This window comes from Colius striatus, chromosome 2 (genome assembly GCF_028858725.1).
Source record: "Colius striatus isolate bColStr4 chromosome 2, bColStr4.1.hap1, whole genome shotgun sequence".
NCBI lineage: Eukaryota > Metazoa > Chordata > Aves > Coliiformes > Coliidae > Colius > Colius striatus.
This window is the reverse complement of record NC_084760.1, coordinates 48,984,831-49,129,009: the sequence shown is the minus strand read 5'-3', so window position 1 is coordinate 49,129,009 and position 144,179 is coordinate 48,984,831. Positions and strand designations below refer to the sequence as shown.

The following is a 144,179-nucleotide window of genomic DNA, read 5'->3' as shown; positions in this document are numbered from 1 at the left end:
AAGGTGACAAACTTTCTGCCTTGCTGCTTTTCTTCCCTTCAGCCCCATCCAAATTAAAAGCAAAATGTAAGTTCCAGTTTTGCTGGGGAGATACATTTTTTAGATAAAAAGTTTGTATGCAACGTGAAACCTTAATTATTATAGAAGCTGCAAATAGTTACTTTAGAGGCCCTGACAAAAGTAAAAATAAGCATCAAAAGAATACTTTATCCTTCCCTGCAACAAAAACATGGAGTTATCAGAAATCTGAGGTTCCTGCCTGTATACGATGAAGTTCGTGTCAAGGTTTCTTTCCCTTTTGCAGAGGCAGCCTGTAATAAGAAATACATTCCTCCCCCCCCCCCCGCCCTTTCCTGATGCTTACCTGTTTTACCTCTCTGTTAAGGATGCGGACTGTGAAGTCTTGTTTCCCCTTCTGTTGTTGCAGTACTCCTTGGATGAATCAGAAGTAAGCACCATGAGCATTTGGCAGTGTCCGTGGGAGGAAGGCACAATCCACCAAGGCCCCGTTCCCTCCATCTTGAGCCTTCTGCGATGATTTGCAGCAGCACAGGGAAGTATGATGCACTGAGGGACTGAAGTCAGTGTTTAAATTTGACTTGACTTCAGTGTAAATAACCATGCAAGGTTCAGATCAAAGGAGGACCAGGAGCAGAGTAGCAGAAATACTTAAGATGCCTTTTTAAAAAGTTCTCTTTTGTGTATCTGAAGATTAAGGAGCTATTTAGAAAAGATGTCTCTACACCTGTCTTCATGTTTACTGTCCTAGCAGAAGATGATGGTCCCCATTATCTTACATGCTAGATAGATCTTGAGTAAATCTGTATTACCTTATTGATTTCAGGGAAGCTGCTCTGATTTGAGTTAGTTAAGGAACTAACACAGATAAGTTTTAATAAATAAATGGAATAATAGTCTTCCTCTCTTTCATTCAGATTTGCCCTTCATGTTACTTGTGTTTCATAATCATCCTAGCTCTCCACCATTACAGGACCAGCATCCCTATAGTAAAAAAAAGAAAAAAAAAAAGAGGAGGAGACACCTCCCCCCCCCCCCCCCCCAAAACATAGTCTTTCTACAATCTGATCTTTATTTTCATGTTTAAAAGATTAAGGGTGAGAAGTCATACTAATTTTTTTAGTAGGCCAATTTAGTTTCATTTACTTACACTGGTATTTTTTAGAGCCAGAAGCTCTTAGGAAGAGAATGTGTTCAATGCACCAGAACCCTTCAGGGTTTTGATAAAAGACATGATATCATGAGTAACATCTCCACTTCTGTTATTCTTCTTATATAGTAGTGACAAGATTGAATCACCATTTTTAGCTATTCTTCAGCAGAACTCGTAATCTATCAATGTGTCAGCTCAACAGCAGTTTTCTCTTCACACTAATGTGAACCAGAAGGTCCAGCTATCACTGATTTTGACAATTTTATTTTATCTGAGATTGCATGTATTGCAGAAGTTTTAAGAAAATGAATTGCAGGACCTATTATATTTTCCTAAAGATGTACAAAACATAAAATGTGCCATCTAAAGCATTTCAAACTCATTTGTACCGGCCGACATTCCTAATTTAGGTGTTTCATAAGCCTTAAGCTACAATCACTATTAAATGTTTGTGTGATAAATAAGAAGTGTAAGATCAAATGTGAGTCCCGTATTTTTTTGTTTGAATGCCTCGGGTTGCCCCCTGTGTCGTTACATAATGCATCATAAAGAAATACGTGCCTTCATTCTCTTTAAATCACTCCAGCATGGATAGTACTAAACCTTCCTTCAAGTCCTCGTTATGCAAGTCCTTGCCTCTGTTAATAGCTCTCAGCTCTGCACAGTTACTTAAAAAACAAGATAACCGCAGAATTTTTGGGAAGCTCATTGCATTTCTGGAATTTACAATGAGTCATTTCCAGGTGCGTTGCTCCCTTTCTCGGCTGTGAACTAAATTACTATGAGCAAACAGGTTTTCCCCTGCTAGAAGAAAGTCCCATTCCTTCACACCGTATATCATGAGGAGGTCTGCTTTTTTCGCTTAGTTGCGACCATAAGCATATTATATTATGACTGTCTGAATGCAATTCTCTGGTGTCAGAACACAGTGGAACAGGCCAGAATGCAGCAACGTTTTGAAGGTCTGGTAGAAAATGCAGCCATATAACTAAGAACTGTAAAAAGAACCCCATATCATAGTAAAAAAACCTGGCCAATTTAGCAAAGCTGTTAGAAAACAAAAACATCCATATAGCTATTAAGTACTATTATTTAAAGTAAAATCTGTGTTGCATAGCATAAGCAGCATTCAAGGCAAATTGATGAGACATCTATATAGAACAGAAAGAGTAATTTTTTTAAAGCCTCGATGTTACGATGTCCTGCATTTCTTTACTCGGGAAGTGGAATTTTCCATGTCTTTTCCTAAAGGCATAAAATCTACAGCAAACAGTTCAGAGAATTAGGTGCACTGTCTGATTTGTGGGATTTTTTCCTCTATGAGACATAGATATCATTGGTGGAAAAAAAAATCAGGAGAAACCTGTCTTGGCTTTCCAGTGTCATGGAGATCTTTACGAGTACCCTGTCCTTTAACAAGGTTTCAATTTTCAGGGTACTGAAATAAGAATATCTCAAAATTTAGAATACTGACTATAAAAAGAAGAATTTTGCTCTTAGTTTACACTTGAAGAAGTATAAAAGTAATAACTTAGTGATGTGTCACCAGGAAAGGAGGCTTTTGTTCCATATTCTATTAATAGATTAGCTTAACAATTCCCTGTTGCATTTTTACATACTTTAATCTTTTTGTTGCTCTTGTAAGTTTGGTGTCTAGCTTATTTGTTTATTTCTCTTCTACTCATCATGATTTTAAAAGGTTCAACTGTATTCTGTTCAAGTTTTGGTATGACACATGGAAAATATTTTTTTAAATACCTTTTGCAAGGAGTAGGTTGGTTGGAGGAGGTCTGCACTATAAAAAAGTGTACCTACTAAATTGTACTCCAATGGGAGGTTAAATAAGAAACAGCAAAATGTCTGAGACAAGTCATTTGTCACAGACGTTGATGCAGTTCTAGTGTTTTGTTTTAAGCTGGATTCGTCAGACATGATAAGGAATAGTTTCTGTCTGATATGACATTCCCAACCAAGGAGACTAAATGTGTGAAGTTTAAACTGTGGTTTGCAAAAACAGGGAAGTGTTGTTGTGCAGTTTATAGGTTGATTCAGTAGCGAAAGTGGACACAAGGAAGAAAATTGTTGAATGCTATTTATACAGTGTCTAAAATATTTCTGTTCAGAAGCAAGAAGGAAAAATATATTACAACTATGTTACTGTGGAGCAGACTTACTTTAGCTACAAGATGCTTTTGTCTATGAAGCACAAAGATTTTACGATAAATGTCCGAATAGGAAGGGTACTGGTGCTGTCAGAGAGCAAGCATGAAATGTTGATGTGATAACCTCAGATACTTAAATGGCATTTACTGACTGCTTTTACAGTACTTCTTAATTTTGTAACATAAGTTTAGTAATAAAACTTTGTGAGAATACACAATGTAAACGCTAGTGTGATGTGTTTCAGTTTTTTAGATAGGCTGATTACCATATTTAATAAAGTATGATATGAATGAAAAGGCCTATGACTAAGATTACTTTAAAAGGGGGATTTTAAAAAATGAGTATCAGAGTCATTCTTAATTTGTATTAATTGACATCCCTTCTAATATTATTTCCCTTTTTTTAAGTTCCTTTCGGTCTCCCTTCAGAAATACTAACCTTACTCTGCCCCGAAAGGGAGAAATATAATGGCTACAATTAGCTTCTGTCTACTGGAGCAAAATGATTTTTCCCCCACACTGAAATAAATGCATTGATTTGCCAGACCTCCAGCTATTTTTACCTATGGTATTTCTGAAAAACAGTGGTGTCCATTTTAATGCAGCTTACTACAGTACAGCAGCTGCAATCTAGTGTTTTTCTGTTTGGTGGTCAGACACACAGAATTGTCAGCCTGTTTGCTTTTAAGTACCTGCAAGCTGAATTTAAGAAAATGTTTTTGATAGAATAAGTTTGGCTTTTCAGTTTTCACTTCCTTTTGAGTTTTATAAGTAAATGCTACATAGACCGATTATCAGAAAAATCGAGGCTTACATAATCAAGCCATACATTTTTCTACTGCCTGCCTTCCCCCACTTAGCTCGCATTTTACTCTGAAAAATGCAAAATTTTGAATAAAAAATGACTCTGACATACTGATTATATGCACATTTCCGCGGGAATGCATCGCTTAGCTATTTCTGTGTAATTAGAAAAAGAAAGCAGTAAGCACAATATTAAAACCTTGAGATGGCTAAACTTTAAAACGATAGTAATCATTAAGTAGAGTGTTACGTAATATGATGCACCTAGCTGTGTAGCATTGAGTCTTCTTCCTTTGCATGGGGAATTGAGATACTTCTGTGTATTCCTCATTCAGAATAAGAAATATAAGAACGTCCCTTTTTTTTTTTAACTCGTCATAAAGCTGATGCTCCTTCATAAAGGAGCTGTTTTTAATACCCAGCTTTCAGAGGACAAACAGTGGTTGTTGTTGACAAAATATACAGCAAATGAATCTAAACTCTGTCCCTCTAGATAATATAAAATTGAATCAATTACAAAGAGCAATATTAAAAATTTATCTAAATATGTTAACATGACCTGTTACCCATAGGTGGCAGTCAGCTTTCACTGTAGTAGGGATGCCAAACTTTCAGTTCATGGTATTCAAACTGTGCTTAAATAATTTTGATGGGGTATGCGTATGTGTGTGTACGTAAGTATATACATAGTCTCTGTGTTGGGAGAGGAGGGAGGGGGTAAAATTAACCCTAAAATTAATTAGTAAGTAGAAGGAATCTGAATTGTTACATATAAACAAAAGAAATGATCATATTCTGGATAAAAGATCCAGGTATTTAAACTAAAACCACACAAACAACTTTTTGTCTGTCCAGTGCTGACCCTCAACTAAATGAAGTAATGGTAATTCCAAAACAAGCAGATGCCCCTACAAATTGAGCAGAAAGGCAAGTATCTCACCAGCCTCAGAGATCATGACCCTGTACCGTGCCAAATCCTCCAAACTACATTTCTGTTTCATCACTCATTATCTGTAAATTACAGGAGCGCCACAGTGATGACACTCTGCCCTGGAAATCCCAGCACTAACCTCTCTTAAACAGGGAGCAAATACAGAAAAGGTGCTCTGGGTGAAAGTGTCCTTTGAAACATGGAGAGGGAGCAAAACCTGTGGGCTGCACCTCACTTTGCAGAGAGCTGCCGTTGATGGTTGTGGCAGTGCTGTGTGAGGGGAGGACACAGCCTGCAAGAGCAGAGATCCTCTCTGTTTTGCCCTCAGCTTTTTTTAAGGTTTTTATGTGATTTATGGGGATTTCCTTCTGCAATACTGCTAAGGAAGCTCTTGGGACCCCCACCAAAACTGGAGGAGCTGGAAGGAGCTAGTAAGGCCAAGGCATCTCAGTCTAAACCAAGCAGAACTTGTGAAACTGCACACAATAAAGTATTAAAATGATAGTATGCTACTGAGAAGACAGAAAACTGAAATTGACAAGTAGGTAAAGTCATATCCTTTTTTACTGTTACCAGCTACGCTAGGACACTTTTCAATTGAGATTAATATTGTGTCAAGTTAGGCCACTGTACACAATTAGCAGAGGTCAGGAGCTAGCATTTTACAAAATGGAATATTAGAAAAATATACAATTATGTGTCGCTACTACAGTGTTTTACTGTGATGCAAGATTAAGGGCTCAGAACTGAGCAGAATGGTGCAGTATTATTAAAACAGAAGGCCTAATTCTCCTTATGCAAGAGTCACGGCAACACACATCATTGTATAAGCCAAAGCAGGCAGTATGATTTCATAGTCAAACAGGGTATTTCCACACACATGCAACCACGACGTGGCTAATTAGACACTTGCATATGCACAATCCCAACTCTAATAATTAGGAGGACTGCACTCCACGTTAATTTACGCTCTTGTGTAACACTACTGAATACAAGATAGCAGGTGATGATAAACTGGCTGATGACAAATGTGTAAATTTGACATGCATTTTGAAAATCAGTGCTTTCATAATCAGTTCTGACCTTGACATAGGCAAGACTGGAGAAGACCTCCTCAGCCGTCAGGCCTCATCCCTGCTATTGCAGGCAGCCATGTTCAACTTACTTGCAGAGATACCAGACTCCATCTTGAAGTTTCCCCTTGTCACGAGATTCCTCCTCATTTTTCATTCCTCCAATGGTTGAAGATTTCAGATAATGTGTATTGTGACCAGCTGAACCTCTCACGTTCTGTGAGGTCGTTAACTCCAGTTTAAAGAGAATTTCTCTCTCCCAGCATAAATTCTCTTCTGATCTGTCACCCCTGGAGCATTGATAGGTTACTACCAAAACCTGCTCAGCCTCAGTTCAGCTAAAACAGCCATGCAGCTTACTACAGTAAGCTCTTGTATATACCTCTTGTATAGGAAGTATGGATGAGGCTTTTCTCTGAACGTTCTTCTAACCTTCCTTTGCACTTTTTCCACTTGCAGTAAATGTCATTTAATATGCAGGGTTAGAAACAGACACAGTACTCCCGTTAAGATGTTGCCGGGGCTTCTCACGATGGCATTAATACCTTCCTATCTGTGCTAGATAAACAGCAACTAGTATTTTGATTTCTTTCATTTTTTATATTCAGAGCTACTTGCTATCAACATCTCACAGGCCTTGAGGACTGACTGAAACATCCAGCTTACCCTTTTTTATGGATGCTGATAGCGAATGTTCATGTTATTCATTCCTAGTTTACGACCTTGACTTTTGCACTGTTATACCGGTATTGCATGAAAAAGATGTCAAAAGGCATTTTTATAAGAAGGGTGTCGTCAGTTTCATTGAAGCCACAGGCTTCCTGGGAATCTCCTGGCATGTCCAGATTTGTTCAGGAGTCTCTACGCTTTGCATGACTATGGACATGAGCTGGCACATGCACATGATATGTCGCAGGGCTTTACACTTGAGCTAGCTTGGCTCATGAAACAGAGTTGTCTCTGGTCTTATGTTACCTCAGGCACATCACCATGTGTTATTTCAGGTAAGCCTTCAGAAAGTTGTACAATACTTCTGATTCGATGTCCTGCACTGGCTTCATTTGACAGCTTTGGGAGAAACAGACTCTGGGAGAAAGAGACCAAATTCTGATTTTTTTTTCCAGAATCCAAAGAGGAGATAGACGTAGTGTCGCAGTGTATTGTTTCTATTGATCCTGCAGGTTAATCTCCACTCTACAGGTTATGCCTGTGAGACTGAGGGGAGATCAAGATGTACAAGAGTTCTGTGGCACTCTTGAGGAACACTTAAAATTAAGACCTTTTTTTTTTAATAGAAGAATCCTGAGGATTTTGTCAGTTACATTTCTGGAAACTAAGTAACATGTCTGTCTCTAATTAAACAAGCAAAAATCTATTTTTCTTTCTTCTCTTTGTCTTTCATTGGAACTTGCTGTATGAAATTTGTATTGTGACATTTTTATGTAGCTATTTTATTTGATATATTTTACTTCTGTCCCTGCGGGATGACTAAGGCACTTGCCCACTGTGGTTTGTCCTTGTAACGAAAATACTATGGTGAAGAACTTTTGCTAGGTTTGGTGTATGCCGAGTTCCAGAATATTGAATCAAGCCCATCATGTAAAATGACTTTCATGCTCTTTGTTATATGATATTCCAACCTTTGCTTTGTGCAAACAGTAGCCCAGCTTTGTGTCATTGGCTGATCATTCATAGGTTAAGGTAGTCAGTGAAAATAATAAGATCTGTCTGGGATTGTTCTTTAAGGAAGTCCACTATCAACTTGCCTCTAGCCAGAGACTTCCCTTTCAAAACTTACTTTACAAGTTTTTTATTCATATTAGGAGTTAACTTAGTAATTACTGTCTTCTTTACTTTTTTGTTTGTTTTTTCCAAGTAGCATGCTGTTTTCCTGAAATCCAGCCAGATTAAGTCAACACATTTCCTTGATTTAGAAAAGTAGGATTTGGTGTTTTTTTTAAATGTCTGACTAGAGTGCTGTAACTTATTCTTAAGAAAACTTTGTTGTGTTGGTTTTTTATTATTATTTTCTAATTATCCATTTTTATCCTACACTTCCTTGCGTCCAACTTCTGCAGTCCCAATTTTTTCCCCATTTTAAACTCTAGTTACTTCTAAAATCTTATTCGAGGTGACTGCTCTTCTACTTGTATTCAAGGACCATTCTGTACAAGTTTTCCCACCCATCCAGAAGGAAACAAATTTTCTTTGCCATTTCACCTCCCCGTAAAGGTTTTGTGGAGAAGTTCACTCACAAGAGACAATGGTGAAACATGGATTTTCTTGGACCACAGATGTGAGAGATGTAAGAGCCTGCAATTTACTGTTCCAAGAATTTCACACTTCACTTCTAGTCCAGCCAAGGGCTGGTCATATCTTGGAGGTTTTATAAAGTCTTAAAAAGAAAATGAACACAGCTAAACAACTTGATTAAGGTTGCTAAAAGACATCCTTTAAAAACCATGATTTTATACCCAAAAGAAGAAAACAGAAAAGAATGTCTATCTGGCAGATTATATATGTAAAAACACTCTTAACTCTATCAAAAAGAGAGTTTGAGGAAAAGCTCACTGGCTCACATAGCACTGGATTTTTAGCTATGGCTCTAGAGAAAGGCCTGATAACCAAGCCAGGTGAACTAGTTAAAGAGTTAGTGAACAAATGGGTAAGTAAGTGGTACTTATGGAAAGAAATTGGTGGCTTTTGTGAAGGGAAGCAGCTTTGCAAGTCTCTCCTTATGTGGCAAGGCGGTCTGGTCGACAGGCCTGCAAGGAATTAATAAAAAAAGATATTTTACATCTTTTGCCAAAGGCTGTCAAAGAAATTAAGCTGCGTGGGCAAAGAGTCAGTTTCTCACTTGGACAAATGACACGTGAAAAGAGAAGAATCATAGAATCGTTTTGATTGGAAAAGACCTTTAAGATCATTGAGCCCAACCACTAACCTGACACTACCAAGCCCACCACTAAACCATGTTCCTCAGCACCTTATCAACACATCTTTTGAATATCTCCAGGGGTAGTGACTCCACCACCTCCCTGGGCAGCCTGTTCCAGTGTCTAACAATCCTCTCAGTGGAAAAGTTCTTCCTAATCTCCAATCTAAACCTCTCCTAGTGCAACTTCAACCCATTTCCTCATGCTTGTTACTACTGCTTGTTATTTGGAAGAAGAGACGGACCCCTGAAGAAAAGCACAGAAATAGAAGCTCACTTTTCATGGTGATGGAAGACAAATAGCAGAGTGCCTCCCCCAGCATTACACAATGTGCTGCGAAATGTTCTGAGAAGGGGCATGAATAAAAGTTGTAGAAGTTACTATCAGCATAAAGACAGGACGAGGGAAGACACCGTGAGGCTAAGTGACTGAGCAACAAAACAGCAGATCAAGCCTGGTATAGATAACTGCACTGTGATACACAGAGGGAAATGACGAGGTCTCAGCTGTCTCTTACCCCTCTGGAGCAGTGTTGTGGGGCTGTAATAGATATTTCCATAAAAATATCAATGTGCTGCTTGGCAGTGTTTCAGAAAGCAAGGAAAGTTGTAGGAATTACAAAGAAAGTGATAGAGAAGAATTTTTTTTAACCCCCATGATTATGGTGCTGTGTAAAACTTTTCTACCACTTTCCAAGTCTTGCACATGTTTCTTTGGGCTGTCTGCCTTTAACATAAAAGCATAGCAACATGCATGTTTAAAAAACATTGCAAAATCAAAGCTAGAAAGCAAATGCCAGTCAGACAAACAAAACACACTGTACTAAAAGAAAACAAGTGTTTGCTTCGCAGGCTTCTCCCCCACCTTCAAAAAGGGCAAGAGGAAAGGAAACAATATAAGAGAGTAGTTGTGGCACTGCTGAAAACATGCTAAGGAGCAGTGAAAGTGAGTATGTAGAATAGTCTGAGTACACATTGACCCTTATTTGCATGTCTCTTCTCCTCCTTTTTCCTTCTAGATCAGATCTACTAGTAATAGTAAAGCAATTGTTACAGTGCTGCACTAAAAATCATTAGCAAGCAGGAGAGAGCATTGTGGCCAGGGTTGAAACACACACACACGGACACAAAACACAGAAGGGACGTGACAGTAGACTCTGTTGACACAGTTTCCTAGAGGAGGCAGTGGGGAGTACCTCAGAGATCAGGATTATTTAATGTTTTCATTAATGTCCCTGTTCTAACAACAAAACCAACATATCAACTGTACTGGAGAAATATACTAACAAGACAAGAGCTGAGTCACTGTTGGTACAGAAGACTAGACTGTTACAGTGCAAGTGAACAGCTGTGTCCACTACTTTTCTTAAAGCAGGTAAAAATGTAGTTAAAAACTGTGTCTGCATGCTGAAGAACAAGTAGGAGTTTCAGCTACAGATGGGAGCTTATGAGTTAGACTCTCCAAGACAGACATGAAGGTCTGCAAAGGTCATGGGATGACCCCACGAGGCACTGGTGTGATGCAGCTGGGAAAGAAGCAAATGCAGATGTAGGGTATAGCGACTGCATATGCAGGATTTCCAGTATCTGCTTTCCAGACTAGATCACATCTGCGGTATCCTTGATGATTTGGGTCACCTGTGCTCAGGAAATTTGAAACATAACCACATGAGCAAAGCTGTTGAGGACAAGATGGATCTTGTCTCTTGAGAACTGGTTAAAAAGCATTGCATTCGTTAACCATAGGTGGACAGGAAGGTGACATTTTTTTCTAAGGGCTTTTATTCTCTGTTCTCTGACTCCCACAACCTTCCCTGTTCATGCTGCTTAAGTACGTGTGGAAAACTGAAGGTGAGGAGGAAGCAAGGCTGGATGCACTTACCAGCCCTACTGGATGGCGTGGAGAGACATTGCAGGGACTGGTGTTCAGCCAACAGGACTGCCATATGCATGATGGATGGTAACACTTCACCACTATAAGGCAGCAGCAAATATTTTTAAGCGTGATGATCAATTTTTGCTCTCTAGCATCTAATTGATCATCAGTAAATATGTTATTAAGATGCTTGACAGTGTGCTCTTTTGCAATCAAGGCCAAGATGTAGCCAGATACTCATCTTAATCTCTCCAGACACATCTCTAATGAATTTTTACAGCGCCTAGAGGAAAGGTCCCTGGTCTGAAGTGAGACACCTGAATGATAAAAGCAAGTTAGAATTAATAATTTGTTTATGATGTCATATTGCTATCTAAAGACAGTGGTAAAACCTTGTAGTATAGGACACTGCTAGGATCCTGTTAATAAAATTGCTTACTTTAAGTCACTCCCAAGGTGAAAGGTAGGATGTTCCTTTGTTGACTGCTTTTTCTTGAATATTTATATATAACTCCCTATTTATGGTCTATCAAGAAACCACCCAAATGCTGAAATAAGCTGTATTTTGAAAAAACTCCATTGTATTGTGATGTTTTTGTTATCATCTTGTCCTGTGAAGGTACAGATAAACTTCCCTTCTACTCGCCAGAAATATGGCACAAGGTCAAGGCTTTATACCCATTGCAGAGTGCAACTAGGAATCAAGCTGTACCTACTTAGGATTAGTACACCATCTCCTTTATTGTTCAGTCCTCTGTTTCTTTGAGTAATCAACCTACACTTTCACAATGGCAACATTTTGATTTTCTGTTTTCTGATGGGCTGGAAAAACTTTTTTATTCTTTTTTTTTTTTGAGTAAAATTTACAAATTTTACCCAAAACATCTATTGAGTTCTGCCATAGACAAAAGCCAATCACAGCAGTGTATGCTATGGAAGTAGATTCTAGTTGTCATTTAAATTCACGTTTCTAGTCAACCTAATTTTACGATAAAAGCATTTTGTTTTCCTTTGATCCCTAGATTTTCTTGTTCTTTTGAACCATTGAAAGGAAGGATGGAATCCCAGTCTTGTCACAGTGCTGGAAAACATGCAGAGAACTACACTGAAATGAGGGCCTAAAGGTGCTCAAAACTCAAATGAAAGATGTTTGGACAGTGTAGTTGGTTTTGAGTAGTCTTCTCGATATTGTAGTGCAGAAAACTATATAAGCAATCTAGAAAAAAAGAATAAAATCTTTATAAAACCATAGAATCATAGAATGGTAGGGTTGGAAGGGACCTTTAGAGATCATCTAGTCCAACCCCCTGCAGAAGCAGGTTCACCTAGATCAGGTCGCATAGGAACATGTCCAGGCATGTCTTGAAGACCTCCAAGCAAGGAAACTCCACAACCCCTCTGGGCAGCCTGTGCCAGGGCTCCCTCACCCTCACGGTGAAATAGTTTTTTCTTATGTTTAAGTGGAACTTTTTGTGTTCCAGCTTCATCCCATTACCCCTTGTCCTGTTGCTAGCTTCTGTAGAAAAAAAAGATGTCCCAACCTCCTGACACCCACCCTTTAGATATTTATAAATGTTAATAAGATCTCCCCTCAGTCTCCTCCAGACTAAACAGCCCCAGTTCCCGCAGCCTTTCCTTGTGTGAAAGATGTTCCAGTCCCCTGATCACCTTGATGGCCCTGCGCTGGACTCTCTCCAGCACTTTCCTGTCCCTCTTGAGCTGAGGAGCCCAGAACTGGACACAGGACTCCAGATGAGGCCTCACCAGGGCAGAGTAGAGGGGGAGCAGAACTTCCCTCAAACTGCTGGCCACACTCTTCTTGATGCATCCCAGGATGCTATTGGCCTTCTTGGCCACGAGGGCACATGGCTGGCTCATGTTTAGTTTATTATCAATCAGGACTCCCAGGTCTCTCTCTGCAGAGCTGCTCTTCAGCAGTTCAACTCCCAGCCTGTCCTGGTGCATGGAGTTGTTCCTTCCCAGATGCAGGACTCTGCACTTGTCCTTGTTGAACCTCATGAGGTTCCTCTCTGCCCACCTCTCAAGCTGGTCGAGATGCCGCTGAATGGCAGCACGGCCTTCTAGGGAATCAGCTAGGCCTCCCAGTTTGGTGTCATCAGCGAACTTGCTGAGGGTCACTCTGTCCCCTCATCCAAGTCATTGATGAAGATGTTGAACAAGACTGGCCCCAGAACGGATCCCTGTGGAACTCCACTGGCCACAGGCCTCCAACTCAACTCTGTGCCATTGATCACCACCCTCTGGGCTCTGTCATTTTTATCATCTTGTGTAGTGTAACCACAAAGGGTCTGAATAATAAGAATAAATAAAATAACCCCCAGATTATGAATTTTCATGGTCTGCCTTTTCTTTTTTCAGTTCTATGCTTATTACCATTGATAATTGACTCTTACATGTGTGAAAGCATGCGTACATTTTAATACCAGGGGTTATGGCATTGCTTCTGGAAAAAAAAAGAGTTTTGCAGACAATTACCTAATGCTTCACAAGCTCCAAATAGCTCCCGAACAGCAGAGTTGAGATAGAAGACATAAAAATTGACTGCATTAAGGTACTTATCAGAAAAGCCTGAAGCAACATATGATGGACTAATTTCCAGTAAATCATTACTATCAGATATGAAGTAAACTTTTCATTACTTAATTACGATAATCTTTTGCCGTTCATCCTTGACCTATTGATTATTTTATTTTACTTTTTTTTTAGGAGACAGCAGAACTTGAAACTTTTATTAGTGTAATAACATGGCAAATAAAAAAAAAAAAAGGAATCAGTTAAGCAACTGCAATCAAGGTGGTAATACAAGTCTCTCTGAGCAGCAGATAACCAGAAACGCACATCTTCTGTGCCATAAACCCAGGCAGAGGTCAAATGCGCAAAAGCAGTTGTTGTTGAACTGGAGAAGGTGGACGTTCTAAGAAAGTGGTATTCCTGGGATGCCTAGCTATGCCACAGTCCCTTTCTTTCCAGAAGGCCCTTGGAAAAGTTGTCCACTGTCACTCCACAGGCCAGCAGCAGAGCAAGACTCATGTCCTTTAAGCCAGTCCCACCGATGGGGAGCGGATAGAGTGCCCGGCCCTGTTGCCCATGTGAAAGTGGGAGAGTGAAACGCAACTTAACTTCAAACTGGCTGTGATGCAAGTTGAAATAAAAATACTCACGATTGTTCTGCCAAGGAGCTTAATGAAACTCCCACTGCCAACTGCAGAACCTGGAGGCCTGATTTGAAGAGTGCCACCTTTTAACCTCAGGGCATGGCTGTAGAGAGAAAAGCAGAGGGTGGTGGAATATAGTAATCTTCAGGATGTGTGGCATCATTATCCTCAGACTCTGCCTAAGCCTGGTACACTAGCTCCTGCCGCATCTTGTTTGAACTCGAGCTACACCTTCTTTAAGGCAGATAAATGTTTTGAAAATTGCCTGAACATCATAACATTTTTAAAGGTATCATTTTCATCTCTTCCACTGACTACTTTTTGGGCAAGTCAGTAGTTCACTTCTACCTTATTTATCTGCATCATAGGGGTAACTCTATTTGCCTGCTGACATGAAAAGCTGGAGTGTCCTGCAGTTTCTGTCATTTCAGGTTGTGGTTTATCTGATGGGGAATCCTTAGATTACAAATATATCAATTTCCTTCCTAGAGCAGATGGGTTTCAGGAACTAAAACCCCCTTCCTAATCAGACAGGGAAATAAGGGCAGCATGGCATACCCAAACCAAGACAAAATACATGCAGTTTTAACACAAGATACATGTGTGATTGTTTTGACTTGACTTTTTGGATGACAGGGAAATGTGAGAAATTCTGATATTACTTGACTCATTTGCTGGAAGTCACTAAAAAACTAATCAGTTAAAACCTTTCCATTTCTCATGACCCTTTCTGAAACCAAGTCTCAGCCAGCACAGCCAGGGACTGGACTAACTCTGCCATTCTTTACGCTCCCTGACACCTGCACATTTCCTGGCTCGTCAAATCCAACACATTGGTTAAATGCTTTTTAAATGACCTGCCTAGCAATAAGAATTACCTCCCAGACTAATCATGGTCAGTTGACAATCCCAACAGACACATCCTTGGTTGATACAATCATTCTCCTCTTAGATTTACTCTCAATTTTATTTAAGTATTTATCCAAGGCTATAGCCATTGCTTTTACAGCTATTTTACAGCTATTGTTTGTACAGATCTGTTAATAGAAAGCTTTGGATTCACTTCACCCATTTTTAGAACGTCCAAAGCACAGCTCCTCTGAATTCTCCTTATATTTGTGAGAAAGGAAGAAGTACCAGGTAATCTCAGTCTGAACTAGTGATCTGAAGTAGGACATGGGAGTCATGCTCCACAAAGCTCATTTTTTCCCATTGACTAAAGGGAGGCTGCACAATTTGTTGGGATCACAAGTTTTTCGATATGATACACCACAGGAAGATTTGGTTTGGATTTTTTTTTCATTTGATGGTGAAATTCTGCATCATTTGCACTTGTTCTTTCTCACTAATAACAGTGGAGCTGCACAAACGTACTTAAGTTGTGCTCCATTATCTTGGTATGTTGATGAACTCTGGGGGTTTTTTTGTGTATTTCATGCCAAAAAATCTGGATATGGGGATGAATACAAAAGTATCCTTTTCGTGAGATTTGCGTTCTGCTCATTGACACAAGGAGGCTTTCACTGGGTGCAGAGCATATTTTGTTAACTTTCAGCCATTAAGATTCTGTCATTCTGTGTGTGTGATTGCATAGATTTTGTTTTGCATGTGATACAAGAATTTGTTTTGATGGATTCTCAAAACTTCTGGAAAAAAAATAATAAAAAAGAAATGTTGTCATGTAAATATCTTTCCAGATGACAAGCAAACAAACCAAAGAGCCAAGATCTCCAACTCAACACTGCTCAGCTGACATCAGGCATGAGGAGGGAGTGTAGCCTAGACCTGCTGTAGCTATATCTCTGCAAGACTTCCACTGGCCAGGGTTTTGTTCCAAAAGGACATCTGCTTTCTGTACACACACTAGCAGCATCTGAGGGATGGGGCAAGTTTTCTTTCTCAGTGACACACGTGAAACACCCTTTAGGTGCAAGAAAACAGGGTAAGTTTGGAAGAAACAGGAAGAAAGCAGAGAGCATTAATTGCAGATGAACAGGACGGTCCTTAGGAGGATAATTTTCCCTTTTTAAATCTGGTGCCCATGTTAAAATTTTTCCCAGCAGCACGTACATGACTGATACTTACTCAGCTGATAGCGCAAAGAAACAGTGACCCTGGCACCAATGCCGAGGCAATATTTACAAAAGGATGAACTATTTTTGAACAATGTCTCCAATGTACTAAGCACAAACAGGCTTTTCTTCAACATCAGGCATGCATGTTGTCTCGTTCCAACGATTTCGTTCATGTACAAATGTATTCATTGTGGACAATGCAAGGAAAATGTCATTCTCTATTTATATCCCAGTTTCCCTTTGTCCTCTTTACAGTATCTCGGGGCAGTGATGCAGAGCAGAGTCTTGCTCTAAACTCCTGCTATTTTCCTCTCCATCTTCTTCCAAAGCTCTTGCAGTTGCAGAGCTGCAGAGTGTTAAAAGGCTCCCTACAGCTGATTTTTTTTTTTTGAGACACAAAGATAGGTCTCTCTCCCTCCACTTCCCAGCAGAGAAGATCTAAGTCCTGCCTCTTGCTCCATCACTCAGAGTACATAATGGTCTTGGCAGCGGAGGATGTGGTGGTAGCAGCGTTTTGAACCATATAAGTGGATGCACCTGGCACATCAGCGTGAATAGGCAATGTTAAGGCAATTCTCCCCCAGTAACATATGAAACCATCCACTTCATGAACAGCCTCTCTGTGATAAAGGCTGCCTTTTTGTTGACTTGGATAAGTTCCCCAGTATGGTTAAAAACAGGATAATGGAGGACTTTGAAAGAAGGGCCCTCACACAGAAAATAATTAAACTAGCAGCAGAGGGGCAGGGAGAAAGATTTAGCAACACTTGAAAACAAAAAGCCAAACCCCCAAATCCTAGGACTAAACTAAAAGCCTGACTGCAGATTTGCACTGTGTTTTTGTTATAGAACAAATCATCTGCCCTGAAAGCATAATTCTGGGGCAAGTCAGCCACCATTCTGTGTAGAAATTAAGAACTTTATTTTAAGCGACATTTCAGAGAAACGTTATTTTGACTCTCAAGTGCCATCTGATTTTCTCCAAGGTGGAAATTTCCACTGCTCTCAAGTGTGGCATTCCACTCTGATAAGCTTTGTTTTATTGGCAAACTGATAAGTATCATTTTAGTACACTTAAGCACATCTTTAAGAAAAATCTATTGATAGAACTCCTTGTACAATTAAAATCACTTTAAAATGGAAGCTCAGCCTTAAGTGGAGTTTGCCTTTAATAGATTTCTGCAACTTTTCCAACTATGCTTATACAAAGAAAATGTTCATACGTGCCTCAGATAGTGAAATGAATATAACACATTCCACATATTCTAAGAAACTGAAAAACTCATATTTGTGAAAAAAGAACATGTGACTCTTTTCCAATACCAGACTGCTGAGGCCTGCAGACTCACTTGAATGGACCTCCCAGTAAAGAATATCCTTTATGCACAGGATTCACATCCAATTCACTGTCAAGCATCAAAACACTCACTGGTGCTTATAGATGTTGTAAAAAAATCACTCTTTTTTCCCCATAAAAAATATCTCCATCAGATTGAAGTAATTTTATTCTCTAAAAATTTGAGACTTAATGAATGTTACTAAGTGAAATTTTTTTAACCACATAAGACATTTTAGATAAAGGTTATATATAACACCAAATAAATGAACTATCCTTGTAATTCATACTTCCAATAATGCATGATTTTATATGCTTTAGCACATAAAAGATTAGATAGCTTTAAAATTAGAGCAGTCAAAATTTTAGCACAGCATGAGATGATGATAAGGATTCAGTCACTGAAAACATCTTTCCTTCATCACTGTCTTTCTCATCCTTGAGGAATTTTAAAATTGCAATTGAGCAATTCTTAACTGCTGGACAAAAATAACTTCTATTAGCTGGAAAACATTGTAAGATCTTTCAACTTTGGGGTACAGAGATAAACTGTTGTGTAAAGGCATGCCTTATCGTTCCCATGAATTGAAGTTTGACAAAGGTTGGTAATTCTGACATTTGAGAGATGATTAAATCCCCTAAATGATTGAAGGCTGTGCATAACCCTCAAGATTAAATGATCATTTATTATGGATGTATGCAATATATGTAATTTCAACAGCTGGCAACAATCATTCATTCTCATTTTTCATTAAATTTTTAGAAAGTAGCATCTCCCAAAGATTATTTTGGCACCTTGAAATAAGAATAGTATTGTGATACAAATAATTTTGTTGCAATCTTTCTTTCCCCCCCTTTTCAAAAAAATCCTAACAATACTTCATTACCATCCTGAAAACGCTCAGACAAACAACTGATTAATGTCCTCTCAGATAAGGAGAAACTTATGGAAGTGTTTTAATATGATTTGAGTCTCTAGTGAACAGCGGGAAAAATACGCTCTTTTCAGCAAAGGTTTTAAAACTGTTTTCTCAACTTGCAAAGAACTTCACTATGTATGTGTCAATACAGAAGACCTTTTCTGCCAAAACGTATCATTTTATGCAAGGGCAAGTCTTGGAAAATGTTACTTAGCAAGTTCTTTTAATCAGATGATACATGATGAATGACGGCAGCTTACAATATTTCATGTTTTGTTGGTTCTGCAGCAACCAGTATTACAGTTTTTTGTAATTTCTCATTTCATAGCAACAAAAAAGTTTCACTTGTTGGAAGCTGTGCTAGGATTATTTTCACAATCTGCTCAATTTGTCTGCTCTTACATCTGACAATCCACCATTAGCAATTGAGACGCATTTTCTGCACAAGCTACGGTAAGCTTCATGGCAATTATTGCTATCTTGTCTGATCCATTCAAAACCATTTCTCCACTTAATCCAAAATCCTAAAGCTCTTTCTTTTCAGGCTGCATATCTTGCCTTGTAGAAGCTGTGTTACCACTATAGTGATGATCAGAATCCAGGTACAGATGCAACGTGTTCGATTAAAACTACATAGACTCAATGTTAGGTTATCATAACTCTGATTATTCTCACTCTCTGCTGGGTCAATACAGCCCTGGATACTGTGCTATTTTAAAAGTGTGTACTATAAAGTCATAAAAGCAGTACTATTATAAAAGTATATGGTCACTATTTTTAGATACTAAAATTTTGCATGTAAGATGATCCTAATTGCAGTTCTTCTAGTGCCACATCTCTAGTCTGGGCGTGTATTTAAAATGTAACTTTTTACATGTTGGTGATAGCTCAGGATTTATTGGGTTTAAAGGTACCAACCGTATGGATGTAACACCTGAAAGAAAAAGAGGGTTTAGGAAATAAGTGAGATTTCAGCAGAGACAGATGAGGTTCTGCATCTGAGAAATACTTCTGGGAGAATGAATACTGACACTATAGCTTGAAAATCATTGAATCTATCCAGAGCAAAACAAAAATCTCATGACTGTCGTGGTTTAACCCCAGCTGTCAACTAAGCACCACACAGCTGCTCACTTACTCCCCCACAGTGAGGTGGGGGAGAGAACCAGAAGGCATCTTTGTCTTTAAAGACATTTTATAGGGCTAGTCCATAGACTAAGGAAATGATGTCTGTGTGTTATATCAAAGGATGGCCTTTGCCATCTGCAGCAGCTGTGGGCTATGACACATGTTTGGTCTTCTCGCTGTCCTTCTAGTCTTGTGCAGGGCAGAAGAGCCTTGCAGACCTGGGTGGAAGCAGGCAACCAGCACAGCAAAGACAGTCCCATACACAGCCACCCTACGTCCGTGCTGTCCCTGCCTGCATCAGTTAAATTAATGGATGATCTTTATTTTGCGGCCATGGCTGAACTGAAGACACATCCTACAGTTATCTGTTATTTGTATTTCCTTGCAGCACCAGTAAACCGCATTATGCATGTCAGCCACTGTGATGTATGGGTGTATTATAAGATAGACTTTGAGAGAAACAGGACATTTGAGCTCTTGGACAGATGAAATACTTCATGCCATGGAAGGGGTGCAAACCCGTGTAATACAAATTAAGGATCTGTTCTTACTCGTGCAATGAAGTGAAAGCATTTGTTATTTATTTCATAATTCAACTTGTATTTTATAGTCCAAAGTTATCAGGTTACCTCAGATAACCACAATGTTTTTTGCCAGAAAGCAAGCTACTCTCTAAGCTGTCAGGCTTTACAGACTGAACAACTGAATTCTTCATTCATAACCTGAAGGTTTTCTTCTGCAGCTGTAAGCATTAGAAGTGTCATTGGGGATCTGTGGGAGAGGCTACGTGATCGCAGCAAAGTCTGTATCTTAGTGGCCAAGAGTTTGGGAAACTGCTGACTGGAAGCTAGTTGCCTGAGTACTGTAGTCCCACTACTTGACAAGCACTGCATCTTTTGGGGCTTCTATCACCCTGACACACAGTCACAGACCTGAGACAAACATTTCTTAGACATGGGGGATTCAAAGATGAAGTCAGACAGACCTGGGTCTTCAAACTGTTTGGGAGCAGGCTTATGGGGCTGAACAGAAATGTTGCACCCTACTCCTAGTCCTACTCCTAGACTAGTATCACTAACCTGCTCAGATCTTCAGGTGAAGCTCCCACTATACCAGGGCAAAATGTTTTAAGAAGATGCTGGGTGAATTTCAAGTTTTACTTACACCTGAGAAGCTAATCAAAAGGAACAGTGTTTAGTTTGCAATTCAGTTTTAAGTGAAATTTTAAAGACCAAATAATTTTTAAGCAGTGATAAATGAATATCTAGATGGGAGAATAAAATGCTGGTACAAATTTTGGCAGCTGGTAGTTTTCAAAAACTTGGCAGCCACCTTCAATATTGCCTCCTAGTATGAGTCTAGGGGAGTTAATGGACCTAACCTCCTTCACCGTGACTGGGATATCCAAACATCTAAAAAAGGTTCAAATGTCATTGTGCAAATCTTTTTCTTTCCTGTAGCAGATTGCTCTCCCTAGGATCAAATCATCCTGATTAAATTACCATTTATTGCAACGTAATCCTGGGAAATCAAGTCTCTAGTCCATAGCAGTGACAGACCACTGAAAGGTGGATTTCATGTATTGAAGCACTTCACGCCTTCTAGGTCTTGATGCAAAAGTTTTTGTGGGATGTTATACTTCACTCCTCAGACAGTGGCATTGTATTTGATAGCAGAACTGCTTTCACCCTCTTTATATCAGTAACTACATAAAGGTAGGTTTGAGCATATGGCTTTAATTTAGCCTTTAGTGGTTTTATTTGGCAGGGGAAAAAAAAACTGTTGAGCACTAACCTTGAATTAGAAGCTGACCTCCGAATTAGTCAGCCTTTTTCTTGTAAATGTGTTTTGTAGAGTATAAACATGAGCCATCTATTTACATAACGCTAGTGACTGCCAAACGGTTTCTTATGTGCATTAATGCTGGAAATCCCAAATCTTTGCTGGAGAGTGGTGAGAATAATCTCTTCTCCAAGGAACTGCAAACAGAAAAAGCTGGTCATTTTCCAAGCAAATTTAGGATTTCTCTATTATTTCACTAAGAAACCCTCCTACAAGTACTGGATAATAATTATAAACTGCTATTAAATGAAATGCAGGTCACCTTCCAGGGTGCATGTGGAAAGCTCTGACTATGCCAGTGGAGGAGGTGGTGGTGGTGCAGAATGCACCTGTGTTGCAGTAGCTTTATCCACTGTGCTACAGGAGATGTCTTGAAACAGTAAAGAGCAACCTGAGCCCAGCTTGGCACTGGGGAGCCTTGGTGTTGACACAGTACTGATGATGGACCTGAGGGATGTTGATCAACTGCAGTCACCTAAGTTTCTCCACTTCTCCTGTTTGTGGTCTTCTGGGAAGCTGAGGGCAGCAAGGAGGAAGGAATTTCAGTCCTTCTGAAACTGAGATCCTTCTTCAACCAAGGGATACTTCAGTAGGTCTGCAGCCCACCTCTGCTTTCACAGCTGCAGCAGCACACGAAGGCAGTAGGGCAGACTCACGGGCTCTGCACATGTGCTCCTGCCTCTGATACACATATGCAAGGGCTGCATCCCAACCAGCCTCACTGCAACATCTTAAAAGTTTTGAGCTTTTTTTACTCACATCCGGGGAAAATGAAAGCCACTTTTTGAAGGACCTGTGTTTCTTTGACTGTGAGTGTAAAATTCAATAAAGTGACCATATTAACTATGATGGAAAACAAATTTTAAAAATATACAAAGCATTTGTGTGGAATATTCTGCAGGCCACAGGGGCGTTTAACATCTCTTCAGAGGCAGAAAAGTAACTTGGTTCATTTTAGTTTATTTTTGCTCACTTTAAAGAGAGAGTATTTTGTGGATGTCATAGCTTTTTGCTTTTACTGTTGAATAAACAGCAGAACATTATTTCTTTTTTTGAAACTTGTATTTTCAGAAGGTAATTTTTTTTTATTATTGCAATAATAGTACATACCATAGCATAGCACTTCTGCCTTGCTCCACATATATTAGCATGCCCTGCCGTAATATGCCTTAATAAGTCTCTAAATTAAGATGGTATTTTTCATGCTTTCAGCAATGGCAGCAAAGTACTCTGCTGTATGTTGTTATTATTAGCTCCCCCACAATCGAATTCCAGCCTCGGGCACTGGTTGTGTGATGGGGCCGAGCTCTGATGGCAAGTTTGTTTTGTCTGGCTGTGTTTACCTAATTCATGAGAGGAAACAGAAAGGCTGAAGAGAAGGAAAGCACTCAGACGTTTTAGCTATCCCCAAATTATAACTTGTCCCCATACTAAAGTGGGCTCTATTTAACACAAAAGGTGAGAAAGGGAAGAGTTCTACTCCAGGCAGAGGTTTATCAGCCCTGCACCATCTCTAGTGGGTGGGAATAAGAAACGAAGCACCTGAAGGCTTCCTAGATAACCAGGAGGAGATTACTTTCCACTGTTGAGCACCGGTTTGCTCACTGGTATCCTCTGTAGGAGTACCACCAAGCTGTTTGTGCTGGAAGACATTTGGAGAGCAGTCTGCAGGGGACACAGACCATGTTCTTTGTTCTTCAATGTTGCCAAACACTCAATTCAGAGTGACTCTGCTGCCACCTTGGGCAGTATGGAGCCTTTCCTGAAGGTTTGGCACAAATACTGTCACTGACGACTAATAAAATAAACATCTTTCCCTCCCATGGGGGAAGGTGTTGGTGAGTTCCAGCTGAGGATGTGATCCACTCCTCCCGACAATTGACCAGAGATGTCCAGCAGTACCCATGTAATGACTTCAAGTGAGAGGGCAGGAGCATCGACTGCTGCAGGTGTATCTCCTGCCTCTTCAGCAGGGCTGGGAATAACAAAGCTTGTCCTTTCTCGAGCCTTCTTCCTCTGATGGTCTTTGCAGCAGAAAGGTTGTCCTGTAAATAAAACACCTCCCTTCAGGACCAGAAGCCAGACTGAGGAGTCTCATTCATTCGTTGTGCTCATTTGTACTCATTTTGCTCAAATTCCTCGTTGTGGTCAGGTATGAAGCAGTGTCACTTCAGGGATGGAAGAAGCAATTGCTCCATCTCATTTAAGGGCGACTTTCTGGCAATGTAATGCCGTGAGACTGAAGCACGTCTCTTTCTAATGCAGGAAAAGATTTCTGATCTTCACCAAAGCCTGTAAAAGTTCCCTGGTCACCTTCTGAAATTGCAGGTCCTGGGCTTGGACACACCTGGAAATCAAAGTATTGCTGCTTATTCTCTGCAGCATGCAGCCCTTGAGCTACATAAGGAAGTTTGCTGGTTACATACTCTTCTGCTAAAAGATCTCCTTTTCCAAAGGAAAAGAGTTGAATGGAAATTTTAATGTGGTTAAAACGCAATCTTCTTGGAAAAAGAGCCTTTGCTTGGCTCATCAAGAACATGATAAATTACAGGAGCAAGCTAGATGACAGATCACAGGAAAAAACCACACTTTTCTAGGTAGTTAAGGACATAAACAAAGAGCAGGAAAAGTTTTCATTCTTTGTCTGGCTTACTTTGTGCCCAAAAGTGAAATATTCTGCTTGCTCTGGTTTCCAGTGGTAAAATCTCATACACCAGCCACGTTCTTATGTAGGAGGAAAGAAACAAGCCTTGGCAAGAATATCTAAGGTTCTCTTACCAGCATCATCATTAATAGAGCATTTTTGGTAGCAGATCAGTTTCTCTAGGCTAAGAATGCAAGGCTTCCTCTGTGGCCCACACAATGAGCACAACACATTGGGGATCAGGTGAGCTGAATCTGCTGCTACGTTTCTCCTTGCAGTTTTGGAGGCAATAGTTCCTCCCAAAGATCTCCACACCTAGCACTCAGCTGCCTCTAGACTGTTCTTCACTTGTCTTTTGCTCCTTCAGGTTACAGAGCTTTGAAAGGTCTTCCATGTCTGTGGTGGGCAACACTGATGGCAATGTATTTATGCTCCTGTTGTCTCTAGAAACATTCAATCGGGTTCCTCCTGGCACAGTTTAAAACGCCTACTGCCTGCCAAATTCTTTTTTTTAATCCTAAAGTCTTTCTGTTGCTAGGTGGGAATTTTTCTGCCTTTCAGATACAAAGTGACTAATGGGATACATTTCATAATACATCACCAAGCATAGTACTTGTTATTATCATATTTCAGTGCCATTTAAATATTACCAACCTGCACTGGAAGGATGGGTAGTACATAAATTGTACATTATAAAGAAAGTAGGGGGAAATTCTTTGTTCTTTGATAATCACATTTTTTATGGTTAAGAAGGTATATTGCATTAGGGAGATGAGGTTAAAAATGCTCTTTGTTTTTTTTTTAACCAGTGTTTTCCAGAATAGGGATGAATATCCAACAGCAAATGTTAGGTGTTGGGACTGAGGTGGAATTTAGATGCTGTAAACCTCACTCTGGTCTCATGCAGAGCTCCTCAAGCTTTCATGTTCACAGACTGGGAGTACATACTCTCCCATGCCGGCTAGGTAGCTACTGGTTTTTCAGCTCCTGCTGCTGCCTCCTCCGGTTCTATATTATTAGACAAGAGAAAACATCAACCCGTAGGAAAGCAAGTGAATGGAAAAGAAGTCACATGGACAAAAAGGAGAAGTGGACACTGGCATTGGGCAACGTCTTGAGATACATCAAGGAAAAAAGTGATTATGCCATTTAAATCAATAAATGTAATTGTAATTTCTGTCTTTTTCAGCTTCTGATAAAAAGTCTTTGTGCTACTGACTGCTGCTCTCGGTCATTAGAGTCATCATCTCACAGGTGGGGTAGTTCTAGTTTCTGAAAACCCACAGCAGCCATGCTAAGAGAAATAGGCTTGGAAGATTCATCTGTGGTTTAACAAAATAAGCTATTTACACCTGTGCAGGTTCATAGACCCTAGAATAAATAAGACATATCCTTCTTGGCTACTCCAGAGTCTGTTGTGAGGTATGGCGTGTTCGCTAAATAACTGCAAAAAGAGAGTCCAGCTCCGTACTGGGGAGCTCGTCACAACACTTAACGCCACTCTTCCCTGCTTGTGTATCCTCAGATGCTCCACTGATTAGTAATTTCAAGGCATATATGTGAGAAACTGGTGTTACAGAGATTTGTCTCTAAAAGTACATTTTAACCACCAGGCAAATTAAGTTAGATGCAGTGAAATGGTTTTTGGTAACGAGGATGTAAGGTTTTTGTTAGTATGTTGAAACTGTTACAGAATAAAGCTTGGGTATAATATGATCAGAGGTATCTTGCTGGTTCTGTTATGCCTTCTTACACAATATTTGTAAGTGAATTAGCAAAATAGTTCGTGAGGATTCCTCTGGAGCATTTGTTCACTCTTGTTTAAAGAGATCCCAAGAAATCTCTGAAATTTTTAATCATTTCCTAGTCTTCCAGTTGAAGGCAACAGATTTATTTATTGTAACCTGTAATGATGAAAAGATAGATGAACCCTGACCCAGGTTTTAATTTAAAAAACCCACAATAACAGTGTTCAAAGCTGGAATAACTCTAGATTCAAATAAGACTAGAAAGAATATACTGGAATAGTTTGGTTTGGAAGGGAACTCTGGAGCTCAGGGTATAAATCCATGCTCAGAGCTGGACCAGCTTCTGCACTAGTCCAGCTTGTTCAACTGAGTTTTGAAAATCTTCAGATATTGAGAGTTTGTATTTATTCATTCTCTCTTCAGATGATTTGCAAAGAAACCTTTTGTTCCTGATGTTTAAAACGAGGATTTCCTGATGGTGTAGAAATTTTGTTTTCCATGGCAAATTTTAGTTTTTCTTTGAAATTCCTTGACACATCTGAATATTTTAAAACTACCATTTATACTTCTGTAAAAATAAAAGCACAGAAAAAAAGAAATCAAATCTCATAATGATTTTTAATAGACAAAAATAAAGTTATGATGGCATTCAGATGTGGAAAATGCATTTCTAGATACGAATTTGGATACATGAAAAAAAGGTCTATGCCAATCATTGGAAAAACTCAAACGACAGTCCTTAAAAATATTAAACATATTGAGTACTTTCATAGCTTTTTCATTTTTAACCTTATTTGTCCTTGGTAGAACTGACTGTCAATGGACTCATTATAAGGACACAGACATGCATAGGGAAGAGGAGGATTACAACAAAGAAAGGTCTCTTTTCTCTGTTTTCAAAAATGTTGACAAATTGTCTTAAAAAAATTACCAGTTTTGAAATTTTGAGGATTTTTGTAAAAAATCAATCATCTCAGGCCTCTTTAAATGCTATTTCATGCAAAAGTATCTGGATCAAATTTTACCAGCCCTTTTGTTTGATCTTATTCAGGTTCTACAGCTGTTAATATATACTTTTTTTTTTTTCTAAGGAAACCATCTTTGTTTCAGCCAAGTGCCCAGCTTCATCTCTAACACTCTAACAATGTATCAATGAAGGGACATTTAACAGCCAGCTTTTGTGTTCTAGTCAAGGACACAGTGGTCTGCAGACATGGAGGTCTTATCTGATGCTGTGGTCTTAAAACTCTCTGGCATTTTCCCCTTCTCTTTCCTTCTCACCCTTGGCCATTCTAACTATCATCTTTTATGCCACAGAAAATGTAAAGTAAGTAATGTAGGGGAGAGTGTGCATTTTTGTCTGTGCCAGGTTGTCTTGCCCACACACATTTGCAAGGATGAATAAGTAGCAAATGTTTCAACTGTCCAGGCTTCCTATCACATTTACATTTACAGTATTGCCAAAAAATGCAGCTAACTTGCATTTAACCTCTGAAAAAACACAAAATGATGCAGCTTGAATCACGTTTTCCAACAAACTTTATATACAATTCACTTTCCACAACTCCATCCTACCCAAAACCCACAGAATAAGCATGTCTTGAACTGAAGGCCAATTCAATACATTTTGAAGGCTAGGAAGATGGAAGCAAGGCATGAGACCAGGACCATCCCATGTGAGAGCTCAGTGCTGGACCAAATCTATGATTGCCTGTGTCCCAGCTCCACTGACTGTTTAAGCATATTGGTTTCCACAGACTTAGAGAATCAGTCATCAGCACTCTAGCATGAGGGCTGCTAACCAAAATGCAGGCTCTGGACCAGATCGTTCCAATGAACTCAGATGCACAGCCCGCCGTACTGTCAGAAAGGTCTGAGTGGCCACCTCCAGCACCAGAAGCAGCAAAACTGGTGTTGTGTGTGGGTGCCTGTGTGTATTGCATAATTCACAACCCAAATTTAATCCAAAATATTTGGATGGCGGCCCGCCCCATACTTGCTTGGTGGAGCTGGAGAGGTGTGCCAAGAGTAGTACCAACAGCTGTGGAGCCTGGGATGATCCCACTCCCAGACTGGAGGCCTTGCACATGCACAGAGGCTCGACCCAGAGACTGTGCAAGTTAAAAAAAAAAAGGGTTTTTTAAAATCAGCTCTGGAGGCTGATTTAAAAGCCAAACAGGGGATAGCTTTCAGCCCATCCACCAGTTCCAGACCATATCTCCTACCCAGACTCTACAGGTCATTCATTTCTTGCAGCAGTTTTTTTTTCCAGTGGCTGCTGGGAGGTATTTTGGCAAGTTGCTGCTGTGTTATGGGTGGGAGCTCAGCTTAACCACACCTGACAGAAGTAAAGTCGGGACTTTCAGCATTTTAGTGTACAACTGTTAATGTTCGTTTGCCTTTCAGCGCTGCTTGCAACCCAAGATTTCATTTTAGCTGGTATAATACTCTTGCATCATTAACAACAATTACCAGTCATTGTTCCATTCGGATTTCTCTTGCTAATTAGATTCACTCAGACAATCTGTATGGCCCATAAACCTAACCCCAAAAGGAGTATCTTCCCACAGTGAACAGAATGGAATATGAATAATCAGTTTAATAATTTGACTTAGCTCCTCAACACCAACGTGTTTATCAACAGGCTGCCAGGGTTCCCTGGTGGGAGAGTCCCGTGCTGCTCTCGGCTGCTCTCACAAGAGGAGCAGGAGCCCCCCTGGCTGCTTTGACAAACCTGCAAATGCTGTTTGCATCTTATACAAGCTTTAAGAGCCTCTGCTTCTAATTCTTGTGGTTTTGTATGGGTATCCAGCTCTTCTCTTTCTTATCTGCACTTCTCTCACGCTCTGCCTTTCCCTCTCACCTCTTGCTTTAGAACGGCATCAGGAATGGAGACAATATTAGTTCCTAAGGAAGCTAAAGAAATTCAGCAATGTAGCCATAAGGTCTCTCTGTAAAGGGCACAGCCCTGCAGCACAATTTCAACAGGGGAATCACCTCTGCTTCCCTTGCTGACCTGAGTATTTGTGTGACAAACCTGGGTTGGAAGCCTTTTCTTAGCAACTTGCTGGGCCTTATCTAACAGCCCCCAGCAACAGCCCCTCTCCAACAGTCTCCCACAAATATGGCCATGAAACTTCCAGACTCAAGTTGCTCTATGTCTGACTGGCGTGAGGCACAGTCAGAGGGATGGACTCTGTTCATAGCCGTTTGTTTAGGCTTCACTTGGGGCTCCTCCGTAAATTCTCTTCTCCACAACACATGCAGAAAAACTTCTGGTAGTTGCTAGGCAGAGCAATATGAAGTTTATTGCTCTATCTGCAACTCATGCAGACAGGCACTTGTTATTACTCATTTTTCAGCTGCTTTTCCAAGCTTTAAGGAAAAATATTAAACCAGACGTAATTTCACACAACTGCAACCACTCGTGGTTGAAGTTGGTCCTCTTGACACTATGGTACGGTTTGAATCTAGCTGAAGCACAATGTGCTGGTGGAAGGGCTGATAACTCCCAGGACAAAAAGCAAAACATTGTGAAGCCTTGGTACCAAAGCACCAGGAAAAACTGCTGAGCTGATCCAGCCTGACCTTCCCTCCTTCTACCTTACCCCTGCTTATGTCACTTGCCCCTGGGACCGCTTTTTCCCCTAATCCAAAGGAAAGAAATGTGGCTGTGCTAGTGGCTGGAAGCAACGTGGGCTGGCCATAGGCTAGAGCAGCTCCATGCAGTCAGTGTTTGGATACTTGAGCCCAACACTGGAGGAGAGTGCCTGCTCCATCAAACTCCAACCCCATCACCATGTGCATATGCTCAAGGACCTTCACACGGATGCCCGGGAGAGAGGTTCTCTGTTCCCCCGGTCTCCTTTGCAGGTCTTTTCTGCAGCTGCTCTGCTGTTGATGCACCTCTCCTAAAAAGAGGAGGGGGAAGGGAGGAGAGTTGATCTGGACCGTGTATGTTGGCATTAATATTTCCTTATCACAAGTGGATCTGTAAGGATCAAGCTTACAGCGCTCAACTCTTCTATGACAATCTAATGCTGATTTTTGTTTTTGCTCAGTTGTTTTCCCAGCTGATTCACTCGCTGTAATAGCAAAAGCTGCCTCTGACACTGGCTTTCACCTGCATGACTCTTTGTCTTTTACTTGAATGTCATCCTCCTTTTATTACAGCTGTTCTTGAGGTGCCCCACTTGTCCTGCCTGGCCTCCAAACCACCTCTGTGCCAGCAATGCGTCACAGCTTCGGGCAGCACATTTCATTAGCACAATGCTCGCGTGAGCCAGGAGTGTGCCATTAATGTAAACACTAGAACAAAATCAGTCCTAAAACTCCTATTTGAAGAACTCTCTGAGAGAAGAATTCTCCTGGCCAGAGATATCCACCCTCAGCACTCACCGTCTCCTTTTTCTACCAAAGATGCAATTCCTCTGCTAATCCGTTTTGTCTTCAGCAACAGCAGTTGTTTCACACTTGACATCATAGCAAAGACATTAAAGTAGTTTAGATAAAGCAAACCTGGCAGATATCACCTGTCTGGAAAAATAATTGTTTTATCAAAGAGAATCATCAGGTTAGTCTGGCAGGATAAACCTTTGGTTGCATTTCATCCCATTTTTGATGTGCCTTTGCATTTTTAATTAACCTTGAAGGCATGTTCCAAAGCCCCGCATACCAGTGAGGTCAGAGTTACAAGGACGATGGTTGGCTGGAATGTTTTTTAACCCTGCACAACCAGACACTTTCTAATGGATATTCTGCAGTCATGGAGTCCGTCACTGACCTGACATGTACAAAAACAGCTGTTATTAGACGTACCACCTCAAATGCTGATCTTTCCAGAACTCCTGGAGAGGTACGACCTGTCTCCCTCTCAAGAGAAACACAGCCTGCTCTTCGAGCTTTGCTTCCCCACAGTAGCAATTTCATTTCCATATCCCTGTTCCTATTAACAGCCTGCTTTTGCCCCTAGGATTTGTCTTCCTTAAATGAGAATGGAGGTAAGATACTCCTTTGATTTTAGGCCATGCCTAGATTGTCTTTAATCTCATTTACTGCACAGCATCATCACTCTGCTTCTCCTCCTCACTTACACTGGGATTTGAAGAGGCTTTTACCGTTTTTTCCTGGAATGTTTAGCAAGTTGCAGCTCAGGGTTTTTTTGACAGTTACACGGGCACTTCTTGACCTATACACGATCGGGTCCTCTTTCTGCCTCCTGTTAACCCTAGTGTCTTCCCAACAGCCTTCCTGGGACTAACCAGAGAACCAAGTGCCACGGACACGTGGAACAAGTAGGCAGGATGCGGGATCCCTCACCTCCATGCCTCTGCCTATGTCTCCCCTGCATTCAAGCCTTCACTTGAACCGGCTTTGCTGACTTTGTCCATTGGCAAACCGAGTCTCAGATGCATATGTATCTGTGTTTATTCCTCTATTTGCTTCAGACAGTGAGAACTACTCAGTTCAAAGCTCTTCTCTGCGATGAGATTCCTAGTAACTTAATTGCACATCAAAACAACATCACTTTGTACAAGTTCACTGACGAAGACGTTTGTTAGCTGTCAGTTCCAAGAGTATCTGGGCCCTACTATTGCTAGCTCAAAGCATCATTGAGTAATGCAGTCTCCTCAGCTTGCCAAAGCACTGAATGAAGATATGAATTATTTTTAAAAGAGTTTTTCTCTCAGTCAAAAACTTGAACAGTAGCTAAAGGAACAAAGAGAAAGCATATTTCTGACCCTGAAGCTTTGCTCCTGCTGAGTTTTGAAGGCCACATACGACCATAAGAAGTGTAAAAGCTTCTCAGCAAAAAGCTGCCAGAAACTTCTTTGCTGGGAAGCGCATGGAAATCAGCATGAGGTTTTCTAAGGCACGTCAGAAAATGCTTGTCGCTGTCTGGAGGACAGAAGCAGGCCAAGTCCAAATGCCATCGGAGCAGATTTTCCTTGATCAGTGTCTCGAGAGCAGACTGGTGCATGTTGCACCCTCTGCACAAAGGACTATCTGGCCTTGCCTGCATGAGTGAGTCTCTTAAGATCTGCTCTTCATTTTGTCTAAGCTCATCAGTTGCCTCTGACCCCAAATCCTGCTGGATGTGTCAGCTTAGCAGTTAGAAAAAAATCATTTCTTCTCCCAAGAGCAGACACACCACAAGTGCTGTTGTGAAGGAGAATTTATAGATTCTTGTTTTCTATTTGGATACACTTTTGAAAATATTTTTGACAGTGACAGCAGTTCTTTAGCACTTGAAATGGGAAGCTGGGCCATTAGGATGATCAGTGACAGTTCAGGTCACCAATAACTCAACAGGCTGTCCCTGCTCAGTCTGAGGGGGATGCACAGAAATCTCCTGTGGGCATCTCCCTGTCCAATGCAGCACATTCTGTGGCGAGAAGAGTTTGAGAAAGAGTTTGGTCACAGAAAGAGCAGGATTCTAGGCAAAGAAACAAGCAGAGTGTTGTTTTCAGATAGACTGGTTTTTAGCCCAGTCATTCCCCGGTCCAAGGGGTTTGGTGGCAGAAGGACAGGGAGCAGCCAAACTTCCTTGCCCTTTCAGAGCAGGTTTTTCCTTTTTCTCCTTATTCAACCCCTTTTCTGCAATTTCGAGACCAAGTCACATGTCAGAGGGCTGGATTGCGATTTCAGACCAAATGAGCCACGGATGCGCCCTGAAAATGTATGAGAAAAACGAGATGCTGTGAAGTCAGTCCGTGTGCCATAAGCACACCTTATAGAATACAATAAATAAAATGTGTAAGAGGTGTTTGTTGTGCTGAACCTTGGCTTTAGCAGAGAAACCTTAGCAGGGCCAGCTCTGTGTCTCTTGTTCTGCACTTGGCAGGCGGATGCGAAACAGCAATTACATTGTGAAATGTCCTGGGTCTACCGGGAATCAAAAAACACGTCGATATTGTCTTCTGGTTGCATCGAGTCATGGTGATTTTACTTGACTGTGTGCCTGGATGAAACAACAGAGAAGACAAACAGACAGGGCCAGAGCTTACCTAGGTACTACTTTTATCTTCCTGTCTTTCCAGTGCACTCATCACAGCAGCATCTAGGTGATAAGCCCATCTCTTTACAAAACAGGAAGGCTGTGGGCTGGTTGCCTTCTCTGATGAGCTATAAATTACACGTGCTTTCCCTGGCTCCCAGCCTGGGCCATACATAAGGTAGGCTCTAAAGGAGGGTGCTGGGGTGGCCAGTGATAGGATAATTACTGTTATTGCATTAGGAGAGAATAGCTGAGACTTAAGAGCTGGAGGGAAAGAGTCCCAGGAACTGGAGCACCAAAGGCATTACTAGCTGCACGCACACAAAGGCGACACAACTATAAATAATCTGACCTCTTTGTTCCACTAAAAGAACACAAGTATTAAGACCCCAGTTCAGGAAGAGGCTTAAAATGCATGACTAAACCCGGCATAGCTGAGCAGACCTATTGACACCCTCCGGGCCTGAAGGCATTTCTGCTTTGTGAGCCTTTGTTCTCACCTGGGAGAGTGGCTGCTGGAGGTGCCCCCTGGCAGAGCTCCTTACAGGGGGCTGTTGGGAGGTGGTTAGGTTAACTGCTGCAGGTAAAAGAGTGAAAGCACCCTGCCAAATTTTGAGTGGGACTTGTGAAGAATACCTAGAGTTCAGTGCTCTCTCTCTGCTGACTTCAGTTACAGGTGAAGAAGGAAACTTCTGTTAACTTCAGTTATCTGATAGTAGCTAACAACTTAAAAAATGAGAAGCTGACATGTAACGCAAAAATCTTAGGTAAGCCTAACAATTGTAGCCCAGAAATTTGCCAGTAAAACAAATCCAAAATGAAATAGAAAAAAAAACACTGAAAAGGATGAGCCAGCAGCAGAGCAGGTCATCTCAGGGTTAGCATCACCCTACATATGTATCGTCTCTCACCTCTTGGGAGAAAACTCACCCAAAAATGTGCTTGTTCAAATGAAAAAGCTTGTCACCAGACTCTGAAGGTCCTTGGCAGCCTCAATAAAGTAAAACTAGAGCTACTTGTGAAAAAAAATAAAAGCTTTGACAGTTGCCTGAGGTGGGGAGCAGCATCATTTACAAATATTTTTTTCCTAACTCTTGATCACAGAGACTTACAAACATTTCATCTGAAAATTATTTGGGAGTACAAATCTGTCGTAAACTCTTCCGAGGTTTTGCTTTTTCTCTTTATGGTAGAGAAAGTAAATGACTATTTTCCTCATGCTGAAGCTGGGGAGCAAACCTGGAGAGCATATGTGACTGACCCAGCATTGCCTACCCCACCAGCAGCCCCTGGCTCCTCGTGTCTGGGATCCACAGCAAATCCGTGTGGCCCCGGGAAGACGCATACAGGGTGGGTTTAAGAGACATTTTGTTGTTGTGGGAATTAGTAACAGGATTTGGTAAGCATCTTTGAGCCCAGTGAGGTGTCAGACTTGGTTGTGTGCTAGCGCTGGGCTAGCAGCTGGCTGAAGAAGTTATAATCCAGTGGCCTTTTTCCCAGGTGAGGAGGAAGTAAGACAATGCAAAGTGATCTGCCAGAAAGTTTGCAGTGGCTGTTTCGGCAACTGCAAGAGGCCCAGCCACTCTCCTTTGTGCTGCAAACACCTGGAAAGTGAGGACCTATCGGATGTGTACCACTCCCTTTTTCCTGCACTGATTTTCAATGTATCCAGGGAAACTAAGTGTGAGTAAAGACACATTCTCCTCATGTAACTACTTATCTCTACCCACAGCACCTTTCCACTTCACTGGCCTTCCTGTTGCCTTGCACGTATACATAGCCCCTAAAGCAAGCACTTTAAAATGACTAGACGCATAATCCAAGCTTGCATTATAATTCTTCCTATGCAGCTTAGTCATTAGTTACCATCGACAGTAAAGAATTAACAGGTCTAGCAGAGGCAGACAGTGCTTTCTGGTTTCTCTCTCCAAGCACCCAGGACCCTTTTGGCCGATCTCTGAGACAGCTCTTAGCCCTGTCACAGAGTATCATACGGCAGAAACTCTGTGGTCAAATATTTTGCAGTCACACATTGCCCATGTCTTGTGTCCATACTATTTCATGCTGGGGGCCGTGATGTTTAAAAGCTATACCATCCACCTGCTCCTCATACCCCTCCTGTGTGCATTGCCTAGGTGTCCCAGAGACTCATCAGACTGCAGAAGAAGCCAAGAGGCAAAGTTCAACTTTTTGTTCTGAGGTAGCGCAGTGCCTGGCACAACTATTCCTGGTCCCTGACTCAGGGCACAGCCATCTTCAGAATAAATAAAATGACAGAGCAGAACATCTTTGTCCCCACACATTTGTATTCCAACAGCATTTGACATCATATAAACCGTATGGATTGGGGCGTGTAGTTATTTTGACTCATCTGTTTAACAATCATTTTATCTTTAATCAATATTTATTTAACTTACTGGCTAGACAAAAGCTCCCTAATTTCTTCATCAGATTTAGCTGATGTTCCTCAACAGAATGAAGCTAAACTGGATAAGATGGTACAAACTGTGCCGGTTGTCTTCATCTTTGTTTTGCATCTCTTTTAACAAGTCCTGTGACTGTCACAGAGCCAAGGCACATCTTACATCTTGCAGATGAACTGGGACTGTACGTGGCTGTATACCCTGGGACAAGAAGCCAGGAAACATGCCAAAAACAATGTGTTGACACAATAATTAGCGTATCGATTCTCAATGCAAATTACCTCTTCGTACATTGTGAAACACTTCACAGTTGCAGAGGACTGTAGCCTGTAGTTTCTTATAGGCACCACAACAATTAAATACTTGACTTCAGTTGTAATACTAAAATGCAATTGAGTGAAGGATCACAGAAAGGGACGTGCACATTGTGCAGTTGTACGGGATACAACTACCTGATATTTCACCCCACAAGCATGCACCTTATATTACATTCCTGAAGGAGCTTTCAGGCTACAGATATTCCAGTCCTTAGAAGAACTGTTTGCTTTTTCTTTGAAGGAAATGTTCTCTACCTTCTGTCACCTTAGCCTTGTGCAAAGGGAGAGAAGTGGCTGCAAGCTGAAGGATGGAATCACAAAGCTTAATCTTAGGTCAGTACTCCACTTGTCTAGAAAGAAATGTTAACTTCAGCAAAAGCTAAAATAAGCTGTTTTTCAGAGGAATGAATTTTTCGAGCTCCATCACAAGTGTAGGGTCAAAAACGAACTCTCACATTTACATACAGTGGAGTCACATAGAAATGCTGATCCTGATGCCAACATGTGGAAAAGCTTAAGTGAAGCAACCAGTGCTTGTAACTTGCTGCCCGGATTAGTTCATGCTCAGCTCTCACTGCCAACACTTAGTTTTTGTGAAATGCTAAAGTGTAAAGGGTAGCACTGGCTCTCAAGTCCAAAGTCAACTGATATTAAGAAAGGGTGCAATAATTTTACAACCATTAACAACATCAATGGCCCTGTGAGCCAAGACAAAAAGCTGCCAGCCCTCTTGCTGCAGAAAGCCTCAGAATCACCTCTTCAAAGAGGAAAAATCCCTCTCTCTCCACAAACATACTGCAGCATTGTAGAAATTAGTTTACCTACACTGAAGGCTGAGGGGCTTGAGGTGCCTGCAATGCCAGAGGCACTTCCAGAGACAAATCCGACACCATGAAGCACCCATCAGGAAGCCTTGGTTTACGTCCAGGAGCATCAGAGCCAGGTGACAAGTCCTACAAAAGGGAGTTGCTTCATCACAGTTAAATTTCAGGAACAAGTCACCATTCTCTAACAGAAGGTTCTGAGGTTCACCAAGAAGACCGGAGCACATTCATGATGCCTTTTGCCTTTCCTCTAGCAATGCTCTTTGTGTGCTCTTCACCTACGTGTTGCTACATGCTAACGCTACCACAGCCTCTTGATGAAAAACACCAGCTTGCAAGCATATTCAAGCACTTCAGGCAAGGCTTCTGGGGAGGGCTTGAAAAAGGCCATGAAAAGACTCAGACTGTCTCTGAAGAGCTCCAGCGAACAGTAGACAAGCAGAGAAATGTCATCTTCTGCAAAGGCACTCAAGTAACCTTAGAATTTGTTCTTCTACAGAAACAAGTTGCATAAGGTCAGATGCTCCCTGTTGCAGAAGCTCTTGAAATCGTTGGCTGGACTTGAGGACCTCTGTGATCACCCAGCTTCTGTGGGTTTTCAGGCAAATGTTACCCTTTCCTACTTGCACAGGGAGGCAAGACTAGGGAAGTCAGAGGTGCCAGCAGAGGACATAGAACTGTATATAGGTTCACTGGGTATTTGTCCCCCAAAGTAGAAGAGCAACTGATTTCAACCTGAATGATGGGCTACACCTGCCCCAAGGCCAAATTCCAGCCTCCAAGTATGCACACCCAGAAATGAGTGGAGATCCCAGCCGTGGAGGATTGGGTGCCACCATCTGAAACAGCTTTCATTCTAGTCCAAGTGCAGTTCAGATCCTTTACTCTGCACCCCAGCAAGTCCTGGCTGTTAGCGAGAGCTGCCAGCCTTGAAATCTGTCTGTAACAGTAGGCTTTCTGAGCTCTGAGGGAAAGGGGAGGGAATGCATAAAAAAACCACCTCCAGTCTGCGAAGCACAGAAAACATGTCCAAGTCAGTTCAGTAGCCTTTCACTGACTCAATAAAATGTTAATCAAATCATCTGCAACGAAAGCACATTTGGCATCTCTGTCTCTGGGTTAGGAGTAATGCAGAATCCTCTTGCAATTTCTTACAACTGATGCTATTATTTGGGAAAGGCCTAAAGTACAGTCCTACAAGGTGTCACAGAAACCCATCCCAAATCCAAAAGGCTGCCCGGGCAGAATTGTGATAGAAATTTGCACTTTTCCTGCCTATGAACATAACTCATGCAGTTAGTGATTTAACAGAACTAATTTAACCCACTTTCTCACTTAAACTACAGGAAAGTGAGTTCAAGTAGGTTTGTTTAACATAAAAGACATCTTTTAACCCAACTTCTGCTCCTATTCACACTGTCCCCCACCCAATGCTATTAAATGGCTTGAAACATGACACAAAAATACATGACTTATCATATCAGTTGGTTTCTCTGACTATAGTAGCCCTTATCAACATCCAGCAGCCTTATTAATGCAGTCCCCTGCAATCAGCACTCCACAGATCTCTGATCCATCCCTTCCCAATATCATAGGCCAATTCTGGATGCTGACTAAAGAGCCTGAGCTCATTTTATGCCAGCGGCTTGCTCCGTTATATCTGGTCTGCATGCCCATGGTCCACAGCTCTCACAGTTTGCCCTGTTGCAGACCTCTGAGCTGATGATTTAGCATGAGGCTGCCTTTCCCTGGGTTGTGGGTGTTGGCTGCCCTGTTGCTGGCACACCAGCTACCCATGGAATTATAGAATAATTTTGTTTGGAAAAGATCTTGAAGATCATTAAGTCCAACCCCTTCCCTCACACTGCCAAGCCCATTGCTAAGCCATGTCCCTCAGCACCTCATCGGCACATCTTTTAAATATCTCCAGGGATGATGACTCCACCACCTCCCTGGGCAAACCATTCCAAAGCTTAATTGGTGAAAAAGTTCTTCCTAATGTCCAATCTAAACCTCCCCTGATGCAACTTGAGGCCATTTCCTCTTGGCATTACTGGAGATTAGAGACCTAATCATACTTCACCACAAAGTCCCTTCAGGTAGTTTTAGAGAGTGATCATATCTCTTCTTAGCCTCCTCCAGACTTAACAGCCCCAGGGCACTCAGCAGCTCATCATAAGACTTGTTCTCCAGACCCTTCACCTTCTTCATTGCCCATCTATGGCCTATCTTATGGCCAGGCTGGGAGAGCCCTGTGCTCATGCCTTATGGCAAGCACATACGTTTAGGAGAAGATTTACCTGTACAAATATTACACATAGTGCACTGCTAAGTGCAAACTGCTCAAGGGAATATTGTAGATTTGCCTTAATCCTGTACTGCATTCTTGGGAGATTTGACAGAATAAAGTGCTGGCAAATCATTCCTCACCGACTGCCAGAATTTTTGCAGAAGAAACTGCTGACACCCAAACCTCCAGAGCCTACTGCAAGGAGCAAGGCTTCAGGAGTCGAACTGCCTAGGAACTGGGAGCAGGACATTCTCACTTGGCACTATAACTTCCAAACACAACAAACCTGAATCCCAACACTTATATCTACATTATTTTTAACAGGGTAACATTTGCCATGCTCCAGTCCTCACTGCATATATAGACAATCCCATTACTAACTGCTTTCCCTAGGTTCATGGGTAGCTGTACCGTATTTAAGATTCCCAGTAAATTACAAAATAATGTAAACAAGAGTTTTCAAAACTGTTTTGCATCTCCCCTTGTTCCCTCCTGAGGCCGGGGTGTCCCTGAGATACTATACTTGATCTTAGCCAATAGACTGAGAAGTAGGGTCAGCAAAAACAGACAGGGGAAGGATATTGCAAAACACCAGTGAAATCTTTTCCCTTGGGATTCTGAGCTTGGTCAGGCAGATGAGGCTGACTGGAGATGAGGGGAATGACCTCTCCACTTTTGCTCTACATGAAGGCAGGCTTGTCAGGAGGAAGCCTGTGTTCTGCAAATGCCTCTTAGGCAGAGTTTACCTGGCACAAGAGATTACAGATGTTTTTTGGGGCACGTGTGGTACCCAGCTGAGATCAGGAGTAAGCCCTGGGAGGTCCCACCACTGGTCTATGCCTCGGGACTCTACCCCAGGCTAGTCCCATTGTCATTCCTCCAGCTACCCAGTCTCTGAACCACTTTCAGCTGCCACCTCCCCCTCCTGCAGCCCCATCAATCATGGCTCATGGGGCGCGAGATGCAGGCAAGGAGGTGTTCGGAGTCTCCAGAGGCTGGGGTTTCCCCCCGAGTCCTCTTGCAGCATGGACAGGTCAAGTAAGGAGACAAAAATCTTTGTATGCAACTTCTGTTGCAAGACAGAAACTGCAAGGCATGGTTGCTAGCTACAGAAAATTATCCAGGGAGAAGGTTTCTCTCTTACGAAATGCGCCTCCTCATCACCCTGCAGAAACTGCCCTCGCCCTCACTAGTGCTGCCACCCCTCAGCTTTTCCATTTTACCTTTGCCTTTCCTACAAGCTTTTAGGAATGTCTCTATGCCAGGCTGCCAACCAATGTTAGTCTTGCTGCCTTTCCTAAAATGCACAGGTTCAATTAGAAGAAAGGAAAGCCCCAAACCATACCCCAGCTTCACAGTACCAATACAAACTGCTTAGGTTTTATTAGGGCTTATCAGGTACAGTTTTGTCTAATCTAGTGTCACCTTTTGTACTCACAGTGTTTCATTCTTATTCTTTAATGTCCCGTTCAAAGGTGTTATTGACATAAAAAATGGTGAAACATAGCAGATGTTCTTTAAGTGTTTGATCCCCATGTGCACACATGTGCAGGGAAGTTCATACTTTCCTAACCATTTCATTTATCTATTTCCAATGTTGTTCTCCAACTCTTGCAGAATTACTGTAGATAAGAAAGAGTTATTCCACAGTTAAATAAAAGTTCATATGCTTTTTGTAGGAAAGAAGGAAAAAGAGACATTTTTATATTGCTTTTAAGATCTTCTACCAGTGCAGGAAGGGGCTAAATTTGGACTGGTGAGATAGAGCTCAAAAACGTGTTTCACCAAATCAAATTCCCTTCTTCTAGACTCTAATTTGCATCATGTTGAACAGGAGATTTCTTAATATTAAACCCACCACTCAGTAAAACTGTGATTTGAAAGGTGTAAATCGCTGAACAAGTTTATGGGGAGACACTTATTTAGATATTCATTTAGGTAACCATAGATTCTCAGTGTCCTCTGTGTGAAATTGTTCTGTTTCTTACCATCTGTTCACAAATGCATTGTCAGGGCAATCAGCGGTGCTAGAGAAAACTGGAAAAGAAAACTTCTTTCTAAACTTCTGGCTTGGCTGTATATAAGCCACTGTGTCTGTCACATGAATGTTCAGCCCACAAAAATACACATTTCCTCGTGGTGAATGTCATTTTCTTGGGGAAAAGGAACAATCCCTTCTAGCCAGACAGCTTCATAGGGTTTTATTGTTGTTTTCAAGGAGTGACTTAACCGCGACTGGGCAGCAGGCTTTTCAGGAGCCACGCACACACCATGGATTACACAACACATGTAAAGTGCCATAGTGTCATTACCCCACCTCTGTTTTTTTAAAATACACTTCCTTCTGCTTTTGGGTTGGGTCCAGCTATTCAAGAGGAGCACTCGGGCCTGTACGAGGAAGCGGTGAATCCTCCTCCTTCTCCAAACCACGAAGGCAGCAAGGAAGGCCAAATTTTACTCAGGGATTCCCCACTAGATCTTCAGATGCGATCTCTTGTGTCCTCAGTAAAATCCAGCAGATCCATTTTTTGTATGTCGAGCTGTGGAGGAAAGGCCTTGATTAAACTGGTGAAACTAAATCACCTCCCCACATGCTGCTAAGACATAGTGGCACAAAAATCACAATTGAAATGTATCATGGAGCAAGCAGTGCTGGTTAATCCCAGAGGATCCTGACAGTCCCTTATGGTGCCAGGCGGGCTGAGATCAGCCATATCCTGCAGTCACTGACCATCCCAACAGTCCTTGCACTTGTCCAGCAGCCAGGCATTATACCTAATCATCAGGGGGCACAGTGGATGGGACAGAGGTCCTGAGGTTCCACAGTGTGCCAGGAGTTGTCCAGGCACACCCTCTGAGTCCAGCTAGAGGAGAAGTCAGACAGAGGGAAGCTCAGAGCAGCCTTTTTTTTGTTCATTTGTCCTTGTTTTCTTCAGAGACCCTGAGTTACCCACCCCTCAAAACACCAACGTAAGCACAAAGGAGCTCTTTGGAAGAAACTGCTCTAATTTAACTCATAGGTAAGGGCAATTCTACAGCAACAGCAACAAGAGACTTTTGCCAGGTTTTCCTCCAAGTCCATGCTCTGGGCAAGGCATGCAGATAGGATCTTCAGCACCATAAATCAGCTCACAGCAAAGGGAGAAGAGAAATGGATTGCAAAATAAACTGTAAAATAAACATCTAATGTAAACATCAAATGGGCAGTACTTTGTTTTTCTTGTCTGGGAGCCCAAGTCTGGTACAAATTCTATGCTGAGACCTTGTTGACCTCATTCTATGCTGGCCCTGTTGCAGGGCAAGGAGACAATGGCTGCTCTTCCTTTCCAACAGGAGTCTGATCCAGCCATGAGCATCCCTGTTGTCCTCTAGCACAGTCTATCATGTGTTGGTTTAGGTGCCTGAACTTTGCCCGTGGTTGCCAGCATGGGTTGTCTGGCTCCTCCTGACCCAGAGGGACATCAGCCATGGTGGCCTGGCAATGGTGACAGGGACACCCCAAACGGCTTCAGGCTGCATCTTTCTCCAGGGTAAGAGCCTGGGTTTTCTGATAAGCGAGTGCTCACCCAACAATGCCTGTCCCTGCCATGCCTCACACACCTCCCTGCCCATGCCAGCCTTGATGTGTGTGGTCGGTGGGTCTTTGCTGCTTGCATCTTCTGGGCCAGCCTGTCTTTCCTTGCTGGGAGGGCCAGCATGTGTACTCAGCAAGGGAAGCTGGCCACATCTGAAACTAACCCGACTCTGCAGGAATATCTGCCTTTTCACCTGTGTTTGTATTTAGGTTCCTTTAGGTCTCCAAGCCATGAGAGGGGTCAACAGATGCTGGAACATGTGGTGCCACAAGAGGAGCACTTTCTGCACTGGTTTTCATTAGGAAAAGGAAATCTATGGGGCAGGGCATCCCCTCAGAGCTTTGAGTCTCAGCAGGAACAGGAGAGAGTAACTTCTGTTTGCAGCAAGATGCATCTGGAGAACAAATTGAGACAACATGCAGTTTCTCAGGCGGTAAAGGAAGATGCTAAAGAGCATAAGGAAACCAAACACCAGATTTTTACCTGGCAGTTGCACCACATCAATACCTCTCTGGAGTCTGGAGCACACCCTGCCTCATGTGTCAACACACGAGGACAACATTACTCAATACCTGTTAACACTCAGACCAGGAGAAAAGATAACAATTTGCTACCATATGTAGAGACCTGTGCCTTAGACAGGAAAAGGCAGGAGCCTCTGCACTTCTGTTTTAGCTGTTTTAACTCTTCAAGGCATGCCATAGGAGCATGAGGTTATAAGGGACCTCAGGAGATCATCTTCCTCTTCTGAGGCAGGGCAAAGGAAAATCCAGGCGAACATTCTGCTCCCCAAAACACCCCTAATTAAGAAAAATCGACACCTCTAGAAAATGTGTTGATTACCTTTGTAGCTCTAGTTGCTCTTCTTCAGGCTGACTCCAGCATCTAGGACTGCCCCGTGCCACAACACCTAGCAGGTGCTCAGATAGTTTGCAACTCATTACAGCCCACAGCACCTTTTCTTCCACCGTTGCCCCTTGCTCCCCATCTTGGTATACGCATAGCTGATCTTCTTTAGCAGGGTGCTGTGTACCTTTGGCTACTGAATTTCATCTGGTTGATTTTCCCTCGTGGTGGCACATGGCGGCACTCCTTGTTCTGCACGAGGGCCTTCCTTAGAGTGCGAGGCAAGCATCCTCCAGGCTTTCCAGGGCCCCTTGGCCAGGGACATCTGGCCCAGGCTGGGTGGGGCAGGCAGCACGAGGACCAGCCGGATAAGTTGTGACATGAGATTAGGCTCTCAGAGGGAGGATTGGGACACATGGGAGGGGAGATAGTGTGCAGGTCCTGCTTCAGAAACACACATGCGAGAGATGATAGTTGTTGAAGTGTCTCAGTGGAAAACCTATTTCTATCTCCAGCTTCATCGTCTGTGGCCACAACCTGTGGTTCTGCCAGGAGGAGGGTAGAAGGGCTGAAAACTGCCACCTTGCCAAAAAGCTCTGTGTGACACAGCAGAGAAATCCCCAGGGGAAGGGAACTTTTAGCTGATCACTATTTCCTGATCAGCGAGCCTGCATCCAGTAATGCCCTACCAAATGGGTCAGAGAGGACCCCTCTGAAGATACAGATTTTAGTTGTGGGAAGTTATCCACCTCCCCTACTCAGTTCACACTTTTCACTCGCCCCAACAGTTTTAACATACTCTGCGTTTCCTACACTAATTTTGTGTGAAGGAGCCGAGCATGTGCAGTGCCTTCACTAAGAGCTGTGCTTGCTCTGAGCAAGGCTTAGCATATGCCCAGGGTGTGTGGTGTTACAGGCCATCATTTATCAACAGAATCATAGAATGGTATGGGTTGGAAGGGACATTTAGAGATTTGCAGATGGCTGTCCCCAGGGTTTGCTTCAGGTGCCGTTATCGCCTGTCGCAGCAGCTGTGCTGAACGTGGATGTGTGCAGTGAGATGTAGGGTGCAGCACGGAACCATGCCTGGATACACAAAATTTGGGAGTAAACTGCTTAAACACAAACAAGGTACTTCAGCAGTTCAGCATAATAAAGTTTTCAGATAAGAGTGGTCAGAGGAATGAAATTCTGCTCTATCCATCTCTGAACACAACTCTCGTGTTCGTACCCTTATTATTGCCTTCTATTCCAGGTGACGACTTCTGGTGCACAGGTCATGTCTGTGACAAGGGTAGACCAAAAAGAAATGCATGTGGGTTCTGTGTATGTGTACGTGTGTGTGTGTACAGCTATGTTTGACAAGTCACCTTTAGATGTTCTTTCCTCAACCATGAGCTTATGCAATCTGCTTGTATGATAAATTTGACCTTTAAGTTGGTCTTGAAATGCTGAACATGCGTCTACAGAAGACTGTCAATTACAGTGGAAAAGAAATAGATAAGCCTTTTGTTAGCTTATGGATGAGGTGATCAGCATAAAATGTTCAAATTCTGTTAAGCTTCCAGAGGAAAAGTTAGCAGATTCTTGACTAACTGAAACAGAGAGAGGCAGAGTTTTTCAATTTTATGTTGCAGATTACAGCCCAGGGAAGTATTACAGGTCATGAGTGTCAGCAGCTGAGGGAGGGCAAGCACCACAGCCAGCTCTGTAGATGGTTGTTCTAGGCTGCATCTAGGCCATGCAAAGCTACTTCACGAAATCCATTTCCCACAGAAAGACTCTGCAGAGCACAAAGATAGACATTTTTAAAAAGAGCAAGGTATTCTTTTTTTCCCTCATTCTTGTAGCAGTTCACTCTGAAGTGGTCTGCTCATGTTCCTTTGAGTAGACATACCTGGTAAGAGGTCCACAAATCGCTCGTACTTACACTCGACTCTGCGTCTCCTGACCTTAGCAGACCTTTGAACACAGCCACCAGTTCACATTGGGTGCAGACTTGCTGTTCTGCATGAAGCAACAGTCCAGGTTTAGCTTATGTTAGGAAAAAGGTGGCTGACGTAGCCAGACCAGTAACCTGCGTCTTCAGACTCAGACGTAGCTTGAAGCAGCTAAAAAAAAGAGTGCTTCTTGCCAGCATAGCTGGAATGGAGTGAGTTGTACTGACAATGAACTCTTGCCAGATAACAGTGCTAATTGGGCTTCTTCCTTGTATAAAATCATCATTAAAATAATTGTATCCACCTCTGACATTACAGCTTTAAAACCTGGCCTTAGAAAAACAGAGAATGTAGAAAAGTCCAGAGAATAAGGGGGGAAAAAAGACTTCTTTTTTTTTTAAAAAAGGATCAAGGATTAGGGACACCATTGCTGCCAGCAATGGGAAACCCTGGTAACTTCAGACATGGATCGAAGAATGATTGAAATGCATGAAGAACTGGTTCAGGCATCCCTGTGGCAACATATCTTTTAAAGGGTAGCGTTTCACAGAATCTTCACAGAATCACAGAATGATCAGGATTCAAAGGGACCTTGAAAGATCGTCTAGTCCAACCCCCCTGCCAGAGCACCTAGAGTAGGTCACAGAGGAACTCATCCAGGTGGGTTTTGAATGTCTCCAGAGAAGGAGATTCAATAACCCATCTGGGCAGCCTGTTCCAGTGCTCTGGCACCCTCACAGTGAAAAAAATCTTCCTTGTATTTCATTGGAACCTCTCGTGTTTCAGTTTATACTCATTGCCCCTTGTCCTATCATTGGACATCACTAAGAACATCCTGGCTCCATCCTCCTGACACTCACTCTTTACATATTTTTAAATATTAATGAGGTCACTCCTCAGTCTCCCCTTGTCTAAGCTAAAGAGCCCCAGCTCCCTCAGCCTTTCATCATAAGGGAGATACTCCATTACCTTCATCATCTTCGTGGCCCTGCACTGAATTCTCTCCGGCAGCTACTTGTCCTTCTTGAACTGAGAGGTCCAGAACTAGACACAATATTCCAGATGTGGTCTCATGAGGGCAGAGCAGAGGGAGAGGAGAACCACAGCCCAGGTTGCCATTGGCCTTCTTGGCCATGAGGGCACATTGCTGGCTCATACTGCTGTCTACCAAGACCCCCATGTCCCTTTCTCCTATACTGCTCTCTAAGAGTTCATTTTATCAGGCCCTTTTCATGTGACATCTTATTTGCTATTCCTGTATGCCCCCGTCTCTTTTCTCTGCACACACAGAGAGGCCCACTCACATGCACAGTCCATGAGATAAATAAGTTGGGAACCAGCACCCAACTCCTTACACATGCGTTTGTAGGGGAAAGCCAAACCGTGAGAGGCTCCTGCAAACAGCAACATCATGTCACTGTTCCCAAGGGACTTTCTCAAGAAGGGAAGAAAGCTTTGGCGAGGTAAGGTTAAGAGATTGTGGAAAAGCAAAGATACTGAGGCAGAAGCTTTAAGAGGTCAGAAATGTAGTGACAGCCTCAGTGCAAACACCCAGTAATTCAAGGCATTTTTCTGCAGACAACTCATCCCCTAGTGAGTGAAGCAGGCTCACCCTGAAGTGTTGGCTACTGGTGAGATGAATAAAAGAAGGAGGAACTTTGTATTACTCCAGGGTAACTTCCCAGGAACTCCTACTCTGTGGTAAGCCAGCTAGCACTGACCCTTTGGTGACAACAAAGTAGCCCACCCTACCCAGAACCCAGAGCAAACATAACTCCAGTGCAAAGCAAAGACCCCCTGCGCATTCACACCTGATCTTCCCTTGTGCTACCATCTCCTTCTATCTGTAGTCTTAGAGGCAGAAGACTCAGAGCAGATACCTCAAGGTAGCTGCCTTCCCCAGGAAAAGACTTTGATACCTCCTGGCTCTGAAAGCCACTGTAATTTTATAAGCGCTCAGGCACAGTAGACTTAAATTGTGGCTTTTCCATAGGAGTCTGCTAGGCTGAGTGACAGTGCATAGCAAAAAGTTCTGTGTAAATGAGACAGTCTCACCATAAATTCTGCTTAACAGATGCACACTGAGGTTGATAACGCAGTTTGATATTGCCAGTATGACTCTCAAGAGAAGCGTGAATGACAATGGGTTTCATTTAATGAGTAAAAGGACTAAGATGGTGGGGGTTTTATGTCTTTTATGAATTGCTTTCTAAGCGTTGACTTTTCTGCAGGACATTCATCCATGAACTAGTTAATGTTGTACAAGGCTGGATAGCCTCAAGTACGAGGAGGCTGTGGAGATTTAAAATCAACTGCTGGTGAAGTATGAATTTTCTACTGAAACAAGCAACACGATGTGAGAGGCTGCCCAGACAGCAGGCTTGTCATTCACGGCAGAAGCTTGGAAAGGCTGGATCTCACCCTCCTGGAGGGGAAGGGGTCAGAAGCAGCACCCTCTGCTGCTTCCCAGAGAGAATCTCCAAGGTGACTGTGTCAACACAGTTTTCCCCATCTTTTGTTTTGGAGGTCAGAGGTACAGTATCTGTGTTTCTTAATTAGCGCTTTCAAACCAGTGTCATTCTGTTCCACTGTCTGTACAGCAGATGAAGCTTTGGAGAGGTCTCACATGACACATGAGTATCAGAGCAAGGTGCTGTTCTTCACTCACACTGACATCTTTCCCATCCTCCTCCCTTGGCACCTCTCTGCCTGGGTGCTGGGGGCTCACAGTGGGCCCTGGGGCATGAAACAGAGATGAAGCCTGTGGTATTACAGTTCACAGGTGCTGGCAGTGGTCTTAATGCTCATCAGGGTGTGCGAAGCAGTCGGACGGCACCACTGTGACACTAGTCCCTGAGGAAAGGCAGCACTTGCAAATTACCTCCTGCTTTGGAGTTCAGCTAAAACAAAGCTGTAAGATATCATCTAAAATAAAAAGTGAAAACCGAGGCGGGGGAATCCTGAACAGGATTTTATTTGTCTTGGAAGCTGGAAAGATTGTTTTCAGATGTCATGTATCTTCCCCCCCATTTCACCATATGACATTCATAGGATACAGGCATCTTTAAACCTGCATGGCATAATATGACATTAAAAGACTTTTACAAGTTATCCTCATTTAGGCCAATTGTTCCTACTGAATCAAGACATTTTATCTCTTTTTCTAGCTTAAATTGGTTCCTTGGTATGTCATCAAAGCACCAAACAAAAAAAGCAGGAGTCTCTTTGTTCTAATAAGTAAATGTTGTGGCACATGCAAAACTACTGGTGTCATTAGTATGAAAAGAAAATCCTAATGCAAAAATCAAAAATCCAAACCAGAGTTTCTGATTTTTTTCAGATGATTCCAAACTTTTCTTAACCAGCAGTAAAAAAAAAAAAATCCCCAGCTTTTTTTTTTTCCTAGTGGAATTTTGTATGTTTTATGTTTACATGATAAAAGTGTTTTCATTTGAAGAAATTCCACATGCAGAGCCATTGGGAAAAAAGCTGGGCTGGGTCAGGCAAAGAGAAGCGATGAGACACTGCAGAAGTTGCTGGCAGTGGGATGAATCTGTGCACCAGCAAGACTGGTATCTGCTTCATCTGGCTCGGGCTCCACTTCACTCAAGAGGCCCTCCTTTTGAACAGGGAGATACCAGTCATGATGACTCCACCAGAAAAGGAGGTAGCCTCCCAGATTTGCTTATCTCAATCTTCTTGAAAGCACCCCTAACTTCTTTGGCAGCAGTAGCCAAACAAGAGCTGTAAAATACTGTTTTCCCTTGCCTGGTCAAACTTGCAACTCAGCATATGTGGTGGGGAGCTCCCAAAATAGCTCTCAGTTGCTTCACCAGTCTCGGCAGCAGCTCGAAAAGCCTTTTGTCTTCTGGGACAACTTGGAGAAGTTTAAAATGTTTGGACATATTTTGAAAGTACTCTGAAAGATAAGAATGATCTATTCCAAGGCTGGGTGAACTGTCGGTCACAGCTAAAGCGTTGCACAACACACAATCAAGTAGGTTCAGCACAAAACTCGTTCAGGATTTGTTCAGCTCATCATCCCTGCTGCTGCCTCTGCCTAAGTGCAGGTCGAAGCTTCCTTCCCTTTCACCTCGTACCTCACCGGGCCAAACACCCTCACCATTTGTCCTAAATACAAGGAGGCGGAGAACATGGGTCCTTCCCTGCCAGAGGACTGTTGGAGGAGCCTTCAGAAAAATCAAGTAAAACGGCTCCATTTCAGAGGAGAAGTTGTCGTTGCTGCAGGACAAGCAGGCTCGCACTCTCTGAAGGCTTAGCATACACTTTGTCCTGACCAAAGGCTATTTTCTGACTGGATCTTGCAGTATTTCAGGCTATCTCTAGCTAGGACAAAGTCTGAATAGCTCTTGCTGTGTTAAACAAAGGATATCCCCAGGCTGCTTTCTATATTGCAGTACTTCATGGTAAGGCTCCTGTGGGCTTCCTACTGACAGCGGGTGGTCGTCCTCCTGGAGTCATGGGAAACGCAGCCCTGATGCACAAAAAAACTCCTCTTTCTTGAAAACAGCATTTGCTTTTGCAAAATGACTCCGAAAAAACATATACATCTGTGGCTTCCTGTTAGGGTGGGAGCAGAGTTTTTTGTGGACTTCTCATGTTTCTGAGCACGCTCTCCCTGGTCAGAGCCCTCAGTGTAAATTTCTGCTGAGTCAGGCTGATGGTTTTCTTATCCCAAATCCCAAACGGGTGGTTTCCCATACTCCAGGCATTTTTCAAAGTCATTTTGAAACCCAGCCAAACCCACAAGGTTGGAGACAGGCAGATAACTCTTCTCCCAACCAATTCGCAGTTGGGCTAGTTGTCTCCAAGGCTGGGCAAGCTGCTCTGCAGCTGCAGGGTCCAGTCGCCATCTCAGTGGGCATGTCCTGTCGTGTCTGTTCACCCCCCCCCCCCAAATCAAGTTAACTTTGTGATGTTTAGCAACAGTAAATGATCCCTTTGGGGGCTATTTGACCACCAAAACCACTCTGGTTTGGCTAAAGGGTTGAAGTGTACAGGCCCACAGAAACAGGTATTTACAGACTCCAGCTGATGCAGGATCTGGCCCCACCAGCAAGTTTCACCCACTGCTCGGAAGACACCCCTTCTCTAGGTCCTGCGTTTAAAAGTCTGTCCATGACACAATAAAACAGAACGAAGGCAAACTGTGCAATGTAGAGATCCATTATGCTTTATTTACATGCGTCACCATCTCTTTTACAAACTAGATTACAATTTAAAATGGAATACACAAGGCAATATCTACTAACACCAAGTGGAGTAAGCACTGCGTCTCTACTTTGTTTGGAAAGGGGCAGGTTTTGCTCCAAAACAAACTTCCTTCCAACCTCTGTGTAGTAAGGTAGTATATTCCTCCAGGGCAGCATCTTTTTTTTTCTTTTTCTTTTTAATATAAAATCCTCAGTAAGACTGCGACATGAGAGTGTCTGCTTTCAAATGAAAGTACAAGATAGCCCAAATGAAAAGTATAAACTGTTCAGCTCTTCGGTATGTTAATGACGGCCATGCGCGATAAGGCTGTGGATTTAATATTCTTCCAATTTACATGGCTTGAAACAAAAACAGATAAAACAGTTTTACAGATACTGTATACATATTTTTTTTTCCAATCATGCAACTTTTTTTTTTTAAAAAAAAAAAAGTTAAACATGTGAAGCCAAATGTACAATCCTTTTTTTTTTCCCAACTCACAGTAATGAAATATATCTGGTCCCCTTTCTCATCTGTTGGCAATTCCTAAGGTATATCGTGTACTAGGAACACTTACAGGACACTGATTGCCAAGCAATGACATAATTTTAGAGAAATACGTGACCTAAAATGTAACTTTTTGAAGCACAAAGATTTCCAGAGTCAAGCCGTGGTCATCTATCCAATTATCCTCAAGACAACATTGTCTTACAAATCCATTAAATCAAGTCCCAAACCTGTGACTAGGAACTGCGTAAATGTCACCTTTTTAGACCTTTAGTTTAGATGAAGTGTTTAGACAGCAACTATACAATCATTCTGGACATTTTATCTGTTTCACATGGTTTTGGAAGGAAATCTCCTAGGCATAAACAAGTTCAAAGACTCAAAGGCCAAATTTTCAGAAAGTAGGTTCTTAAAATTAGCTATTCAAGTCTGTATTTTGACACCTAAATAAATGGCCCTTTGAACTCATTGAGATTTATTTAGCATCTCTGAAGAGAAGGGCGTTTTGCTGGGCACCTCAGCAGACCCAGAGGGTGGTGAGTTTCCCCTGGGCCTCTCCTTCCTTCAAGAATCAGGGCAGAGCAGCTCACTCCGAGGTCATGACAGAGCACCCACCTAACATTCGACGTCTGACACTAGGCACTTCCATTTGAAAAATCTGGCCCCAAAAATGAGCAACAGAAACCAAATCAAGCCAAACTGAAGAGGTCGGCCAAGTTCAGCTCTCGTCAGCAAGTGCTGGGATGTCCTCTGAAGCATAGGCCCAAGGTCTCCCTGTCTTGCTAATGGAAATGCTTTCCCCAACATTGCTGGGAGTCAGGTTAAAGTCTTCCAGCTGCTAATGCTTTTTTTTTTTAAATCAACCAAACCAAACCAAGTAAACCCCAATATCTTCTCTGTCATTTTAATGGGCTGTCTCTAAATCAAGCGAGTTTTCTCCATTTTCTGAACAGAGCGGACCAGTTTTCTCTCTGCTACCTGTCAGTGGCAGCTAGCCCCGCTGAACCCAAAGAGGACAGGTTGCCACAGCACAGCAGAAGTTGCCCCCATTTGGTTTAAAATAATAGGCCTTTCCTGGCCTTTGACATCTGTACCAAGAAAAAACATAAAAATACAGATTTTGGTCACCCTGGCCGTTCCATCCAGTTGGGCCTTACTAGTGCTGTCAGTGACCCAGCTGGTGGCCTTTGCGCAGGCACCTCAGGTGTCTCACTTGCATTTCAGGGTGTACCGGCAAGCAGAGACCTAACGCTGCATGCTCAGAGGAGGCTGGTGACAAAGCTATTTTGGTAAAAGGTGCCTGCAACTGGAATCTGTTAAGCAAAGTGATTTCTAGCCCAGGTGACCACTGTGCCACATGAGTGTCTAGGGTAGCTGGCTGCTGACAGAGATGGGCAATGAGCACCAGATAACTCCAACAAATGTCCCCACGCTGACAAATAGACCACCTTGGTGTAAAAAAAAGAAAAAAAGAAGAAAACACAGTTGTTCTTTTAAAAGGCAAATGATAAACCCCTGGCTGCTAGGAAGAGTTGATATGCTACAGGGCTATGATAATCACAATGCACAGAGTCTACAAAGTCATAACTGCGGGGAGAAACCAAGAGGTGCATCTTTACGAGAGAACAGCGTGGGGGCTACGATACAAAAACAAAACTTCCATCACACTAGGAGCTGTTGTTTCACCAATATCACCTCAGGGACCTGAAAAGTAAGGAGCGAGGAATAGCCCACGAATGCTTGTGAGTGTGTGTCTGTGTGTGTGCGTGCGTGCGTGTCTGTGTGTGTGCATGACTGTGCATGTGTGGTGGCCACGGCGAGAGGGAGTCACTCCACATTGCATGGGACACGGGTCGGTGGGAACTCATGCACTGAGACTTTGGGTTAAAATGCTAGTTTGTTCTCCTAACATCCATGCATAATGATCCATTTCTGTACATAATAAAATATATTTATATATTTATATGCATAATGCTTTTATGCAAAGGAAAAAAAACTTCATATATCGCTTTGGAGAATTATGTATACACTGTCCTATTCAGAACCTCTTCACACCGAGTTCTTACGTACCATTGGTGTTTTCCCCTCTTTTTTCGTATCCCCCTCCCCAAGACACTAATAAAAAGTAATCAAACTTTCCAGATTATAGAGAGGATCTATATAGCACCATACCTTTTATTCATTATTATTCATTATTATTCAATTTACAAAAGAAAATCTTAGAAGCAAAATATATAAAACTGCCTTGTCTTTCAGTGTCATTTATCCTGTTACAATCTATGCTCAGGTGAAAAGCCATTTCTATGATACTGTCACCTTGCCATTCCCTCTCCTGTTTCTTCTGCCACAACGGATTATACACAATGAGAAGGAAAAAATTAATCAAGGATATGCCCACAACAAACAAACAAAAAAGGGTCAGTGATGCAGTAACACACCCTGCAACGACCTGTGCCTCAACACCTGGCATTGCCACTGCAAGTCAACTGCCAAAGGCTCGCCTCCTCGCTCAGCTTTTCTGTCAGGAGGCACATTTCCCTGAATTTTTGCTTTTTCAAACACATCTTTACAGGCGGCTGTGTTCAACTTGTCCGGCAGCTCAGCTTATAATGCCTCACCATCACACTGCGGCAGCAGGGACTCCTGCCTCCGTGCACATACGGGCAACAGCACCCACCTTCAGTCCGTCCTCATGAGCCAAGAGGCAAACTCGATGGCTTCCCTTGTTCTGCAATCGACCCTGGCTTGATGCTTATGGAAAACCAGGATGTACCATTCAATTTAAGGAAAGAATAAGAAAGAAAGAAACAAACCAACCCAACAAACAATCAGACTGCACACATCACCTCTCTCTGGAATTCAGCCGGTTGATCGGTACAGCGAGTGCTGAGTATTCAGAAAACCCTGACATCTGAGCAGTGCTGGGTTATGGTAATTTCCTTGTGTGTATTCCCCAGGGAGAGAAAGCAAAAATGGTCAAAAATCAAAGGAAATCAAACTGGAGGTTGTAGCGGGGAGGGTGGGCAGATGGGGAAAACCTCCAAAAAGAAAAGCCAACTTAAAACGTCCCATAAACCATTAATATACTGAAACACCACATACTCATTGACAAGTAACTACTGTAAAGGCTACATAGTGTGTTCTCAACAGGATGGTGCTGAACATTGTCTCCACAGCAGGTGCTTGGCCATCCCAGAAAAGGAAGATTTTGCATACTTCAGAATGAGTTCAACTCCCAAAAAAAAAAGAGAGAGGGAAAAAAAAAAGAAAAAAAAAATAGAGGATCTTCACTCCAGTCAGGGGCCTCTTAACAGTCTGCTTCATTAGGAAAATAATGCAGGGTTCACAAAGGTCATTAAGCTGTAAACAGTATCACTGTCCACTTGCTGACAGCAGATTTGGCAAAGGGTTCTCTCTCTACGTCTTGTGTCAGTTTGAGGGCCTGGAGAGGAAGAAGAAAAAGAAGAAAGTCAGACTGCTGTATGTATGAAAAAAACACAATAAAAAGGCAACCAAGCAAACCTCCAAATCCAACAGCTTACACTGATGAGTGATTTTGATTTGTTTGCACCCAGAAGCTTCAAACTTACACCAAGCAATAAGTTTCACTGTGACCCTGCCTAAAGATGTGTCTCCCTTGCCAAGTTTTGAGTGTGCTTCTTTGTTGGCTTAGCTGCTCCCAAGCAGGAAAGAAAAACCTCTAAAGGCCAAGTCTGATTTACAGAAACCCAGTGCATCATCTATTTGTTAAGAATATTTCCAGGTGAAGCACAGACTGATCCTCCAGCTTCCCTCCATTTTTCATAATCACCATTCCTCAGCATCACCAAAACGCTGGATAAATCCTGTCTGTGCTTGACATCAGCCACCACCCCTGAAGGACAGATGAAGGAGGCTGCTCAAGAGAAGCAGCCGGGAGACACAAATTTCAGTTCAGACTTTGGAGTTCTGCATTTTCCTGCTCATACCACACACTGTCAACAGACAGGGTCTACCCAGCTGGGTTAGGGTCCAGTTTACTCTGTCACCATCAAACTTCTCTGCAGAGGTAAAGATGCTGGAAACACTACCTTGGGTGCAGCATGTAGGTGATTACAAAGGGACACGGAAAGTAGGTAAAACACTGAAAATTGATGAATGTTTAAACCAAAGGAGCCAAAGGGCCAGGTTTCCAAGGGCACTCAGTGGCTTAAGGATGTAGGCAGGCACCAAACAAGGTTTTGGAAAGTATGTACTTGTTAAACACTTCCATTAAATCTTTTCACATGTTCACAAAGTCATCTGCATTATTAGGCATGTAACTTCTGAAATGGCTTCTGAAATAAGGGTCTGGTCCCCTACACCACTTACAACCTGTTGAGGTTTTCCCACAAGATGAATGACTGGTCTTTTTTTTAGTACACTGCAAGAACAAGGGGACACTCGCTGATTATGGGAATGTCTTTACTCTCAAAAGATCCTGGTATCAGGCACTCTCATGAAAAACGGTGGATTTAGAGGAACTGCTGGATTAATCTGGACCAGTGTCTCCTGCAAGGGGGATCACTCAAAGTCTGTCACGAGATGACTCTCCATCACTGCCCCTCTCCTTTCTAAGGTGCCAGGCACTGATCCTCTAATAACATTTTATTAAAATGACCTATTCTGATAATGCTACATGATTGATGGAAATTTAATCATTTTGTCTCATGGTTATTAGAGCAACAGTGTGACAGCTGCTCCCTGCACCATTAGGGTAGAACTTCATTCAGCACAGCTTAGGGAGCAGACAGATTGCATGTTTCACCCAAATAAAATTTGGCTTCATCCTTAATTATGTGGAGGGGTTTGGGGTAGACTGTTTTGCAAATAAAGGGATTTCTGACTGGATCCACATATTGATTTCTTCAGTTTCAAAGGTCAAATTAACACTAGCTGTTTGTTAATGTGACTGCCTAGCAACGACTCCATTTGCTAAGTGTGTCCTGATGGCCGTAACAAGGTCAGGCCTGGTAGCTCCCCAGTAAAATCCATGTAGTGGCTCATATGCAGCTCAAATGGGTGCACGTCTCTTTCCCTGCTTCTTAAAGCCTTAGCACCAGGGGTGCTGGAGAAAGGTGAATCCCCAAAGAATTTCATCCAGAAGAAAGGCTGGGGTCCAGGGCTCCATGACCTGGCAAGCTGCCTCACCCTCGTGCACCTGCCAGCTATTACTGAGCTTCGTGAGCTTCAGCATGTGTGAGAAGCCTTGATAACTCTGAATGGAGCTAGTAATTAAAAGTCAGTGAGTACAAAACCTCCAAATGAAATACCAGAGCAGTGTTTACCATTTAAATTTAAAAAGTATAAACAATATTATACTATGAAACAAGGGGACATGGGAAAGAAATGGAAGACGAACGACGATGAGCATCATTTGCATAAGCAGCACTGCCCAATATTTTTTCCTTAGAACACCTGTCCTTCAGACAGTGCCAATGTGTAGGAGACAGATACACAGCTGAGGTTACATTTGCTCATAGCAGAACCAAACCATGCTCCATTTTCACAGCCCTGTTTATGTGGACTTTGTAAAATTGATTAAAAAATGAAAGGAAGAAGTAAATCAAAGTCTTAACCTCCTGCCTTCAAATTATCCCATTAAAGCCCATAACAGACCCACATACTCTTTGTTTTCTGTCTCACCACAAAATGCCTCTGAGTTAGTGGCCTGCTGCTTCATAGGAATGAAAATCATATCAGGCCACAAAACAAGCACTCTGGTTACATCTCCATTTTCCAGTGGTCCTCAACCGCAACTCCCCAGTGCTTGTCCCTCCTTGCCCTCAAATACCTCCAGCTGAACCCTGAGACACCACAAGGTTTTTCTGATTCCTGACAGCTGTGCAGAAAACAAATCCTTTGGAGTGTCACCCTGAATTTGCAGAGGTAGGTGGAGTTTCTCCTCTGATGAGTCAGGACAATGCTGTCCTTTTTCCTGGCCTTTACTATTGGCTCATGTTTTGGGGGATAAGAGGGAGTAATGAAACAAATATAGAGAAAAGAGGTCAAGGAGGAATACAAGAAAGGTGATGTCTAGCAGGGCTAGCGGGTGACAGCACTGTTTACAAACTTGCCACAGCAAGAACATAGAGCCCCCTCTTAACATGTGGCATGGTTTCTTGTTTCTTAGGCTGGGGGGCAATTCTAAAAAGGGCATTACTGGAAGACATCATCTGCCATACCTCTTAAGCCACTCCCTGGAACATTCGGTTCTCCCTTGAAAATCTCCTCTGACAAACCTGAAACCCATTTTCAACCATCAGAGAGTGGAAAGGAAGGAGGAATTTTAGACTTTCTTAAGACTTTCTTCTAAGGAAAACAAAGGCTTTCTTTTGGAGTGCGGTCTTCACAACTGCATTGATATCTGAGTTCTGTCACACACACACACACTGAAAGCAGAGGCTATTTTTTGTGTTTTGTGCCCCTGGGTACAGAGACTGGAATAAGATCTCTCTGCTGGACATCAGAAGAATCCATAGTACTGTATCAAAGTATAAGTTATGCAAGCATATATGCACGTGGTTGATGAAAATAATGACTGCAAATCAGAAACAGAAAAAGCTTTAAGTGAGGGGTGAGGACTAGCTCCTGACTTTGTCACGTTCCATAGATATTTTGAACGCTAGATGCTAAATCTGTTTATCCTATTTGGTGGAAAAGTGTAAAGCAAAAAACAAGCATTTCTGTATCTTCCAATTCTTCAGCTTGCAAGCAATTACATGGGAGATGCTCCTTTTTTCTGTCCTTTTCTCTGCCCTCTCGTCCTCTACCTTGCTACTGACCAGCTACAAACACTACTCTCGCTTTACTCTGTGGTTGTGATTTCCCTTCAGCAATGACATTTCCTCATCTCTGCCTCTCCACCACTTAACCAGATGGCTGTCTCTCAAGCCTCATGGACACTTATGCACTGTCCGAACAGCTCTGAAGGATTATCTGCTGCCTGTTACTTTCTCCCTTTGACTCCCAATCATGGCAATTATGCACCACTGGAAACTTCTTCAGAATAGAAAGGCGACATACTGGTGGTCCCCAGCGCAAGGCACAGATAATGTGCACTGGTGGTAAGTTTATCCGTAAGCTAACGTAACAACCAGCACATACAGCTTTCTGTTAAAAGTTACGTGCTCCTTTATGTAACTGTGGTATGAGGAACTGTACTATCAACACACAGCTCCTCTGTATGGCAGCCTACCAAGGACCTCCTGACTTGGCTTGAGGGCTTGTTGAATGGCTTACACCTTAAAAAATACCACCACTTCAAGGTCTGTAAAACAAATTTTTTCCCTGGGTACCAGTCTGTAATGACTCCTCAGTGACGGGAGATCCCAGTAACTGCTTTTACTGTCCAGAGACTTGGGATGGACTCATTTTGAAGGAAACTTGCATCCTTTTGTGACAGATATGCATTCACTTTGGTGCCTCTGCCCCTTGATTCATCATCACCACCAGCAGTACAGCTTCTAATCCAAAATGGGCCTAGGCTCAAAAAACAAGACCTGATTATGTGTGGCTACAAGTTAATATTCTGCCAGAGGCCTCACAGCTCAAGACTGAGAATACATAGTATTTGTTTAGAAACAAGTAAGGAAGAGAACTACTGCAGCCAGTCCCCCTATAATGACAATATTGCAGCAAGAGATCTTTGGTTCAAGCAGAATAAAAACTAAGAATGCCGATGCCACAGCAGGTATGCCACAGCGACAGTATGCTGCACCAGGATGGCTTTGTGATGAGAGACAACGTGGATGTCAGGGTACGATGCCCAAGGGGTAAAAAAGAGCTGGCAGCTTAAAGTGCTTTCTTTTCTGAACTCTTAGGCAACTTCACTTTTTCTGGGTTTTTTAAAGCTCTACTCATAAAAATAGGTATTTTCCAGATCAGAGTTGGGGGCAGAGAGTGAGGGAAAAGGATGGAAAGAGGAGGAAGTCCAGTACAGAACTAAGACTTATGATAGCTAAAAAATTGCTGTGCTGGTATTTGAGCAGGCAAGTAAAGCACAAAAATTTCTCTTTTCCTTCTGTTGCCACTCCTCCACTCCAAGAAACGCTGGAAACTGCAGCAGATAAATGTACCTAAAGACAACAGATAATTCCCTCACCCTGGGACAAAAGGCTTGCCCAGAATTGTAGTGTGGTGCCTGTTATTCTGATATTCCACTTGTCTACAGAACTACAGAAAAGCCCAGGCTGGAAGAGACTCAGCAACATCTGGTCCAACCTTCTGCTGAAGTCAAGGCCTTAGGTTAGGTTATTCAGAGCTCTGTCAAGTCTGGAATATTTCCCGCAAAGGAGAGTCCACCAGTCCTCTGGGCCACTCCTTTTACCCTCAGAGGTGGGTAAGGTCCCTTCCACCCACTTTACAGATAAAGAGGAGACACACAAAGAGAAATTGGTCCAGCTATGCCCACACACTTAACAGGAAAAGCAGATGGTGGTTTTCCTAGTGTATCAGGGTCTGCTACTGAACAACCAAACTCACAGGAAATTCTGCACTTGCTTGGAAGTGCAACAGGCACATTAGACTCCCCTACATATGTCACTGTATCATTGACTATACAAGAGGACCAGATACTAACACACTCGTTTTGACACCAACAGATATGTCAGTGTGCAGTTACGCCAGCTTTCCAGTACAAGCACTGCCAATGCTCAATCACTGTTGAAAACTATATCATCTCGTTGAGTTCAACCCTCTGCCCAGGCCAACAGAGAAGAGATTAGATCCAAGATATAATCTCTCTACAATGCCTTCAGGCTTTTTACTTGAAGACCTTACAGCAAATGTTATTTCCTGTCTTCTGTCCAGGGACCTAAGGAGTGGGGTAGAAATCTTACCTGTTAAGTGACACTTGCTATTATTTGAGAGACATCAGCCTAGGTGTTAGATACAGCAGGGTGCTGCTGGACTAGAGGAAGAAGGCTTGTAAAACACATCTTTTGTTAGGGATAAAGTACATCAACTGGACTAACGATGCTTTCTTTAGGCACTTGAGAGCACTGGAAAGAGATATCTACTGAGCATCAGAAAGGATGGACAACTACTTCACCTGTGCAGGACCAGAGAAGGATTTTGTTTGCACTTTCAAATCTAAAGAATGAGAGCTCCTTTTTAGAGTAAAAGGTACCTGCATGGCTGGAAAAATCTTGAATTATGGATTTATAGCGCTATGGAAACATGCTATGTACTCTTTATCGTGAATGTCCTCACAGAGAATTTCTTTTTCTCTGCCAAGTACCAAGCCTATTTTAAAAACATCCTCCCTGCTATAGAGTCTTTTCATTTTCCTATGCAGCAAGGTGAAAACGAATGTCCAATAATGCTCACACAGGTCACACCTAAGGATTTGAGCCATGCTGACATACGACAGGACATCCTCTATCATGACTTACAAGTGGAAGAAAAGGCAAGAGAAGGAAGGTCCTTCTTCAAGACCAGATTGTCTCTACATTTGTATGAAATAAATTACCTATGAAAGCCAGGAGAAGCAGGCAGTACAAGGGAAAAACAATGGGCAAGATATTCAGCTCATCTGTATAACTGCATAAACGCAAACCATTCTCTGAGGCACCATCTGGGAAAAGTGGCTTTTCTCCTGAAGGAATAGCAGACACCCCTGGCTACACAGTGGCTTCCGTTAGCTGAGCTGCATCTCTGTCCGATTACCGCTCAGCAGATGTCTGCTCTGCCAGACTCCAACAACTGCCACCCTGCGTGGTAATCTGAGTGGAAAAGCTGATTAAACAGCCCCTGTAGACCGGATTGGAGCAGAGTGTTCCCACCAGCCAGCCACAGGTACTCCAATTAATGGGGTCAGTGTCCCCACACACCGTGTGGGACTTGACCAGGGATAGCACTAATGGGAGCTTCCTGCTGTGGACTCTCTACCGGCAGCACCACAAGCTTGGGGTGACATTGCATGAGCGTCCTTCCTTCATCCTTGTGCCCCAGGCAAGGAGAGAGAGCCCTATGTATATATATGGTACCACTCGTGCTGCCTACGCTATATACCTGCACTCTTTGGCTGCCACCAACACAAGACGTAAACCTCTCCGGCTGTCAGCTCATCACCTTGGCTGAGTGCTGAATTCCTATGAAAAAAAAAATCTCGACCTTTCTTCAGCTGCATGACGCTATGTTTCTAAAAAGGATGTCTTATTACGCACTTCTTCCAAGAAAATGTTTTTAGGGAGGGTTAATTTAAAAGCCTGGCTCTAAAGCAGGAAATAAAAAAATAAGAACCACCTATAAGCATCCCAGCTATCAGGACAACAGCACTTCTGGGGACCAACACAGATCTGCCGTTACAGCTCATTCACATGAAAAAGATGATTTGTAAAGACTCATTCTGTAATAAAACCTGTGTGCTGCTGATCCAGGGTGGAAAGCACTGGGGAGACCAGTTGATGTGAGCTGTTCTAAAAATATCAGTTTGTGCTGTCATCTGGTGAGAGTATGTCATCCTGTAATCTTGGCATCTGCAGGGACAGCAAGTTTCTGCCTAATTATTGCTGCTGAATCACATGACAAAGCATGAGGTACTAAAAAATATATCTATATAAAACACCAACAGAAGAACACCCAAACCACAGCATCAGGCCACTGTCCTGGCTTCAGCTCCTGTACACTCACAACACAATCCTGTGGTGGCAATCCTGGTTTTTACAGAACTTTTTTTCCTGGGTGACTCAAATCCCAAAACATAAAGCAAGATTTAAAAACCACTGAAATCAAAAAGCCTCACTCCCAGAAGGAGAGAGCGATTCAGAGTGTTTGTATGTCAGCTCCTGCTGCCCTTGCAAAGGAAAAGCCACAGCATCTCTGCAAACACAAGACTGGCTCCCTGCATGCAGGGAACTTTGAGGGACACCACCCCAGCCGGGTTTGCTTGGCCTTTTCCTCTCCTCCTCCCCAGTGGCCATGAGCACTGAGTTTGTTCCCATCGGCATGGTGTGTGCCTAGGGAGCAAGGAGCCCACTTGGGGCAGGCCCTCCTTGAAGTTAAACGGCTGCCTGTTCCCAACGAAACACCTTCTCTACACAGATGTTTTTGTTCACAGATTAAACTTGGCATGCATGATGTTCAGCTAGTCACAAAACCACCTTTCAAAACCTGGGCTGGCTTAAACAACACTTAAATATTAGAAGCGCACCACTGCCTTAACCACTAACCTGTTAGAAATGGAGCGGAAGAATTTGCTGCTCATGAATTTCCTTTAGATTTTTTTAAAGGCAGCCAGCTCCATCTTGGCTCCATGTAAGAAACTTGCCAGCCCTACCCCATGACCTCCCTTCTGAGAATGAGAGGAGGAAGCACAGCTATGGTCCTGAGCCCAGCAGCGTCCAGCAGTTCTTGTTTCCACATTTCAGCTGAAGATTTCTGGCAAAGAACAAACACAATCTTCCCTGTGGCATGTTGTCCAGAGCTCTCTGATTCGAAACTCCATCCAAATGGAGATCTTTTATGACCTACCTCAATTTGTAAGATGGCATTGTAATGAATGGAAAGTCAACCTCAGACTTATGCATTTGTCTTTGGTATGAACTTCATTCAGAAACAGGTTGAATGCCAGTCAGTAAGTCAACAAGTAGTCCAAACTGCTGTGGACTAATGAAATACCAAGAGGCATTTTGTTATATTTCCTAGGATTTTGCTTTAGCAGAAATGTTAATCACCAAATTGTGCAAATGTTACATGACGCTGCTATTAGTAGCTTGTGCGCTCTACTGCTGCAGCAACATGAGGTGGGGCCTAGATGATGCTAGGGCAAAATGACTGACTTTCACTAATCAGTGAAGTATTTTACTGGTGACTTTTGAACAGGTCAATGTGACTCCAGTACAGTTCTGTTACAGCGTTCAGAGGCAGCCCACTAAACACTACATTGAAAACTCTCTCAGAAGATGCAGCTAGATGAGCTTTTCAGATCGTTAAACCAGCTCAAGAAGTTCCTGCCCTGCTTGCACTAAGTCTTCCTCCACCCCTCTGCCTAAGGCCGGCAGCACTGCTGCCTGCATGACACCATTGTAAACTGGATTGAGGAAACAACCGAGGTAAAAAAAAAAACCTTCTTGGATGGGTATTGATGATGGAAGAAATATTTGTAGCTGATCATCAGTTCCTGACCTCCCAGGAAGCAGTAAATGTCCTAGTCTGTTTGGGATGACTCTTTGGCAAATGCCAAGTCCCTAATGACTTGCCAGCTGAGAAGGACCATGGAGCAAAGTGCAGAGTTGAGGGAATCCCAGGCCTAGAGAGGACATGTTAATTTCAAAGTAAAACGTATTCTAGAGAGGGGAGCGAATAGCAACATATTTATTTATTGATAAACAAGCTGAAAAAACAAGGTGATGATTATCTGAGTAGGTGGAGGGCATATCCAGTGCTCTGAGGAAGCAGGCAGATAGAGGAACGGAGACCCCAGCCTACTTAAGAGGGGAAAATTATGGCTGAGTAGAGCAAGAAAAAAGTGTTATGGATTTTCTCCTTTGCTTCTTGTACAAGAAAATAACCAAAACAACCCCAAATTCGTTTATATGCTTCAATTAGGGCCCTCTGAGCGGCTGGGCATGGCCAGCTTCACAGGTATAATGCCAGCGTGGCCAGACCAAGGCAAAGCTCTCACAGAGACTGTGCCTAGGCTTATGTGCAGCAAATATGCACAGCCACTAAACCCACAACCGTGGCATGTCCTGCATGGGTTTTTTTGCTTCCCCTATGAAGAAACTGCAGTTGATTTTCTTCCAAAGTAAAGCCCCCTCTATACCTACAGTATGTATAAACTAAATACCTATGTACTTGGCTTCCTTCTTTTCTTCCCAAAACCGACTCCAATACTTCTCTTATTGGACACAGCACTTGCTATTCCCAGGTATGCCAATACCCACTGTAACCGCTTCTGCCTGCCTGCAAAACACACCTGGCCACCCTTGTGAAATGGATTGAGCATAACAAAGTGCCAGCCTGGTCTGCCCAAAGTGCTCCCTGCTCTTCAAGCCTGTGAAGATTCATTACTGGGGTCACAAACACTGCAGAGTGAAGATTTTAAGTCAGGGGTTCCTATTGCTACAGCAAAGCAGAGAAACAACTGAGAAAGTACTTCAAAACATGTGAGGAGCCCCTATCAAAAGGAGGCAAAACTCTCAAGCAGCACTGCTTAACAGATGAGGAAGGGTGCATGATGAACCAGCTCAGCAGAAATCATCTGCGCTTGCACCTGATACCGGAGGCACTCTGCAGCACCCGGTCCACTTGTCAGAGAGAGGGCTTCCACAGATGACTGGACAGTAATGCACCGAGGAGAGCTGTCTCGTTAATAAATCTGTCCTCTGCAATGAGATTGTTCACACAGACGTGTCAGTTCCTTTATTTAGAGAAAGCAGCCTGCAAAAGATCATGGTGGCTATGCTTTCTGTACATGGCCAGGATCAGAGTAAAGGGCCAGTGGTGAGCACAGATGGCGAGCTGGCACGGTGTGTGTGCCCTCTGCACTGCCCAGGCAGCTCTTCCCACCGGCAGCTTCCACTCACACGGAGCAAACGAAGCTACGAAAGCAGGAAGCTGCCCTATTTGCCTGGGTCAAGCAAAGCTGTCAATAACATCTATTTTTAAGGCCCCGCTTGGCAGATTGTACTGTTGGATGTCTCACAGCAATAAAGTTCCTACAGATTTTTATGGTTTTTTTACCTCATGCAAAAAAGGGTTTTAATTCCAACCAGCTCATGCACCTAGAGGACGAGAGAACCGGTCAGCGAGTGCGACCTTCTGCAAAGTTTTGCTTCCTGGTTCATGAGTCAATTTTTATGCACTGGAACCAAAGAAAAAACAGTATTCAGCTGTGGTTCTGGCCTTGCCAAGTTGCCATCTTGTGCAAGGTCAGGAGCACATGGTGTCCCCCACAGCCCATGCCCCCAACCCATTTCTTGGCCATGCGCTGCACCGCTCTCACTTTGAAAAGATGCATAAGAACCAGAAGAAATCGTCCCACTGAAAGAGAAAGGACTGAGCAAACCAACTCCTGCCCTGGAGCGAGGCAGCTTTGCAGAATAACTGAAAAGACGACTCCTATGCAGTCTTGTTCTCCCCCACAGACAGCAGCTCCCAGCATAGGCCTCCTGTGGTACTCCATACACAAAGGAAGACATTCAGAGGGCTCACCACTGCTGCCTGCCTATGACAAAACTTCCCCTTCAACATCTAACTGTGAAACAGAGAACGAAAATGCAATTAAAGATGAAAAGGGGCAAATTATGCACCATAAAGTCAAATGACACCATCTTTCTATCTAGAAAATAGGAGAGTTGGAAGTAAGCTGCGAACTGAACGAATGCCTCATTTAACCTCACCACTGGGAGATACTCTACATACTACTCTGAAGTTAATAGAACACTTTCAATAATTTATAGCTAACCTTTTATCTTACTATATTTTGAAATCTACTCCCTTAGACCAATAAATAAACAAAGGAGAAAGGGCACTTTGTGTGGCACCTGCCCTATGAGTCACTGAATACGAACGTGCGAGCAGGCAGAGGTATGGGCAGGAGCCTGTGGAATCACAAAAGGATGACAGAAACAATGTTTACAAGTTCAAATGCCCCCAGCTGTGGAAAAGAAGTAAAGAGGAAAAAAAAACACAGCAATCTGGAAGAAATTAATCTGAAGAGGCTGACATTTGAAAAGCACCTATGTCAGAACCTAAACCTACAGATATTCTCTTGGTGGAGTCCAAAAGAAAATGACACCCACTCCAGTCCTGGGAGGAAATAAGAATTTGTTCATATTTAAAACACCAAACCCAGGCCATTCCTGGGACCAGAATCCTACCTTTGCTATTTCAAGATATAATTACTCCATTTGCCACTTTTTTTCTTTTTTGCCATGAAATACTTTTTTTAAAAAACCAAAAAGCGAACCAACTTTGCTAGCATTGCTGTACCACAGCAGCAGTACAACTCTAATTCAGCCCAGATCTGTCCCACACACTCCATCTTCAGCACATGCACTGATGCTGCAAAGGTGCTCTTCCTCCTCCCCTGCAGCAATGCTGCTTCCACTGATTGCAAAGCCCCTCGCCCTGACCCCACGTCCCACAGCTTGGCTATGCACAGCATCGGCTGTAGAGAAGAATCCATCTGTTGTGACATCAAAGAAGATGAGTTGGAGCTCTGTGATTCCTAAAACCCACAAATATTCCAACTTGGTTTGCCTGATTTGTCATTAACATTTCTCATGTCTAAATTAAAGACGCAAAGCATCAGCTGCGTGCTGACAGTGTTGCAGCCCAACAGCTTTTATAGCTCAGCCTTGTTTCTCTCCACACCTCCAAATGTCTCTTGGTCGTGCCTGTTGCATGCCACCAATATATAGCAAGCCATCTCAAGCCAAATGAATATTAGTAGTGTGCACCAACTATTAAGGGTTTGGTGCAAACTCCAATAAAACCAAGGAACTGATTATTTTACCATACCTATGGGGCACTGACCTGTTTGCCCATTTTCCCTGTTCTCAAAGATCCTTCAGCCTGGTACCCAACTCTGTGATGAAGCCTGTTTAGCACCAGTGAAGTTCCCCACATTCAGACTGACAACGTTCTGAGCTGAGATGAGGGAATCAAAGTTAAAATCCAGCCCATCTGCATCCATGAGTTCACTGCGAATAATGGACTCCATGTCACACTCCAGGCTCCCATTGAAAATATCCAGGTCCAAGTCACTTGGGAATTTCTCGTGTCCCATGACCGGGAGGTTCACGCTAGAGGAGTACAAAGAGGAGCCTGAGAGCGGGTCAGAAAGTGTTTGCATAGACTGATTGACAGGTGACTGCTGATGTTTGGCGGATCCCAAGCTGTTTGAGTCACTCAAGCCTATGTTACTGATGGAGCTGGACAAGGCACGGCTGCCGCTAAGAGAGGAACTGTGGGACTGGTGCTGGTGATGGGGCAGGCTCTGATTGACCAGACCGCCCTGGCCAGACTGCGCAGCAAACGACATCATGGGGTCGTTGCGGAGCATTATATTCCTGCGGGAATTCTGGGCGGACACAGCTGTGCTGGCTTGTGACATGAGTGGGTCAGACTGTGTCATCATGACATCACTGTGACTAAGTGCATCAGAGGCGAGGAGATCCTGCAGCGTCTGGTTGTTGTAATGAGAAATGGAAGAGAAGGTGGCCTGCTTGTTCTCCTGAATGGTCTGCATGGGTGACTGGCGGAGGGAGTTCAGCGACGACGGCCCGAACACAGCGTTGTTGAAACTACTTGACGGGGAACCCAGTCCTGAACCTTTGGAACCATATGGAAAACTGGAGCTTCTCTGCATCATCCCTCCTGTGGGCGACTGCTGGGAGGGAGGGAGTGTTATATTGTCCAAGAGATCATCCATGAGGTTATCTGTCAGTCCATCGTTCAAATTCATTGTCCCAGCCATATCAGTCAACCTGGGCAACTCCACAGTACACGGTTTGTTTACCGACGGGGACAAGCTCGATGGACTACTGTACAGCATGGGAGAGAGTGGAGCGTCGTCATCTTGAACATCATCTAGTTCGTTGCTTGCCAAAATCGGTGACAAGCGGCCGCTGATGGTACTGGCGTTAGAATTTGTACGGGAGCGAAAATCTGTCCACGCGTCCAGCTCATCGCTGCTGCGGGAGGTGGGACTCCCCGGCCACTTGGAGAGCTGGGAAGGGCTGTCCTCGCTTGTCTCCTGGGCCGTCTGAAGGGCTGCCTTTTTCTTAGCTGCCCGCCCTCTGCTCTTGGTGTACTTGTTGCTGTTGTCCATGGACACGGCGCGTCTCCGGGGCGCCTTGCCACCTTTGCCACCGTCTGGATTGATCATCCACCAAGAGCTTTTCCCCGTGCCTTCGTTCTGCACCCTGACGAATCGGCTGTGGAGTGACAAGTTGTGCCGGATCGAATTCTGCAGGAAAGGAACACAAAAAGCAAAACATCAAGACCAGCACCCCACTTCTTTCACTACCCGAAGCTCAACCATTAAGCCAATATCATGTGAAAACAGCAACACGAATAAAAGCACGAGGACTTTCTGGACATCACCAGAGGTTTCTTGGGGAGGTCTGGAGTGTGAGTGCAGCTTGCCAGCAGGATGCTGAAAGCAAGTTCCTGTGCCTGTGCTAGCTGTGCAGTCCCGGTGCCCATCTTGAACACTCTCAAAAGCTGCATCCTAAGGAAAGGAGTGTGACATGGCTCCGTTTCTATTCGCAAGGAGATAGATATTTCTCCCTTACTTCTGACTCAGGACAAATCTCTATACTATCAGCAATCTTGCCCTCAGTTCCTTGAAATAAAAACTGCGAAGGCATTGCAAAAATCTGACTGGAGGGATAGTCACACTCATCACAGCCTCTGCAAATGTCTTTAATTCCTCATGGGTATGTGTGTTGTGTATTTGTTATAATAATTCTTGAGAAAATTGCAAGTGCTCCCACAGGCACTCTGTGCATGACTAAGCTGTACTTTCTCTCTTGATCAGAGGCACCAGAATTATGCCTGTACTGCAGTAGCTGGCCAGCTATCTCCTCGCCATAGTATCTTCACAGTCTTCAAAACATGATGTGACAAAGTACACCATGATATCTCTGTCCCTGTAAGCTGCTAGATAAGGAATTGCACAAAACTGCTGTACACAGTCGGACACCTCATGCTGTACAGAATGCTATGACATACAGTATTTTCAGGGTAGCCTGTGCACTGTCTGCTCTTCCATGTTACCCACTTGCACTAGCAAGCAATATCTACCATCCAAAAACCACATTGGCTTAAACGGATGATAATCACATCAGAATGAGAAAGAGGAGAAGATCAGACCATGGTACCCCTAGTGAAATAACTCCGGATTTAAATCAAAACAACTGAGGTAAAAATCCCAATCCACTCATCCTGTCGATCCTGGGCTTAAGATACATCTCAAAGAAAGGATAAGCAAGTAGCATTTGTTAGTGAGAATGCTTCTGGGTTTGGGTTGCAGTTTTTTTCCATATGCAAGTCAGAAGATTTCTGGAGCTATCTTATATACAAAAGACTTGTGCTATTCCTCTGGGTTAAAGATGATCAAGTTTAAGAAAAAAGAACTTGTGTAACTTTTACAGACTCTCAGAATCTCAAGGGCTGGAAAGGACCTTGAAAGATCATCTAGTCCAACCCCTCTGCCGGAGTAGGACCACCTACAGTAGGTCACACAGGAACTCATCCAGTGAAAAAGACAATAATATTACATTTGTTCTACCATCATGCTTTAAAAACACTAAGTCATCAGGACCATAGCATGATCAAACCATCCAGGTTAAGCATCTTTCACTTACAAAGCACTGAAGAGATTCCAGATTTAAATGGGCAAAGAACGAATCAACCAACAAATCATTCACAAGAATCTCAACATTTGCATCCTTAGGATAAATATGTGTTTGACATAAGTGAACTGGCGACACATCTGCTGTATAAAGAAATACAGCCTAGCTTTTTTAAAACAATTCTTTTCAGTACAAAATGCTCTTTTTCCCCCTCCTGTTAAGTGGTGTGGGTTTTGTCAGATTGTGAAATGGAAAACAAGCCTGAAGTTCTTCTCACATGCAGACAGCAGACATGGTTGTGATTATCACTTAATGAAAAGAGAAATCATACAGATCACAGTTCAAAAAGCAACTACTATGTTTTAAACAGTTTGCACAAAACAGCAGATCAGACTTTGCAGACATACTCAAGAGAAGTTTCGGTCAGTGCCTCAGCTATAAACTTGTCCATTTCTAAGTGCCTATCATGCCACCAACATACAGCGGATTGAGTCACGGCATAATAGTGCTTCAGTCTGTGGAAGGAAAGAGCTTTTTATTATTTAACCGATGACATTTTAACTATATTTTGAGTCTGGCAACAGCCTAACTTCTAATAACAAGGAACTACTGCTTACATCCTCAGGTTTCTCCCAAATGGCTGGAGAACTGCTGAGGTTTTTTTTTTAAATAACCTTTGATGATGTTACAGCTTGTACTGCACCAATACAGGTAGCTCTCACATTCATCCTGTGACTTTCACAGACAACCACCTGTGGGAACATCTGTGTGGCTCTGCAAATTGCAGAGCTGGTGGTAGGACGAAGACAACCAGAGCTAGATGACCACACAAAGTCAGGCTACAAGAGCCATACAAATCAAGCTGTTCCTACCTAAAAATGCTAGATGGAACAACATACAGCACCATGACTCTTCCTAATGAAAAAAAAAAAATCTTATAAAACACAGAAAACACCCACCCAAGGTGGCATGTGCAGCATGATGTGTATCTTCACATATAAAACCACTCAGCCAAAGTGTCAGCAGCTAACAGTTTTCAATCTATAGCATTCTCGTAAAATGGCTTATTTCTTCTGGTAGTAGCCATACCATGAAACTATTTGGCCTAAACCCATGAAAAATCCTAAACTGCAAAACTGTGAGACTGAAGTACCTTTCAGGATGAGGGCTCCTGCTTGTGTAGATATGTGTGTGCACGTGTGTCACTTTCTTCTTACTGTACCTTTTTGCTCAGTATTGGTGCTACATAAATAATAAAAGACTGCAATAATACTTCTGCATTGAAAATTGGTGGTTATAAAAAATCCAAGCAGTTTGTTTTCCTTGACATTAAGCAATATGTCACTTACACCGAGGCTCCTGGCTTTCTTTACTTTTCTTCCACAGGAAGATTGTTTTCTTAAGCACAATTATGGGCCAACTTATTTTTGTGTACCCCATCTCCACCCTCTGTTCAAACACTACCTTAAAAACCACTTATTTCACGTAACCTCCCCCACTAACCTCTTCAGCAACAGTATCTGAGTTTCCTGGTTTCTGCTTGTGTTGGATGCTCTGCCAAATCAAATTAGGGCTGGATCCTATTGTCCTTTCACATGCAAGTTTTGCTACAGAAACCACCAGGATTGACAACTCACATCAGTAAAGGCCCTGGTGCTGGGCTACCAGGCTGCAAACTACGTTTTCTATCTGATTTCTGAGCTGCCAAAGAACGTTCCCATCTGCTTAAAATATAGGAAAATATCATGGGAAAATCTTTGCTCACAACCACGTGTGTTAGTAATATATGGCCATGCGAAAAGCCAGGAAGGAGGCGGGGAGGCAAAGAAAATACAGTTTCTCATTTGAACCCACTGTTGATCAAATTAATAGGGATTTGTCTTTGACTTGTGTAGGAGGCAGATTAGGCCATGATGATGGAAACATCACACATTTTTCCATGCCAAAATGCAATGAGAAACTTTAAAAGATCTATAAAGGAACTTCCATCATCCGTCCTGGAAACCATATGTAGATGGGACAGCTGCTATTCAGGACGCAGATACCTTGATAAGAGCTAAGATCAGACCAAGGGGTACAAAATATGGGCTGTACAAGAGCAGAGTAGAAAAGAAATACAATGTGCTACTCCCTTTATTAGTGTTATTATTGACTTGAAGAATGCTGTGTGCTCTGCTAAGAGCCAGAAGACTGAGCTTCCTGCAGATAAGATCAAGAGCATCCTGCACAACATTGAGCCCAGCCCAGTTGGGTCCCAGTCCCTCTGGGGAAGTCATCTGGCAGAGAACACTGACCAGCCCTGGAGACCAGGAAGACCCAGGGCAGAGGAACACGCGAAGCAGGACAGATGTGGCGTGAGCAGAGGGCAGTGCAGTGCTACAAGCAAACAGGGTTGCTACCCTTCTTTGGCTTAAGCTGGCAGCAGCAAGAGAAGGGCTGCAGCTGGATGCCAACTAGTAGCCAGGACAGAAATACAAGGGGTGACAGCACTTTCCCCAAATTTGTGCCCATGCTTTCAGCTTTTACAAATACTGATCTACTGCACTGCATTTTGTTCAGACAATACTCCTTGAGGGAACCAGCCACATTTAGCTTGCAAAAAAAAAAAAAAAGCTTAAATCAGCTACCATGTCCTAATTACACATGTCTCTCTTGGTATTTTGATAAGACTGCAAATGGGTAAGCTCCCAGAGAGGACACGCAAACATTTCCAAAGTGCCATATACCTGATTTGATCCGAATAACTGAATGAGTCTCTCGGGGATGCTGAGACTGCATGTTATTTCAACACTCAGCCCCAGTCAGGCAACAGCAGCAAATGCTTGAGCCTTTAAAATGGAGAAAATTCCCCCTCCCTGTGCCTGTTTCAGCCTCTTCCAAGCCATGTTTACCTTGTGGAGCCCATCCAACTCAGACACCAGCTGCAAGTGCTTCCACTGCAGTACAGAGTCTTTTTTGTCTGGAAGCAACATGTGGTATCAATTTATCATCCTCAACAACGCAACAAGGAATCCACTCACTTTAAAAATAAAAAGAGAGTTGTGTAACTTAACTCTTAAAAGCCTTTGCTTAAAAAAAAAACCTAAAAAAAAAAAAAAAGCTGAAGATTAGCAAGATGAGGTGCAGCTGGTGGCTGCCGAGCCCAAGTTACACACTGGTCTGTTTTTATTTCGGTGTTTTGAGAGAGTGGATAACTCCTTATTTCAAATACAGGCTCCTAAACTGTAAAGTTATGGCTTACAAATCAAAAGCAGTTGTTTATTTTAACTACTGGGATACTAGAACATGGTGGGAGAAGAACAACGTTATCTACAGACACGTAAATGCTGCTAATGCTCACTTGGGAGAATTACACTTTATTTTATACAGTATTAACTTATTCAATGTTCCAGCTTCAGCATATGAAGTTATCTGGCCACGCAGTAGAAAAAGGCATCAGATCTAATACCACTGAATAGAAGCCATGAAAATATCTCCAGATTGTCAGCTTCCAGATGACCAGAATGAGCCCTGTTTCTCCATGACCCTGCTTGACTACTTCAATTTCAGTTACAATCTGTATCACTTTGTTCAAAATGTTGTACCACAAACCTCTTTTGGGATGAACACCCCTACAGAGGTGCTCCACCCAAAACTACTTCTTTAAGAAAACCAACCAAACCACTTTCTTTGCATTCAGCTGTTGCTGAAACAGGGAGGTTGTGAATAATCCAATGCATTTTGCCCGTCTAAATCAGTGTCTATGCCTTCTCATGAAGTAACTCAAAATTGGCTTCAGCTACCAGTTTTACATTTTGTTTGCTTCAAAGTCCCCAATGAGATCCAATTGCGAGTAAACGAGAAAACAGATTTAGTGACTCCAAAATTATGAATAAGTGAAGTTGCCAATTGTGTGCATGTATGTAGGAATTCCTAGTGAAAGGGATTTGCGAGTCTAGGCAAGGAGATCTTTAGGAAATACTGATCTGTCGGTTCCACACAGTCATTTTCTGCCTAGCTCTGTAAGGCTTTTCTCAAGGAACTTTGAAATCCCCAACCCAAATAGGTCTCAGAATTTCTTCCTCCTTCCCATGAGTTTTTGCAAACCAGAAAAATATCTTCAACTTAATAAAGTAGTGAAGGTGCTCTGGAGATGCAAAAAAAGCAACAACTAAAACAAAAGTCCTCCCACAGTATCTATCCACCCATGTTGCACTGACATACATTTTTAAAATAGAAAACCAAATAATAGTTATTCCAGAATGTTATATTTTCCCTAAATGATGGAAGTTGCAGGAGAAAAAAAGCATTAAGCAAATAATATGTAGAAAAAGGAATCTTTCCTGACAGACAAATGTTTTTGATCCTCCATGTCTGGTATCATCTGCAAGCTCCTAAGGCAGCTCTTGCAAATCCCACCAGATGTTCAGCAGAAGCAGGTGGTGAAAGCACACCAGGGTTCCACAGGGGACACCCCTTCACATCGAGATGGCCAAGGCTACCATCCTCACATCCCTGGAAAGGATAAGTGGGACAACACAGGCTCAGCCCTACCCAAGCAAGCCTCCTGCAAGAAAAAGGGGAAAAAAACCAACCCACAGAATTAGGGGGGAAAAGTCAGCTCAGCATCGGAGGGGTGGCTCTGTGGATTCCCCTCCTCATCCTCTCTTCAAAGAAGTATTTCTGACATTGGTATTAGGGGAATGGCTAGAGCAGGTCCTGCCATAATTAGCACTTTGCCTGTGTCTCTGCCTGTCATCCCCCATCACTAGGAAAAGCAGAGAGCCTTGAGGGATATCAAAGCTCCTTGGGAGAACATTAAGTCTGGCAAAGTTTTATCCTCCAAAATGTGTTGGCTCAGATAGGAGAGCAGTATGCGGATCTGCCTCCGCCCCGCACGCAGGGCACTGCGCTGTGCCAAATTATGACAGGAGAAGGTGATTAGCACAGGGAAAACAAACTCCCCCTAACAACACGTGCCTCGTTCCCTGACACCCCAGCTGCTCCTTGCCACAAGGGCAGGTGGTGAGTGACGAGCCAGTCAAAGAGGTTTATGGCTTCACATTTGAAAAGAAAAGCATCTCAACTCTTGGAGCTATGGGAAACAAGTTGCAACTTAATCAAAAGCTTTTTCCCCTCCGAAAAAAATCATTCTAGCTAAAACAACTGCCGTCTCACTCTTTGTAAGCAGTGATCTTGCAAAATGCTGTGCTGACATAAATAAAACTTAGCTCAAAACACACACTGCCTGGAAATTGTCTCAGAGCATCACGCTTCCAGTTAACAGAAAAATCTCCAGTTATTTTGCAGTCAGACGTTCTCTGACCACAGGAGGACTCTAATAAATAACATTTGTTTTGCTGCGAGTAGAGCATGCCGCTTGTCATTTATTTTTTTTCCACTGGGTGTTGGGAGATGGGAAGCAGAGAGCGAAGAAAATGCTGATACTTTTAACTAATGCAGCTGTGGAGCAATAACAAGGTCAGGCTCTCAAGCAACTCCTCCTGGCATCGTGAGCCACTTAGCTCAGTACCCTTCACTTTATGAAGCCTCCTAAAATGTTAGCCTCTTCATGCTATGTCAATGTTTTTCCATGTTAAAACGGGATTTGGGCAGGCATTGTCATTAGGAGGTTGCTAAAGGCACCTTGTCAAGAGATGCCTTTTTCACCTCTTTCCACGTGCTTTGCATCACAGCTGCCCAAAATTCAACAACAGTATTAATTTCAATCAAAGGATTTAACTTTATTAAGAATGGGAATTTACTTGAAGGCATTGGTCTTGCCAGGTGCTGAACTTGTGAAAATCCCAAAGTACCCGAGCACAGGTTTTACTGGGACATGAAGACAGATAGCAAGAGAACGGAAGATGTTGCCCCTTACTGAACTTAAACCCAAGGAGTTCCATACAGAAAAGCTACAATGGCTGCACATGGCTGGGTCTGTGCAGGTCCAGATCAAACCAGTTTTCATTTCTGTTCAGGAAAGGTGTCACTAGCAGATAATATCTCTTTTTAAATTATTTTTTCTTGTTGGCAAGCCCCAGCATTTAAAACATTTCCACTGTAGGACCTTTGGAAATGTCACCCATGCTGTATTTGTGAAGACCCCTCAGCATAGCATTGTTACTTCCCCTCCATGCCGCAGAGCCCCAAGAGAAGTGTAGGCAAACACAACTAATCAACCTGAATATTACATGTATAGTAACTCTCATTAAAATAGCTACCACTGTCAGCACAGCCTCAGTCCACCAGCTGCTGAAGCTACTGACAGAGTCCTCACAAACCTCAGTGGTAACCCAGTTAAACCTCAATGAAAACAATGCAGTAGTTTTCCTGCAAGGCAGACTTTCACTCTGAAGGCTTTGGATTTGTTTTGCTAGAAAGAAGAACCAGAAATAAAAAAAAAAAAGAAAAATTCTCCCTGTTTTTCATTTCTTAGAAGCAAAGATCCCAGCACAACCCTCACGCAGCGTTGTGGAAACCAGAGCGCTCCATTCTATTTTCGCTCATTCCCAGCATATGGTCGTTACTATACATTGACTATTTAGAAACATGTATGGGTGTTCTTTCATGCCTTTATAAATAAATGGTGAGTGATGCTACTGCTTATAAAAATTTACTAAAAATAGTAGCTTCCCATGGAAGATCACAAAATCCTTTCATTGCTGAATTACCTATTAGAAGTAATTTGTTAAAATGTTGTGTGTGTGGTCATATGTTGACTTTTTAACGTTTCCTAAGCCTTTGACATGCAACTAAGCCAGCAATAATTTCTACTACACAGTGGCAGGGAAAGAGTAAAAGCCGTGTGCATGAAGGAAGCCTTCCAAGCTCCCACCTAACCAAAGCACAAGGCTACCTCACACATGGTGAAGTGCTAGCTCTGGAATGGTAGATTGTTAAATACCCGCGCTGCATTAATTGAAGTGTTGAGCTGCACACATTAAATTGCAAACCCAGTGACAGTTACAGCTGACATGTGACTGGTGAGAGGAATAGATCCGATGCACTGTTGCCTGACTGAGTTTGATCAGGCCTGAGCGAGCCCTTCAAAAGCTGGCATGGGCACCCGAGACCTTCTTGCGAGAAAGCCTTCAAGCAACCTCTAGAACAGCCCCTGGCATTTCTGTTATGTAGACTAATCTGAAACAAGACTCCTCTCACGTGCTATTTTAAGCACGTAATTAGTTTATTATTGAACCAGAAGATACTATCTGCTTTAAAAAAAAAAAAAGGTGTTTTTTAAAATTATGATGCATTTCAGTTGGCAGCTGACGCAGCAAAGGGAACGGTTCTGCTCCACAGATCCCAGCATCAGGGAAAGCTGGGGACATACCTAAGAATTACTCTCAGTGGGTGTGAGCCACTGACTTTTAGGGGGAAAAAACTCCTTGGGAGTCTTACAGGAAGGGCAGCCAGTGTAGGAACACACAGCCATGACTCCAGATATTCAGAGCTACTGCAGTGTCAGTGCCAATGGGGTGTGAATTAGGAGACAAGGAATGAGCAAAAGGAACAACTTGAAAAACAGGTATCTCCTCCTTCACAGCTCAGGACTGGGTAGCTATGGAATTACCAATAAATACTTGCATACTCTTCAAAATGTAATGGCAGCTGTAAAATATTAATGCCTTTAGAAAGCAGAAAGTGATCAGTTTTCCTTTTGATGAATCCTGATGTACATTCTCCTTTTGTCCTGAGAATAACACACGGGTCCTCTCTAGCCTCTCATGTTCTTACAGTTTCCTACATTTTTTCCTTGGTGTTGGCAAACATATTTTAAACGCTGTGTTTAGGAATATATTTGAAAAATCATACAGACTTGCTTTCTATATACACAAACCAAGCTCATGCCATACCAGATAACATGGGTGAACAAAACCATCCATCTCATCAACTTTTTAACATGAACAGTAGTGAGGTGGGTTTATTTCAGGAGTCTTTCCCCAACCCACAGACATATTGCATTGGGGCACCCAGCCCCAAAACCAGCCCTGCCCACAAACTCATTGCTGAGGCATGTGGCTTTAGTTTCCACAGTGTGATGCCCTGGCTGTAATCTGTTCTATTTTATGTCATTTTACTTTATTTTCCTATGGAGAAAAGCTTTTTAACAATCTTAAAATTTATCTCTCCTTACCCAGCCTAAGCAGCTCCAGATCGGACCTAGCAGCACTGGCCACCCTTGGCAGTCGTGGGGAGAAACAGGTGCCTTCAGTGAATGAGCCCACCAGCCCATCCTTCTCTGCAAGTGTCCAACCCTCTCTGCTGGTGGAGGTGGATCTCACTCTTCACATGGGGAGGGCTTTGAGACTGTGCCTGCTTTGGGACATTGCTCTTGATGCCTCCCAGGGCATGGTGGCTTCAGAAGGCTTGCCCTCATTCAAACTAAACTCTCCCTCTTGCCCTTTGTATCCATCCCAGCCTCACCTAACCCCACTCAAACTGGTTTAGTTTTCATCAAACCTCACCTCACTCAGATGACTTGCACGTTACTGGTTTTACTGGATTTTTTTATTTTCTGTTCACTGCAGGGGTAAAATACACCTCAGGAGCTGACAAAAAGGAAGATGACACCTATTATCCTACCAATGAATCAGCCCTTTGCTACAGCAAGCAGGACATTCCTGTTTAACATGCAACTGGCAGCAGCACCATTCCAGAAACCTCACAACCTGGATAAATGCACAGGTATGGAAGTAATATTTACTTTTTTTTTTTAAGCTATTTACCCAATCCTAGAAACTAAGATGACTGTCATTGATACAATTAGAAGTGCTCAATGTTGAGCCTAAAGCTAGGCTGTGTTAAAATGCTTTGGCACTTCCCGATGCTTTGTTAGCACCCCACCCCGGCACCAGACACCAAATAGCAGAACAATGAGTGAGTCCTTTCATGTTCCCCGTTTGAATCTGTACACATGAGTAATTCCTTCTTAAGCCAACACCTGGGCTATGGTGGGGCCTTTGTATCCTTCTGTACATTGTCTGGGACATTTTTTAGAGGCAACTGCAGAGCTGCAGGGCAATGGGTTTCTGAACCTTGACTGTAGCAACAGTCAAGGTCATCGCCACCTAGCAGGAAAAGAATTACCTACCCTGTAGGTTGCAATCTGGTTCAGCTCACATTGTGGGAAGGGCTGAACAAGTATAAGACACTTGCATCTGGGAATCTACAGCCTCAACGGGCAGTCGAAGAAGCATTAATTCAATAAAGACGCTGGAGAACATAAAATTGAGAGGCTCACTGGTTACATTTGCTAGCACAAACCAGCTTTGCCTTACCTATCCTTTCAGGATAAGCATCAAGGCAACCTCTTAGTACCCTGAGATGGTGTCACTTCACAGACACCATCCTCTGCTCTGAAAATTTTTAAGTATTGACTTGCTACATCAAAATCCATGCACCTCGTGGTCGCAGTAGCTGTATGTACTCTGAGATGGACCCACAACCCCTCCAGATAAGTGCTCCCTTAAAGCACCGGACAGGCAGATGAATTTCTGCCAGAGAAGCTGGTCTCATAATACAGGTGGGTTGGGTGGACACATGTAACATTCTCCTTATATGAGGAAAACTGAGTTATGTCAGTGGAACTACACTGCTTGAAATAAGTCCTTTTTCAACACCTACATATTCAAGACCCAGGGCAAATATTAAAGGACAATGCTAAGAATGATGGTGCCTTTGTACGTCACCTTTTTTTTTTATTACGCTGTTCACAGCATTCATAGCTCAAGAATGCAAAGCCTCCTAAGTATGACAGGTATCATTTTCATAACAAAAAGTACACAAGAAACAAGCACCCTCAAGTTGCAGCTGAACAGATGAGGGCAGAAAGAGTGAGCACTGGCAAATGCTTATGGGAAAGGGAAGGGACCCACTACCAAGCACCCTAAGTGACATATATGTGCATACATTTTGACAGATCTGCTAATGCTTTTGTAACGTGACCTGATAAGCAAAACATAAAACATGCTAACATAAACTAGCTTTATTTTTTCTCCTTATTATTTTTTCCTTTTTCCTGTTATTAAAGTTTAGAAGAGATGGAATATTTAGAAAATCGGGAATTAACCACACTACATTTTGGTTAAGATTAGCAAAGTGGGAAACGAAAAAAATTAAGGAGACAGAAGAGTCTACACTTGTCTCTAATCAGACTTTTTTGGGGGAAATTCTGTTAGTAGGTTCTGATAGCATGTCCTGCTGCAAAGTGAGATTCTCACCTGCAATGTATCTAAATGCATATCCCGTGAGCTGCTTTGTAGACTTGAACAAGGAATGGTCTCAATGTGAAGGATGAGATATGCACCAGTTTTGCCAGACCTTGCCTTGTGACAAGGATAAACAAGAGGAGACACAGAAATTTCCAATTTTGTTCACAGGGAAGTTTAAAAACTTGCAAAAGTTAATGAAAAACTTCTGGTAGTTTTGTATCAGGCTCTTTTTGAGGTGAAAATGCACCATATTAATTATTTTCAGTAGAAATGGGTTCTTGGTGCCATCCAATCACAGCTATAACCCCAGCAGACCTTCTGAAGCAGAGTGACAGCTGAGTCACTAATGTTAAAAGAGGGATGAGAAAATGGAAACGAAAAAGAAACTAGGCTGCTTCCCCTGAGGAGCTAAATACAGTATTTAATGGCATCTTTTTATAAGGTTAACAAATCAAATGCTTCAGCTATGAATTGTTGCCATCATCGTAACTACAACAGGATGACCCTGGACAACCTCTCTGTCTAGGCTTTTTCCTCCTGTGACACATAAATAAGGAGGAAGAGGCTGAGAGGCAGCCGAGCCTTGCAACATACTCTAGGCCTTTGGGGAGACAGGGTTGCAATAGCCACATAAGGATTTGTCAGGACAAGCAGTAATGCTGTCAACAGAGGGGGAAGACGGAGGGAGCAGACTGGTACTTGTGTTCTCCTGCACAGGCAGGAGCAGGTAGCACTTGGCTTCCTCTTCTTTAGTTGTCCCCAGCCACCCCACTGCCCTTGTGTCAAAAGCAATTAAAGTCACAATGGCGAGAAACCTTAAAGCTATATGCATAGAGGACCATTTTTTCCCAACACTGCAGAAGTACTGGGCACTTTGAACTCCTTGTTGCTTCTAAGTTGCATTTTAGTAAAGTAGCTTAATATAGGCATATGTCAGAAAATATCTGTCCAGTAGAACAGAAAGGACTGAAGCTGATTTTCCAGGAAACCGACTGCAGCTACCTGACAGATCTTCTGTATTAGAAGACTCTAAATGTACTCACAAGACGTAATAGTTCAACAGCGTGAAATTTTTGCTCACTTTCACCCCCCTCCTGCTGCTCCAGTGCCACGCTTGTGAGCAATGGCCCTGGCTTGGGGCTGTACCAGGCAAGCTGCTCTGCAAGCCCCAGGCCTCAATAAATGGTTCTCACTGCAAGAGCCAACAACATCATCACAAACACGAGAAGAGGGTGGTTCAAAATGATGCCTCCTGATTCGATAGCAGTGCCAAACATGGGAGCTCACGAGATATCAGCACCCAGACACAGGGAACTCAGCCACCTGCGCAGATAATTCCTGGAAAGATCATGTGCATTTGGACTAATCTTCCTCCTTGGGGAGTGCACACTGGACAGCAGTGGCACTGCATTTATACATTCATTTTAGGCAGCCATTTTCTCCGAGCTCCAGAGTTGGACCTAACTCAGCCCTGCCTGCCAAACAAGCAAAATTTCTATTTATTTAATTTCACTCATGCCTTCAGCAACCTCGTCGTTTAGTTGGCTTAAAGCACCCAATCCATGCCTTATCACAAACTCTGCCCATATTATTATGATTAAGCATAATCCAAACGTGATGCTGAATAGCAAAGTAATCGCTATTCATGCCAGAAGCCTGGCTGACCTCTGCAGGACTCTTCACAGCAGAAATAGTTTGCAGGATTCAGGACCAAAGCCTGGAGACAGAGTCATCTCTTCCTTCTGCCCACCCCCCGTCCCTTGGCTCTAACGTCCAGTACACACTGTCCTTTTCCCTACTTTGACACAGTCCTTAAAGCTTTAGACATGAATGAAGAAAAACAGAATGGGTGAGCTCTGTGATTCAGGGGTATTTAAAAGAGGAAAAAGAAGGGCAGCTGTTAGGCAGAATTTGCCAGGAGGAGGAGAAGGAATCTGTCCGTGCGCCAAGAGGCGGGAGTCCATTATCTTTGAATTTCAAAGGCTCTCAGGAAAGACAACCTCAAGATACTTTCACAAGCTCCTTTGGACGAGTCACAGTTTGGTATTCTGATGGTTTTTTTCACTTCTTTTTTCCACCTAGATAACTTAGGGTTTTCTTCGCTTTGTGAAAGGCAAAAAAAACTTCACTAACTTTAAATAACTTTACTCCACTATTTATGAGTGCTTACATATCAATTAGTTCCGGATTACTGCAATATACTTGGATGGTGCACCTGCTTGTAAAAAGTCCCTGAGAACCATAAGACCGTAAAATGCCTCAGTGCTTCAATCCTACCCCATCACTTCGCTACACTGGCCACTGACCACAGAGTGCCTTCTTCTGCCGTGCCCCTGCTCCATTCTCTGCTCCCTATCCAGAATCAGAACATTGCTGGAACTGGGTACAATGCAGCTTGGACCATGCATCTTTATAATAGAAAATGAAGTCCTGTACAAAGCCAGGATTGTGACCCAGCACCCTTGCACTGCCCAAAACCACAAAGTCACAGCTTTTAAGTTTAGATAGAAAAACGAAGACAAAAAAACTGTAAGCCATCCCTTTTAAATACAGACAGGGCAGCCAGTGGCTGCCAAGATATGCTGTTGCTAACTGAGGCCTTATGATCATTTGAACTTGTTTCGCTCCCAGGTTTTCACCAAGTCCTGGGTGGGTGGAAGCCTTCTGGGAACACAGGTGGTTGGCATGGTCAAGCCCTGCACCTGCAGCTCCCCTCTTGACAGGGAAGGAGCCAGAGGAGGGCACAACGTTCCGTGACTCCAGGCAACCAATCTGGCCTGCCTGAGCAGACAGGCACAGACTGAGAGAGCTCAGCACAATGTTGGCTTATCAGAGAGGTCTCTGGAAACCTTGGGCTCTGTTTTGCAGAGGGACCAGACTAGAGGTAGCAGGATAGAGCCTAACTCTTTTGAGTATTAATAGTCATCACATGCTTGTCAGGGGGAGCATCTACCCTTTTCATGAGGACATACTGACAGTAAGAAGTCTTACCAATAACAGATCTGAGACATCCCAACAGCATGTTTTTCTAGAAAAGCATTGGAAAAAACAAAATCCACAACTCTAGCCTTATTGATAAATGGTCCCTGCAATGTGCTGAATGTTATCTGCCAGGTAGTAAATCCCTCGGTTCATGCTAACTTACTGAAGAGCAACCTGCTGCATCACCTGCCCACTGCTGACAACAGGATTGGGTTCACTATTGAAGAATGTCTGGAGTCTCACATGTCAAATGACAATGAGTCTTGCTGTTTTTATGGGGGTTTTTGATCTTTTGGAAGTACTCAGAGAAAAGCTGGGGTTGGAGTCCCACCATCAGCCAAGTTTGCACAGGTGCTACTGAGAAAGGGAAATAAACTGGGAAACGTCATGGTGTCATGCTGCTGTCATGATACAGGGATTTCTGGACACTGCTGCACACACTGCAGCAAGGTCTCCACCCCAGAGCTCTTCACAGGCTGTATCACATCGGTCTTCCAGATAAGCAGTGGTTTTGAGAAACAGTCTTCTTCAGGAACAGGAAAAATTAAAAGCATCCTGCGGGACACGATCCATGTTCCTCCGTGGCTATCCCAATAAGTAAAGGCAAAATGAAGAGCCTGGGACAGACGTCAGCAGCTCTCTGGGGCCTGACAAGCACTGGAAAGGAGTGCTTTCCAGCACCAAGAAGAGGCTGGGAGTATCACCTTCCCCTGGGTACATAGCAACAGTTGCTAGTTTTGGCAGGCAGAGAGATGCAGCACAAGACGTGAGAGTGACATCATTTGATTATCACCTCGCTTCTCTCAGATTCAATTGGATTCCAATAAAAAATTATTTTTAGAGTCGCTACAGACAAAAGCCTTGAAAACTAATTTATTACAGATTTGGGTAGAGGAGGCTAGGGACTGTATTACTAGCAGACAAAGCCTTAACAAGGCCTAAGTATTTGGAAATCGAAACCACAGCAGAAATAACATGTACATATTAGCAGCAAGGGTAATTAACCTTCTGAAAAACACTTAAGTGATGGGTAGATTCGCCATTGCTTTAAGTTTTCATATGTAAGGCTGGATATTCTTTCAAAAGGTGGGATGAAGCGGAAATCGAATTTGGAATTTGCTGTGGAAAGAACTGATGAAAGCTCTGCAGCATTTGGTCAGAAGACCTGCCCTTAAAACCTTCAAGTTTGCCTGCTGCCTCTACTTAGGAAGTTCAATTCCACTTTGCTAATACAGGCATTTGCAGTTACAAATAAAGTTAAGAATTACTAGAGTATCTAATAACAAATAATGTAAAATCTCCAGAGAAGGCAGTACAGTGAAAAAAAGTAAAAGCCCTCCCAAATGTTAAGCCAGAGACTCATTGCTTTTGCCCTGGACACGAGAAATGAGTAACATCATGTCTCGTTACTCCATGCCACTGAGAACTTGAAAGTAACTGATCTGGTCTCCAATTTCAAGTTAGCCATGGTGTTTGCTTAGGAGACGAGGTTCACGTGACAGGCGGGAGCTTCTGAGGGAGACCTTTTGCAGAAGAGGTAGCAGCTCTCTGGAAATAAATAACTGCAGGGATTCCCAGGCAGCCACAGGTTTGTCAGCAGTGGTCTGCTGCTTGGCAGTGCAAGGCACATTGTCGTTATGTCTATGCAACAACAGGTATTAGTATTTACAGCAAATGGCTTCTTTTTACATCCCTTACTTTGAATATTTGATATCCTTTATGAATTTTAATGGACCACTGTACTGTCTTATGTTTTTTAGCTTGTCATCTAATGTGCTTGTACAGTGACAGACTAATGAACTACTGAGTGATGTGAGGAACCGTGTGGTATGTCATAACAACTTGTTTTATAAAATAACAGGGCAAAGCTTTCTCTATTTTTATGGGAAGGACAGATTCACTGCTCTGCCTGCCCCAAATGACAGCAAGAAATAACAAGTTTTGAGCAAGAAAAAAGGGAAGACAACAACAACAAACCAAGACAGAAACAAAACTGCACTGTCAGATTTTCATTTTGTTACAGCCGTCATCATCAAAATCGGGAAAGCTACCCAGCGAGGGGCCCTGGACTATCACATCATCCCCGGTGCAAAGCTTCTAACTGATGCAAGCAATTGACTTGTCTGCTAATTTGATTTCTACAACTCACTGCGTTGGGACGTGACCGATAAGACCTAACGAGCAATTCCCACAGATAGGGATTTTGCAGAGCCTTGCACACCATACAGTACAGCCAACTCCACCCATTTCTTTCTGCACATGCCACTGTTACCCGCAAATCTGAGGCAGACACGCAGGACTCTATCAGCAGGACCATATGCGTCTGAAGAGATAGCAAAAACCAGACACTGCCATCATCCAGCCAAATAAACAACTCACATACACGAAATGACATGTGATAGGAGAGATCAGGAAAGGACACGGTTTAAGCCTCCTACATTCAGAGGCTATTGCTTCAAGTAATGCCTCTAGCAGATGCAGGAAGCAACCTAATAGCCACAGATTTCTCTGCGACACAGGTTCCCATTACGGAGAAGTCAAAGTCAAGAGATACACACCACACCTAAAGCAGAGGAGATGCACTTCTTCAAAACTGACACAGCTAGACTGAAGACTTCTAAGTGTGAGAAAGGCCTCAAATACTTTGCTGGAAGGGAAAGAGGGGAAAGTAGAGCAAAAGGCAGGACAGCAAGTAACATGAGTAATTTGAAAAGATTTTGCAGGGTAGGTGGGCAATAAATTATAAATCACCCAGCCCACAGAGATTTATGAGAGAGAGTCTGGCAGCAAGGCCAAGTAACTCCTTTTCTGGAGTGGGATAGGCCAGAAGCACAAGGAGAAAGACTGAAACTCCTGTTTCATGGAAAAGTAAAAAAACCCTCAGAGAAGACAGGACTACTCAAAAAGCTCAGACTTCCTGGAGCTATACGCCTTGAGCTGAAGGCTGAAGGCTGTGCTGGTACCTGTGGACAAAACTGCCTCCCAGATGCAGCACTGCTTCTGGAGGGCTGGAAGATGCCCGACCTTACTTGTCCAAGTCACATCACATCCTCGTCCTCAAGGGCCAGCAAGGATTTACTGCTTTCCCTGGGGTGCGCAGAGCCTCGTGTATGACAGAGCAAGGAGCAGTGATGGACGTGTTCCCCAGTACGGCTGAATCCCTTCTCCCTCTCCAAAATCATCCCCCTGGTCTCGGGGACCACAGCCCTGCAGGGTGGCACTTGGGAACCCCCAGGGCCTGCCACATGCTGCGCCAGCGGCCACACAAAACAGCGTTCTCAAATCAAAATACGGTTTACTACTAACAGAAGGTAGGCAACATAATGTTTTCTAAAACTGATACAAAAGAGGACATATGTCTCTCCTAGCTCAGTCCCCCGCGCCACCACATGTTTCAGGAGCTGCTGAGAAGCCAAGATTCCTGCAAACTCGCGGGCAGGTGCCTGCTCCCAGTGAGCAGCTCCCAAACAACTGCCTCCTTTCTGCCTGGAGAGGTTTTTTTTTAACTGTTTATAGTTGCTTTTATCTCTTCCTTCTCAACATTGGCAAAACAAACTGGAGAGCTGAAGAGGTAGGATCTTCCCAGTTAATAGCTTCGGCACTGTATCTTAATCCCCCCTGAGGCATCTTCTCAGGGTCATTTTACCAGCAGCAACTGTCTTTGCTTGCCTGGTTATTTTTAAAACTACTTTGATATTAAACCAACCTCACGTGGCACTGCAGTAAACATATCGATACTGGAGTGTACACCCTCTCCATCTCCAGGAGAAGATGTGCACCGTGCTGGGGACAGAGGACAAGGAAGAGTGGGACATGCCACATTCCCCGCCTTCAGGCATCTTGGATATCCAAGCTGGGGCATCCTGAAACCTGAGGCTTGTTTCAGGGCACCCAAGATCGGCACTGTCCTGCCACTCGTGTGAGGCACAGCAGCACCTGATAATGAGTATCTCCTCTCTTCCCAAAGTTTTGGGGTTTTTTTTAATAGCTTCTCTTATTACTAAGATAGTGAGCTCTGTGCAAGCTGTTCCCATCTTTGCATACCCAGAGAAATAACCCAAATTATAATAACAGCATGTGAAAATTGGGAAACCTGTCCCAAGATCATGATGATTCTATTAAAGTAAGCAGAGGCACCACACTGATGCCCTAAACAAGGAGGAAGGCAGGCAGGTATGAGAGGAGGAATTAGTATTAGCAACAGACAATAATTCACATGAACCAACAGAAAAGGGCTTGCCCTTTTCAAGTAAACAACTTGTAACAAACAATAAAGGTTTCTCTACCAATAAAACAGACAAAGTATTTAATACCTGTAATTTTAGCCTCTGAGAGTAAACTACTTAATAATTTTTTAATTTCTTTCAGTTCTGAAAAAGATCACTAGCTCCTCAGTCTGGTGCTTCCACCGCAATTTAACAGGCATCAAATGACAAGATAACAAACTGATAAACCTCAATCCAAAGGAGAAATCTCTCTACTTTTGTTTAAAGCAGAAACTTTCCTATTCATCTCCCTCTTAGAAAATCCAGCATAAATACACACAACAGTGCTTTTCCTATCCTCTTCATTTAAAAAAAACAACCCACCACAATGTGATGCAGCCTCAAGGCCACAGCTTTCTAGAAGAAAAGGCCAAGTGAAACAGTTTTTCCTCAAGAGTTTGTCTGACTGCAGAAATAGGATCACACCATGCAATGAGCAGCTGGACAAGTGCCTTAGATCACACACCACAGATGCTTTGTGGCCCTCCATGAAGTTAACACAAGGAAGTGCAACCACTGCAGCCAGCGCAGTAGAGAGTGGAAGTGGGAAGGAAATACAAGGACGCTGCTGCAATTTTTAGGCCGGCCGTATTTCTGCCTGGAAAAGGTGAGAGCGTCTGGCCACCACAATGGCCAGGTAATATATCAAGCAAACAAAAACCCTGTATCAACTTTCTGCGAAGGTGGATGAGTGACCGGGTGGCAGAGCAGCTGGGAAGCAATGTATCAACTGGAAAACTACCATGAACAAAAACCCAAGCATTACCACAAAAGCATGAAAACCCAGGGGGAGGGAAGCAGCTTCTGTGAAAATACTGTAATAGGTTACCTTTATGTGGATGACTTCATGCCCGCCTAGACTGAGTCAGAGAACTGCTTTGCGGTCCATCTGTCTGCCAACTCCTGGCTAAACTTGAACATCCTGTGACTAATGCATCAAAGCCCCACAAGGTAACAAGGTTTTCTTTGTCCAGCACTTCCAGATGTACCAGTATTACCCTTCACACTAGCTCTTACATATCCTCTGGGTCTATATTTGGTATGTTTCTGACTTTCAGAGACTGTAAAACACTGCTAGATTCAGACTTTTCCTCTCACTCTGCTATCATGGACCTCCTCAATCCATTCCTCTCCATATACCAGCAATATTCCCCTGCAGCCTGCTCAGCCCCAGCACCACACCACCACCATTTGCAGAACACATAGGGCCAAAAGCTTTTGTGCACCGTGAACCTGCCCTCTCGGTATTCTGAGAGTTCGATGTAGACCTTACCCAAGCACAGCTGACAAAACTTGCCCTCTTCACTTGCAAAGCATCATTACAGCATGCACCATGTCGACTGTTACTTCAGTGACCTCCACTCCCCCAGTACCACCCCCAGGACAGAAATACCACACCACTGCCCACCTGCCACACTGCAGCGAGCCCTCTTCTGTGCACTCACTCACCAGGTGCAATTCAGCCTGGACCAAGTCTCCCTGAAAAGAAGCTTGCAATATTTCATACAAGAGATACTTCAGAGGAAAAAAAAAAAAGAGTACAGTTTCAAATGTGGATCTATTTTCACTTTTTCATTGCTTTGGATATAAAATTTTGCTGCCACCTATGTAAACTATTTTCAAATACTGGAGGACAAAATTACTGGAGATGAATGTGGGCACAGAAAACACTCTGACACCATCTCTTACAGAAAGCAAGCCTGCACTGCTGGATTCCGACGGATTCTGCACTTCTACCATCTGCCTTTCAACCTCCTTGCAGTTGTAGTGGACGGAAAAAAACCCCAAGTTATTTACAGTCCCAGCTTTCCTCCCCAAATCAGAAACACTCTCCTATCTCTTCAGTGACAATATAAACTTAAATCATTTTTCTTGCCCTCACTAAAACCATTTTAAAAGCAGTAGTCAGGAACAAAACAAATGTCCCAGCTACTGTAATGTGTATTACTCAGTAATGATAAACACTATACACCCACCTAGACTTCTCACTTGATGTGGTTGGAAACTGCTATGTAAGGTGGAAAAAGTAAGATAGGCTGCTTTTATTTTTGGCATTGGTTTAAGAGTTTAGGCTTACTGCAGCAGTACATTTACTCTGGCTTCTTCTGCTTCTTGCTGCTAACTGTGTAAAGGTGTTTTGTGGCTATTTTTCAGGAAGAAGAAAAGAGGTTTCATTGCCCTGCTATTCCACCACACTGCCAGGCTGCAAGAAGGAAACATGCTGGAAGAGGACCCCTTTTTCCTCTCCTTCCAGAGCAGAGCTTGGCAAGGTAAAGCCCTGTCTAGCCAACAAAGCTCTTTACCACAGATATCCTTATTAAACACAGTCTTATCAGAGGCGAATTTCTGCAGTCTGAAGCGGTCAGGAATTAATTCTGTCAATATTTAAAATTTCAAGCCCGGATTAGAGCCCAGACCCAAGCGGATGTGAGCCGGCATCGGAGTCACAACCCAGGCATCTGATCATGCTTGCACTGTGCCAAGGGGCTGCCTGAGAGGCTGCACCTCAGGCTCTGTACCCACTGCCTTGGTGGTACACCAAAAAGCTTGCTCCCTCAGGCTGCTGCAGCAGGAGGAGGGGGATGTCCAAACTCACCTCTCTTGTGGGATGCAAGGGAAAGGCTATGCCCATGTTTTTATACGAGTCGGCTAGGGAAAGATCCCAGGTCCAGTGGCATCAGCTGTGTGCAGAGGGCAGAGAAAGCCAGCCCGGAGGAGGGCAAACAGAATGCCACAAACATAGCCCGTGACTTTTGGGATCACCTGTGCTTCTCAAAAGGGTGCCACTGAACAGCAGGGCACGCAGCCAGGATATAAACTAATGTGGTACGCTCCTTTGGCAGCTTCTGGCTCTAATCCTTACCCAGAGGATCAGGCTCTGTCTGTCTCTGGCTTTATCCACAAGATACAGTCCTCAGGGCAGGGCTGGTGGGACCAACACTGCCTGCCTTCTCTCCACGGTGAGCCTTCACTGGCACAGCCCAGCTGCCTGTCCAGCCTGGAGAAGGTGTGAGCTTCACCCTATCACCTCATTGAGCCAAGGCCTTAAATAGAGACCTAGCTCCTCCTCCTTCATATTGAAAGCCGGCAATTCTATTGACAGAGACACCATGAATACAGTACTAATAAGACTACTGGACCCTGCCATTAGTGATTCTGGTGAAGGGCCTTCATGCCCTCCTTTCCTACAGAAAGAAATCTTGGGGAAAAAAAGCCAAAACAACAAAAACCCACCCCAGTTTTGCCGTATCCTTTTGGTAAGACCTACCAAGCTTGGCACAGAACCCTCAGGTGTAGGTGCTGTGCTTTCACCAGAAAGTCATCCTGGGTAAGCAGTGAAAATAAACAGTATGTCCCAGGAAATGCTACAGTTCGCATTCACACACACCCCTGCCCTTAGATAATCCATTGTTCCAATGCAATATGATGCTCCTTACATTTAGTGCAACATGGGATGCTTGCAGTGACTGGCATTGCAAAATAGCAATTCACATGTCACGACATCAACCTCAATACGCATCACTGTAGTAAGGGCCATTTCAAGCCTGTAATGAACTCTAGTACTGCAATGCCCTCTCAACTGAAAAAAAATGGAAGTACTGCTGCCAGCTCCTTTCCACTGAAGATATGTAGAACAGGTGGAAAAAAACATAAATAAATAGGTAGAATTACATGAAAAACAGAGGTTATGTCCACTAGCCTTTTCTTTAGCCTTTGTCTTTTTTTCCACTGGTATTAGAGACCCCAACAATAAAACGGAAGAAAGGTTAGAAAAGCTGTAGGAAATTAATGGAGAAGAGAGTCGGTTTTGATCTTACCTTCATTTGCACTGTATCAAGGCTCTTAGCTGAATTATAGCCTTGGCTCAAAAATCAGAACATGTATTATTTGTTGTATACTAATCTACATATCAAAATCATTTACACTAATGATTGCTTAAGATTTCACTGCAAGTTCCTCTGTATTTCTTACTGAGCATCTATGCACCTCCCAGTAAAGCAGAAGCACATTTCAGTGCACTAAACTATAATAATTTTTAAACCCTTCCCCTTCCTCTGACCTTACAACAGGTGCTAAATGGCTGAGCTCATTAGTGAGGCCAATTGCAAACTCGTTTTGGTGACTTTTGGCATAAAGGAAGAGTAAAAAGTTGCCTTTCTATTTGACTAAAAGCCTGAAAAACAAACAATACACACAGCATACATTGTTCAAGAAGTGAGCGCAAACAAGCTTAAAAGCTTAACCTTTGTAGGTGTTGTGTAGGAGCAAAGTGGGTAAAACCTTACTGTTCCGACCCCAGCACCCCGGGCAGCCGGTGCAGAAAGGGCCCTACAGCGCCAACTGGGATCCTGATCATTAAGCTCCTTGTCAGCGCTGGGAAATCCAAACTTGCACCTCAGAAAATAAGCAGCTATTAAAAAAAAGAAAGAAAACCAAAAAAAAAAGCTACAATACACTGGTCTCTCCTGCGTCTCTAACAGAAACTCTGTCCCACGTCAGTGGGAGCTCAGTAAGAGGGGCGAGAGCGGAACATGCCTCATGATGTGGAGGATTTTTGTAAATGCCTGGCTGTTAAACTCAGCCACAGACAGCAAAACAGAAATGTAATTATACTGCATGTGCAATTTAAAATTATTAAACATTTCAGCTTACTCAGATTTAAACACAACAGCATCTAGGGAAAATTAAGTTTTGATGGTGCTTATGCTATATCAAGGACTGGCTAGTACAAAGAGACAAGAAAAGATCTGAGATAGGAAGTGCAGATTGCACTGAGACACCTTTTTTGTTTCCTTCAAAGTGATTCCCCGTTTAAAAACAGGCCCTGGTGCGAGCTTTTGAAACCTACTAACTGTGCAAAATCTGCTGTTACTTTTAAATGTATTTCTCTTGCAAATTCCTGTGTCTAAGAGTCTGTGCCCTCCCCCTCAATAAATATCATCACCAGGGTTAACTCCATTAATCAAAACAAAAAGTAATTAAAAAATTGCACTTTGGTGTTGCAGGACACAACCTGGGAAAAGATGTGAAGCTCAGTAAGAGATCCCAAGGAACAGCCATCACCACAGCGCATAGGTACAACTCCGTTTTAAAAGCCACCATATGCTAACTCGTGCCTGCAAGCCTCTTATCCTGGCTCCAGCTACCCACACTAGAAGTCTGTCTGGCATAGCAGCCCAAGGGAGACACAGACCACCATCACCAAGTTTAACAAAGCAAGGAACCAGGCAGGGAAGCACAAAGTCCTGGTTGTCTGGCTCACTCCCTGCAGTGGAAATATGTGGCTAAAGGAAAAATGCAATGAAGCTGCTACTAGCCCTAACATTTAAGGCTTCATTTTACTTCACCTGCATACCAGGAGCTTTAACAAGACTGGGCCTTCATCCCCAAAGAGCACACACTCCTTGTTTAGAGACTTTTTCATCCTTTTCCAAAGAAAATGAAGAAGCTTTCAGTGAGCCAAAACCTGTGTGGAGATTTTCAGTCACCAGAGGCAGCAGCAGGTGCCTTGATTCCTGCTCAAGTCAGCAGAAATCAGGTGCCTAACCCATCCATGCCTCTGAAATCCCCTCAGTAATAGCTTAATGCAACAACAGGGAGAAGCAAATGGGTTTTGTCTATAGGTTGCTTCTCAAACAAACAATACAGATTGCATGTGACAGGCTGCTGCGCGAGTTTGACTGTATGTGTCTACGTGCAAGTGGAAGAGCTAATGGTGAAGTATGCCAACTTCAGAAGGGCGTATTGCTTCCAGTTATTTTTAATAATAAAAGGCATCCCAGAGTAGTCCCCATTATGCAAGACCCCTTGATTTGAGCAACCTGCAGTTTGGAAGCAGCATGTGCCACTGCCAGCCCACAGCCAGAGACTCCATGGGCCACACAGCTCAAACATCAGGGCTGGCCTTGCCAGGGGCAGTGCACTAATGAGACTCTTGTTCTACTGTACTAAGAGCTAATGCCAGTCACCCCCAAGTCTTCTTCCTTCTCTTTAAAGACATTTGTCTTCATGTCCCAATGCATCTGTTTGCAGCAATGTCACACCTCTGCTGCTACAGCTGTAAAGGGTGTACCTGCCAAGCAGGGCACAAAACATGCTTGGAGGAACATGTCCTTCAGAGGCAACACTGACTCATGAAGGTCTCTTCTCCTACTCCCAAGCCTATCCTTGCGCGCTGGCCCATGGAATTTCTTGGGAGATGCTTAGGTAGGTGCATGAGTGAGTAACCAGTCCAGTGTAAAGATACTCCTGATTTTCTCCTGGTGTATCATATTCCCCCATCTAGAGAGCTGCCTGCCTACAGACAGTTCCACCACTATGGTGTGAGCACAGGCTCATGGGTGGCACTTTTTTTTTTTTCCCACCTCCTTCCTAACAAATTTTCTCTGTGAACTGACTTGCAGAACAGCAGAAGAACTGACATTGCTGAGGACAGGGAGCAAATAGGAAGACATGGGCGATGCAGGGAAACAAGGGAGGATGCAGGACAATCAAAGACTTTCTTAGGGTCAGCTTACACTGCCGTGGAAGACATGGCTGTCAGGAGCAGTGGTCCTCTCTGTGCCCTGCAGTGAAGCTAGGCCTCAGTGAGCATGGGAGCATGCCCTAGGAAGTTACAGCCATGGCTTCAGATGAAATCAACCACCCAGCTCAAATTCAAGGCTGCTTTTTTTTTTTTTAATGTTTTGTTTCACTTTTTAAAAGTGAAGAAAGAGCAAAATACAAAATTTAGATCCAAATCTTCCTGGGTAGGGTGCCTGCCTGGACTAAGGCAGGAGGCCAGGCCAGGCACCTATTAATTACAAATCTCACTTGGACTCAAAAGCTTTCAAAAGGCTCTTCTGCTCTTAACTTGATAGCACTGTGATTGAACCATCATTTCCCTCCCAGCCCTTCATCTTCTGCAATTCTCCCTGGGTTGGCATTTTGAAGTGGTTTTTTTAGTTCACAAAAATATTCAAAGTGACACCTGGATTTGGCAATACTGGAGAAGCCTTATGCAGAGGGTTATGTTCTCACACTGAGCATCTGGGGCAGAACATCCAGCAAGGTGTTGGTGTGCTAATATGAAATTAGCTCATAAGAGCTAGCACCTCCCTCAGCTGTTAGCATTTAAAAGAGGTCAAGGCTTTCAGAGGGACCCAAGATAATTACATGCTCCAGACTCACTGAATTTCAATTAGATTTGTGCACTCATTTCCTTCAGGTTCTTCTAAAATCAAACCCATCTCTTACACCTATAATCATACTTAAGTTTTCAAGCACCTTTCTCCCTTTGTGTGGATGCAAGTCTTTACTGGGGAAAATCTTTTGTGTGGATTATTAACTTCAAACATACTTAAGTATTTCTAGAAGTAAACACAACTTAAGTGCATTTAGGTTTATGCAGGTACTTGCCTGCTTTTGTGAAGAGTGATGAACTTAATTACAAGCCTACCTATTTTCTAAACAGAGGCCTTTCACACATCTAGGATTACTTTTTGGATTTTTTTTTTTAAACAAGACGTTCACAAAACACTAGAGTGTTTATAAATTTGGTTAGTTTTATATCTCTGTACTACTCTCAGACTGGAATACAGGAGTACAGAATATAATTAGTTATTTTTAATATTTTCTTCTGAAGAAAACCATTTACACATACCCAGTTTCACTACAAATTTAAGCAGTATCCGATTAGCACTAATTGTTGGATATGCCATATTACTGTGCAATACGCTGATCTTCTAAAACCTTGAGTTGTAATCTTTAATAATCTGTCTCTAAACAGAGGTCTAAACTCGGCTTCTCCATGTATTATGTCTTACCATATTTGACTTGTTAATAATCTTCCCAAAAGCTGCACTGAAAGGGCAGTAAAATGTGAAGAACCATGCTAAGATAGACATATTTGGATTCATCTCATTAGAAATCTGTAATGCTAACTTCCATACTCTCAGTAATGCTTAGATGAAAGACAGGCGGTAAAATTCTTCCCAATGAAATGTGAGGAAGTCCTTGACAGAGCCTTACATAAGACTTACAACAATCAAAAAGCACAAGTACAGCAGACATTGAATGACCATCTTCATGTACATCTATATCCAATGTCAAGTCTGAGGAACTTGTACTTTGAATCTTTAAAAGCACCGAGCTTGGCCAGAGCGCTATTGGGAGAACGCAGGACAGGAGTAAGGCAAGGACACTGACTGAGGTCAGCTCGCCTGCTAACACACTCCATTAAAATTTCAGCTGCACCACAGTGGAGGTTTTATGCAGAATGTGAAGCCGCTCTGCCCTTTTGCACATCTGCGACACAATGCGCTATTAAGCAAAATTAACTGATTATGTAGCAAATATGGCAAAACGAAGCACCGACTCCTCTGACAGCTCAGTCTCCTTTTTAATGAGGCACAGAACAATCTGTTACCAGGGTTAGTGCTGCAGACAGTGTTTATGGTAATGGGTCACAGTTCATCTATTTTTTTATAGAGGTATCATACATTAACTGCTGAGCCTACCAGGGGCACAATACCTGGCTATGTTTCTGGCTATTAACAAACTTGTACAAAGGACCTCCAACAGTTTAGTACATTTAATGACGTTTATTCTAGTTCTCCTAATTTGTTCCAGAGGCCCCCACCTTGCCTTATAAACACTCAGTCCAACATATTCACAGCTGTATGGCTCATCCTCCTCTGTTACCTTGAACTTTCCTTGTCTCTAGCATGTTGTGCTAGCCATGCTTAACTTATCAGGCCAAGGAGTAAGCCAAGGAGTGGTTGAGGAACATTGCTAGGAAACCCTATAGGCAACTGCAGAATCAGCTAAACTGCGCACAAAATAGGTCACTTCTGCATTATCAAATGTACTTAGTGCAATTACAATCACAGAGAACCATTTTGAACTGAGAAAAATATGGTAAGGAAGAGAGAAGAAGCAGCAACAGCAAATGTGAAGTCCTATTTCCCCACAAGAGAACGCCATTCACAGGTCAGCCTGTTTGGAAAAAAAATAGGCTTTTAAAATGAACATGGCTTTTATCACATAATTAAAGGCTGCAAGAGGACATATTTAGCTTTTCTAGTACTGTGATGAATATCGGAAGCAAGAGCATGGAATAAAGAACAAAAAATCTGCAACAACAGCTCTAGAAAGGAACCAGATGGCAGCTGCTACCTGTGCAAGAACTGAGTCGAAAGGCAATCCTTTCCAAGAATCTCACTGGCTTTCCACAAAGCCTCCTTATCTTTTGAAACTTCCCAGAAAAGCAAGCTGGAAATAGGAAGAACATGTTATACAGGGCTTTTAGTCTGTAAGACAGAGCAAGAAACAGTTTTCAATTCCCAGTTCTGGAGGGGCCAAGTATCTTTGAAATAAGGTCTCTGTATTCTGTCCTCCACTGACCTTCAACACTGACTCTTCTGCCTGGGTATCCTGCTTAAAATTCAGACCCAACTAACCCTAGTGAATAACTCTCACAAAGTGAGGATTTTCCTCCAAGGAGACAGAAAGTCTTGGATTAAACATATCCTGACATGTGAATGTCTTGCATTAACAAAGCAGGTTGACCTGGAACGTGAGGATGACAAGTGCCTTATTGAGCATCCCTTCCTGCACAAAGCAGTCCACAGGCTGCACTTCCTCCTCTTGCAGACAGAATCCCTTGCAATCCATTACAGGCTTGAGTGTCTCATTATGTGGAAACACAAACGCAGCACAATGCCTTTAACAGTAGTAAGGGCCCTCCTTGAAAGCTTCGATTCAAAACATTTTGAATGAGACAATATAGTGAAGGTGTGCCATGAGGGGTACAACTTTTATTGTGCAGCATGAAGCCTGACAGGAAAGCATCCTGAGGTATGGGGTATTTAATGTCCATCAATTTTTTTCATGTCTATTATCAAATTATTTCATGTCAATTGAAATAACTCTCCACTCCATTCTTAAGACACTGTCCAAACAGGCCATACACATTATTGAAAACAACAAGAGTTCTTAATTTTGTTTGCAGCATGGTTTCTTGTGCAGGGTTTTCATCATCTAAACAAATGGGTTTCGTAAATGAAAAAATATGAGAAAATAAAACTCTTCTGATTTCTTGTTTGTTTCTAGCACCTCACTTGAGAAATACCAGTCTAAAGATTACATATAGCATAGTACTTATGCAGAAAGAGATTGTGACACCACACAAAACTAATTCTTCCATCTCCTCCTAATCCCTCTGAGAATGCAGAATATTTACTTTTATCGCTGCCATCGCTCAGCTTCCCAGCCCCAACTGCCTGTTACAGTAGTACAGTATGTACTGTTCTGAGTTGCTGAGTCAAAGAAAAAATAGCTCAAGTAATTAGAAAACAAACAAACAAAAATAGAGTTTTCTTTCGCTCCCCTCCTCCTCAAATAAAGCAACATCACAGACTGTGAATCACACTGCAGCCATCATATGTCCATATCAAAAGCTTGTACTTGCTATTTCTTTTGCTGTGCGTGTAGACAAGAGAAAAATGTTTCTCTGAGAATAAGTCATCATAAAGTACCTGCTGAGTCAATCATTTCTCTTTGCAACGCAGGGGATCTCAAGATGTAGATTGCTGTTTACGGACTGAAGACTTTAGAGGAGAGAATATTAACTGGGGAGAGGTCATGTCCTATGTTCAATCCTAATGTTTGTTGGCTTTGTACGACTTGTTCAGTTTAAAAATGTACCTGGGACATTGAAAGCCATTTTATTTTTACGAGAAAATCAAGAAGTATAATATACTATGTTACATACACAATCTTTCTGTCTCGGTGCCCCAGTTTGGACTATATATATTGCTAACATAAACTGGACCCCCTGAAAGCTTCCCTTGGACTGAAACTGAAAATTAACAATGTGCAAGCATCCCAAGCAGTAGGCGAACAACAGTCACCATATAAATAACATGGGAAAAACTGGAATCAAATTACAGTAAGTTTTCAAACACAGCATTTAACACATTCATAAAGCCTCTAAGTGACATGGAGGATGTGCCTATTTCCAGGTAGAGATATGCGATGGTTGGGCTGAAAGGCACGGGCAGAAGGGAAAATGCACTCACTTCAGCCAACCACTGCCAGTATATTTCCCTCTAAAGAAAGCAAATGGCTGAATAATCAACTGCAAATGACTTCTGGGTCACAGGAGGAGGCAGAGAGGTTGAAACCTTGAACTACTGCTGCTGATGTATAGTATCTTTATCTCTCTGCTCCCTATGGTGCATAGTTGCTGGTTATCTCAAAGGATGAATGACCTGCCTGCAATGAATTATGCCTGCTTATCTCCCAGACGGGGTATACACTAAGTCATTAAGTCATCTAAGAGCATAACCCCAAGGGAATTACTAAATGAATGCAAAATCCTGTCCTGCTCTTAGCAGTCTCGTGTCAGACTTCTGTATGCTTCTGGTGCAGGCGCCTTGGGGAGCAAGGAGTGGGAATGAACATCTCTCTATGGTTGGCGTGGCAATCTGCTTTCCACTGTTGACTACTTCTGCTTCTGACATTGTAAAGTTGGATGATGACAAAGTAATAACAGTAGCCATTTCCTTAAAAGTAAAGGTAAAGGTAGTCCTCTCTAATGAAGACTTCCAAACCACAGATGTACGAGCTGAGACAAGAAGCCAACATGAGACTAGGAAAGAGCTCACAGCTATTGTATTTGTGTTAGGATATAATGGGTTTTGTCTAGATGAAAGGGTGCACTTCATCTGAAGAGCAGTACATTTTTTTTTAATTAAAAGAAATTGATTTAGTGACAGGATTTACAATAGACTATCTGACAAGCCCACTGACCTTCACACATACATACAAATGACTAAGGCTTGATGCATTCAGAGAAGTGGACTCTTGCTCATAACAATAAAACTACTAAATGCTGAGATCACTGACTCCTGTAGAAATCGAGGAATCCTCCCCTAAGCAAAGTGTATCAAAGGAGGCTTAGGGTAAAGACTAATCAGCACAGCGAGCCTTTCCAGATAACATCTCATGAAGTTTAAGGGATAAATAATATCTTTAGATAGAGAGGAAAGATTATGTCTGGCAAAGGGTCACCCATGCTTTATTACAGCCTGGCAAAGCTCTGGCTCACCATTTACCTGGGATGCTCAATTTACTATCACTACTCCCATTGCTCTTTGTACTGAGTAAGTTGTGCAGTAGATAAATATCTCAAGTCTTCTCAGTACCCACAAAAGAAAGCAGCTCAGCAGCATCCTTAATGAGAAAGAATCACACATGCAGCACCTCCAGACAGCACTAAACTGTTTGGCATCCAGCCTCTAAAGCTGTTTTCAAGAGTCTGATGCTCAGGTTTGGTTTCAGTTTCCCATTATCTGCAGACAGGGAGCACCCTCCAAGGTGTTCCCTTGGAAGTGGTGGTGTGGCAGCCTCTGTGCCCCACCCTGGCTGAAGACTGACTGAACCTCAGCTTCACTGGGGAAGGAAAATAAGCAGGATTGTCTGGGAATGAACAATTTCCATCTGAATGGAAATTTGTGCCTTTACAAAAAGGCAACAACAATCTCTAACCTTCTGTCTGGTGACAGACCACACCATACATGAAGAAATAGTGCTCAGCATCATTTCAGCATTCCCTTCTCAATTTTAAATGATGGAATAATGAAATAATTTTGAACAAAACAAAACAACAAACTAGCTCCAATTTCTTTTTGACTTACAGGCTTTACTCCCAGCCTGGTCACCCATACAGGTTTCTCCAAATGTTACCAGATCTAATCCTTTCTTAAACCTTCCTGGGACGGGGCCAGGATATTTATATCTTTCCAGGGCAAAACTCAGACTAGGCCTTGTGCTGTTGCTTGTGCCAAGAAAAGTCTTGCCAGGACATGGAAAAAGGAAATTGCTCTTGTTTCCATGTGGACATCAGAAAACTCTGTCTGGAAACAGAAGATGCCACACAGATGGTCAGAGAGCAATCAGATTTCCTTTAGAAAGCTCCACACGCCACACATCTCAAAACTTTTTGGAGGACGGCTCAGGCTTGTTATTCTTCTGTGGGTTTTTTCTTTTGCATTTTTTAATCAGACCTTTCTGCACGAACAAAAAAAAAAAACCAAACAACCCTTTTAAGTAATCCACCTTTCTTTTTCAAATAGTACTTCACACTCAGAGATGTACTGGGCACCTCCGGAAGCGTGATTTTAATCTTATCTTCCTATGCATAGTGGTTTATATAAGGCCTTAATTTTTGTTCTCTTATATAATGCCTATTTTTTCACACTGTGCATCCAGTCATTACCATACATGAGGAGTTGAACTACATGATAGTGAAAAGATTTCATTAATAGACTAGCTTCTAAGCTTGCAAGCAGTCTGCTAAAGGAAAAATAAAAGCAACAGATTTTCAGTTTTAGTAGACAAGGACAGCAAGGGCTCCCTTGTTAGCTTCTATTTATGGTCCCACAGCAGTTGACCTGAATCTCCTCCATACTCATCCCTCTCTACAGAGCCTATAGCTTAGATTATACACTTCTTAATGAAAACACCACCTGCCAGATGGACAAGAGAATAATTACATTACACTTACATTAATAAAATACATACAAGTCTCGTTTGCTGTGCTCAATGTGGTACTTCACATCTGGAACTGTGTACAGTTGAAAGACTCAGAAACAGGATTTTCCTTGCTGTATTTTGCAGCAATGAAGATCAAGATCTGATTCGTGCAATTACCTGATGCAAATCTACTTGATATAAGAAAGGCAGCTCTTGGAGTAATAAGCTACCTTTCCTTATCATCTGAGCTCGCTGGGTTTTGTAGGCCAGGGTTCAACTATTGCACTCACAATGTGCTGCCATTCTCACCTGAAACCCCAAGCAGAAGGAAGGAGACACCACTAGTTGTTACACAGAAGTACAGAGCTCTAATGGGAATCAAATAGAGGCAGGGACCTTATCTAAACTTGATAAAAAGCTTTGGATTTAATTTTAGGGGTGAGCAAAAGTTCAAGCCAATTATGCCCCTGTATCCCTAATATTACCCACGGCATCAACTAAGAGCATGTCCTGCTCTGGTGGTGTGTCTCAGGGAGCATTTCCACCTCTCTGCTAAAAGCCTAATTACTCATGTTTCTGGGAACCAGGAGTAGAGAATTAGAAAACAAAATGTCTGAATGGGCGATGTAGCATATAATAGTTTCACCATTAAAAAGATGGCCCCAGAATGAGTCACTTACTGTACGGCCACGGCTGCATCTGCATTGAACTGAGAAGCGCAGAAAATTGATTTCCCCTCCCCAGGAATGTCCTGAACCTTTATGGCTTTTATCCAGGAGGGCGAGAAGACCAGCAGGCGCTTTCTGATGGCTGAATCCATTTCTCTTTTCCCCCAAGAGAGGCTACATATTTAACAATAAAGGCTATGCTTTTAAAGTTTAACCTCCAAAAATTCTCCTAACGTAGAAATTTCATTCTGTCTGTCCTGCTGCTCCAAAAAACAAACACTTCTCTGAGGCTAGTGAGACTTTTACAACCTATTCCTATTTTCTTGGCTCTTGTTCCCTTGATGAAGCAGAACTGTAAAAGATCCTTCAGGGACTTATCAGTCCTTGTTTGCAGACACTTGAGGAAACTACTGGTTGCATTGACTGAAAACTTGAATTCTGCCATTCAGAATGGTACCAGAAACGTACATTGCATCATCTGGACGACAGCTGTCCTTGCAGGGTGAAAGAACAGGAGTACAGTCTTCAGAACCTGCTTCACTCTCTTTGCTATGGGGAAAAATGGTAAAGATTCTCCTCTAAAGGACTATCATGATGTGGGGAAGTAAAAAAGATAGAAGATGCCCAGAAATGCCCACCAAGCAACACTGAAAAAGCCTTGCATGCTAGCCATCCTGTCTTTGTGGCTCACAACTAAACACATATTTCCTTGAGGGAAGAAAACATCTCCATCAGTTTGCCTGAGACCCAAACGTGAGTCCTAGCCAGACAGCAGTCTTAGTTTCACCAGCAGCCAGACTCCAGCCCTGGACAGTTTCCATCAGGATCCCATTAAGCCTGTGCATGTTCAGTCCTCTCAGAATTTGCGAAAGCCACGTGTGTATTCAAGAGCAGATTTGGATGTTGTATTTGTGTCTGGCTTCATAATGGTTCTCATGTCCCTTAAATAACAGCCTGTTTTCTGGAAATTCAGTAATTTCTTAAACATGTTCACAAGCTTTTCCCTCTTATCTGGCAAACAATACTGAAGCTATCAAATGTCTGTAGCTTTTGTTTTTACTTTTGAAGACAAAACATTGTTTCTTTGGAGCAGGATGTTGGTTAGACCACGTACTTGGGTGCTCAAGAATCTTCTTCCTTCACCATACTAATGCCTGCAGACATCCTGTTACCTATGGCTCCTGGTTTGCCTCCTAAGTTCCACTAAGCTAGTGTAAGCAGATGTGAGGTGTCACAGAAAAGGACTAACACCTGTGCCACCAAACCAAAAATTACCTCAGAACAGAAAATCGTTTCTTCTTTCAGAGAAGAAAACACTTTGCACAGGATATGGTTCAGGTAGCCCATGCTACAGATCATCTGTGACCCCAAGCAATTCCCAATGTTCTTGGCAAAAGCAGGGTATAGATCTAAATTCCCGAACACAGCAATGTTTATTGCACCGGCTCGGTGATTCACTAAGTACAGGATGTGCCCAATTATTCTCTGTTTTTTTTCCAATCCTATTTCATAAACTTCAGTTGCACAAGTACAGCAATATATTCTTTCTTGCTTGTCCATTAAAATTCATTTTCGGAAAGGCCATCCGACTCAAACAACAGAATCCCCAACTGGGTATATGCCTTGGGTTTTTTATTTTGTTACTGTAACCATGGTATCAAAAACCTCAGTTGTTAAGTGCATATATTCTGTGATACAATCACTTTTTTTTGTCTCAACCTGCTGAGAAAAGTTTTGCTTTTAACTTAGGATCCTGGGCTTGTTCCAAGCCCAAAAATTAAAAACAGCAGTTATGAGGGACACAGATATCTAAGCCAACAACATTTGGCTGTCTAACATTAAAATTAGCAGAATTGTTATTACTAAAAACAAGCCATTAGATCTTTCCAAGATAAATAAAAACTTAGAATTCTGACTATCAGTCCACAAACAAAGCTTCTAATTTAGTTTGTTTGAACACTATACTATGGTTAAACTAGATACAGCTTCAATTTCTCTCTCTCTAAAGCTAATTTCACTACCTTAAGCAAGCTGGCTGGAAACTGAAGCTTCAACCTCTTTTTCTTTCTAGGATGAGTCACTATAACTAAACAAATCTTCCTATTGTCCTTGAAATATCAACAAGGTAGAATGGCTGACAGCATGTCCCACACTCAAGGGCTACTTGTTCAGCATTATTTTCACACACACACACACACACACACACACACACACACAAAATGTTAACAATAACCCTGGCAGCTAGGAAATGTGCCCAGACTCCTTTCGGAGAAAACTAAATGGGAAATTTAGGTCCAGGGATGCACCAAATGCCCTCTCATCTTTTAACAGAGATTCAAGGATCCGAAACAAGTGGTCACTTCAACAGATTCAACCTATATATGTGGTGGGGACATTTGATCCAAAAGACTAGACTAAATCTAGTCTGGAATAAAATGCTCAGTTTTAATATAGTGTAGATACAGAAGCCTCTGCACCTGCTGCTTTGATCTGCTCATCCTCTCCCACTGTGCCAAACAGCACAATAAAACCCCCGTCTCTCTAGCATGGAGATCTGCCAGGCCAGCCAGTGCCTCTTGCTGTGTGTGCAGGACAGACGCCTACTGTATTTTTCCTGAACAGCCACGTATTGCACTAACAAATCATTTTATGTACTGAATTTGATGAAGAAGGTACAACCTTCAAATTCTAGATGACAAATTTGCAAGGCAGACCAGGCTTCTGGTTAAACAGTGTTGATAATGCAAGGAGGATTTTATCCCCTCGTCCAGCTCATATGTGCTCTTATTTGACAGTATGTGCACATCTGTTGAACCCCATCATAGCAAGTAGGCTGGCTGGAAGCAGTTCCCTCCTACAAACCCATAGCATCTACACTGCTCCACAAACCCGATCAACACCTGAAAGGGAACTGCCACCATTTGATGGGACCCATTAACTACACCACCCGCTCTCTCCACTACAGTTCAAAGGCAGAGACAGAGCTGCTTTAAGACACAAGGATCTGACAAAACAACATGATCTGAATCAGGCTGGCCAGTTTGAAGCAAGCCTCTCCCCCTCCTCTCAGCAGAGGTTCACCACCTGCAGCTGCCCCGCACTTCAAGGAAATTAGTGTCACCTCACCACTTGGTGTGCACACCCTGCAGTCACTTGTCAGGCTTTGCGACCTCTCCAGAGAGAGACACAGGAGTAAGACAGGCCAAATTAAAACCCTAAGCCCATTAATCACACTCTCATGACTTCAGATAATGCAACACGCAGCATATGCTTATGTAGGTCTTGCCTTTGGCCATAATCTAGATTATGGAATAAGCTAGGAGCAGGGCTGCGGTGACAAAAAGAAACAACTCAAGCAAGGAGGGACAGACAAGGGTCATGTGAATTCACTGCCTCGACGAAAGGCAGTTATGCAAAGAGTTCATACCTGAACTCAAATGGCTCAATTAACATTCCTGAAATGAAACTCATCGACTCTCCACATAAAATGAGGCCAAAACTGATGGCACGTACCCACTGTTTGACACGCTCAGCGCTTGAAGTGGAGCTCAAATGGATCATTGCAGCTTCACAAAGTTCCCTGTGAAGAACTGCCAAAGGAGAAAAATTATGTGAAATAACACTTTATCATTCCTACGGTGGAAGCAATGTGCAATCACAGAAATGGCAGTGGAAGAATGCAGCTGAAGTAGTTCCTCTGACCTGCTGCAGAGCACTGAGAAAGCTCTTCAGTCTCGTTGGCAATTTGCAGGGAGCTCAGCAGCACAGTCATTTCATGCCTGTATTTGCAGCCAACGTTGCATGGTATTTCAAAGATCTACATTGGATATACTCAAATTACGTTATTTCCATGCTATGCCAAATATGAATTCTGTTCAGTATAACTGCAGAATATCTCACATGGAAAAAAAATAATTTTAAGGAGGAAATTAACTATGTGGAGATGTACAAAGATTTAAAATCAGATGCATCAGAAAATGAGTAATCCTATTAGACACGTCGTTGAAAGTCAATGTATTTTTTTAAAAAACCATGCTGTTATTTCCAACAAAGTCCAATTTGATATAGGAAGTTTTGGATAAATGGCTATAGTACACAGCTACACGGTTCCTTCTGATCCTAAAATCTGTCTACGCTAGCAGCTGAACTAGAAAACGCTTAGCCTGTTTCTATCTCCCTTGCATCAACATAGAGCTGATTTAGGGAATTTCATGATTACAAAATGCTGAAGCAGTTTGTTACCTCTGGCAGTAGTAGCTGTGGAAAACACACTTCCAACAAAACACCAGTGGGCTCTCTTAGTATCAGGGCAATGCTGCAGGCTGCCTACCGTTCCAGGTCTGGGACAGAGAGGTGTCAGAAGAGGCATCTATTTCTAACTTGGCTTCAGTCACTACTGTGACTTTCAATCCTATTACTCAGTGGGAAAAACATCAAAAGATATGCACTTGAAGAAATTGCAAAATTTGTTCCACTTACATGTGGAAACAAATCTGCCTCAGACTCAGATCACTCTGGAGTCCCTGACGATGGACACAAACAGTGGGCGAGGCAGAAGAGAGGCAGAGCTTATCCCAAATACGTATGTTTTCTGGATGTGCGCTTCCCCTCGTCTCCGTTAGTCGATTCACAGACACCTATGCTCAAGTCTTTGCAGAATGGCGTTTACACTGGGGAAAGGATATGTCCCAGAGGGAAGCTGTCCCTGTGATCCTTTAACACTTAACATGCTCTCTCAACAGCTTTGGTCTCCATATACAAAGTGCCTGAGTTTTTATCCTATCTTCCAGAATCTTTTTTTTGCCTGAAGATACCAAAAATAAAATGTTTCTAGGTAATAAAACGGTGTTAATTCCTGTAACTCCAGCTGATAGAAACAGCAGGACACTTCAAACAATGTGGTTTGCATGGAATGATTTACCTTACAGGAGGCTTTAATGTATACAATGAAAAATGTCTTTCTGTCTTCATCAAAGACCTGCTCAAAATCCTAAGAGACAAATAAAATAAAAAAAGGAAAAAAAAAAAAAAAAAGAGGCTGGGGCAGGCAGAGATGGGACAGGAGCTGCCCACTACCTCTTGTATATTTTACAGTCCCATTCAGCCCACCTGAAAGGACTTGTTCACACCCAGGTAGAAAGACCAGACTGATGCTAGGATTGGGAAAGAGTCTTTTTTTGACCTAAAGAGACCAGATTTGGATACTTGTGGTAGCTAAGTGGTACCCAGGTGCCATAACGGGAAAAGACAAAGAGTGGAGTGAGTTTCCTCAAGGGCACAGAATCATTCCGGTTGGAAAAGACCTTGAAGGTCGTCAAATCCATGATTCAGCCCGGCAGAGATGTGAGCTGTAACGTGGAAGAGTCTCTCCTTCCTCAGCCGAGGAGAGCACGTCAGACACACACAGCCCTTGTTGGGTGCCCGCACGTCAGGGGATGCAGTAGCACCCAGAGGAGCTGATGAGGGGGGCAAGTCCAGGTGACCCCCCTGCCCCTGAAAGAGGCCTGCAGTGCAGAGGACACAACTTGCAGTTGAGGCGACTACTTTGAGCTCTTTCAGTTAATCTTAGATGTGACGGTGGTAGGTAATTAAAAAATGCATAAATATCCATCCCTAAGTCTCCTGAGCTACTTTGATCCAAACCAAGCCACACTGTCAAACACCTGCAATGCTGCAAACCTTGCCAGGAGGCTGCGGGGAAACACCAAAACACACCACCAAACACATCATACTGTATCTCAGTAAAAACTAATCTGTGCTAGTTGCTCTGCTGAAAAGCAAGCCACAGAGAGGGGGAAAGGAGAGCTCACCCTCCAGAGTCAAGGCTCTGCCTGGGCCGAGCACCAGGCAGCCAGCCATCCAGCCTGTGTTCGTGCCCTACGCACACCCCAGCTGACATGACAGAGTGTGGGCAGGTGGCCCACCCACCTGGCCAGCATGGCTAAGCCATATTCTCCTCTGTTTAGGGTAAAGAAGGCTCAAAAGCTAAATGTCCTTTAGAGCAAGAGACTACAAGCACAAACCATGCTTTTTATTAGCAGTTCCTGTGCTGCAGACTGATGGTTTCTCTGAACATGTCAATTTATACAATGCTTCTACCCCTCCTCAACCAGTCTTGCTAATAAAACATAAAGGTGTCCTCTCAAGTGACCTTCCTCATGTAACTCCCCCTCAAGCCAACAGAAGCCAACTGCTAAAAATAAAGGTAGAAGTTGCTCCATGAAGGTCCTAAAGATGACAGCAGTGCTGCATGCCTCGAAGGAATCATTTGTCCCTAACATCTCAAGCATTCAGACAGAGACAGACAGAGAGACACTTGCCTTAATGCTCCTTCCCCTTTCCCCCTCCCCTCCTTCTTGGAAAGGGTATTGTGGTTGAACACTTTGCTCCAAGTACCCGTAACTGTCCCTGGCTTTAAATGCCTCTTTCCTCCAGGAATCATTTCAATGTAGGCCACTCTATTTATGCTGCTCTTCTGTAATCGGGGGATGAAAGAATATTGCTTGCAAGACATGCCTGCTTGGTTCACAACCCATCTCCAGGCAGTGCCAACAATAGGACTGCTTACGGCTAATCCATTTACTTGGCTTACCTGTTATACTCCAGTCTCCTTAATAAGCACTACACAGCAGCTTCACCTAACTTGGAAACTGCTAAGTGACCTGTAGTAACCTCTTCTGTGCCACGTACTTGGAAAGCTGTGGATTTGGATTAAGACAGAAGCAAATCAAAACTGCCATGGAGCTTCCAGTGGACTGCTGGTGAGAGAAGACATCTATGCCTTCCACTGCATGGAGACCGCACTGTAACCATCAGTGGATGCAAACACCTTCCTCTCTTCATGGCTAACCTTCAAGGAACCGAAGCCAGACATGACATAAGCAGCAGTTCTCTCTCCAATGTCTGAAAAAAAATCACGTTAGACTACGTTGTCTCCTCTGACTTTTTTTTACTCTTTCCTGCAGGCAGAAAAGATTCCCAATCTGCTGTTGACCATGCTAAGAAAACGGCTTTAAGCCTCCTGCTACACGAGAGCTCTCCACTTCCTTTCTTCTCCTCTGCAGTGCTACTTCCCCGTGCAAACTGCAATGCCAGGTAACATCCTAACAGAAAGCAGCAGAAAATGGAGGCTGGAGCTTCAGTGCTTTTATAGAAGAGCAACATGTTCCTGTATCTACAGAAGACTAAATTCTTCATCACAAGCACAGTAGAGTAGGTAAATGGATCAGGAATCCACAAAAAACGAATGGAAGACACACATGATTTCCACTTAAATCAAAACAAAGCATGTAGCATATCTGGGTAGGTAAAGAAATTGCTCTTTCCCTACAGAGAGGTTTAGAGAGAGAAGCGAATGCCAAGTAAACAAAAATCTACAATGCAAATTCAAATTAAAAAAACTCCAATCAATCAACAAATGTAATAGTGACAAAAAAATTTATCAATAAAGGAAAATTTCTAATAGACATAAACTTTGATGGAGACTTCAGTTACAAAGACAAGATACTAATGGAGCTGGCTACTGAGCAAAAGGAATGCATGTTCATACCTTTGGCTTCACAAACCAAGTTCAAAGATCCTGCATCCCTGGCTGTGAGAAGCAATTTAAGCATTGTCTGCTGAACGCAACACTTGACACTACAGAGGGCAGCTTGACTGGCCTTCACTACATACAGTCATTATTTGTTAGGTGACCTACAATTTATGTTGAACTATCAATCTCCAAATAACTATTCTCAGCCAAGGAAGGGATGGGGGAAACAAATTAGAAGAAATTTTCTAAAATGTGACATATTTGTCTCTCATCACATCACCTGTCACACCTATCTAGCATATAACTCTCCCAACTCGTGTAGCAGCTAAAAATAGACTGTTCCTCAGTCACTCAAGGCAAAAATAGTTGCCTCCACATCTACCAAACCGAAATTATACTTTGTCGTGCCTACAAGATGGATGTGGAACTAGTACTTGATGGAACAATACATAGGGTTTTCTAGAATTCCAGCAATTACTAGAGTAAAGCCCTAAAAGACACACCTTTAAGGGAAGGCAGGAGGAGCTCAGTTGATTGAGTTTTATCTACGAGAAGACCAAGTGCTGACTTGGTCATATGTACTTTCACTAAGCAAAGACCTCTGATAGCAGATATCAGCTGAACTGAGCACACGAAAACAGAATACAAGAAAATCCCCGTGGTTTGACAAACAAAGAGAGGAAAAGTAGCATCAAACTTCTTAGGAAAAAAGGGGTAATTAACTGTTGGAAAAACTTGCAAGAGTTTCATCACCTCAAATTCCATTCCACGATTCTGTGAAATCTTCAAATCAGGATTGTATGCCTTTAAAGTACCCTCAAGCTCAGTCAGAATTTATGTGCTTGATGCAAGAATTACCAGATGAAATTCAATGTCCTGCATGTCACACAGATATCAGACAATAAGCATAATGGTTCCCTCCAGCTTTAAAATCTATTAATTCTACGCTGTATGTGCTAGGAACTCAATTACATTTTGTAGCTACCAAAACCTATACAAATATCATCACACTGCTTCAAAAGACAAGTTAAAGAGGAAACAGTTTATAAGTCACAAAGCATGGCAAAATGAAGCTTTTTCGTGTACCTTAAGACAAAAGTGCACTAACATTGGAAAAAAAAAAAACCAAAAAAGACATCTTGTAAAACTCATCTATACCTAATGCAATTTCTCTTCCCATTATCCCAGCGTTAACACACTGGTTTTTAAATAACATTTCTTGGTTAGCAATTAGTATCAATAATTATGACAAAATGTGTTCACTGATTTTCTCCACATGACTGGAAGAAAAAGAACAAAGGGAGAATTCTCTTTTCACGTCCAACACTTGGACCTTAGTTGATAAGAAGTGCTTTCTTTATAGATGCTTTATTCCAGAATGGAGCAAAAGATTCTTAGAGAATAAAATACTTTGAGTTGACACAGCAATTTCCATTATTAGCTCTGGTAGACATTAGCAGTTGATATCCTTCTTGTAAGGATGCATCCTATCTTGTGCCTGGCCTGGATGAAGCACTTGTACTATGTGCTCTACAAATGCAGAGTGCCATGAGATGCTTGCTCTCTTTAACAGCTTGTTTAGAAAAAGCAATTTATTTCAGACATCTTGAGGAAATGCAGGTAGATGACAGAAAGATACTTTCCAGAAACCACAGTGGCACTTTGTATCACTTCATCTCTCCCTTCCCCTTTGCACCATGGCCTCTCAGGCCTTCTTGCTAAAAGATGAATGGTATGTGCTTGCTTACACTTGTGAGTTGATCAATCAAAGCTGTTGCTACATAAAATGAAGTAGACAGAGCTCCATCATATTTCTATATTAACGTCACTTTGCTTAATCCAATCTCTTTATTAAACTCCATCATTAGGCATAGTTTTCAAATTTGCAGCTAATTAATAGAAAGAATCTTCTGGTGATTTTTTTTTCCCCCCCCCTAACAAAGCAGGAAAAAAAAAAAAGCACTACTTTGTTTTTTTGAGAACAGGCTGCTTCTTAGTAATAAGAAGGATCATATGACAACAGTTTTGCAGTGTATCGTGCAAGCTCTGCTGGAGTCAATCCAATTTCTATACAAGTGCTGCCATTTGGACAACAAAGCCGCCTTATTGAAACGGGCAGGCTTCATCTTAATTCTGGCACTACTGAATGGAGAGTACACACTAGCCAGGGAACAATGAACCAAGAAAAGAGTTACAAATCTCTCGTGACAACTGCATGCCAAGGAAGAGAAGATGCATTATGATAGCATTGTTTGCTCTGCTCCTTCCCAAGACCACTTTCAAACAAAGATGGCTTTTTTTGTGCCCAAAACCAAAAGCACTTTCCAGATTTTGCATCTGTATCTTCCAACCCCCATCATCCATCCAGTGAGACTCTCCATTACATCTCCGCTCCTTGGACAAAGGTGAGAAAAAAGAGGCTCCCACCTTCCCACTCCTCTCATCCTCTCGTGACCTCTGTTATTTAGTGCTTCTGCTATTTTCATGTTTTAGGCACATACAACTGGACTATTGTGCATATTTGCCTCATATTCCATTTACATTGCTTACTTCTCTAGTGAAATTTAACTTCTGCATTCCTGAGATTTCCTGACGTTTAGCTTAGGTGAGGAATGCCTGCCTAGTTCTCAGCTCCTGCAAGGAATGGGGAACTTGGCTCAAACTGCTCATTTGGGGACACAAGCTGAAATTCTCTCACCACGTGATGTGTTTTGATGCACCATTACTATAGAAATATAGAAATATATGCTAAAAATATGCTGAAATATATAGGTGGTAAGATATATTCTTCAACAGTGAGCATTACAGAACAGGTTACAAAATGGGGTCTCCTACCTAGTGTTTCCTTCCAACATCTTTTTTTTAAGTGAGAACAGAAGCAACCATATAACTCCACAAAGGGGGAAAACATAAACTTTCCAGTCAGCACCAGATCACCTGGGCACCTCTTCTTCATGCCAACAATATTCACGCCAGCTATGTGTGACATTATCAAGGGGAATACATACTCCCAGGCAAAGAGGATTGGTGACTTCAGGCCTGGCTCTTGCTTTTCCACTTTGCTTTAGTTTGCATGGGAGAGAGACACAGACTGCTTATGTGGAAGCAAACCAAATCTTTTCTGGCAATTCAAGACAATTTTACCAGCATTTGCAGTACTAGAAAACACAGTAATGTGTATTTATCTCAACCAAGGATGATTACAGCTCTTCAGGCTGCTTGCTTTTTGGTACGGTAAATGCAAGGACACATATACACCCATACAAACATGCATACAACAGAAGAAGATAGGACAAAACCTTGTGAAACCTGAGAAACAGGCCAGCTTAGTCCACGAGCTTCAACGTAACAAGCTTCTTGAAACCTTTCAGGTGTTTACTCTGGCAAATACAACCTGATAATACAGGTATTTGTAATATAAATCAAATACAGGTACGTACATGTTTTTTTTTTAATTAAAGCAATTACAATCTTCAAAATATTTAAATATAAAGCTTTGCTTGGTAATTCTGGTAAGAAGTTCAGGAAAATACTAGCTTCAAAGACTCCTGGAGAGAAACACCAACTCATCACAAAATGCTAGGCATTTACAGAGAGATTTTTCAAGGACAGCAGCAACAGCTTTCTTCACATCTCTGTGAAAGCCAACAGGAGTTGAGAGACCAACTATTCTAGTACATCTGAAAGTCTCCTCAATTCCTCTTTGAATGGAAACACTGGACAGTATTAATTACTTCAAATTAAAAGACATCTAAAGTAAAGAAATTTCTGTCACACCTGCTTTCAGAAATCTGCTAATTCTAATGTTGCTTTATACAAAACATCCCTTGGAAAGGTAGGATGCAGGGTCAAATGCAAGACAAGTACCCTTCCCATACTTACACATACAAGATGGGAAGGAGAAAGGTTGGGCACTTTCTTTTCCTTATTAAAAAATACCTTTGAATTCTCACTCAGCAAAAAGGAATTAATTTTATCTCCAGTGGACTGCAGCATCTTGGCAGCAAACACAGACCACAAGTTCAATCTTTCTCAACCAAGTCCTCAAGCTCAGATACTGTGAGTGAAAATATGTGACGTGAGATTTTTTTCTCAGCTAATAATGGCATGTGAGGGAGATGAAGCAAGTCACAGACCTAATGAGCAGATTTGCTCAGCTCAGCCATTTTGCAATCTGGCGAGGGAAGCATGGCTTTTGTTTTCTTTGACAAAATTACTGTTCAAGTTTCTTTTGAGACTAGGAACCTGTGTCCACAGCCTACAACAACCACTGCTCGCTTGCCTCTAACCTGAATTATGGAAAGACAGGGAAATTAAAAGCCCTGGAAGACAGGAAATTTTGAGAACATCAGAAAAAGGTAAAAAAAGCACTCAGAGAAACCCCTGGAGCTAAAGGGGATGTGTAGGAACATGTAGTCCAGGCCGAGGGATGTCCTCTAGTGTTGCTAGAGCAAAGGGCAGAGAAAGACAACAGCAGACTCAGGCTGTGCCTAACAGGTCCTTGCAACAAAAATAAATTACAAAATACAATGTGAAAGGTACTATAAGACAATAATCACCAATCTACTAATAAAGGTAAAGGCTGACTATGTTCAAAAAGCTGCTAAGACCAGTTGCACGAAGGTCTCAGCTCTCAGTTGAATATAGCTTGAAGATGACAACTAAAGCTGGCTCATAAAAACTAGTCAAGAGTTCACATTTCTGACCATCAGAGATGAGGCTTGTGGTGGTTAGAAATCCATAAATATGGGTATAACACACTGCAAGGGGCATGCACAAAAAAACCCACAAAACAGCTGGTCTCCAACAGCTGAGAGAGATACTGAAAGCCCTGCAGTACCCTGCTTTTGACTCCCAGGAAGGGTAACAATATAAACATGATTTGGGTCCAAAGGCTCGGACTACTCTGGGAAAAATCTCCAAGGAGCACTCACCTCAACTGTGTCAACCTTTTTAGAGAAACAACACAATTATTCAGAGAGTCCATCACAAGTTCTAACTGAGAAAAGCTGCTGATGAGAGAAGATATCCAATCCTTCAATTTTAGAAGTAAACTAAAAAAGCCCTAAATGTGCTTTCAGTTAGAAAAAACCAACCAACTTGTTCTCTAAAACTTTTCACCAAAGCTCTGATAGGCAACTGAGTGGTGAACACACATTTAAATCTGTAGGTAATCACACTGATAAAGTATACTACACCTTGCACTCAGTTCTACTGCATTGGTTCTAATTTCTAAAAAAAAAAAATCCCCTAGAAAATAAAGAACATCTTGCAAAGTTGTCATAACAGGTGCCTAGAGAAGAGACTGCAAAGTATGAGGTTACAACTGCCACCCATTCTTCAAGCAAAAGAAGACGGAAGGAGACTGTTGTGGAGTCAGGCCTGTTGTGTTCAAGTGCCAGCAATCGAGAAATGCAATGCAATTCAAAACAGTCAACAAAGAGGAGGTGTATAATCTACCTGATTATCAGCTGGTTTAAGATTCCACTTAAACAATTAGATTAACACTGGAAAAGGAAAGAAATACAGCTTTATATGGTATAGGGGTTTGGGGTTGGTTGGGTTTTTTTGTGTGTGTGTGTGTAATCTTTTTTGTTGAAGTATCATGGAAAGCACAGATAAATTTCCAGCACAGTAATACTGGAAATCTTCTTCATCTGATTCAAGAATTCCAGAAAGGCAAAAACAGAGCACAAAGCTGTAAATAAGGAGACATTTAAAAGTGCCCAGTCCATCCAAGGGAACTTTTGAAGTTCAAGAACCATCTCTTTTAAATCTTCTGCTTTTGACTTTGTTGCCAGCACTATAAATTCAGCCAAACCAAGGGGAAATAAACATATATTTAGAAAGAAGTGCTGAGGAAATAAGATGAGCTCCTTTATGTTTCCCAAGTGTGGAGAGGTCACTCTCTAAAACAATGTAAATTATGGTATTAATTTCAGTCAGCTTGTCATAACACTCTGAAGGTCTGAGCTACTTTCCAGCAACATGCCGAGCCAGAATGAAAACAATAATAATAAAAATCCAACTCCCAAATGACATTCTTTTTGAGTGCAGAGGCTCCTGACACAGAGAGGCAGGCAACAGAGCCTTTCAAGACCACGAGACAGCTTTTGTGCTGTCTTAGTGTGACCGTTGTCCACGTACGGATGTATCCTTCTTGACTGCCGAACCATCCTCAGTCACAGTGATGGGCCCTCATCTTGAACCTTGTCCTGTCTTGAGAAGGAGGTTGTTCTGGGAAAGTCTCCAACTTTTCAGAGAGAACTTCAGTACAGCCTAAACCCCCTCCCCACACCCAGACATGCTGACTCTGAAGGAGCAACTGTCATCCTAAAGCAAGAGTTTGTAAAACAATGCCTAAATGTGGTAACTGGGGGGTAAAAAAAAAAAATCTCGTTATGTTCTTTTATTGTCTGGGAAAGTTGTTCACACTGTTCCTTGAGAGTCTGTGGAAAAACAGAATTGTAGTCCAAAATTAATGTCCTGTTATGATATTAACTCAATTTTCATGTCCTCCTTTCTGAGTCAGAAGATGCACAAGAACATCCCGCATCAGATCAAAAATGCATGGACAATTAGATACATGTAAGACTTCTCTGGCATAATCCTGCATCTGTATTTGTATCAAATCAAAATTACAAGTATACAATTACAAATTAATTTTCCCTTTTTCCTGCTTAGAGTCCAAGTAACTCCTGTCGGGTGGCAAACCATGACCACCATGTGCACAGGGCTAATGAAACAACCTCACACAAAAATAATAACTGGAGACAAAGAAAAGGGAGAGGTTTCGGGAGTGCAAATAAACCTAACCACTGATAAGAACCTAAAATGAGCAAGAGATTTACAAATCTGTTCTCATGTCTGTCCCATTAAATCTTAATTCCAAAATTATTTCTGCTGAGGAAGAACCATTTCACATAGCATATTATGCACTGGCATAATTACTCATGCACCTTCATTCTGATATGGAGAGGTAGCTCCTGATCAAAACAGTGATCCAATCAATCGGTAACCTCCTAATATTTGATATAGAAAAATGACACACAAAATGCGTGACCCGTCGTATATTTGTTCTGAATACAGCTAATTGGCTACAACAGAATGAAGCTTTTAAGATATTGCAAAGGAAATGTTCAGGTTTTTGAGTTACCTTCCTGGACTCTGCAATGGATGGAGCCTTTTGGTCACTCGGCTCCAGTTGACTACCGCCTGAGGGAGGACAGCTGTAAATCACACCCTGTCAACATCCTCCATCTTCAAACGGCCTGGCAGGATCACCCCATACCTGGCAACGCTTGCAAGGTCACGTAGGCAGTTGCCTCTCAACCTTTAGGATTTAAATTCTGCTGGCCCAACATGCAAGGAAGTCAGAAAACCTCGTGAAACACACAGCCTCTGAGCAAAACTGCTTACAAAATGTGGAAGAGACTGGGAGGAGCGAGGAATCTCTTCAGATTTTGCTTGTCTTGCAGAATACTGAACAATCTTAATTGCTTCATGTACTAGAGATAGTAACAAAAGAGCAGAGTTGACTGTACATGGAAGCACGGCACTCATTTGAAAGAAACTCTCAGGCTGAAACGAATAAACACAACTCCCTCCGTAACATACTGACTGGAGGCGGCAAAGGTGGGAAAGCTGGACAACTGTGCCCTAGCGTCATAAAGAAATATTTATTCCTACAGAAAGAGGTTTGCTTTCTCCGGGATGTTGGGGGAAAAGAGGTAGAAGGTTCCTAAAAGACAGGTTGCCTTTGATCCTCTTAATACACTGGATTAAAAAGAATTTAATTAATTTTTGCCAGAGGTCTTGTGAGCATCTATATGTTGGCTAGTTTTAAAATACTTAAAAAAACAATTCAGCCCCATCTCTGGCTACTTTTTCCTTTAAATGACAGTGTCAGGTACAAAGGGCTAGTTCTTGCAGTCAAAAAGGGATTTAAACACAGACATGCTATCTGATTGCTGTAAGACATACATTTACAAACTTCCCTCTATGGCTTTCCTGTCCCCGACCTGGGCATCTCTCCATGGGAAGAAGGGCATCCTGAGGAAGACGGAAAGTTCTCCCAAAAGGCTGGAGAAGCCTTGGTGGACAGAGCACCCACGTCCTAAGCTGCCAGCCCAACTCCAGCATATCAGCACTGATGCATTTTACACACCAGGGCCAGGTTGTCCTGGTGGCTCAGGGTGAGGGGGCCTTCACCCAGGAGAGGGAAAGAGATAGCAGCCACTAATTATCATTTTGCTATCTTAAGGTTTCTGGTGTTTATTTGGCCAACTTTCACATTAATTCATGCTGCTTTAAACAGCATGGAAGGACACAAGTTCACCAAGGTGAGCAGTAAGGGCAGGGTGAAATATTTCCTTGGCTTTGGCTGATAACATGTAGAGCCAATATCTGCAGAAGCCTGGCTTCGCAAGAAACTGCACGAGGAGCGTGCCAGCCCAAAATGCCTTCGTCCTCATGCCCCAAAGGCTGGTTATCCTCTCCCCTTTACAATTCGTGACCCACTGCAGCAACAGCGAGACCCTCAGACTTTGCCAGTGCTCCTTTAACCTTGCTGCAACTACAGCTGGCACAATACCCATCTGACGGGGCTATCCAGGAGGCAGGCAGCAAGGGAAGGAAGCACCTATGGAAGGGGTAATGGGGCTGGATACCTCATACACCACCACAGTGGAGCAGTACACGTAGGAGCGAGCATACGCTGGCCCTTTGCATGCCCTTATTTTGTGTTTGCAACAGCGTGATGGAGAGTAGAGACCCTTTTCCTTTGGTTGCCCCTAGCAGAAGTGGGAAGACTCCAGCAAAGGCGAAGGAAAGCTGTCAGCATCCCAGCTAAAGTGGCTCTGCCTGGCCTGCCAGCACCCTCCCTCACAGCCCCCAGCAGCAGAAATACCCCTGAGCTTCAACAGCTGCTTGAAAACAGGAGAAAAGTGTCTTATCTGACACAGCATCGCCTCAGCAAAGGAGTCTGTGAGAGGCACGCAATAAAAACAGGGTGGTAACGTAAACTGATGGGATCTTTTTGGCTGTGCAGAGCCCTTTCAGAGCCATAAGGCAAGGCAAGGCTGCTGCCTCAAGGGACCTGGAACCACATTTGGGCTGAAAACCACACATGCACACACACAAGAAGGCACAGAGGTAGAAAAGCCAGGAGTGAAGGGGAATCACAGTTAAGGATTAAAAACAATGACGATGACAAACTTTCTTTCCACAAAAATCGTTAGTTTTGAGTCCATTCAGTCACAGTATTTTCACACAGGCTTTGTTTAGATAAACAAATTGCTTTAAATGAACTTTGTTAGCCCTCCCAAGCCATTCGCTAAATGCAAGGTAACTGCAGAACATGGAGGTGATGGTATTACCGAGAACCTTTCTCCTCTAGAAAGCTTTTTCACTTGCTGCTAAAAAACAATCTGCACTTCGTACCAAGACTGTCCTTAAAAAAACACTTCCCTCTTTTGGGAGAAAAAGAACACAAGGTCTAAACTGTGTCTCTTTCAGGACCAATTTAAAAGTTACTAAATAGCGAAACTTGCTAGGCAAACCGAGCCAAATTCAGCCCCTGTGGCACTGGCCCAGCCCCTTTGCCTCTGACAAATGGACAAATTTTAGTCCTTGGATGAAGCACCAGCTCCTCCTGAAACTCGCTCATGCCCTCTCAATGCTCTCAAAAATACTCTGAAGAGCCACTTTAATTCACCCTCCCATTACAGTTATTGAAAAGAGGGGGGAAAAAAACCACCTCCACCTTTCCCCTCTGTGGCACAGCCTTGCCAAGATGCCCCAACTTAGGCATACAGCAATATTTAAGATGAGCTGGGAAAGTGCCAGTTTAAACAATGCTGGGCGCAGGATGGCACGGTGGCCAAGCCCACGTTGCTGTACTGACCTATATTCACGCCCTGGCAGCTGAGCGGGGCTCTAATAAACCGGCCAGCACAGGGTAGGGGAAGCAGCAGGCAAAAACCTACAGGCGAGCAGCCTGTGCAGCCCAAACTCTGATTTCTTCAGAGGCAGAAATAAAAGATCACATTTGCTGAATTCATAAATGTTACACCTGTTGCATAGCTTGGCTCCACATAGCAAACCATACAACTTCAGCGTCCTGAAGGACCTCATACACCAGGAGAAATGGTTTGGGTTGGGTTTCCTTTGTCAGAAACCACACACATAAACTGCAGTGATGGGATCAGTGATGGGGAAGGACCTTTCATTTACCCGGCATCAGATCAAAATTCCACCTGGGTCAGCTTCTGCTTGCTGCCTGATAGCTGTTAAAAGGCCTCTGTAAAACGAGTTGTTTTAATCCAGTTTCAAGTGGATTGTGCTTAGACTCTAAGGTGGTAAAAGCCTTAGCAATCAAGTGGACAGGCACATACCCTTCACATAAAGCTCAGTACAACCAGTACTAATCAGCAGCAGCCAGGCAGGAGAGAAGCCAAGGACAGAGAGGAGGCTGCAAATCCAGTTACCCACTCCATTCCTAGAAATGATTCAGCTAGATCGGACTTACAGCAAATGGGCAGAAGCACAACAAGTAGCTTGTCTTTGCTCCCTACATTTTGTGAATAAGTATTTCAGCTCCTGAACCCTTGATCTTTTTTCCCATAAAATGCCATTGCAAAAGCCAACTCATATTTTCCACACACATGGAAAAGTATTTGCTACCCATTCAGTTCCTTACACAAACAAATGCAGTTACTCAACAGTTTTCTCTCTCACCCTCTTTGCATTTTTTTCTTAAAAAAAAAAAGCTTCATTTTCTTATTTTTGGGTCTTTTGTTTCAGTGTTACAGTATTCTTTTTGCCCATGCCATCGCTAACTTTCAGAGGGCAGCAAACAAATTCAGGACGACACAGTAAACTTCAAAGGAACACTATCATTTATGCTTTCCGTTTACAACCTTATCGGTGCACAGTGTTTTCCTGTGAGATTTTCACTCATGCGAAGCAGTTGACAAGGGAATGAGAAATTAGTAAACGCCTTGTCTGCATTGTCATAAAATAAATTTTTAGAAGCCTTAAACCCCTCAAAGCCCAGCGAATAGGAGCGGTGAAAGCAGTGTTTTGGAAAGTGTACACGTGCAGTAACTATGTGTTACTCCCAAAAACATGCTGCCAGCTGTTATACACAAATATTGGCTTGAAAAATGAAGCTCTAGACGAAGCGCCGGCACCAGCTGAAGCTGTCGGGTGGTGGGGCACTGCTCGGCTGACACCGCGTACATGCCGTGCTGTTACAGCGTGTGCTGGTCCCTCCCGTCCTGGTGTGTCACCAGCGATGCATCACCGCCAGTGAAATAACGCAGCTGCCTCCTCGCTTTTTTGTAAGGAACAGCAAATTTCAGTCTCTCGGCCTGTGCCGAGCTCTATAGCACACACAGGCCAGCTTAATCACAGCACCCTGGTTCTTAGGACCCTTCTTTTTCCCCTGCCGTGGTCTCATTTGGAAAAAAACGACCCTCTCGCAACCTGAAAGATGTCATGATTAAGCTTAAAGATTGGCAGCCATGTTATTGCCTGCCATTATCCCCTTAGGCCTCTGGGATTACTGCTTTCACTGACCATTATCGGCGCACTCCCAGGAACCGCGCCGTGTTAAATGGCCTCTCTGATGGCCCCTGCCATCCACCACAAACCCCGAATGCTGCTGAAAGGCCCCAGCGGCTGCTTGGCAAATCCCAGCAGCAAAACACACAAAACTTTTCTGGATGCTAACACAGAAGCAGTAATAGGTATAAGTACCGACTCGCCCAGCTGCTGCCCTTCATTACTGTTCAGCAGGCAGACAGCCACAGCCACATTGCCTGCATAGCTTTCAAACTGTTTCCCAGTGCTGCGATGATGACACAGAAAGGTTCCCTTTTCCAGCTTTATCCACTATACACCTGCAGCAAACCTGCCAAGTGCCGCTCTTTATAATGGCAGAGCTACCCGTGGCCACTCCTGGCCATTTTAGTTAAGACACTGGAGTCCATCAAAATATCGTACCATAAGATTCAACCACGGTTTTATAAAAACCGTTGCAGTTTCCTGAAGGAAAAAAAGAAAGTAAGAAAAAAATCCCTTTCTTCTTCATTTCGATAGTGCAGGGGAAAAAACATCACTTTGTGTGGGCTTTCAGGAGGGTTTCCCAAACGATGGATACACGTAAACCACGGGTGATCTTTACAGAGCACCCTCTTTTCATTTTGACAATTAAACGTTTTAGTGTGAGGTTCAGCATTGACTGCAGCTGGAAACACTCTAGCTGAAACCTGCAAAGCTACATACTTGTTCGACCAGATTCGTGTTATTATCTTTTCCCTTTCCCTTCGTTATGGCACGAGTAACAATTTAATTACATGGGGTAAGAAGTGAAAAAAAAAAAAGGTCCATATTATTTATAACTACAGTGCAAGCCATTATTTTTAGTCAAAGAACTCTGAAGAAAAAGACATAGTGCTCAGACCAATTTTCACGTACAACTTCCTGAATTTGTGATTCAGAGCCAAATTTCAGGGACAAGTTTCATTTAGGTTTTGACCCTTTCGACCTCGTCGCGTCAGCAAGAGCTCTGGTTTTAGTGCCTGTGGCTTTGCTGCTTCCAAGCTCTATAGATTTAAAACTCAACAGGTCCATGCAAAACCAGCAACGCTTCAGGAAAGGCAGCCTTCAGAGAAATTAAGCTGTCAGCCTCCCATGGTTCTCGGGGAAATCTGGGAGGCGGGGGAGCGTCTACCCGGGCATAATACCACACTGATAGGAGTGGGACATATCCCATTACGGGAACTGCGTGTTCGCAAACAAGCGCTGGAGTCACGGGCTGTTCTGTGCCGCGCAGCAGAGATAACAGCAACGGGCTTCATGCTGCAAATCCACCCTCTCCAGCAACTTTTTTCTTTCTTTTTTTTTTTTTTTAAACTTAGACTGTATTTGACTTTGCTGTCAAGTATTTCAGCGCAGCTGCTATTCTCAGGTTCTCCTAAAATACACACAGTAGGTACAGTACTACTGCACATGTAAACATCTACCTTCCTACCGCAGTTATTTAGGATTAAAATAACTTTTCTCCATTTCTGATTTCATTTCCTCTCTGCAGGCTCTGTTCTGTGTTCCACAGAAGGTGCTTTCAAGATAGTGTCCACAACCATGAAATAAAGAAATAAAATTTTAGCCTAGTTAGAAGTTCAGAGTTTAACATCCAGTTTCCCTTGTGGGTGACCTATCGATGGGATTTGTTCTCTGATGCCTCACAGTTTAGGGAAAAGAAAGGATTGAAAGTCAACAATGAGCTAGAGGGTGAGTGGTGGGGAGGAGCTGCCTGTCATCTGCTGTTCCCTCACGTACCATCAGTGTCAGTTCCAGATTCTGCTGGGCTTATTATACATCCTACTGGGGCCTGACCAGGACAAGACCTCTCTAAAGATCTGACCCAACTGCAGCTATCATGGTTGAAAATTGGTGCAGTTGCACAACAGCTACACTTCGCAGTGGTGGATCTTATCGAAAACCAAAAGTAGGTGAAGAATATACATACTTTTTTTGTTGCACTGTAAGAAGATAAAATGGTAGTGTGCAATGTAACAGGATCTTCTACTCTTCTGGGACATTTTCACAGTTGTCCACTGATGTGAAGCATCACAAGGAGCCAGTGGCTCCTCTGCATTAACACCCACAGCATCATCTTCAAAACTCATCTGTCTGGCTTGGCAAAGGGTCTTCCTCAAACAAACACATCTTGTTTCCACCCAACCTCGCACCAGGCAAGCCTGGAGGTAAAAGTATTAACACTACCATAACAGAGCTGAGGGGGCTGTAAACAGGAACAGACACCACTACCTCCCTGGCCATGAAGAGCTTTCAGATGAGCTCCAAGCAGCAACTTTCTCCTGCACTCCACCAGCAAGTGGTTGGAATGTTAAGACAGATGTACCTAGCACCTGGTCTTTATCCAAAACCTCCCTTAGAGGTACCCGTTCCACTCAAGAGGATCTTGCTCTCAGAGCATGTATTGTTCCATAAATGAATACGCTCAAGCCTAAAGCTTCTTTTTTTTTTTGCTCCCAATGCTTTTTCACAGTTCATAACTTCAGTACAACATTATCTCTGACACTTCTGAAGGGGCTAAGGAAAACCCTTCCCAACTTTCAGAGACGTTACTCTGGGCAAAGTTGAGCCTCCTCTTGCCTTGTCTGTGACCATCCTGCCTACTCGGACAGCTATTAACAAATAATTAACCCACAGTGAGGCAAAGGCTCCTTTCTGCCTGATGGGATGGGACCTCAAGTTTTTAGTGTGATGCTCCTTTGTACTGAAGGCAGTATGTCCTAGAAATCTTTCTGTAGGCAGTTGTATGAATAGTGATATAAACAACAGAAAATAATGGGGCTCATCTCTCACTGTTCAAGAAAAACAAATATGACTGCTACAAACCATTTTGCGGCAATAAGGGATCTGGGGTGGGTGATGCCAAATCCAGACTCCATGACCCTGTGGGCACACGTCCAAGCACAGCAAGAGGAGCCTCAGTTCCTGAAACTAAGCCACAGCCCACACCAGCAGGTCCTCGCTATGGGCACAAGCGCTAGCGCAACAGGGCTGTGTTTTGGCAGTAGCAGCAGCATCACTTGATTTTGGGGGACTGCAGAGTATGGGAAGTGGCTGGTACTGGTTTGTGCAATTTTGGTCTTTTTCAGATGCTAAGAAAAGCTGCCTATTGTCAATATTCTTGCCATTACTCATAATTCACAACCACAGGAAAATGTTATTTACCTGGTCTCTTCCTCAAACATGATCCAACCAAGGGCTTCACCCCACTGAAGTGGTGAAAATTCACAATTCCAAGCAACGTATGCCCCTCCAACAACCACAGGACAGTTACCTGGGGTTGAGAACAACCAAGCAGTTGGATACCTCCATAAATACACACTTCTTGTTTCTTTACACAATTTGGAAGGTTTCCTAGACAGCTGTTGTTTCGCAAGAGCCTTAGTCTTCTTTCTTGCTTTTTAAGTTCCACTTAATTCATTCAAACTAAGGAATCTGCATGAGGACTGCAAAGAAAATTGCACTTCTAGGATGGAGAAGTGAAATTTGTGATCAGATACCCCCATGTATCAGTAAATCGGAGCAGGGCTAAAAGAAAAATACCATGTAATTATTTGTCTGTGCTGCTTGTTCTCCCTGCTCCGAAATCCACTGCTGGAGATGTAAGGCTGGTGCTTGTCCTGGTCAGGCATCCTTGGGATCCTGAGGCAGAGCAGGGTATTCTTTTGACAGGCACTCATCTAAAATAACTGCTGGATTTGTATTCGGAGGAAATCCCCCTCCTTTGCCCTGCCTTGCCCTCAGGATCAGACTGACAGGGAAGGCTGTTGGAAGACTTTTTTGACCTGACTTCTGGCATGGAATCCTCTGAACATCTCATTTAACAGACACTCTGTACCTGCAATGCCACCCGTTTTCCCTGGTCTTTTAACGCAGTTCCTCAGTATTGTGGCTTCTGTCTTTTAACTTTGAGGCTTTGGTTTGTTACAAGCTGATGGAAAAGTGTCTTGTCCGACATGGTGTGCAGGCCAGATCTCTGAGACTTTGGAATATAACAATAATCAGCCAGAGTCCAGAAACATCAACCTCAGGTCCATTAAAAATTCTTTGTAGGAGAGTAAGATGTGCATATATTGCAAAAAATAAACTTATCATCATGTCAGAACCCAAAGTTCATGTGGTTTTCTTTGAATTTTTTCTACCTACTTTTCACACTTCTTTTTACTGAAAGAAGTGGTTCACAGCTTGAACACCTGCATCAAACAAAACTCTGCTTGATAGCCTTATCTTAACCCATGGCATGTAAGCTCAAAGTTGTTCCTTCTTCTATCCCCTTTCCTTGCACATTGGAAAATGTGAAAAAAACAGATAAAAAACAAGAGCACATGGAAAAGTCTTGATGCAGTAGAGACAGGACAGGTTTTCTGATCCCATCACTCTTCTATTTTCTTCAGGCACTAATTGCCATGTACAAGTTATTCTGTCCACACAGAAGAACTTGGTAACATAGGTTGCCAATTTCTAACCGGCTTCAGTATGTGATGTGCAGCACGGAAAACAAAAGTTATTCAAACTCCTCCACCCTCCACAAACACATAGGGAAACCTCAGCCCAGCAGCAAGTATGCTGCAGTTCTGATACTACAAACCAGCCCCCAGCACGTATTACTGCAGAGGCACTTACCCGCACTTCAGGTATGTACATCTGATTATTTCATTTTTGAATGTGCAGAAAACACACAATATGAAAAGAAAAACGGTTTAAACATGACACAGAGCTGCATAGTAATGCTCTGTCTGTGTTATGTAGCTAATGTTTCAGCCAACTGCACCGGCTACACGACAGAAACACTCCACCATGCCAGTGCTACGGCTCTGCAAAACTGTAAATGATTACAGAATAATGCCCTGCAATCAAAGAACAAAATGTGTGCTGCAGATTAATCACTTTCCAAGAAGGGAAAGGAAAGATAGGCTTGTGAGATAAATCTGGCTGGGGTGTTTATGCAAGCCTATCATGCTCCTTTAGTACTGAATGTCCCAGAACTTACAGAGGAAGTAAACAGTGCGCTTGGGGGGGTGTGTGGGGGGTGTGCGAGGGGAGTGTGTGTGCCCACGCTCACAACCTGAAATAGGACAGCTTGTGAAAAATGTCTAACTTACAGTTATGAAACACTAGTGTCTGAGGTCCTCAACTGCCATCTATGTTGCTACTGACCAGGGAAACCTAAACAAGGACCCAGTTAGGTAGAACCGACATTTCTCTTCAGTATTGCAAATGTCCATATAAAACTCCACAAGGATACCCACAGACTCCTGAACCCTCTCCCCTGCGTTGCCCCAGCAGCCGTAGCAGACAAGCAGCACCTGAGAAGGCAGGGACTGCCTTCTGGTTGGGATTTATTTCTGTGCTCCTTTTCATGGTCCCTTTTAGCATATAATCACGCTGCTTTTGGCTGCTTAAGCAAGGCCAGCCTTCATGCATTCCTCGTTTTTATGTAAACATATTTACATTTGTAACTCCTAACTGGCTTAACACCACGAAGGCATTTTAAGGAAAATCTTACCAGCCCTTGAACTAAATGCAACACTTTGACAGTGAACTACAACCACAGGAAACAACAGAGACCAGCTGAATGAGGGGGGCTGCATTTCCACAGAGGGCTCCCAGTGACTCCAGCAACTGCACGAGGAAGTGCTAACCTAAGCAGGGCTTGGGCTGAGCAGGGTGGCTGCAAAAGCATGCTGCACTGGCACAAAACGGAGAAGCAAAAGAGGGAGGCAGCCCTAAGCCTGATCTCCATCTCGCAGAGTGAAACCGTGCGGCCCAAAGCTTGTGCTAAAGAACTGGGATTGCAGAAGTTCACTGGTGGCGTACATCCCAGTAGCCCAAGTTACCAAGGTGCCAAGTTCTCGCTTGTCATGGTTCACATTACAAAAAAGTGGCAAAACGTCTGTGTGGAGAGTTTCAGTTATCACCACCGGCTTTGGAGAAGGTCGGGACACCACGCAGCAATTCCTCACCTGAGGATGACAATTCTAGACCAAATATGTCTTTCTACACAGAAGTTGATAAGAATTTCATGAAAATGAAAGCGAGAGACAGGGTATGCCCAGCAAGTGCTGCAAGCACAGAAAATACTTGACAGAAACCAACTACTTAATGCCCCTCCTCCCTGAAAATATCCGGCTCTGTATTAAAACCAATTAACAATAATCTACTAATAACAAGACTGTGATGTAGCTGTAGGATTCCCCTAAAGCAAAATCCTGCCAATACTAGCAATTGATTCGGCAACGTGCACCAGCTGAATGGCACAGACGTCTCCAATTCTTGGAGACATTACATCCAGTCTAATTCCCCACCAAGGTGACCACAACCATCAGAAAATCCCCATACATCGTGACCCACAGAGCTGTGACTAAACAGCTGTTATCAACAGCCTGGGAAACTGAAGTGTGGTACCACCAGTGAACCCCCCTCAGCCAACCGAGCTGCTGAAATGGCTTGGGGAGCAGTGGTGGAAAATAAACCACAGATTTCTCTCACGGTAGAGGAAACAGCGCATGCTAGATTTGCCTTTGAGTTACTGGTTGCAACACACTTTATTGCGATAGAGAGAGGAGAGGCCACCCTGTTACCCGATTAAAGCTTTGAACTTTATCACAAAGGAACAAGAGACTCATAAACTGCATGCTCTAGGCATAAGCTCTTTAAAAGGTCAACATAAGGTTATTCACACCATTCCATGATTTGATCTAGCACCAAGCCCACTGGAAGCTGCCTACTGACTACAACAGATGCTAAGTTACGCTCAGTGGGAGCAGCAAAAGGTGTCCACTCTCCCACACTCCAAGGCATCACCTTGCAGTTTCAAGCAACAATTCAGGATGAGTCTTCCAGTGTAATCCTAACAAAAAAAAAACCCAAAAACCCACCAAACTTGCGATGAGCTTCCCATCTACATGAGAAGGCATCTAATGGAATCATTAAAGACCAGGCATGAAGTTAGAAGCAAGGACAGAAGACACAAGAAAACTGTGGAGGTATGTCAGGAAAAGGCTCTTTATATTTTCTATAGTCTAAACACACCTAGTCAGAGGGCACTTACTGGAGAATGCAACATATGGTGTGACTACAGATTGTATACTTTCACATTCCCCACTGATAACATGTATGTCTCCTCTATTCTCACCAATGGGGAAGAAAAAAGGCACAGCCCCTCACCATGGAAATGAAAGCAATTACTGCATGTAACATTAAACATGATGATGTTTAATGATGTTTTAGAGATAGTTCAAGTACTACCGGGAACTGTATAATCTCAGACACTGCTGTCTAGTTCAGGCCACACAAAAACAGACCAAAGTTTCTCTAAGGCTGTCTTCCTCTATCCCTTACACAAATGAGAAACCGCTCTGTACACAGTATCAGCAGAAGGAATCAGACTACCCAAATGACTAAGGATTTGCACAGTGACAGCACCGGGACTGCTTAACTAAGGGTGGATTAGTTTAAAAAAAATAAACAATGTTGTAAATTATAGGTGGTGCTTTGAGCCCCACCTACACCTTGTATTGTCCAACACTTCCTACTATAAAATCATGTTCCCCATCACTAATAGCTTTGCAAAACCTGGACTGAAACTAGGAGTAGCAACAGGAGAAGTGGTCTGGGATTGGCAAAATGTGGGAAAAGGGGAATCCCAAGGCAGGAGAGAAATGTAGAATGAGGACTCAAGCAAAAAAAAAAAACCAACCAGGCAAGCAGAGAAAACCAGGGGAGGTGAACAGAGGGATGGGAGATCACAGGAAAAGGAAGGAGAGATGAATTAAGCAGGACTGGGAATTGCTGGGAAGGAGGCTGGGGCAGGAGACCCAGGTGGTGAGGAGCTTGAGAAGGAAAGAAAAGGATGCGGAGCTCGGATAGTGATCGACAGGGAAGCCTGTGGAGGCAAACTACACAGACAAGCACACCAGGAAAGGTGTATTTCTTTACTCGGAGCTCAGTGCAACCAGTATGGCACAGGGCCCACACAGAAAACACAAGGAATAAGCTGAAACCCTGAATACTCCATGAAGCATCCAGCCCAACAAGGAGACTGGGGGTGGATAGAGTGTGTGAGCTCATTACTAACAGTGGTGTCATAGCCAGCATGAGGAGTAACTTCAACTGTTAGAGGCAACTTTACTTCTGACATTTTGTACTTCTCAAGCACTTGGCTTTTATATTGAAATATTTTTTCACTGTACATTTTTGTATAAATGAAGTGCACTCTTATTTAGTACTTCTGCTTGGCACTTCACTGAACAGTGAGAACTATCCACTGAGATACTCCAACAATCTGCAGTTAATGGTCAAGCCATGCAAAATCTAACTTTCCTACTTCTTGTCTGCTCCTTGAAAATGGGAAAGGCCCATCACTGGCATTGTTCAGACCTACGTGCTGTATCATGGTACTTCTAGGGAGAAAGCCGCTGCCCCCTCCCCACCTTGACCACCCACACCCACCTGGAAGAATAAATGGTTTGATGCCTGACACAGTTTTCTGCAGAAAATAAGGAAGTCATCATCTCTAAGCTCATGCAAAGCTTTTTAAAACAAACCAAACCAACAAACAAAAAAATCAACCCAACAAGATCCAGGGAAAATGTCAAACCAGAAACCAGGCACTCAGGACTGGATAAATTTAGTAAGATGTCATGATTAAACTACAGTCAAAGGAAATCCATACTTAAGTTCTCAAACAACTACTATCATACTATTCAATCAAAGTGTTTCCTTCAGTCTGACGGGACACCAAACCCATACGATTTCTCAATTTACTACTTTTCAATTAGAGGATATTGTCACGCCACATGCTTAGTACGAGCTTGAATTTAAAAAAAATGACAAGTGAGCAGCTTTTGCCAGGGTTAAGTCCCAATGCAGCTGTTGGAAAAACCCAAAATGAACGTCCTACATTGGCCAAATCAGTGTTCTTTTCACTATTTATACACTTGGACCCAGCAGCTGCAAATGACACTACGGGTCATGTTGTCCTAAATGGACAAAGAATCTGAGGATCCTCTCAAGTTTTGGAGGCTTGTTGTATTTCTGTTCTCCCTCTCAACACTCTGCAGTGCTGCTGCACCGATGTCAGTTTGCTGTGAGTTTAAGTAGGGTATCAAACTCTGGTCTGAACAGATTTTTTTTGCTGAGATTTTTCCATCTTCAAAAAGAAAGGAAAAAAAGTGTTTTTCCTGCTTCCATTTTTCAGCACCATAGGATCAACACTGGCTGCCCAGTTGATAATACTCCTCTTTATTTGAAGTTATTTTTCTCCTTTCACCACCCACATTCATCTGGGACTTATTCAGTATTATTCTGCCTGACACTGGTCCAAAACAGAAAACAGTTTCTGTTATGGCACAATAAGCAGAGCAGGCCCTAATGGAGGCACTTCATCAAACCCCCTTATGCAACATCCAGTTACCTACTGAAAAGAAAGTAAAAAAACTTGTAAGGAGGTTACATACAGCTGTGCCTTTAACAGAACAACTTCTCTGGTATCGAGACCAGTATTTTACGAGCAGAGAAACTTTTCTGCTGTACTTTGGCCCTCTGTCGCCAGAAAGAGGTGGAGATTTATGCCCTTTCTCCTTCTAAATTAGATTCCTTCAGCGCTCTATTTTATATTCTTTCTGACAGGTCCCTGTTTTGTATGTAAAAAACCCCACTGTCGCTGCATCACATAGCAAAAGACCTTTCCAGCCCAAAGAGAAAACTCCTGCCACCGAATTAAGCTGCAAGAGGTAACTCTGTGGTTAAAACTGCAATGATAGAATATTTTGCCCAGCAACATATTCATTTCTAGCAAGATGTGATAAAAATGTAATTCACTGTCCAGAAAAAAGACTAACACATTATACATATTATACTGAGAAAGTCAAAATAGGTCATTCAATCAGCCTTATTCCCCCTTCATTTCACACATAATACAAAGCAGTTAAGTAGTTTCTCTTGCAATTAGCGTCATCTTTGTCTCTTCGGTGTCTAAAATACACTGGAGATACAGAGTTGCTCCAAGTGTACAGCAGCCCAGGCCCTGCTCCCCATCCATCACATACTTCTCAGTAAAGACACCACGGTGAAATCCTATCTTCAAGAATTTCAATCATGATAATTTTCTTTGCTTTTTCCAATTCCCTGGTCTACTGCCTCAAATGATAAAACTTTTCCCACGGATTAAAGGGTAGTACAGGTGCACTTGGTGAGAACTCAAAATATCTCCAGATGCTAATGCATGTCCCAGTCCGTCCTCCAACCAGGAGCACTTGTTACCTGGCAGAGACCTGAAGAAGGTGAGGTAGAAACAGCCTCCCTGGGTAACGGCAGGGTTTTAGAGATCTTTCCTGGATGTGAGAAGTCTGACATATGCTTCAAATGCATTTTAATTTAGAAAAATGTTGGAAAGATTTTATTTATGTTTCTAATTAGGTAAACAGTATGCTTCTCCCACCTGCTCCAAGCTACCCCACCAGGCCCAGTAGACATCAGATGTCTATGAACATTCATCAGGTTGATTTACTTCCTACTGCTAGTTCACAGAATCCTTCCTGCTCCCAGTCCCGTATGCCACTACCTTATGGCCTACACATTTTCCCTCTGGTTTTTTTGTATGTAAAATGGCCTTAGTACCAATTTTCAAATACCTTCTTAAGCACACAGCCCCCTTCACCAGAAGTTTATAAAAAACAGCTGCTCATGAAAGGTTTCTCTTCTACCCTAAATGTGCAAACCGTCGTATTTTCATCAGAAGTATTTTCACCATGCATGAGTCAGGCTGTAAGAGCAACGGGACAAGAAATAAATCTCAACATGCTAAGGAAAGTGAGAATCACACGGTCAACATCATGATGCAAAATAATAATACCAGGTTTGAAGCTTTTGGCTGCTTCACAAACTAGGCTGGAAATCTCTGGCCTGCTCCATGTGGAGCTCTGACACGACTTCCATTTGCAAACCACAGATTTTAGATGTAGCCAAATTATCTAGGCCACATATATTATAGAATCATAGAATCATAGAATGGTAGGGGTTGGAAGGGACCTTTAGAGATCATCTAGTCCAATCCCCCCTGCAGAAGCAGGGTCACCTAGATCAGGTTGCACAGGAACATGTCCAAGTGGGTCTTGAAGACCTCCAAGGAAGGAGACTCCACAACCCCTCTGGACAGCCTGTGCCAGGGCTCCCTCACCTGAACAGTGAAATAGTTTTTTTCTTATGTTTAAGTGGAACATTTTGTGTTCCAGCTTCATCCCATCACCCCTTGTCCTGTTGCTAGCTACTATAGAAAAAAGGGATGTCCCAACCTCCTGACATCCACCCTTTAGACATTTGTAAATGTTAATAAGATCTCCCCTCAAACTCCTCCAGACTAAACAGCCCCAGTTCCCGCAGCCTTTCCTCATATGAAAGTTGTTCCAATATATGGTTCAGGCTACAGAAATTCAGAAGCCACTTGAACAAGATTCACAAAATGCTTCAGAGACTTTACAGCTCCTCAGTGGCAGCATCATTCCTTTTGCCAAGGCTGTTCTCCTATAAAGGCATGGTAGGACTAGCAAGCCTTCCATTGTAGGTCTTGATGAATACTTAAAAGAAGCACCATTCACTCTGAAACCTGACATCTCAGACAAATGGTTTTGAGTTCCCCCATACGGTGAAACTTTTAAACACAACAGATCATGTTGCACAAAAACAAAGACAGCAGCTCTGTGTATCTCAGCTTACAAGCATCTCAGGACACAACTTGAACTGGCATCACCTTCTCCTATGAATTCCTGGAAAAAAAACATTCTCTGAAAACCAGTTAAGGTCCAGAGCAGTTTTTTCAGAACAAACAGTAGTTTATAGGCTTTCAGGAAACCACATCACTGCTCTCAGTACAAACACAATCAGCAAAAAAGGTGATAATGTGGGAGCCCGTGAGAGTCTTGCACAAAGACATTCTTTGTTGAGTGCTGTTCTCACTTATCAGACGCCAAATTTTATGTACTAAGCATATCTAGAACTCTATATATGAAACTGACAAATCCTCCATGAAGTACTAGCAAATATATTTACACAAGATAGGGGTTCACAGCCTGACTTCACAAATACCCGCAAAGTCAGAAACTTTTGATCTGGATTAAGTCTGGGATTTAAAGGCATGTTTACACTACAAATCTCATGCAAGAACATGGGGCTAACTTTGGTCATAATGTGTCTTCAGAGAGCTGAAATAGCTGCTCGAAGAGCTAGTGTGCAGAGAAAAAAAAAAAAGCCCCAAATACAGCGAGTTTTAAGAGCATTGACACATAACTGAAGTATGTATCAAGATAATTCTGTTCACATCCTAGACATAAGGAATATGGCCTGGAAGCTGTGTCCTAAAATGATTTCTTTAGAATAATATATTTACTTTTCTGCACCCCATTCTGGAAAAAGTGTAGGAACGAACATGGTGCAGCATGAGAAAACATGAAGTTATAAAGTAAAATCAGCCACAATTTCAGAAGTGCTGGCTGTCTCGGACAGTAGTCTGCATTACAATATTATTAGGTAATTAATATCTTTTTTAAACAAAGCTTTGTTCCCTTAAGTGCAACACCGTTACTAACACTTCCTAGTCAAGCTCAGTCTTCACAGGGAGCCCAAGCTCAGCCACAATCAGGACTTTAAACACTGCTGGCTTGAGTCTTACAACAATTCGAAGGCGTGCTGCTGTGGCACTGGCACTGTAGGAGAGCCCCACGGCTGCTTTAACGTGGCCTTTGCAAGGGCAAGTATTAGACTAGTCTCTTTACTTCACCCACCCATGAAAGTTGCACCGTCATAAACTAGGCCGCATCCATACAAACCAGTTCTCATTCCCACTACGAACTGAGCAGTTGCAGCAGCTGGGAGGTGGACTGAACCCAGGCAGACATGTGCCGATGTGTCTGGGTGCTCCTCTATCTGTCCTCCCCCAGCAGACCGCTTGTCTGTCCTCATCAGCCTTCCGACTTATCTACTGCCTCCCACTCCTCTGAGGTCCGGATAAGCAGATGTTACCTCCCTGTTCAAGTGCTGGCAGGCAGCCTGGACCTGCCGTTTTCTTCTCACGTGACTCAAAAGCCAGCAAATCTACCAAAACCTTTCTTCTAGGACTGTATCCCACCCACAATCCCGGGTGTGCCCGTGGCCTCCACTGCTCCCCAGGGAGAGTCAAAGGTCTCAGAAAGCCAGGGATGGGGAGGCAGGGTGGCCTGAAGGGACCGCAAGGCTGAGGGCTGGGTTATGAGGAGCCTCCAGGCAGACTCATAGCACAACACAAAGCATGAAGGCAGCCTCAGAGCTAGGCGTCAAAGGAGAAAAACTGCACCTTTGGCAGCACTCCTGTCTCCTGCCTTCATTCCAGAGCTCTCTACAGGGTTTTCGGCATGCAGACATCAGCACGGACTCACCCTTCACCTCAGCCCAGACAGCAAGTAAAGGGATGCAGATGTGGCATGGTCCAGTGATTCACTCCGTGGAAACACACCTGATGGCTGGCAGCACTCAGGTGCACAACAGCCATCAGCTGCACAGGCAGAGCCCCGCACTACTGCCAGCAGCCTCCTTTCCCCCAAAACCGGTGGGCAGCGTTCTCCAGGAAACCTGGGAGCACAAGATGCAAAGGCCCTGATGACAAACTGTCAGTGTCAGGTGCCATCCTCCTCACTTGAAAGTGGAGCTTCCTCCAGCCCTCCGGCAATGATCCACAAGTAGCCTCTGCCCTCTGTCCCAGCACGCACCTCCCTCACGCATCACTCTACACGAGTGAGTGGCAACTTCACCAGCAGGGTGAAAAGCAAAAGAATGCCTTGACAAATAAACATGTTCAAGTCAGAACGCAGCATCTCATAATTCAGCTCTTAAGTACATAGCATGTTGTGATCGAGCAAGCAATCCATTCAATTCATTAGCACAAGTCTGTTATAAGAGCTGATTTTCACAAGGCGTTTCTTTACCAGCACAAATCCCCAGAAAGGCATTTCTTGGTCAGTGAAATCTTACAAAGGTGTTTTATATCAGTAGAAGTATTTAAATAGCCTTTATTTTTAATAGGTACAGAGTACAGAAAAGGAAACCTGCCCCAGTAAGCAAAGTCCGGGTGGAACACACACATATACGTGGAGTTATTAGCAAATCACCAATGCTGTTAACTCCTGACCTGCCTCAAACTCCCTGCAAAGCAGCGTTATGTCAGTGCTCAAGCAAACTTTCAAGGGAGGTGGCCCAGAGAAAGGACTCTGGCTTCTCAGGGCAAGATTGGCTCCTCCTGGACCTCACAGCTATGCACAGCATTGCGAGGAACCACTCTGGCAAAAAGCAGTGGCGACAGAGCAATTCCCCTCTAGCCCCAGTGAAAGGCAGCTTCCTTGCTATTTCATCACAGGACAAGGCAGAGCATTAACACCACCTTCCACATGTTCCCAACTTCTCACAGTGCCCTGAAATTCATCAGTCCTGTAGCTCAAACACCTCCATGCTGCATTCCCATCCAAAACGCAATATACTCTCACAGTTACAAGCCAGGCCTTCATTTCTCACAGAGGCACCCTGTGCACCGCGCAACTCCACCCAAGGCTGCTGTAACAAAGGGAAAGATGGAGAAGGTGATGTAGGACATAATGTCTCTGGAGCCTCCCAAAACAGGAATAAGGAACGGGCGGGTGGGGAATTGAGGAATGGAACTATTATTTCTTTTTTAATATTGGTATTTGAAAATTAAAGGAGTGCTCTCTGCTTGTTACTCCCTTTAACTCACAGGTTTTAAGATCAATGACCTGCAACAACCTTTGCCCAATGCATTGTGATAAAGGTAACATAGATACGAGAGTTGATGAATACCAGCAAAACATAACCAGCTATTGTTGGACACATGCTTGTTGTTGGACACCATCCTCCACTCCACCTGTGGTCTGCTCAATGACAGCAGGAACCTCAAGGGCCATTATCCTTGGCCATCTAGAGCTGAAGACGCTCTCCCTGCAGGGCACCACAGCATGCCACTCCTATGCCCCTTCCCCAGCCTTGCACACTGGAGCTATTCCAACCCCCCACCCGAAACAGGGGCTGGAGAAACGTCACCACAGGCCTTCGATCTCCCTGCAGTTCTTGGCAAGCTGAGAAGCACAGCTCTTTCTCTGGCTGCTGCTTGGAAGCACGCTGGTTTGCTTGACAGAGTTAGGTCAATGCCAAATAAATGGCAAAAACACATGAGTAAGGAATTGGTGCTTGTCAATGGTGCAACAGTATCCCACACACACAACTGGAATATCAGGAAACTGGTATAGCTGTGCAGAGAAGTATGGGCTACTCCATCCTGACTTTGTCTGAAGCAAGTTAGGACAAAACATCTCACTCTGAAGGAAAATCCCCTTCTGTAGACAAGCCACTTTTTAATAATAAGTGCTAAATGAACTATTCAAGCAGGTAATTAATGTTAATTAACATATGTCAGGCCATAAATTGGCTAAATGCACCTCATTCTCCAAGCTTAGTGTGTGGCAATGCTCAGGAAATTGTAACAGAAAAGAATAGTTTAAGTTTGCAGAAGCACAAAAAAAGGAGCAAATAAAAGGTTAAGCACAGTCTTCTCTTAACTCGTGGCGTGCTGAATCAGCACTACCGAAAACTGAATGACTTTGCACATTACTTAAACACTATATTTTGCTCCTGAGCCACCGCACTCTGCACAGCCCCAAGAAAAGCCACATCAAAAAAAAAAAAAAACCCACACAACTCCTGCAGCTCCCCAAGCAGTATGTTATCAGGCAAGCCTTTAATGGGACGCTCACTGTGTGCTGCAGGACCTGTGCCTCCTGCCCTGGGACCTGGCAGGGCCGTGACCCCTTTCCAACACCCACCTGAGAATCGCAGTTTTTCATGCTGGGGGGAACAAAAGAGTGGTGGGACGATGCTCAGAGCTCACCCTCCTTCAGAAAGTCTGCCTGGAAACACAGAGGGCCTCATGCCTTTAAAAGAAACAAACGCTGCCATTTTATAACCCTGCCCTTGGGCACGTTTTCTGTGACAGAGATAGAAGTAAAGATTATAAAAAAAAGTGGGAGAGAAAAAATAACATAGAAAGATTTTAGTCTAAGTAACAACTTGCATTAGGGAACACTTTCAGTTTCTCCCTTGGCAAGATGCCACTATGCTAAGACCCGCTGTAATTGCATTGCAAATAAGAAAAAACCCTCACAAAAGATTTTCCATACTTCCACGAAAAACATCTGGCTGCCAAAACCTTTCAAGGCACCTTTAGGAGGCTGCCACCTAGAGAAACGCTTTGGCTGCTTATCCTCAGTTTTCCCCTTATCTTTGGCCTCCCTTTGAAACCAGCACATCTACCATAATTTTCTGGGTTGTTTTCATGCATGTTCCCCCCATACATCCCACACAAGCTGTCTGAAAACAACCCAGCGCCGCCTGACTCCTGAAAGGGATGCCAGTGACTTCGGGTTTCTACTTTGTCCATGTCAGCACAAAGAGCTTTCACAAAACCACTGGGCTAACCCTAATCACTCGCCTTTCTAAATGCACCAGCACGTGCCCAGCCTCCCCTAATCTCCTAGGATTACAGCAAAGTGGTGTAGCACCACCAAAATGACCCGAATACAAAATGGCCTCACGTGTAGGACACTGCTTGCTTTACCAGGACAAAACCAAACAGAAGCAGGACGTCCCAGGGCAGGAACACTAGGGCACTTCTCTGCCCTAACCTGATAGTCTCAGGCAGTGTTTGTTCAAGACAATACAACACTGTGTAAGTAAAAGCCACTAAGGTGATCTAATTTTTATTAGCGTTAACCATGTACTTTCAAACACACAGGCTCTCTCAAGCTTCCTATTTTAAATATGCTCAAATAAGTATGCTAATAACCTATTACAGGCAGCATCAACATCATGCAATTGTTTTAGGTAACCTTCTCTGTCTCTGAACAATGCTGATTCCAGTATTTATCATGCAGGCCTCCACTGACAGCAATGCTAGCCAGCATCATTCACTGGAGGTTTCCCATTCACATCAAAAGTTACCTTTATCAGAGCCTGCAACTCTTTTTGCAGCTGACGACATTCACCCAGGTGATGTGTTTATATCTGAATTTAACAAGTCCTTCAGTGGTGGTGCTCCTCACTGTCACACTGTGGATCAAGCAATGTCAATGCTTCTGGGAGAACTACTGGGTGTCTTCTCTCTCTCCTCTAATAGCTGTCATCTGCCAGCATGAGCTGGGGAAAAGTGAGATCTTTGATGTATGTTACAGATATAAAATAATAAAGTGTGCTAATACCTACATATGGTTTCTACTGGAAAGTTTAAGAAGTCATTTGTTACTTTAATACTCTTTGATGCAAGAATCTATCTAGGAGTTTTGACTTAGAGGCTGGAACCGCACACCTCTACATTGCTCAGCACAAAATTCACTTACAAATATTACTGAGTATTTTGTTAAAGCACAACACAGTAAGGCTTTCATCAGGTAAGGCGCTTAAGGAGCAAGTTTAAGCACACAAGTAATCCCAGTGAAGTCCCAAGGATCCACTCACATGCTTAAATCCATGCTTGCTTCAGTAGATCAAAACTTAAAATAATCAGGCTATAGTTTGTAACCCAAACCCCTCTGTGCAGGGGCAGCTCAAAATTAGAGAGGGAAAACAAAAAAAGTAAGTCTATAATAGAAGGCTAGGAAAAGTATTTGTGCTAGCAGTTAACTGGGAAACACAGCTTTTAAAAAAGAATTTTTAAAAAGACAGCAGAGAAAAAATGAAACTGATGCAAACTCAGGTTTCACGCTGCCACTCCCGATAAAGACTCCGTGTGCTACTCCGAGGAAGGAGAAGTAAGAAGAACAGAGAGCGGTGTTGCTTCCTTCCCACATCCTTTGCGAGAAGATGATAAAAACAGTCCGACACATCTCGCGTATCGGCACCTGGCAAACAGATTTAAACATCTGTCTACATCGCTGGCGAATTTCTCAAGTCCTTTCAAAGTCTCAACAATTAGGGAGGAGACTTGCACATTTGCTACGCCGAAGGGACTGCAGCCCTTCAGTACATATTGGTCAATAAAACACGGTAAGGAATTATGAAACGTCCACATACAAAGTTTGCAAAAATCTCCTCTTCAAAGTAAATATCCCAGCAGCTGGTACTTATCATTCATGAGGATGCAACAGGTGTAAAACAAATAAGGTTCTGATATAAAAAACAAATCGAAGCATATCAGCTGCATTTAAATTTGGGAATCTCTGGTATCTGTGTATAAAGGGTCAGATTCATAGTCTTGCCATACTGCTCAGCAAAGAGGAAAATAGTCCCCCTAGTGTACTCTTCATGTAGAAAAAGACTGTTTCACAAGACAGCGCTGCAAGAAATTACAAAATAACATTATAGGAAGAGATATGGAAGTACTTAAGCTACAGTGAAACCGGGTACCTCTGCTAAATACACAGATGCAAAGGTGTTTCAGGTTTCTATTTCAAGAGAATTAAATTACAGCATAAACTTATACATCTGAGGGGAAAAAAACTTGGGTTTTAAATCAGCACACTACTTTTATGACTGCTGGACATCGACAGGGTAACAGATATCTGAATTTGAAAAGACAAGTAGATATGGTCATCGAGAAGGTGTGTGGCAGTACCCGCAAGAGCTGCCTGGCACAGTGTGTTTCACAGGGGTGAAATCAGCTAACCCTTAGACCCTTTTCTCCCTCCGGTGACGGTAAACACCAACCCTCCATAAGTATTCCAGACAGCAAGCGGATATTGAAGCATGCCCCTAAGCCCTTCCCAGTGATTTGGAAGTGTAAGGGATTGTATCAAGAACCAGGCTGCCCATGGCACACGACAGTGCCCGCAGCATGCCGGCTCCACCGAGATGCACTGTACACTACTGCCCTAGTTAGCTGTCAGGCAGTATTAGGTTAGCTAACGCCCCACCGGAGCCAGGGGGAAGGGGAAGCAAAAAAGATTGAAGGGGGGAAATGGTGTGTGTATTGGGCAAACCTTATCTGAATTAGGGGAAACGTAATAGATGCCTTCCTAACCACATCTGAAATATTCACTTCTGCTTTAATGCCCTAGGCAAAAAAAAAAAAAAAAGGTGATAGTTGTAACTTTAATTTATAGCTCTTAAAATAATTGTTTTGAGGAATATAATCCCAGCCATGTTTATGGATTATGGTATTCAGCACATCTCTCTGGAAATGGTATTAGTATTTCATATATAATAATACATAAGATAATAAACCCAAGTTCTCTTTTTCCCTGTGTTTAAAATGACAATTTTCCCCCTCGGTGCCAGAGCAGAATATTGTTAAATGGGCTTGCTGCCTTTAAAGACGAATATAGCTCTGTAAAAATACTCTAAATTAAGATAAAAGCCTTCTGATACAGAACTATCTTCTGTTCACTTAAAATCAGAGTGTAACTAGCTATCCAAAAAAAGTCTTATGTGAAAAGCTGACATTAGTTCCTGAAGAGCTGTATAAAATATTCGTGAGGGAAACAAAGATAATAATAACATATAGTGTGCTTTAGTATTGGGAGACTAAGATGGAGTCTCTATTTAAGAGTGTTGCCTCTGCACAAACTAAATTTAAGCTCCGGACAAGAAAATTATTAGTCCTCTTCTGAAACAGTCCTCTCCTGAATGTATACACAGATATGAAATGAAACTTTAGCCCTGCTAAGGGATGAAATTTTGCAGTTTCGGATGCCTGGCAAATTATTAGCTCCTGACCTCTCCTTTGCCCCTTTCAGTATGCCCCTACCACCCACGCGCCACTGCACCTGCCGTTAATGCAATCCAACGCCTCACCCTAACTTGCAGAGGCAGCTCACAGTCATAAAAGAGGCAGAATTTTCTGCTACCGCTGTGCTTGCCATCTCCTGAGAAAGGTCATCTTAGAGGCTTGTGAGAAACTTCTGAACTAAATTATATCAGAGCAATCCCAAGGGATGCAAGTTTTTAACATTTTAATTAGCTCCAACTACCAGTTAATGCTGCTCAGTAAAGGAATCGATATCAAATTAACAGCATAAATTGTCAGAAAAATTGTGACTGTATTAAGCATACTAATCAATGTAAGCACTTCACGTTACGGCCCACATCCTGCTGCTGCTGAAGTGAATGGGAGTTTTGCCACCAAATTCAGACGAAACAGTATCAGTCTGATCGTTCTGTAAGTCTTCATTTCCATCAGGTATTGAGAATTTACTGAAAATTCAAAGTACCAGATAAAAACACTGCCTTTCTCATAGCAGATGATATACAAAGCCACTGCTTCTGCATGAAATCAAACAACTTAAGAGGCTGTCATCAGTGTTATCACACTCCCCGCCACACTTGGAAAGTCACATCAAAATCCAACACCCAATAGAAGCGCAAAAGCTGTAAAAAAGGGTCCATGTTTTTAAAAGTCTTGCCTTGAATTAGCTCTGTCACTGATAAACTTTGCGTTGTATTTTCCTCAGCTTGAGACAAGTCTGTCAGTGAAATGCTTCCTCTACAGCGTTCTATTCAGAAGGTAAAAAAAAATCACACAGACATACTTCAGTTCCTAGCAGCAAGCCCTACTCAGGCACCAAAATACGAGACAGGGATGCTAATACCAAAACTGTCAGAAAGGTTTCATCCGTACAGTATTCCTTACCTCTCTGCACTAAGTTATCCTGTGATCCAAAGCTAACGAAATGCAGGAAGGAAAATTAATTTCTCTGCAATGCAATAAAACTTCCCAGCAAATTTGTCTTCAGTCATCCATTCAAAAACTCGGTCTCGGCTGCTGCCAGCATCGGCCCTCGGCAGCAACTGAACCACATCGGGATTTCCCTCTGCAAACAGCACCGGCATCAAGCAGCACCTGCATTTCTGTACAGCTGCAAGTATGTGACATTTCCGTGTCCGACAGACGCTAATAGCTGGACGTGGAAAACGAGAAGGAAAAAAACCCAACAGTTCCATAAATCACTTCAAATGTGCTTTACGTGCAGCACCGGCTGCTGGTAGGCCTTCTGAAGGCTCTGAGAGCAAAACCCTGCCTGCCTGCAACTTGCTTTTGCACGCGGTAAGTAAACAAGCCACAAAACCAGGTTCTTGGTGGCTTTGGTTCCCCCCCCACCCCTCACTTATTAGAAAGGTAGTAATCTCCACTGCTAACTGTCGCAATGCTGGACAGAAAATGCTCAGGTGGAGGGGATTTATCAGCAGACGGTGCTCCTGGCACCACAGGAAATGCGAACCAAGCGTTGCCAGGGCTGAGCAGCCAGTAACTCCATGCTTTGATTAACTTTACGAAGAAATGTCAAGACCCGAATTTCCCTCTGTTGCCTTTGAGGAATGTGTGGAAGAACACTAGGGTATTTCTTGACACACATACCAGAGTTGTTCTGTATTTGTGCTTTGCGAATCAGACTGACCCTGCACAAAAGCACCTCTGCTTATTACCAGTAAGAAGTTACACCAAAGGTACCTATAACTTAACAAAACAATACCTCACCCTTAAAAATATTTTTCTTTTTTTTTTTTCCCCCCTCTCTTTTTCTTTCCCTGTTCACACGCACCAGAGAAGTCAGGTCCGTACCAGAGTCTTCCCTGATTCCAGAGTTACGAGCCTTCACCGCTGGCATGCAGCAACAGGAAAGAACACAAAACTTTTCTTAACCCCTCTCTTAAAAAAAAATAAATAAAAAGAGCCGAGGCGACAGTGCGACCACCGTCACGGCCACCAGCAGCGCCCGGGCGCCTGCCGTCGGGGAAAGCCGCCGGTACCCGCTCCTGCCTGCCCGTAGGATCGTGTCCGCCGCGGCCCCGGGACCCCGCCTCACCTTCCAGCCGGCCGAGCTGTTGCTGTCGCCCTTGTCCTTGAAATAGGGCACGCAGCGGACCATCCAGTCGTAGATCTGGGAGAGGGTAAGGCGCTTCTCCGGGGAGCTCTCGATGGCGCGGGTGATGAGGTCGGCGTAGGAGAGGTTGCCCCACGCGTTGCGCCGCGACGAGCACTTCCTCGGCGCCGCCGCCGGGCCCCCACTCAGACCCCCGCCGCCCGCCGCCGCTCCTCCCGGCGAGAGGCTCGGTCCCTCCGGGCCGCCTCCGGGCAGCGGAGCCAGCAGCCGCGCCGCCTCCTCCGGGACGGCGGTGGCCGCCGCCGCCGCCGCCGCTTCTCCTCCGGCGGGGGCCGCGCTGCCGACGGCCATGGCCGAGCCGCCCCCCTCCTCCTCGTCGTCGTCCTCCTCGGGGATCATGGAGGCGGCGTCGGCGGACGGCTCGCCGGCAGGCTTGGCTGGGCTGGCCTGCAGCTCGGGCCTCTGCAGGGGCCAGGTGCAGGAGCGGGGGCGGCTTTGCGGCTCGAACTCGGGGTCCAGCTCCACGTCCAGGGGCGAGAGCGGGGCGGGGGGCGACGCCTCTGCCATCTTGGCCTCCCCCGCGGGCGGCTGCGGCGGCGGCAGCGGGGCGCTGCGACGGGGCGGGCGGCCGCCGACCCCGCTCCTCCTCCGCCGCCTCCTCGGTGCCAACGGGAGCCTAGCAGGCGGGAGGCCGCCGGGCGGGCATGCCGCTCTCCGCTAAGGGCTGGCGAGCGGGGTGCTGCACCCCGAGCTCCGCTTCCCGCGGGCGATGCGCACACCGGAGCGGGGTGGGGAGGGGGAGGGGAGGGGAGGGGGGGGAAGAGGGGGGAAGGCAAAAAAAAAAAAAATCAGATGAGGAGCCGGGGCGGCAGCGGAGGGCGGGCAGCGCGGGGCCGGGCGGGGCCGGGGCAGCCCGCGGCCGGCGCTGCCCTCCGCGCCGGCGGAGCGGTGGCCGCTCCCGCGGTGCGTGTGTGCGTTTGTTTATGTTTCACTCCATGCGGATGCAGAAGTAGCTCCAGCGGGAACCGCGCCGTATCCAGCCGGGAGAGGACTCCCTCACCCTCCCGCCGCCCCCGAGCTCGCTCCTCTTCGCTTCCGCAGATATCTTCCCTTTTGGGTGTGGGGGGGTGGTCCTTTGCCCCCTCCCTCGGCAGGAGGGCAGGGAGAGTGGTCCTTCAGATTACGCCGAAGACTTTTTCCTTCTTCAAAACGCCCTAAAGGGAGACGAAGTCTTAGCATGCATCCAACTGCATACTAGCGTAAGCCTGTCACTTTGCGGTGCCCCCCAAGCCACACGCAAGCAACCCCCTAAAATCTCACCGCCGACGGAGCAGGGAAGGGAAGAAGGCCACCACGGGGGCTGGTCGGCTTAAAAAAATAAAATAAAATGAAATTTAAAAAATCCTTCTTCTCGCAGGTAAAAAGCAAACACAACGGGAACAAATCAAATCGCCAGTCTTCCAACAGGTCCAGAAGCTTTAAGCCCTCCCTAGGGCTGCCAAAGAGAATAGGTTTTGTTCCAGCATCAACACCACATTCATAACCTCCTTGCTCCTGCTGCTGCCATCTTGACAGTTTCCCCCCCCCCCCCTCTTCACTCAAGTCATTTAAAAAGCGCAGGCAGAAGAGGCAGAGAGCCACATCGGGAGGCAGGAGAGGTGGGGGGGTGGGGAGAATCAACAGCCACCTCCACACCGGCAGAAATCGAGATCCGAATTCACGGGAGGAAGAAGCGGTGCTGCTGCATGGTTCCTGCTGCTCCTGCGCTTCAGCTCCGAGGAGCCTTCCCTTTAAAGGCGAAGGAGGGGGACGCGGCAAACCGCCCGCTCCCTCTGCGAGCAGCCGGCGAGAGGCGAGCGATCCGCCCGCGCCGAGCCAGCCTGCCGCCGCCGCAGCCCGCCCGAGCAGCCTGTCACCCTGCTCACAGCCGACTTCCACATCCCTCCTCCTAACAACCACCGGCAGCAACACAAAGTTATAGACACACGCAGGGAGCCTCAACCTAACCGCACTGCACGGCACGGCCCGCCCACGGGCGGAGGGGCGGGCGGTGCCGCGCAGGGGCCGCCCCGACGGGGCGGGAGCGCCGGGCCGCGGGAGCCGCCGGGGCTGGGCGGGCAGGAGGGGCCGCGGGGACCGGGCGGGGAGAGGGACTGATCGATTTCCGTGCGGCCCCGGAGCGGCACCCGCCACCCCGGGGCTGCTGCGGCTTTGCGGCCGGTTCGCGGGACTGGCCGCGCCGGCAAGCGCTCGGGTCTCTCACAGAGTGTGGTAACTTTCCAAGGACTGCTCTAGCCCTGGCTCTCAGTTCTTGCTAGCGTTGAAACGGCAAACCTGGACGCAGCCGTGTCGCTTTTCCCCGCCTCTTTTCTTTGTCAGGCCCGCCTGGCCAGGATGGAGAGCAGCTGCACCGCTCGCTGCCTGTGCTCCCGTGCTTCACCTTCAAACAGCCCCGGCAGCCGGTCACCGCGGAGGAATAGCCTG

At 43.4% G+C, this 144,179-nt stretch overlaps 1 protein-coding gene and 2 long non-coding RNA genes across 8 annotated transcripts; 1 reads left to right on the top strand and 2 right to left on the bottom strand.

Annotated features, from left to right (window-relative positions):
- Positions 1-40,847: 40,847 nt before the first annotated feature.
- LOC133624916 (uncharacterized) lies at positions 40,848-44,179 on the bottom strand. Its single transcript, XR_009818190.1, has 2 exons — positions 43,091-44,179; positions 40,848-41,212 (listed from the first exon to the last, which is right to left on the bottom strand). It is a non-coding gene; the product is annotated as an uncharacterized LOC133624916 (long non-coding RNA).
- A 6,025-nt stretch (positions 44,180-50,204) lies between these two features.
- FOXO3 (forkhead box O3) lies at positions 50,205-143,675 on the bottom strand. Of its 5 annotated transcripts, none has more exons than XM_061990410.1 (4): positions 143,016-143,675; positions 141,678-142,909; positions 66,259-67,693; positions 50,205-54,196 (listed from the first exon to the last, which is right to left on the bottom strand). In XM_061990410.1, exons 2-3 carry the CDS (start codon positions 142,260-142,262, stop codon positions 66,293-66,295), a joined length of 1,986 nt encoding a protein of 661 aa, XP_061846394.1. In that variant the 5' UTR covers positions 142,263-142,909; positions 143,016-143,675; the 3' UTR covers positions 50,205-54,196; positions 66,259-66,292. The 5 variants fall into 5 exon arrangements, with proteins under 5 accessions (XP_061846394.1, XP_061846395.1, XP_061846393.1 ...); XM_061990411.1 differs by lacking the exons at positions 141,678-142,909; positions 143,016-143,675 and adding exons at positions 135,708-135,815; positions 136,882-137,052; XM_061990409.1 differs by having other exon boundaries at positions 141,678-143,675.
- On the top strand, positions 84,676-97,052 carry LOC133624942 (uncharacterized). Of its 2 annotated transcripts, XR_009818207.1 has the most exons (4): positions 84,676-85,572; positions 86,630-87,477; positions 88,681-88,796; positions 91,533-97,052. It is a non-coding gene; the product is annotated as an uncharacterized LOC133624942 (long non-coding RNA). The 2 variants fall into 2 exon arrangements; XR_009818208.1 differs by lacking the exon at positions 86,630-87,477.
- Positions 143,676-144,179: the final 504 nt, after the last annotated feature.

What these genes read in the sequence shown, in the direction of transcription:
- FOXO3 (XM_061990409.1), bottom strand. Translation starts at nt 142,262, where the DNA reads ATGGCAGAGGCGTCGCCCCCCGCCCCGCTCTCGCCCCTGGACGTGGAG. An exon ending in ACAGCTCGGCCGGCTGGAAG is followed by an intron (nt 67,694 to 141,677) that starts GTGAGGCGGGGT and finishes CCTTTCCTGCAG; the next exon opens with AATTCGATCCGGCACAACTT.